The sequence below is a fragment of the Vanessa cardui genome, chromosome 10 (genome assembly GCF_905220365.1).
Source record: "Vanessa cardui chromosome 10, ilVanCard2.1, whole genome shotgun sequence".
In the NCBI taxonomy this organism is placed as follows: domain Eukaryota; kingdom Metazoa; phylum Arthropoda; class Insecta; order Lepidoptera; family Nymphalidae; genus Vanessa; species Vanessa cardui.
The window spans coordinates 12109332-12231227 of NC_061132.1; the positions used below are offsets into that span (position 1 = coordinate 12109332).

The window sequence follows — 121896 nt, forward strand, 5'->3', positions numbered from 1 at the left end:
TCATAGAATTCTGCCACAGGTGTATTGTATTCCAACCCGAATCAGAACTTCAAAGAAAGAGGAGGCCTTGGCCCAGCAGTGGGAAATTTATAGGCTGTTGTTGTTGTTGTGTTCGTTTCTACTCTATTTTAAGTCGAAATGCCACAAAAATACATTCCGTTTTACGGCGAATAAAATTAATGTTAAGTAAGCATCATAAAAGCATCTTAACCAAAGACGTCCAGTGCTGGGCTTAGGCCTCCTTTTGATTAATAGAACCGGTCTTGTGCTAGCCTTATGTAGCGGTTTCTGCGACGACAAGATCGTCAGTCCATCTTGGCGGTTCTGTACCAGCCGCCGGTTCGGCAGTTCGGCAATTCTTCGGGTTTTGTCGTTATTTTGGTTCGCTTGTCAATTCTGTTGCTAATTTGCTAGATACTAGAATGGTAATTGATTATCAAAAATCAATTTCAAATTAATTCGTGTAGAATGTAGTTCGTCAAATAAGGGTAAAAATACAAATACATTTATACGATTCTCTTCAACGTATACTTTACCCTTCACTAATATTATACCTTGAAATGTTCTATTTTGAAACCTGCAACACTTACTTGGTGATGGGGCTTACCAGCTCATCAGATATTCTACCGCCAAACCCAGTAATGTTGAGTTCCGGTTTGAATTATGAATCAGCCAGCGTAACAGGCACAAGGGACATAATAACTTAGTTCCCAAGACGGCACATTGGTGATGTTAGTAATGATTAATATTTCTTAAAACGCCTATATATATGGGTTGTGACCACTTACCATCTGATAGTCCAAAAAAATACCATGAAACATTTTTCTTTAATAATAGATTTCAAAATATATTAATTTGACATTCTGCTAAGTTACCAGGTATATAATATTACAGCCACTCCGAACTGCCTACCGCAAATATGACATCGCAGTCACATACTGTCAATTTGTTCCGCGTCCATTAATCGAGCAAATCTTTTGCGCTTTCGACATATTTCGTTAGCCATGAGCTTTAGTGAATCCAAAAGTCGATCTTTTATTTTTGAAACGTTTGAATCCGAAGTATCTTCTCTAAGGTTTCGCTCGCGTTTCGGATGTTGGTTGGCATGTGTCAGGCAAAAATTATCCTATCTCCTTTTTTGGAGTTCAGGTTTGCTTCATGCCCAATTTCATTAAATTCGGTTCAGCGGTTTGGTCGTGAAAGATCTACAGACAGACATACATAGTTACTTTCACTTTTTTATAGATATGAGACAACATCACTATTGTGTGTTAGTGTTATGGAAAATCAGACGTAACGACGATACCACAAACACCCCGACCCAAGACAACATAGAAAACTAATGATGATGATGTAGATTACATCGACTCGGCCGGAAATCGAACCCGGGACCTCGAAGTACACAATGTACACATCACTCGACCACGGAGATCGTCAAACTTTATTATAGACATGTATAATATCTATATAGAAAGATTATAAATATTGAGCACTATGTAACAGTTTTAAATTTCGAATTTTAAATTCATGAATATGCAACAAAAACGAAAATATAATAATAAAAACTAATTAATATTTTCCAGCATTAGCAAGAGTGCTTTAATTATTTGACAAGATTAAATCGATATTAACAACAAATAAATCCTCGGCTCTCGGAATATATTCGTGGATTCGGCCGAAAAAAGCGACGAAAAATTCACTAGCTTTGTTATTCTTGGTCTAATTGAATGCTTGAATGGTGAATGGTTTGACCGTATTGACACACGTGGCAGAATTCAAATTATGCACGTGCCCGATTCCTCCTAATTTTATCTCAAACCACCGAGCACATATTGTTTAACAAATACTAATGAATCCTAGTGATACTTGTCTAGGTTTGAACCGGCTGTAGTTATTGATGACTGCATTATTGTTTGCCTATATTTTTATATTAAATATTTCAGGACATTTGGGACATTTGTGAAGTCAATTTAGAGTCTTATCGAACTTACATACAAAGTTCGTATCTGTTAAAAAGTTTCCAAAAGCTTCTGGAAAACTTTCTCTCCGATCATATTGATATAATGAGTTATGTCTTAAAATACACAACATATGTTCAACAATTTGTTACCCGTTCTTGCACCTTTTAGTGATTTAATGAGGTGTTAAGCAAAAAAGTGGTCTATGTTCCTTGAAGTTCAAGCTTTCTTTATAACAAATTTCATGAAATTCGGTTCAGTGGATTGATTGTGATCTACCAAGAGATAAATAGTAAACTTTCGCGTTAGTATTATTAGTACAGATTAATATATAATTAATTTCATTGAATAAAGATGTCTGGAATTAGGCTCGGGTTTCAACTCAGGATTGATTAAGGACAATATTTGTGAAGACTAACACCATTATAAATGTGAATATTTCAAAAGAGCTATTAAACGAGTTTATTGCCTTTTCTTTTAGCTGAACAACGGATAAGATCGCAAATTTTAACCATTGTCTTCACAACAAATGCATCAGAACCTTGGGAAGTAATATGTTGTATCTGTAGTCAACTGACTTAAGTACTCATTCCGTAAAGGCCAGCAACGTACTTACAAGCCCCCTGTGATGCTGATGTTCATGGGAGGTGGTAGTCACTTTCCATCAGGTAAGACCCAGCTCCTTTGTATAATATAAAAAAAAAACTCACCCATTCCCACTTTGTGGAAATGTCGAAATATCGGGTGTCTGATACCTACCACTTGACCACCAAGAGAGAATCTCCAATCGAAATTCCCAATATAACCAAGCGATTAGGATATCATCAGAAAATAATTATTTAATCCTACCACAAATTATCGATAATATAATACGGTACAACACTAGAATATATGTCGATGACAACGCAGTGGTGCGGCAGAACCGATGCGTTAAAAATTTCCATTCGGATGACTCTTAAAATACAATCGATTTAAGATGACTGATATTATGACGAAAAAAACAATAATTGTTTAGTTTAACACTTACTTCTCTTTCTGCCATTAATAATTTTACATTCGTTAGAAAAAGATAGCAATATTACATAATCACCTCTCGGCTGGTGGGCGAGCATGGCGCTGTAAGAAAAAAAAATAATAATAATACAGACGAATTGATAACCTCTTCCTTTTTGAAGTCGATTCAAAATAGCGCTGTAAGAAACATTAACCATATATTTCATCGCCAATGCGCCACCAACCTTAAGAACTAAGATGTTATGTCCGTTGTGCCTGTAGTTTCACTGGCTCATTCACCCTTAAACCGAAACACAACAATGCCAAGTACGGTCGGAATATCCGATGAGTGTGTGAGAGTGAAATCACGACAATAGTCTTATTAGAAAGCGGGCAAACTGCATTTAAATAAATTTTTCATGAGGTCAAGATATTTAACCCATGGTCAATCACGATAGGAGTTTACATACTCAAACTACGCTTATTGCTGATTTTTTTAAAAGTTAATATACAAAAATCTTTATAGCGAGTATAGTATATATATAATAATACTATATCCTAAAACCTTCTCCGAAACGCGCTTATCTTCTGATATAACTTTGATGTATATTGATAGCACGTTTCAGTAATTACAAAAAGTAATACGTATTTCGTATTTGTATCAAGATATCGGAGATATGATTGTCTGTATTAAAAATTGGATAAACCCCAAGAGCGCAATTATTTATGGACGAAGCGAAGGCTTTTGTCATTCTCACTTCTACCACGAGCTTTAAACTTAATTGGTCTCTTCAAAACAGAGCATTACAACAACAACAACAAAAGCAAACCTGTAAATTTCCCACTGCTGGATTAAGGCCTCCTCTCGCTTTTTGATGAGAAGGAACATATACCGCCACGTTTCTATGAAATTAGACACATGCAGCTTTCCTCACGATGTTTTCCTGCACTGGCGAGCACGAGATGAATTATAAACACAAATTAAACACATGAATTAAAGAGATGCTTGTTTGAAATTTGAAATTGATTCTAGTTTGAAACCGAAATCATCGGTTAAGATGCACGAGGTCTAACCACTGGGCCATCTCGGTTTGTCATTAGCATTACAACTTAAAATATATTTTTTAACTATTATTCTATTGTAGATATTTTCGTTAGTTCGACTATTTCGATAAGTGGCTATTACCATCTTCGACGAAATAGTTATCATGTATAGTACGACACAACTTAGTTGTAGCATTGGCAAATTCAATAAAACCGATTTCGCCGATTTATACTACGAATAGAAATAGCTCCCTATCGCGTCATTCGACACTATTCGTCGCTATAGATTCTCGTTTCAGTGACGTTTCAAATTGACGAATATTTTCATTTAATCATTAGGTCATATGATATTACTGTCTGTCTAAAAATCATATTAACATAACAAATAAACATTGATAATTTGGAACAGCGAATTTAATTCGGATGCAATCGGTTTTACGAATTTTGCCGATGCTACATCTAAGTAATAAGTCAGACGGTGACTGCGAAAAAGAAGTGGTGCGACGGGATCGGATGGCAAAGGGTTGGAGAAGATAAGGAAGAACTGTGGGATTCGTTTGAAGACCAAAGTCAACTTAATGCGGACTCTAATCTTTTCTATCTTTTCATATCCCTCCGAAACGTGGACCCTGAAGAAAGAACAAGGGACAGCTTAACGCGTTCGAAATGTGGTGCTGGCGGAAAATGCTGGGTATCAATGGGACAAATCGCCGCACAAACGAATCAATCCTGAACCAGATAAAGATTAGGACACGTCTCTCCACCATTACTACTCAACGCGTACTCCGTTTCTTTGGCCATGTGGCTAGGCAGGAGGACAGCCTGGAAAAACTTATAATGGTTGGCCACGTGGAGGGGAAGAGAGGTAGAGGAAGAGCGCCGTTCCGGTGGATAGACACGGTAAAGACAGTCACAGGATCCTGTGCCCAGGCTTGGCTACGAATGGAACAGTATAGAAATGGCTGGAGGAAGGTGGTGCGAAGTGTTCAGGAAAGCCACACACGTCGTGGTCACGACTTAGTAATGAGGAAACGACTAGGAAGAAAGGACATCTAAGTTTTGTCGTACTATACGTTATATATTATTCAGATGCGTTCACTTTCCAATCGACTGGTCCTGTTGCGCACGCTGTCGCTACATTACCCAATAACGCACGCTAAGCACGCTGGTTTTTTTTTCTATTAATAAATTACAGATACTAAAATAAATATACTATATTATAGTAGAAAATCGGGTCAAATTAACAACAGATGAAAATGTTTTTTGAAACGAAGACTCAATTCTACACTAGAATTAACTGGCTGGTCTGGTAAGAAAGAAGTGTTTTTTCTCCTACAGGCAACTATCTCTTTCTCTCCGTCTCTTTCTAACTCGTTTTCATCCGCGTTTTATGGGTTGGTCGTCAACAAAAAAACCTATGTCTATCTTTTGAGTACAAACTTACATTATACAAAGTTTTATCATATTCAATTCAGTTATTTGGTCGTGAAAGAAAAACAAACGGACAGTTACTTTCACATTCAAAATCAACTAATTTCGTTTTTTTGTAATGTATATAATGTATTCTTAAGTGCTGATGTTATTTGATTTTTATAAGTGAAATATTTCGTCTACAATCTGTGTTCACATAGTTGTTGGGTTATAATTTAGCTTGCTTATAATGTTTAATTATATATTATATGTGTCTGTAGTTATAATCAGTTTTGTGGACCATAAATAATGCATATATTATCAATTAAATAATCTAATAAATTTTCAAAAGCAATTGGTAACAAAAACGAGGTAAAATTAAATAAATTAAACTCAACTTCTTATTTACCTCTACCCAAATTAAGTCATTAGTTATAAGTATCGCACTAAGGCGTGAATATACTTAAAGTAAATAAATATACATATGTATGTATCAAGAATATAAGGTTGCATAGTTAAAATACCAAAGCGACGTAAAACTGTAGCGGACTCCCTCAACCCCTTTGCAGTCCTGTTTAAGACATATGCAATTTTATATCCTTTAAAAAGACAGCGCCTAACGTTAAGGACATGTAAAAGATATCACGCAGAATCTCAATTTAATTTAAAAACTCAGAAATATATTCATAATATAATATAGAGATATTCCTTTTTAATTACAATGCTTTTTATTTCAATTTATAATTAATGTTCAATAAAGAAATATTAACGGTAATCTGTTAATTTTATTTTTATTTTAAACACTATCTGTGCCCGCAACTTTAAATTTATTAAAAGTTTTCAGTTCGCAGATTTTACAATAACTTATTAACTTTGTATAAGGCAGATGTTGTGATATTATGTTGTTGGTAGGAGGCAACCATCGGTTAAGATGCACGCGTACTAACCACTGGGCCATGGAGAGGAGGCCATAGCCCAGCATTGGGATATATACAGGCTGTTGTTGTTCAATAATATTGTATAAATCTACAAAAGGGATGGTAAAATAGAAACTAGAACTACATATGAAATAATCCCCCTATTCTCTGCTGCGAGTAATTTGATTCGACTGACACATGTCCAGGTTTTTCGGAAGAGTACTTTTTTTTCGAGGACGTCACAGATTCGCTTTCCTATGTTCGACGTATTCGGAATATTTTGATTCAAATTTTTAGTATTTTTCATATGCATAAAATGATGTGATCTAGCGGTTAAAATCCGTGAACCTTAAGCTAATGTAGGTTCAAAACCAGGTGAGCTAATCAGTTTTTTTTTATATATTTTATATACTTTATCAAAAATACATCAAAAATTTAAATATAAACTGATTAGCTTAATATTTTTTTTATACTTTATTTATAAAGAGACTATAAAAAAAAACAATTAAAATTGTCTTGGTACAAAGGAACTACTCGTTCTGCCACCAACGAGCGATGAAGTGGCATTTTGAACTTTTTTTTTATTAATACAAATTATTTTTTTGTGAAAACAACAAATTAAATTATAATATTTACGGACAAACAGCTTAGTACCACTTATCCTGTATTTGACAATTTTATAGCTATGGTAAAATTTTAGTGTTACCAGCAATAAAAAAGTTAAAAAAAAAGCTACGTGCAAAATCTGAAATTGAACTATATGAACAGTTCCTATATATAATTTTAATAAGGGTTGTTCGCCCCGTTGCCTGCTTTAATATTTTCCGGTATGACTCTTGCCATGACGCTGTCAACCCTACCATGAAACGAGGGCAATGTGTCAACACGGCGTGCCACAATTGGAGCACATTTAAAAACAAAAGTGCATACCTTTTTATGTTGAAAATTATTTTTGTAAGTAACGAAATCCACAAATCTAAATAATATAACACTAGTTAGTCGTACGTGGTTTCGCTCGCGTTTATGGTATTGGTTGTTATGTGTTAAAAAATTAGATGATGTCCTTTCTTGGAGCTCGTATTTGCTTCATACCGAATTTCATGAAATTCGAAAGAGCGACAGAAAGACAGAGTTACTTTCACATTTATAACATTAATATAGATTACTAGAAATAGTCCCGTCATGACATACGAAGCCGAAACGTGGACACTCACGACAAGGCTAGTCCACCAGTTTAAAGTCGCTCAGCGTGCTATGGAAAGGGCTATGCTCGGCGTTTCTCTGAGGGATCGCATCAGAAATGAGGTGATCCGTCAAAGAACCAATATCATCGACATAGCCCACCGGATTAGTAAGCTGAAGTGGCAGTGAGCTGGCCATATTTGTCGTAGAACCGACAACCATTGGGGAAAACGTGTTCTAGAGTTAAGACCGCATCTCGGCAAACGTAGTGTAGGAAGTCCGGTGGAGTGACGATCTACGCAAGACGGCAGGCAGGAGCTGGATGCGAGTAGCCGGAGATAGACCACAGTGGCGTGCGCTTGGTTTGTTTTTGCTTAGAAGAAACTGGCTCATAGTAGCAAAGAATAGAGATATACTGAAAGCCTTAGAATATGCCTTCACCTGAGAATCCCTGCAAACACAAAATTCCCAAGCAATCTTACATACTTATAAATAACAAAAAAATATAACTGCTGATTTATTAATGTAAATCATTCAAAATAAATGCTTATTGAGTTGAAAACATTTTGTTGTTTTTTTTCGAATTCTGTGTTAACGGTTTTATACTACGTACTAACTGCTAGCTGGGATGAGATCTCTTTGTGAAGTTAGTTTGGAGCCTATTTCATATCGCTGCTCCTATGCGGGATCGCGTGTAGACACTATAGCAGATATTTATATCAATCAAATCAAATCAATTTTATTCAAGTAAACTTTACAATGAAACGTTTTTGAGTCGTCAATAATACTACCAGTTTCGGTAAGCAGCTTCTAGCGAGAAGAAACGGCAAGAAACTCGCATAGTTGTTCTTCATATGATTTATTTAATAGGTTCTCTTTCAAAATCTTCCTTCTCCGAGCACGATATAAATTAAAAATAAATAACACGAGACACAACATCTATACAATATTAACAGCCTCTAAATTTGTTAATGCTGTGCCTCCTCTCCCTTTTGAGTTGAAGGTTTGAAGCATTCTACCACCCCAATGCGAATTGGTACACATGTAGTAGAACGGGATGTATTATACACACAAATAAGCACATGAAAATTCAGTAGTTTTTGCCTGAGTTTGAACTCGTAATCATCGGCTAAGATGCACGCGTTTTAACTTCTGGGCTATACCGGCTATTTCGGCTCTTATTTCAACACAATAACAAAATGCTAATAGAATAATAATACAGGGGAGTATATATTTATCTAAAACAATTCAGAGATAGCAACCGGAGATACGATCTTATAAATAAACAATGGCTATAACAAATGAGGCTCGTTAGAGTTTCAGCCTGTACGTGATCTTATTTAGACATCTCTATTCGGTATTCTAGTTTATGATTAACTAGCAACCCGCCCCCGCTTCGCACGGGTACATGATATGTATCGTTTTATTGACCAAATCAAATTAAATCATTATAAATTGTAGCCTATGTGTTCCTCTGATGTACAATTAACTTAATTACTGTAAAATTACATACATATCCGTTAAGTAATGTTACGAGAAGAATTTTTTTTGTGAAGTTGTCAGTAACAAACATACATACATACATCTTCACAAACTTTCGTCTTTATAATATACTACAGCCCGGCCTTGCACAGATGCAATACTGATACTAAATACACAAAACAATTTGTTTATTTACGACATATAATTCAAACTTCTAAAATTATCAGTGTTTCTTTACTATATTGTCCAAATATTATATATAAAAACTTTCCTCTAGAATCAGTCTATCTAATAAAAAACCGCATCATAATCCGCTATATTATTTTAAAGATCTATGCATACATAGGCACAGACAGCGGTAAGCGACTTTGTTTTATACTATATAATAATATACAATAATATTTATTTCAAGTATCATCGACTCATTTTATGTAATATATAAATAATTTATTAACATAAGAATTAATAACATTAAATGCTTAAATATATACAGATATGAAGTAAAACTAGTTACTGTATAAATCTTGACCGCGCGGAATGGTGGCAAGAATGCTAGCAGCATTTCCCCGTTGAAGCGCAATTACGATCCTTTGGGCAAAAAACGAACCTACACTCCTGTCACCAGTGCAGGCAATGAGGCGAAGTGTTATACTTTTAATGAAGCTTTTTGCACCACTACTCCAAAGGCCAAGCGTTTCGACAGCAAATGGAACAAAAATGTAATTTGATATACATATATTAATCAACATTCGTTTTTACTGCATAGCAAAGGTAAAAGTGCCTATTAGTAAATGTAGAGCTTTGTTAAACTTTTCTTCTTCAATTCACAAAGGTCAAAATCGACATAACCTAATATCCCAAGTTCACAAGCCATTGTGTCAGATATTTTGACTGAAGATAATAAAATATATAATAATAATAAAGCCTTTTTTTCCTATAATGTTAACATATTTTATAAAAGAAAATACTTATATCTATGTTAGTGTTGTATTGTGATTATTTCTGTTTTTTTTTTTTTTTTGTTAAACTATAAAATAGGAAACCCTTCCTAGGGTATAGGCCTCCTCCAACATTCTGTACTAATTTTATCTAGTATTTCCCAATGGTTTCTTCTGTGTCGTCTCCACCATCTTAGTGCTCTGCCCACAATTCTTTTTCCTTGTGGGCCGACAGAATATAGATAAATATAATTTATTTTATTCAGAGTTCTTGTAGGCAGTCTTGTCTCTCAGAATCTTGTTAGTCGTTATACATATATGTGTTGATACCTTTCGCCGTATGAGTCAGAATGATATCGCTTCAGACGACGAGTGTGTGTAAATAGATAACGCACCTGTGCGCTCACACGTGGGCACCACAAATCTGGCATAGCTAGGGTTTTGTCTTTACGATTAGCATTCAGATATCTAGATAGATACCATCTTATCTATACTCTATAATAATATTATTAATTATCTGTGCTCGATAATTCGTATGCAATTGAATTAAAAAAAAATTGTTCATTTCACAGATATAACTATAACTTACTAATTCTGTAACAAACACTCAGACACATACCGTCTATACATATGTACATATGCATTCAGTAAAAGCGATTAATTTAATACTACAAACAAACACTCGAATTTGATTGATTATATGTATAGAGGATGCAAAAAGCAACTCTGTATGTTTGTTATACTTTCACAAAAATCACTAAACTAGATTTGATAAAACTTATCATGAAAGAAACTTGAACTGCAGAGGATATAGACTTTTCATATCAATCAGCCTCTACAACGTCAAGCAGGGAACGACAACTAATATACATAAATTTATATAATAGTAAACAATTTGGCTTCACGAGAGGTCGCTCGACTACAGACGCTGGTATCGAGCTTATTAAGAATATCTATGGAGCCTGGGAAGAGACACAGGATGCCTTAGGGATTTTCTGTGACTTATCCAAAGCCTTTGATTGAGTTCAACATGAGACTCTGGTCAGGAAACTTTATCACTACGGAATTAGATTATGTGCGCTCGACCTTCTGACTTCTTATCTTAACAATAGAATTCAGAGGGTTGACGTTAAAGGAAAAGGGGTCTCAGTGGGCATGGGGGTCCCTCAGGGATCAATTCTTGAACCTTTTCTGTTTCTCACATATATAAATGACTTGCCCTTTCACAAATATGATATAGTATTGTTTGCTGATGACACCTTCTTAGTTTTTAAAATTAATAGAAAACAGGTACAGAACGACGACGTAAACAATGCTATAGCTGATATAGTACATTGGTTTAGCGTAAATAATCTTAGACTAAATAATAATAAAACTAAAATTGTGAAATTTAGTACACCTAATGTACAAAATGTAAAATGAAAAAAAATTAGATTACGTACCGATGTTGATACGGCTCGCTTAGTATATTTTAGTTACTTTCATAGTATAATGTCATACGGTATTATGCTGTGGGGCAACGCAGCCGCATACCATATTTGTGCTACAGAAGAGGGCTATTCGCGCAATCTATAACCTAGGAGCTAAAGAATCGTTAAGGAATAAATTTAAAGAAATCAAGATATTGACTGTTTCTTCTCAATATATATTCTGTAATGTTATGTATGTACGAAAAAATATTAATGATTTCATGAGAAAATGTGATACTCATAACATTGGTACAAGGAACAAACACAAACTTGTTATTCCAGTTACTCGACTGCATAGAGTCAGTAACTCCTTTGTGGGGCAATGTATACGGTTTTACAATAGGATCCCAGAAAGAGTTCAAAATGCCTCTGTTGCCAAATTTAAAAAAATTATTAAGGAAGGCTTGTGTACAAAAGGTTATTATACAATTAATGAGTTTATGATCGATAGCACACCTTGGGAATGAAACGATCGCCTCCTGGCTATTTCATCTCGTATTAAATTGTTTATCTATATAATATATGAGACAAACAAAAAAAAAACACGCTGAGTTTCTTTCGCCGGTTCTTCTCAGGTCAGGGTATTTTCTTTTCCGAACCGGTGGTAGTGTTCCAATTGACCATCAATAAGAAAGTGTAATACTTCTATATTGAATAAAGTTATTTGAGTTTGAGTTTGAGTAATATTTGCGAGATGTGAGAAAAAATATATAATAAAACCAATTTAAAATTAAACGGTTTTATTGGAAATCATTACTAGTATTAACTTATATTTAAACGCTAATCATAATGAATACGTATACAACACTTCAGGTAAATTCAAGGCATCTGACAAATTTTCAAACAAGTACCGATAGGCCGTATTCCCACTAAAGCCTTCTAATCTTTTGATGCTGCCGCGCCTTCTACAAAGACTAACATACATTATAGAACCGAAAATATCTGCATTTAGAACAACAACCAACAACTACAGTCTGAAATTTCCCACTACTGTCCTAAGGCCTCCTCTCCCTTTGAGGAGAAGGTTTGGAACATATTTCACCACGCTGTTCCAATTAGGTGGAATGCACAAGTAACAGAATATCTGTGAAATTAGACGCATGCAGGTTTCCTCGTGATGTTTCCTTCACCGCCGACCACGAGATGAATTATAAACACAAATTAAACACATGAATATTCAGTGGTACTTGCCTGGGTTTAAATCCGCAATCATCGGTTAAGATGCAAGCGTTCTAAATAAATAGTAAACACATTTAATATTTAGCAAGGTAATTGTAACTATATTAATAAAAATCGTAGAGAAATATTGCGTTTAATTTGCTCGGTGCGGCAACTACGGTAAACAGAAGTGTTTGCTGAAAGAAATTCGTTTCAAGAGGCCTTTAATATTTGCTGAGCCTTCGTATGACTCCCTTTGATTACGGTGAATTATTTCAACGTCATTTCGAAATAGCTGATCACGTGATGGTTTTGGGAAATTAATATTTTCCTGTTTGTTACTTTCGTCAATACAAATGTTTTTGTATATTTTTTCAAAAAATAGAGCATGATTAACATAAATATTAATTTTATTAATAAGTTTATACAAAATCAAAATATACTTTATTCAAGTAGGCTCTTACAAGCACTTTTGAATCGTCATTTTACTATTAAGTGACGCTACCATCGTTTCGGAAAGTAGATTCTACCGAGAAGAACCGGCAAGAAACTCAGTAGTTACTTTTTTTCGACATTTAAAAAATACGAAGTCATATTTGTTAATACAATTATATAAATTAATATAACCTGCTTGGAAGTCAACAGGTATTAATTCCACGCTTTTTTATCATCTATAAAATCTTGTATCGAATAATATGCTTTTTTTTCATTTAACAACTAATTAAGAGAAGCTACCAAAGAATCGGAAAGTAGATTCTACCGAGAAGACCCAGCAAGAAACTCAGTAGTTACTCTTTTTCAACATTTCAAAATACAGTCATGTCAGTTAAATACATTAAAATGTATGTAATATGGATCTATTACAACAAGTTTTAATTCTACATTTATTTATCGTCTGCAGTATTGTTAGTTATAAACATTTATTTATGTAACATTTAAAATGATGATATTGATATCCTGACTGGTTACATATTTAGCCCACCTGTGTAGATTATGCGTCAGACATTTTAAAATTTTAATTAGATTACATATCGTAATCAATACTTTTAATGAATCATTTACTGTTATATTGTTCGAGATTCCTTAAGTTAAGAGTGGGATTATGGTGACGACTGCTACATAAGCGGCTGAATATCAGTGCCTCTTGACCCCACCGACTTCATTCTGAGCCGAGGTGCGATCTCATACGAGACACCCTTTATTATTATTTTTTTATGGTATAGGTTGGCGGACGAGCATATGGGCCACCTGATGGTAAGTGGTCGCCATCGCCCATAGACAATGACGCTGTAAGAAATATAACTATTCCTTACATCGACAATGTGCCACCAACCTTGGGAACTAAGATGTTATGTCCCTTGTGCCCGCGGTTACACTGGCTCACTCACCCTTCAGACCGGAACACAACAATACTGAGTACTGTTATTTAGCGGTAGAATAATTGATGAGTGGGTGGTACCTACCCAGACGGGCTTGCACATAGCCCTACCACCCTCAGAACATACATTAAATTTAAATTCGAGCCCCGCGCTCAACCTCAGGGCACGGGACATTAGTTCTCGCCCGAAAGACCGGTGACGCTGTAAAGGCCAGTAGGACCAACAATACTAAACACATAAAAAAAAAAACAGCGCCTCTTGTTATTCGGTTTACATTTTTCGAGCGAAATAGACGCGTGTCGTAATTTATGTTTTGGCATATCTTTATCAATTGTTATTTATTGAATATGTTTAAAGAATCTGTCTCTGTCTGTTGTTATTATAAATTTTAGTTTTTAGGTAATAAATTGTATTTTTTTTTTATTTAAACCGCTTCTGATTTCTAATAATATACTAATATCATAAATGGGAAAGTAAATCTGTCTGTTTCACACAACCAAAGCATTAAATTGAAGTTGATTAAATTTTGATGTAGTTTGAGCCCTAAGGAAGAACATAGGCTACATTTTATTACCTTAAACCTAACAACAACAACAGCCTGTAAATTCCCACTGCTGGGCTTGTCACATGCAATTTTCCTCACGATGTTTTTCTTCAGCGCTGAGCACGAGATGAATTATAAAGACAAATTAAGCACATGAATCAGAAGTGCTTGCCTGGGTTTGAACCCGCAATCATCGGTTAAGATGCACACGTTCTAACCACTGGGCCATCTCGACTCACGGCAAATCCCTAACTCGCGACAACATATGGTCACGTACAAGATAAACATAGTTCGTATTTACAGATACCATTTATCATCAAAGTATAAAACAAAGTCGCTTTCTCTGTCCCTATGTCCCTTTGTATGCTTAAATCTTTAAAACTACGCAACGGATTTTGATGCTATTTTTTTAAACAGATCGAGTGATTCCAGAGGAAGGTTTTTTTATATAATATATGGACAATATGGTAAAGAAACACTGATAATATTAGAAGTTTGTAATGTGACGTCGTAAATAAACAAATTATTTTAATATTTAGTATCAGTATTTCACCCGTGCGAAGCCGGGGCGGGTCGCTAGTAAAAATATATAACTAAAAAGTCACAACATTTATATAACTAAAAGCCAAAAAGTTGAAGGTATTAGTTAAATATCTTTGTTAAAAGTTATTCGTATTACAGATGTCATTTCCCGCGGTCCAACAGCCGCCATTTTGAAATAGGTGGCCGACCTCTGTTCGACCAATTTTGATAGCACGTGACAGGAATGCTACATCGACTTGTCATTCAAATTTCAAGATTGGTCATTCGTATTTGTAGGAAATACGATTACGTAGGCCTTTAAGTGTAAATAACTTAGGTTTAAATACATTTTGACTTGAAAACCATCAAAAGACGAAATGGCACAGTCTATACATAAAAATTAAGTTTTTTTTTTTAATTATTGTAAGACAACTGATATTTACGATTGTTCCATTTTTAATATTTTTTGTGATTCATAAATAGAACTAGTAACCTATTTTATTTTATATCACAACAACAACACACAACAACAGCCTGTAAATTCCCACTGCTGGGCTAAAGGCCTCCTCTCCCTTTGAGAAGAAGGTTCCAATGCGGGTTGGTGGAATACACATGTAGCAGAATTTCTATGAAATTTGTCACATGCAGGTTTCCTCACGATGTTTTCCTTCACCGCTGAGCACGAGATGAATTAGTGACAATTTTATATCAAAATATTTATATTATAGTAAATTAGTTTTATTACAAAATATTAAAGCCCTGAAATGGAACTGGACTGGCCACATTATGCGATCAAACAAAGATAAATAGCCGATATCCTAGGAATGGGAAAAGACAAAAGGGGCGTCAAGTCAAGAGATGGGAGAATGACCTACCTAAACTAACAAATATTTATAGTGTAAATAGTTTATATAATAAGTTATCATAGTGTCGTAAGTATTTTGGTCAGCGAATATAGGCTTTTTTATTATTATTTATAAATTAGTTTTATAACATTTATGTTTACGGTCTGCATTATAATGCGTTTAAGTCGTGTATAAATTAAGGACTGAATGAAGGAAAGACCGTTAATGCTCATGCTACCTCAAAGCGTTGAAAAGTTCCACTTTTAAATTATGCTTTCAAAAAGAGCACCGGAGACCATTAAAGTCTACGCTTTCAACTTAAAATACATTTTTAAATTAAAATGAAAAAGCGGTCAAATAGTTAATGAGTCATTTCTGCAGTACCTACTGGAAAATAGCCTGCTTGGTCTAGTTGCTAGCTTGTGTGACTGCTTATCGTGAGGTATCGGGATCGAAGCGTCTTTTAACTAAAAAATAAAACATATTTGGCTCATGTAATTCACAAAACCTTGAGTTAATATAGAGAGACGTTTATAGACTAGAAGAAGTAGAGAAAAAACTAAAAACAAAAGACTATTAAAAATCTACAACTGGTTTATAAAGGAATACCCATTAACTTGGTGGTAGGGCTTTGTGCTAGCCCGTTTGGGTAGGTACCACCCACTCATCAGTTATTCTTCCGCCAAATAGTACTCAGTATTGTTGTATTCCGGTTTGAAGAGTGGGTGAGCCAGTGTAAGTACAGGCACAAGGGACATAACATCTTAGTTCCCAAGGTTGGTGGCACATTGACGATGTAAAAAATAGTTAATATTTCTTACAGCGTCATTGTCTACGGGTGATGGTGACCACTTACCATCAGGTGGCCCATATGCTCGTCCGCCAACCTATACCATAAAAAAAAGTTCGCTCTTCGATCGCTCCAGTGCGATCATATTATAACCAATGTTATATTTATTTAGTTGTAGTAATGTTATAATAAATAATTTATTATTTCTTTGTAATCCCTGATAATACGCTCCAAGGCCTCAAATAGCACGGGCACGCTTACGTTAGTATATAGTACTTCCTACCTAAGTGATAGTGATAGTGAAAGATCTTACTACCGGTAAGGTTTCGGGTGGCATAAAAAAGCTAGCAGACAGGAAATGAAATAGCCATGTTAACTCAATAATTCCTTGGACTCATGAGTCTGGATGTAAGCCCCAATCAAGCACCATAGAATTTTGATACATATACTAAATTTGAATTTATCGACATAGCCCCCCGGATTAGTAAGCTGAAGTGGCAGTGGGCTGGCCATATTTGCCGCAGAACCGATAACCGTTGGGGGAAACGTGTTCTAGAGTGGAGACCGCGTCTCGGCAAACGTAGTGTAGGACGTCCTCGGGCACGGTGGAGTGACGCCTTACGCAAGACGGCTGGCAGGAGCTGGATGCGAGTAGCCCAAGAATGATCTCAGTGGCGTGCAATTGGAAAGGCCTATGTCCAACAGTGAACGGAAATGGGCTGATGGATGGATGGATACTAAATTTGTATTCATTGTCGTAACTTGTCAAAAAGTTTCCAAGCCACAGCCTGATCGAAAATGAGTTAAGTTTACCATAGTTCTTGTTAATGTTTATAACCAGAAGTGGGAAGTAGGTTAACCTTTAAAACAATTATCTTTAATTTAAAATAACCATCAATAATCACATTAATTCACATTACACCGTAATAATTATATTCACCATCTCAATGTGTCAGCCACGAATCTCCCACCTTTTTTTTTTTTAAAGGGACTTGACGCAGATGTTACTTGTTTATTCCAATAATATATATTTCATAAACACGAACAATCTTTGGATTTTATTGTAAAATTGTCGTTCAAAGTGACTAGCCCAACACAATTATGAAACTATATATTTAATGCGCAGTGAAGTCGAAACATCCTAAGGAAATCTGCATAGTCGAGTAAAAATCTGTCCAATGAATATTAACACATTGAAGCCACTCAAAAGCCCAGTTGTGGACACAAATAAACCATAAATTTCCTTTTGTTTACTTGTAAAGACACGTTTCAAGCACTGACTTATCTTTTGATTATAATTTATTTTACATTCAAATTGTTAAATTAATCTCCTTTAAACAATCTATATTAAAAAATTTAATGTGAAAGTTCTGTGTACGCTGAACCGGAATTGATGAAATTCAGTATGAAGCAAACTTAAGCTCCATGAAAGGAAATAGGCTACTTTTGTTGCCTAACAAAAAAAGCCGCTGGCGGCAACTAGCGTATATAGATAAATAAGATAGTTCTTAAAAATAATATATTACTAATGCCTACATAGAGTAACGTGTAAAAACCTACAACAAAAGGGCCATCTTTATTATCCAAATGTGCGTGTAATCTACGCTTGACACCCACTGTTTTTTTTTACTGGTTGCGTGTTCTTTGTAGCCATAAAATTGTAACTACTTTTTTCAACACTTTTAATTTTTAATATTAACAGCCTATCGAGTCATATAAGTAATCTAAGTTTGTATGAACAAATAAATTTAAAGCTCAAATAAAAATTATTGATATTTGGATACGACTGTAAAAATGGCGACATCTGTTATTTGCATATCAAACTACTTGTAATGTTACGTTGACTAAAATAGCGGGCAATTTCTTAATTAGCTAATTTTTTAATAGCCATAGACTATTATGCATTATTGTAATAACTTTTGTTAACAACTTAAGTTAAACATGTTGACAGCACAAAAGTCGCCGGTTTTTTTTATAGAGACTCAGCTTCAAAAACTATGTTATTAAATTTTAATTCCTTACCAATAATGTATTTGGATGAATATTAATTATATAAATGATAGTAAAAAATATATATCAAAATTAATTCTACACTATAATAATTCATTTCAATGCCATCTAGCGACTAAATAATCAAATCTGCTAATTATAAAATATCAACGCCATCTATTAGAATAAATCGAAATATTTTTTGATTCTTAAGAACATTTTAATGCATTATAAAAATACATATGAATGTAACCCTAGTAGCCATCGTCTAATATAAAATTCAGTGTTTTTGTACCATATCAAATGTAAGTTAGGTCTACTATATTAAAACAATTAAGCAACGTTACGAGTCGAGATGGATTAGAACGCGTGCATCTTAACCGATAATTGCGGGTTCAAACCCTGGCAAGCACCGCTGATTCATGTGCTTAATTTGTCTTTATAACTCATCTCGTGCTCAGCGTGAAGGAAAACATCGTGAGGAAACCTGCATGTGACAAATTTCATAGAAATTCTGCCACATGTGTATTCCAGCAACCCGCATTGGAACAACGTGGTGGAATATGTTCCAAACCTTCTCCTCACTGGAGATTTAGTTTAAGCAATATGCATACATTTAATATTTGTTTTATATAACTACATATATAGCATATCCGTGGTATATATGTTATTCACAAATAATAATTAGTGAATTACTTTCAGTTTTAAAATGATATCGCACAAAATTAAGAATAGATTTAATACCACCCTTTATTTTATAAGTACTATTGCAGACAAGATTAATCATAATAATGGTCGGCCACACCACGGCAGACTTAGTCCAGTTAGACCAGCCAACTACACGGGACAGATCATAGTGAGGAAACCTTTGTGAGGAAACCTGCACGTGACTAATTTCAACGAAATTCTTCCACATGTGTATTTACCAACCCGCATTAACCTTCTCCTCAAAGGCAGAGGAAGCCATAGGCCAGCACTAAGAAAATTACAGGCTGTAAATGTTGCATTCGACAAATATATATATGGAGTATTAAGCCTATTTATAATACATATGGAGTATTAAGCCTATGCATAATACATATGGAGTATTAAGCCTATGCCGTAGGCATAGGTCCATAATACTGATTTATGCTTTTTTTTATTTGATTCGATTTGATATAAATCTGCTTGATAAATATTTGATAGCAACAGCTATGCTACAATCCTAATAGACACCCCAGACGCAACACCAACAGCTTTACGTAAGTATGTACTTTCGTACACTTCCAGGCAAGGATTCTTGTCTGGGAGTGTACGAAATACATATGCTACAATCCTAATAGACACCCAGATGCAAGACCAACAGCTACAAACAGTACACTTCCAGACAAGGATTCTTGTCTGGAAGTGTACGAAATACGTATGCTGCAATCAGGAAACTTATCAGCGTTACATAGGGCTTAAACCAAGTTCAAAAAATCCTTCGGAACTATGGCCTTATATCCACCCAGCACAGATGGTCTTTACCGTAATCACCCAATTATCAGCAGTCAAATTAAAATCTTGAAACTCAAGAGCTAGATATCTTTAATTCAAGCTTCTTATTTTACGATACATTTTAGTATTGATAAAATAACTCATTGCACTTTTCTATTTATTATTAATATTGACCTTATCTTATGATCCTTTATACTTTTGGAATGTATCTTTTATTTCCATAAACCGTTTTATTAATTTTGACAGTAAAATAGGTAAGGAAGCTTAACAGAAATGACGTATAAAAAAGTATATTTTAATCATTTGGAAGTGACAATTCTTGGTCATTAATTATTAATTGAACCTAATTGTAGACAACATACTGTAAACAGTAAATTAAAAATTGTTTCAAGATGTCTAAACACTTATTTATATCTTGTTCTTACATTTTAATCGAATATCATAATGAATAAAAAATAATTAGTAATACTAAGGACATACATACCGACATACTAATAGTTGATCTTAACAAAATACAAATGCTTTATTTTCTGAATTGAATCGAAAAAACTACCCTAAATTCTAGAACGAACTATAATTATGTAGTATGAAAAAAAATCACAGATTCACTGCCATTACAATATGGCTACGTTCAAAGAGAACAAATTCTGTACGAATCAATGTTACCGGAAACACATTTTGATTATTTCTTCAGCATCTCCACTTCCACAACGGGATTAATGTTTATGATTGCACTTAATTTCTTCAAAGTAAATGGCATCATTATATTGCAGAAGGACATCATGGTCGTCACCCCATCGAGATTCTCGGTCGAGGGCCTTGTGCCGTAATACGAAAACTCCTCAGGCTCACTAGTCACGTTGAAAGGCAGTTTTGTCGTAGATTTCCTTGCAAATGACCTTTTAAACGGTAACTTTGTGGTCGATTTCCTAGCGACTTTTCTACTCGTCGATAAATTCGAGACCTCCAGATTTCTCCTTTTCGTTCCTACTTCGTCGTCATCATCTAAGTCAATGACAACTTCTGTAGGAATTGGCTCTGCTGTATTTATGGAATTGGAAGAATCATTTAAGTCTGAAGTTTTCGTGTCCATTAAATTGGCCAATTTTTTATTCCTAGAAGCATTGTACTTCAGTTTAGTGTCCTTACTGATTGTCAATTTTTCAAAAACGTAATTAACACTTATCGAACCGTGTAGACTTTTATGGTGGTTGAAATAAGCAGTAATGTCCTTGTGTAAGGTAGAACAAACACTGCATTTGACTACAACATCTCCCTTCTTGCCGAAACTTGTTTTAATATTATCGTGAACGTGCAATGCCGTCTCGGCTTCTGTGAATGCATTTCGACAGACCAAACAAACAAGTTTTGTCTGATCGTTCAAATTTGCAGATTGCATTTGGAAAAAATCTAGAGGTGACTCTGTCGGTATCGGCGTGTATATTAACTTTATTGGTTGATTTAAATGTACATTCTTCTGATGTTGTTCGATAGCCTTCTTGCTTCCATCTTGTCCGCAATATGAACACGTAAAAGGCCTTAGATTATAATGTCGCAGAATGTGAGCGCGACTCACTTTCGAGTTAATCGTTTGGTACTCACAATGTGGGCAACAATTCAATGCCTTCGCCTTTTTGCTTTCTATGGGCTCGTCAATGATTAACTTATCATCATCGCTGTCCGTATTTAGAGCTGTCGACCTACGCACCATTTGTTCTTCTGGTGTGGGTATTCTTTCCTCATAACGAACGACAAGTAAAGAGTTTTCTGGAACATCAGATTTTTCCTCAGATTGTTCAGTGTCTTTAACAAAACTTTTGGAGGGCAGTGGTACATAATTCATAGTAAGTTTCTGTACACGTATAACTGCTTCGATCCAAGCTGACCGGATCGAGGCATCCCTGACGACTTCCACGGGCCGTGCACTCTGCCCTTGATGGACGCTTCTACAATGAAATTGCGCTTCGTGATATGTTTGGAATGTTACCGAACAGTTGCTGCAAAACCATCTGAAAAAATCAAATCGATCTTTAATAATACAAAATATATAGAATACGGAGCAACATTACTTTTCCAAAAGCAATTTTAAGGTAGGCACACGAATGAAATAATTCCACATACCGTATTTTGTTCAATTCACTTTCGAGGTGATTTTTCATAGCATCTTCATCCTTAAACATAGAATGGCATTTGGGGCAACAAAACGACATATTTACGGAAGCCCCGAGCGATCCAAATAACCGTTCTAATTCTACCATTGTTGGTTTGTTTGCAACCGTATTAGAAGAAGTTTGTTTAATTTCATTAACTTCTACCGTTCGCTTGGGTGGAGTTTTTGGTCTGGAAGGTCCCGGTGCAGCCCTCAATATTTCTTCCTTTTGCTTAGCGAGGTTTTCTTTATTCTTTTCTATCATTTCCGTTTGATACTCTAGAAGTTTAGCAACCCAAGTCTCAACTCTTTTATCCACCTGCAAGGCGATTGGTTCCTTATTTTGCCTGTGTTCAGTCTGCATGTGACCATTGAGGCCAGCCTTGTGGAAAGCTTTGTATGAACAGATACTGCATCCCCATCTAAAATTTAAATTATTATTAAAATATCTTATATACACTTTCAACAGACTGTACTGAACTTCAAAATTATTCCTAATTATTATATTATAATTGTTTACATGACATGTTACACTATATCTTGTATAATTTTATTAGTATTTTCTATTGGAAATCATTAATTAAAATATAACATAGTATGCTAAATAACATTTGATTTCCTTAAAAGACAGTTTTACGAAAAAGATAATTTTGCTATTAAATATTCTTCTTATAATCTAAAGTTATAAAAGCATTAACTTCTTTAATTATTTGTTGCTAAAAGTATGTTGGAAAAACACATTAATCATACCTGGTTTTCCCCAGGTTTGATTAATTTGTTTTCCAGTTAATCAGCGAAAGAAATCAAGCGGTATTATTATGATTTTTAGATTTATCAATGATTAGGTATATGTTATTTTAAATTGGAGAAATATTTCATTATAATTCATATAGTCTATACATATAAGCACTTACTTTCTATATTTAAGTTCCTCGAAAAGGTGGGACTGCATGGCGTCGACACTATCTTCTACGACGTTTTTGCACAAAGAACACTTGTACTTCAGACCGTTTGGTTCACAAAATTCACCAAAATCTTTACACAATTGTTCTATTGTATCTTCAACTGGTTCTATCACTTCCGTTTTAACCAAATTTAAATCGATCTCCATCGTTGGCGGTTTAGATATTGGAACGCTGATTTGAGGAGTCGTGCATACATCAGTCGCCACTTCAGATTTCACGGCACTTTTAGACACATCATATCTCTGGCATTGTTTTTGCCACAATGGTGTACCGTCTGGATCCGTCGGCACAGAACCCTCTCGGTAATAATAATAGAAAATCTCTTCTGGTTTATCCGAATGCGATTTACTCTGGTGTTTAGTAATATTCTCAGAATTGGAAGTCTTAAAAGCGCAATAGGCACATTTGTATTGCATCTTAGAATTATGTATTTTGGCACAATGTTCGACCACTTCGGGGCACAATAAACTCTTGAATTTACAAAGACCACATTGCCAAGGTTTCAAGTCCATTGTCGGGGCTGATACCTGAGCCTGACTCGTATTTACGGGTATTGAAACGCCTTCTTCTCTCACCACCATTACTTGTCCAATTCCCTTATGAATATCATTCAAATGGTTCTCGAGGATTTGACGTTTATAATGATAGTATGAACACACTGAACAGGCATACAACGTTGCGTCATGCATTTTTAAGTGAGCTATAATTCGAACAGCTGACAAGGGCTTAGATGTATCCAAATGCTGATGCGGAGGGCAATGGACGCAACGATAATCACTTGTACCGGAATGTAGCGTCTCCCAGTGACATTTAAACATAGATTCGTCAACTGATATGTATGAACACCCTTTGGCCCCACAAGTGTGGCGATGTCTTTCGGGAACGTATTTCGGGTAACGAGATACGGCTTCCGGAGGTATCATAAGCGTGATCGTGGCATTACTATCAATTTTGCTTTTATCTGGAGTCCGAGATATAATAGAACTCGAAGCAAGGTTTAACATCCTGTCGAAGTGTTTTTCGTTTGTTTCAAGATGCGGCACCGGATTAACTGGCGCAGTTTGAGAAACGATTTGTTGTTCAGCATGAAGTTGCAAATGTCTCACCATATTGAGTCTTACTTTAGTGCTGAACTCACACAGAGAACAGAATACAGAATCGTCTAGAATTGGATTTATCGGTAAAAGATTAACATCATTGGGACCGAATCTTTTAATCTTTTCTGGCGGTTCTATAGCTTTCTCTTTACTCGCTAGGGATCGCTTCCGTTTGCCCGCTGTTGACGGTTTGACTTGTGTCTTAGCAGGAGCTTTATCTGCGTTCGACACATTACTGGAAGTACTCATTAAATGGTCATTACGATCGTGTTCTCTAACTTGAGCCAGAGTAAGAAACTTTTTCGGACATTTGGAACATAAGTATAGAGGCCGGGAAACTTCTGCATGTATTTTTGTATAATGGATAACGATATGCCTTTTCTTCACTTTCAATGGGCAATGCGCGCAAGGGATAGGATCAGGTATTTGACTGTAGCAGGCCATAATATGTTTTTTAAAACCAGCGCCACATCTACAAGTGATATTACATTTGGCACACAAGAATAATTGTGTCAATGGTAATGTTTTTGGTTGTGTCGATGGATTGTCAATTTGTGTTTTAGTTTGATCTTTGCATAAATCGATGAAATTTTGACTAGAATCTTCTTCGTCACTGTCTAAGCAATATACAACATTAGGATCGGAAGGTATTTTCTCAGGAGTCATTTCAATTACTTCAGTTTTTAATATCGGTGTCAATTGACTGTCCTGTAGGGCACTTTGATTGCCTATAATCTGAGGAGGTGGAGTGACCATTCTCTGTTGAGACTCTTGTAATAGACTCATATTTTCTAAAAGCGGCTCGTTTACGTCTGGGGTTGTACCAATATTAGTAATTTCCCCTTCGATTGTTTTCGTTTTCACCTCTGACGTCATAGATTCAATCATAAATGTCGTGTGTCCAATTAGTTTTTCCAGCTCTATTGATCTTTCAGCTTCTCTTACAGGATTTTCCTTAATAGTACTTGGTGCAATTTCAATAGCCGGTATTTCTGATTTGTTTAAATGCGCCAATGGTAAAACTCTAAATTCCGATGTGCCTTCCTGTAACGATAATGAAGAGTAAAATTATAATTGTACGAAATTGTAAGTGTGCGAAATGCTTGCTTATTTTATTGCCAACTTATATTATCATTTGATAAACAAGAGGATAGACTATCAATACCTTATTTGTAATAATCCTTAAATAGGCTTTTGGCTGTTTGTCAGGATGATTAGCTGAAGCATGGGCAAGTAATTCCATTTCGTTATCCGCTCCAAACACACACCAGGTGCACTGGTACAACTTTAATCCATGGGTTTTTAAGTGGCGTATTAAGTCAGCTGGCGTTGTTAAAGTAGCTGAACACATCTAAAAACATAGTTAAAATATAGTTTAGATGCCGTTATCGAACTAAAAACGTATGATTGATTGATTTAAACAAAAAAACTATAACCTACGACACCTTTGGTTCATGGCTTATTGAGACAAAAGCAACACAATACTAACAGCTCAATCGAATTAAATCAATAAATTAATAGTGCGAGTATTTGTTTAATATAATTGAATTTGGTGTATATATGTCGCTACATTACATGCATTTATAACAATGGTTACATTAATTAAGTTGTTATAAATAGCTATAAACTAAAATTTGTGAAAACTCAAAAAGCAACATCTTGAAATTATATATAAATGGTAATAATATTTAGTAATAAAACAGTAATAGTTAACGTACAAAACAAGAATGATCTGTGGCAGTAGAATGTCGTATCTGTAAATGTTCACAGAACTTCCCTGGTGTATATGTTCTGAACTTACAAGGAGCATCAGAACCGCTACTCGCTGAAAAAGAAAAAAAAAATCATATAAACAAGAGCGACGTTCGAACATTTTTATTTACTTAAAACTTGTGTCATTGAATAATTTTCCTTAGTTGGGTCTTTATTACAAACATAATTGTGTAATTATAATGTTATTTAAAGTCGAGCTTACCACAACATAAGTAATAAGGAACAGCAGCCTCTCGAGACAAAATATTATCTTCTTTAATAGGGGCTGTTTGTATCGTTGTGTGTAGAATTTTTGCCGTAGTGACTTCTGCATGAACCCTTTTAATATGAGCATTGACTAACTGGCTAGCGGCTGCCCGATAGAAACACATTCCACACGCATATTGACAGCATCCATGGTTTTTAAACACGTGTGTTATCAGGTCGATTGCGTTATTCAAAGAATCAAAGTCACAATAAGCACATTTCAGCGAATCTTCCCCACCAACACGCGTATGTGTTGACGCATGAAGTAGCGCATCCTCTGCACTATCTGTTGTAAAGGAACAAAAACGACCCGCACATTTAAATACTTTAACTAATTTGACGTGAGACATCATTGCTTCTAAAACGACTCGGTGCTTCTTTGACATTATCTCAGCTTGAGCTTCCTCGTGTCTGTACTGTTTTGGAACCTCTATGTCATCTGGTTTTGGATAAGAAGGACTAGGCCTGGATTGTTCAATTCCAGTTCCCAGGCTTATTACACTTTCAATGACTGGTAATGGTGAAGCACTTTCTTCGGATGTTTGAGCAGTGCAGGATTTTGAAATAAGCTCTGATAAAGGACGTACGTTAATATATGGCTTAGCGCTAACGTTTTCACTAATGGATTTATTGGAATCGATCGGTTCAGTGTTAGGTAATGTTTTTTCAGCTACTTCTTCCATAACAGGAAAGTTATCAATATGCTGGTCCAAATAATGTTGTAGACAATCTTTAAATAGATGTACTCCTTGAGGAGTTACAATAACTTTACATATAAAGCAATAACCATCCCAATGTTCCGAATGCTTCAACTGAACATGTTTCTTAAAAGAAATTAAAAGTGTTGTCCGATAATGTAAATCATTTCCATTTATGCAGCAGATGTATTCTTTAGAACCAGATGTCGAATATTTTATTTTAAAGTGAGAATAATTACAAATATCGTTCGAAACAGTTGGTTCTACTGGTTCTTCGGCGGTTACTGGAAGGTCAAATGATACATGGTCTGATTCATTTTCTAAATTGTCAAATTGTACATCTTCTTGATTTTCATTGGATGGTTCAACTTTAACCTTAGAAATGTGTTCATCATAATTCGATATTTCATCAGTGTTATCGCTCTCAAACGTAATTTTAGATTGAATGTTGCTAGTTTTAACCACTTTTTCAATTTCAGATTTAGTACTCTGTTTCTTTAGACTTCGGTTGCAGTCGTCAGTAGAATCACTTCTAACATCACTGCTTTCTCCTATACTTTGATCGATCGATCGATTCGATCGAGAACTTCTAAGAATACGAGGCAATTTATTTTCAAGGTCGGTGTTGTGAGTACCTTCAACCTCGGTTAACATATTATTAATTATACCTTTCGCGGTAACCGATAAGTTAATTGTATAAACTGCAGTTTGTTCATCATTGTGCCGTATTATAACATGAGTTTTTAGATTTTCTAAAGAAATTTGTGTATAGTTACATTTTTCGCACACGTAACCGAGAAGCTGACCTTTAATGTCTTTTGGGGGTGGAGGAATATCCATGCTAAATGGACAGCGTTGCACATTTAAACACTCTGAACAAAGCTGTTTGTATTCACCAGTATGCATGCTAACTACATGCCAAAAGAATGACTCTAGAACGGGTTTCTTTCCACCAAATTCTTTAAAACAGAACCTACAGATATATCTCTTCGAAGGCACTTTACTAATAACTTGAAAGTTCAGTTTTTCAGACTCTTTGATTGCCTCCAATGCTACGGAGGGGCTCATTCTTGACAGTGGTATTTCTGAATGAGGATGTTGTTTCTTATAATGACACACTATGTCTGCCCCGTTGTAAGTACATAACCTACACTCATAATTTGATACATTTTTGTCAAAGCAATAATTCTTATCAGTAAAGCAATCAGTACCTGATAATATGGTTTTGTTTAAAACTTGAACACTATTATCAATTAAACAAACCGAGTCCTGTTGTCGATCTATCTTCTTTTTCTTATTCTTTGGCTTTATTATTCCCGCCTTCCATCCCTTAGATCGTTTCCTTTTTACCTTTTTTTTTACTTCGGCTAGTACCTCCGTACTACCAAAGCTCTTAGACGAATACAAAGACTCATTTTCCGAATCTGAAGTATCGTAATCATTTTTATTATCACTTGCATTTTTAGTTTCATTCACAGAATCCGTTTCAAATACATATGGATCTACGTCGCTGATTTTGTCTTTTACCTTTGTTTTAATATTTGTCACATTTTTGTCTTTTGCATCTGTATCAATTGAAACATTTTGATCAGAAATGGTTTTTTTGCCTTTTACTATCTTTTTCTTCGCTAGTTTGTCCGTAGTTGTAGTATCTTCGGATACATTCATATCGTTACATTTTTCAAGAAGTACTACTGGTTCTTGGTTACTAATTTCATAATTTTGGTCGTCTTTTAGATTCTTACTTTCGTCAACCAATTTTGCTAAGCGACACATTCGTATACCAGTGGCACCTAAAATATCATCTCTAATAAACATTTCTCTTATATCTTCCTGTAGCTTCTGTAATTCCCTAGAGGGTTTTTTTACAGTGGGTTGTTTATCAAAGCGCAAATTTGCAGCATCTGAACGTGTTAAACGCTTCTCTTCATTGGTAACTCCTACCTTACCTGCTGTCTTTTTTTTGCCCTTCTTAGTCTTTTTAGTTATCGCTGGTGTCTTTTTCGAAGAAATAACATCTTGTTCATTAATTTTATTAATATTTTCTTCAGTCTCAATTAAATTCTTCTCCTTCTGTTCATTTAAATTGTCTGATTCATTGTTTATTTCCGTTGGTGCAGCAGTCATATCATCTTTATTTGTTTCATTTTTGTCCGAAACAAAGTTATTTTCTTTTGAAATACAGCCTTCCTCTTTATCATTTACACTCTTTATATCTTCTGCACTTTGATTTATCGACTCGGTATTATTAATGTCCTTGTTTTCAGTTGCTTCAGTTTTTTCTTGGTCAATTAATGGAGAAACACTGTCCGATTCGTTATTGTTTTTATTTAGTGTATCACTTTTTTGTTTATCTATTTCGTTTTCGACTGTATTCTCTTCATCGTCCGATACTATTTCACTCAGTTTTTCTAATTTCTTTTTAATTTTTTCATTATCGCCGGATTGACAACCCAATAAACCGAGTAACTCTTTTATTTTTAAGGATAACAGTTTACCTAAGTTATTTTTCGGTGTTGATGTAGTACAGGAATTTATATCTGCATTTAGCTTATTCATATTATTGGAACTATTTTGGGTAGAACTTATCACAGAATTAATTTCTTCATTGATATCATTCGTACTATCAGGTAAGTTTCTCTGATCTGAGTCCAAGGTTTCCTGAGTCTCTTGTGTGACAATGCTATTTATCGTACTATCAGGTTTATTTTGAACACTGATATCGCTTTTCACTGGCTGCACTTCTAATTTTTGTTTTTCTCTTTCTTCTGAAGTCGATACAATAGCATCGCTGTTATGATTGTCTTCTGTCTCAATTGTTTTTTGTGTGTGATCTAGAATCTTATTTGTAGCAATATTATTTTCTTGTTTAAGGGATTGATGATTTTCCAAATGTTTCGAATCAATTTTGTTCTGTATTTCATTGTCTTGATAGTTGAGATCAGGTTTATTATTAGTGTCATCCGATTCTATCATTGCCATGGTCGGATTGTTGGTTTCCGAATTACTTTCTGATTTTTCTTCATGACAGATTAGTTTTGAATCATTTTTATTCTTCAACAAATTCATTGAATCTGTCTTAGTATCAGGTATATCGTTAAAAGTGTCTTGTTTTTTTTCATTATCTTCTGGGCTTGTTATATTTTCAAGCATTGTTTCAAGTGTTAGTTCCCTATTAAAATTGCTATTGGTATCTACAGGCTTAGAGGAATCAAGATCATTATCCAAATCAGCTATTAAAGCATTAATATTATCTATTACAGGATCTGATGTAATATTATCTGCAAATATTTCAAGGTCATCCATCCCGAAACCGGAATCTATGCCACTAGATACTTTTTTATCTTTAGATTTAACACTTGAAGTGCTTAAAGCGCATTGAGAATCAGAATCTTCTTTTTTACTTGTCACTTCTTTATTCTGCCCAATATCATAAGACTTTTCGTTATTTATCTCTTCATTAGATGATGTTAAATTATCACGTACAATATTTTTTACTTTCTTATCGTTATCATCAGAATCTGTGTCGTAAACAACGGCTTTTTTCGCCCTTTTTGTTCGTTTAACAGGAGAAATTTCTACAGAAGAATCCAACGACAAGCTTTTACTCGTAGATCTTGTTATTCGTTTTTCGACATTATCAATTGATGTGTTTGCAGCATGATTTGAAATATTTTGTCCCTCAATTTCTTGGTTTTTACAACTATCAGTTGAAAGATCATCACTGTTCTTTTGTTTAGGAGCATTTTTTGATTTTTGGTTTTCCGTTATTACCTTCACTTTACTTGACACTTCTATATCACATTTCGATCCCTTAGATTTTTTTTGATTATTTATCAGTTCTGCTTTGTTTTCTTTAGTAGTATATTTAGTATCACAAATTTTATTCTTTGTTGTAGTACTTTCGTTTTTATTTATTATATTCTTACTTAAGTTGTTTTTACCGTCATTTGATTTATTATCTATCTCCGCATTTTCACATTCTTTCGATTTGCTTGAGTTAATTTCTTTGTCTACAACAGTTTCTTGAGGACGTTTTATTTTAGGTATTTTGTAGTTTTTTACGCCATACCCTGGACCTAATATAGTTCCCTTTGTAATATTATCATTGGAATATACAATACCGAAACTTTTAGAATCTTTCGATTTACTTCTACTACTATCTCTAGAGCTTTTATATTCATATGAGTTCTCACGTCGCATTCTCGGGTCTCTATTATTTTGTCTTGGTGAATATTTTGAATTACCTTGACTAGTTTTAACATGGCTTTTATGAATTTCCTTTTTACTACGAAGTTCACAATTTCTGTCTACTTCAGTATACTTTCTTTCTTCTTTGCTAGTTTCTACTTTGCTCCATCTTGATTCTCCTTTCAATTTAAATGACTTTAAGTCTGCTTTAATGTCTTTAAAATCAAGTTTGTTATCTTTCATTTCCCTTCCAACACTACAAGCTCGACGAAAACTAAGGTTCTTATTTTTATTTTCGAAATTATTAAACACTTTGTTGACAACCTTGTTTGGACTTGAACCGCGAGCTAAAGTTCGTCCAACACTTGCAGCGCGCTGTCTTCGAGCATCAAAACTTGAAAATCTGTCGTTGTGATTATTATTTTCTTGAAATGTTCTATTAACACTTGTATCAATTGTAAAAGAATGATCAGTATTGCGTTGAACCGATACTTGGTTTTCTTTGGGAAACGATCGTCCAACGCTAGGATCTCTTGACGATGAGTGTGAAGTCGACCGGCTAACACTTTTTTCACGTTTATAGTTACGTCGTTCGTTTTTATCATAATTTTTAAACTCATTTTGTTGACGATAATCGTAACTCCTATTGCTTGAACCATGATTCCTAGTATATGACCTATCGTTGTCATAATCTCTATTATATCGCCCGACACTGGTCTCACGTCGTGATTCTTTATAATTACGAGCATTGTGATCATAGTTTTTATGCCTGTCATTTCTTCCTATACTTTGTTCTCTTTGGTACTTTCTAAAGAATTCATGATTGTTATTTCTATTGTTGTGGTCAGGCTTATATGAGCTCGAATTGAAATTGCGATCTTGAAAAAAACCATGGTCTCTTTCATCGTCACGGTTGTGATACATATCATAATCTGAGCTTCTTTTGAACCTTGGATCAATCGGTTTTCCAAATGATTGATTTGTAATATGATTAAAATCAGGTCTATTAAACGGCATAGGAATTAATGGATCTGGTCGCCCAAATGGATGACTAGGTGTAGAAGGGCATTCAGACCTGCCAAAAGGATGACTAGGCGTGGGTGGACAGTCTGATCTGCCAAAAGGATGATTAGGGGTTGATGGGCAATCAGATCTGCCAAAGGGATGAACTGGTGTTAAAGACGCATCCATTTTCACATAAGAACTTGATGTGTTTGGACCATCTAATCGCCCAAAAGGATGACTTGGTGTTGTTGGACACTCTGTTCTATGACATTGGTCTAGTTTTTCATAATTATACCGATCATTTCTCGGGCTATCTCTATAATGTTCGAAAGCGGGGTTATATTCATTGTCTCTTTGCCTAGGGATCTCCCTATAATCCGTATCTCTTTGTGTGGGAATATTTCGCGGGTCTTCCCAAATGGGTATTCCATTATTATCCAAATTATCCCATTGTGGTTTCTCACTATGACCACGCGTATCAACAATGGGAAACATAGGAGCATACACGTGTTTTTGATTAGAATAATCCTCGTTATCAACTGTTTGTCGGGAAGGTGTCATGTCGTAGGATCTCGTATTAGGCGTCATATTTGGTACATTTTGTGTTCTAATCGGAGTCATTATAGGTCCCAAATTAGGAGCCACATTTGGTGGAATATTTGGCGTCAAGTTACTAGGTAAGTTTGGTGATATTATAGTTCTGTTTAAGCCCGAACTATTTGCTATTAATGATGAGTTGGAGTTCACATTTTGTAGTGCATTTATATTTGAAGTACCGAAATTAATAACTGGTCTGGGTGTTTTGTCAACATTCATTATATATGGATTAGGGCTCTCTGGATTAATAGTGTTGTTTATATCTTTTTTCATTCTTGGATCTAGTAATGGAGTTAAAGGTTTATCGTTATTTTTTATTTTATCCATTTCTGTACTAAAAGATTTTATCGTATTATCTTTACAAAAAGATAATGCATTAAGTACATCAGAGTTCAAATTACACTGCAAAACTGGTAAAATTTTTCTCATATCTATATCAGCCTCCGAATTCACAATCGTAGTTTGAACAGGATCACTTGGAATAATTACTGGTGGTTTGATACCTGTATCTGCAAAGTCCTCGTGGTCAGGTGATTTAGGAGCTAAATTTTCGTAAATGTCACTAGCAGATAAAAGAGACTTGTCTTCATCGTCTGAACTTTCATCTAATGTTAACTTAGATGGAAAATTAAAACGTTCACACTCCTTCTCCGTCAGTTTCAAACTCTGTTTTCTGTTGATTTCGTCTTTGTTCATGCTGGAAGACATTTCGTTACCAAGAATATTTTTTAAGGGAGTATTTGTTTTAGCTTTATAGTTCTCGATTGATATTCTCTTCTTAGACCCTATTTCGTGAGCATTACCTACTTTTGTTATTTTGGGTTGGTGTAATGCTGGTGTAACTGTGTCGGAGCTAAGAACATTATCGGTTTCACTCAGTATTTCTTTTTTTAAAGCTTGTAAAATATCAATTTCAGATACTTTTTGTGTGGGTTCTAGCAAAGGTATTTCAACATTTGAATTTTGTTCATTAATTTCATTGGACTTGTCTTCGTTTTCATAACTGTCTTCAATTTTACGGTCACTTGAATTGTTTTGTGCAATGTTGCTGCTCGATCGACTTTCAGGATACTTATTAATGTCTTCATTTTGTTCAACTTGTGCTTCACAGATTTGTTTTGGCGTTTCGATTTCCTTTGATTTCGCCATTTTCATTTCTGGTTTACTATCATTTTCTACAATTTTTTGTTGTTCTTCTCTTACATCTTGTTCAATGGCTTTATTTTCATTGACAATAGTCTGTGCCTGCGTCCGATCGTTGCCTTTAAGAGATTTGACTTGTTCCATATTTGATGTACTCTCTTCGGTATTTACGTTTTTTAAATCTTTTTTTGTTTCACTTTGACTTTTATTACTAAGTGTTTCAAAATCGGATGAGTCGACGGGCAATTTTTTATCCTGTCCTTCGTTAGTCGAGTTAGATTTATTTTTATCTGAATTAATAACAAGACATATTTGTATTTTACGAGGTTCTTCATTCGATATTTTATTGGACACACTTATAGATTTTTCTTTTTCCATTATAACTAAACTGCCATATATACTTTCAATTGCTTCACTTTCACTGTCAGATAATTCTCCTTCTTCGATCTCCTCAGCTTTTTTGTCTTTGATAGCCTTTTTTTTGTAAGATTTGAGAATTAAATCTGATATATCTTCATTAGCTCCTGTTTCCTTCAATTCGCCAAGGATTTGCGTTCGTAGTTCTCGCAATGTATCAATGTCTACATCATTATCACTACAATTTATTATTCTGGTCAGAATGTCTTTCGTATTTAATGAGTTTAAGCTTTCCTCTGGCACATTTAAAGTAATATTAAGATCTTTGGACTCTATTAACTGTGATTTACTTTTAGATACTTTTTTACGTTCCTTTTTATGATAAGAAGGTGAGCGTCGCCGCGGTGATTTTTTCGGTGATCTTCTACTAAAAAGTGGTTTTTCTGACATGTTTTCTTCAGTAGACCAGCGATTTTGGTTTGTTTCTGGTGAAAGTAAAACCCGCGTGTAATTTCTTTTAGACATTGGAGGAGAAGGTTCTTTTATTCTATTAGTGATAGGACGCGTAGGTGACATGGATGATTTGTTGGGTCTCCGCTGGAATAATGCCGGTTCTTTACTTCCCGGCACACATACTTCTTCAGTTTCACTGGCCCTTGCAATTTCTGGTAAAGTTTCTACGCTTTCGTTTTGTAATTTTGTCACGGCTGATTTTAACTTGTTTCTAACTGTATTTAAATCAGTTTTATCTTTCTGCGAAGTATTCCCATCATTTTTAAGGATTGGCAAGGAATCTCTCTGTAACAAACAGGTGTATGGTTAACATTTTATCAAAATGAACACTTCATTCACTTTAATTTTGTATACTGACCTGTTCGACTTTTTCGTACAAATTGACCAAAACTTGTTCACACTTAAGTAAATTTTCCATTTTCATTCTGTAACAGAGATTTTTTTACTTAAAATATTTGATATACCTTTTCTTTTAGGTAGTATACATAAGACAATAGTCTCTGTCTCCTTATAGAAAAATAGAACTATAGTCGTAGACATATAAGTTGTATGATGTGGTTATCAAATTCTTTTTACAATAGATACAAATTCGTACCTTTTTTTCTTGTCCATAAGAAGATCTCTTAGAGATCTTATCTTATCGAGCTGTGCCTGTCTGGGATTTGACACAGAATTCGTATTTTCCAGTCTTTTGATCATACTTTCCAAAAAAGGAATGTATTTCTTCATTTCCTCGAACTTGCGATCGTACTCCAAATCCATTTTGAGGTCTGAAAATTAACCAATTCTTATAGAAATATAAAATATTTCTTTCTTTTATTGAACAATGTCGACAAATTTTATACACTGTATACCTAATAAAATAGGACAAGGATCTCTTTTTAACAAAAATATAATTGAAATAAAATTATAGTAAGTCAAGGCAAGAAAAACAAATAGTTTCAATAACTTGTATTTATTTAAATTAAAAAAAAACGCTTTTTATTACATGGTTAGGTATTATTATATTCAAATGAAAATCTTTAGGAATTTTGTTTGATATAGTAAATATTCTTAACGTTTCATGTGGTATCAAATATCACTTTCTTATTTTTTTACTTTAAATGTTTAGACGAAAATACGAATGGCGTATGTAAATTTTGCTGTACCGCAAAGACTACATAAGACTATTAGTGTAAAAAACATGATGACTTCGTTGCCAAAACATAGTGACGCCAAATACTCATTTAAAATATCTTAAACACAAGTACGTAAGCACATCAGCTTTTTGTAGCATAAAAACATTACCTAACAAAACTGTATAAACTGTACTTTAAACAGTAAATATATCTCTACTCATAAATACATTTGAGACTAGCTCACCCCAAAGAACATTTGACTTTCGTTAGTATAACATTTGCATCATATAAGTCTGTATACTTATTCAGACTTATATTATTAATTTGCAGCGATATATCACACTACTATTACGAAAGTATCATTACTCTAGTCAAGCAAATACTAATATTTAATGATGACTTTTTATAAAAACGATTTTTAAAAATATCTTATCATAACAAGGTAGTTAGAATGACATAGGCAGTTTTCTGGCAAACGATAGTACTATATCATAAAATCTCATTTATTAATTTCAAAACATTTACATAATAATTAATATTTAAACTTGTACAGTACGAAAAAAACCAAACCTTAAATCAACGTGAAACGAAACATTACATTACCTTAGCACGAATTCTTACAGATGTGTATTATTTAAAAAAAAAAGTAATGAATATATTTTGCTATTTTGTCAGTGTGGAATTGGAGAAATAATTTTGTTATAATAATCGTTAATAAATTTTGAGAGTCGCGTTGAATTGAATGGCGCGTTATTTCTTTAATTACGATACTTTGACTGTTGATATTTTTTTGCAAATTCTTTCAAATGAGACATTTTCATTCATACAATAAATCCTAACAATTTATTTATTTAAAATTTCGTATTGATGGCATTTTTTTATATGAGATATTTTTATCGAAGCTTATTGTTTACGCGGCGATCAAATTAAAAGTTTGATAAAATATAATAAACGAATATGTTTACATATCTAATTTAATATACGGTGTTCATGGAAATCGCGCATAAGAGACGCTATGTCACCCAACACTAATATTACTATGTCACACTAAGAATCACAATGTTAATAGTAGTGCATAAGAAACTTTGAATAACAGAGAATAACCTTTTCCAAATAATTTTTTTTTTACATTAAAAAACTATTCAATTCAATTCCAGCATTCAATAAACAGTCCGAATTAAGGATGAAGCTCATTTGTATATATTAGCATAGCATGTACGAACGTGTCACGTTACTATATATATTTATATAACGATATTATAATTTGTATTTATCATTCCGTCGGAACAAGCAAGATTACGATCGCACCTTTATAAAAAATCTCAGCTCTTTACAAAAACGAAAGGTGAGCGAAATTCGATTTTTATACACTGGACACCACATTGGTGGCGTACAATTACAATATTACATGAAAGGTACCATTGTGTTGTTTAGAAATCATACTCAAATCAAATATAGATCAAACATAGATCGTAAACAAACAATTTTACTTTATCCTACTAATCCCACTAATAATTATATATGCGAAAGTTTGTAGGTATGTTTGTTATACTTTCACGAAAAATCTACCGGATAGATATGAATCAAATTTTACAGTAATATAGGATATACACAGGCAAATAACATATAGTTTATACTGATTTTATGTAATTTGGTCATAATACTACGATACATATAAAGCACTCGTGCGGAGCCGGGCGGGTCACTAGTCTCGTGTATAAAAACATATAAAAATATATCATTGATGTAACAAGTGAAGAAATACTTTCGAATGTAACATAACACTAGAATGTTCCTACGCCACTTAATTTTTTCTATTACTAATATAATGTAATATTGAAGGATCTATCTAAAACTCCCTAAATGCATCATCTAATGAAACTATGGGTGTGTGACGAACGGATATGAAATTACAAACCAGAAATATATAAAACCATCATATAGACATTTCCAATTTTAACCACACATTAAACTAATTAAAAAAACGAATCTAATAAAATCAAAATATTACTCGTTGAAAGAATACTTTTAAACAAATGAAACACTATCTGATATTTTCGTTTATCGAGAAAAAAAATCGAAGTTTTGTTATATGGTAATATAATCTTATAATAATATGTTGATTGTTTTTTAAGTTCGCAACACTACGTCGAAATGTTCGGCAATCATCGGCATACTTCGCTATTTCTCGGAAACGACAACGTTCGTCGCAATTGGTAATTTCGCATCATGGTCCGAACAGTGATTTAGGATCTTGAATTATTAGAGAACACAATAAAACAATTTTAAATTATAGGTAAATAATGGATTTATAAATTCAACCACTTACTAATCGAGCACTTTCAATTAAACCACAAAATAAACAAATTGGTTTTAAAATAATTTGTCACTGCATTAGATTTTCATTAGTGCACTTCATTATACGATTTCATTAGTTTCAAGACGAACGTTATGACCAATAAATCACACTCGCGTTCGAAATTTAGCTAATGCTGAAAGCATTTGTACAGTTTGGGAATTTATAGGTATATTATTTGTACCTTTCGAATTTGAAGTAGGTAATAGTAATTAATGTCACATTTACTTTTGATAACTAATGTCTAACAAAACAGGAACACAGCCGCGCCAGCGCCGTCGCTCGTGTCCCCTCAGTAACGAAGCGTCGAGTAAAATGAACGACAAAATGGCGGCCACCCATGTATTCTTCGAACGAATGCTATCCCGCTCTTTGCGCCCGGTTCATAACTCGCATTTTGCTCTTTCGGCTACAGATTATAGATACCAGGAATTTGCTACTTGGGGTGTCGCCCCGCATCAGGCTTCTCTTCATAGCTAGTATACTCTTGTATAAACAGCTTGCACCAATTTTATTTTATGATAATTATAAGTTATTTTATTCATCACAATTATTTAAATTAATTTAATGAAACTATCAATCTAGCTTTGTTCCTAGACGATTTTTTTAATAACCTAATATAGATATATTATTATAACATCAAGGTTCTACCAAGTAGGTATCTTTATATAGTTTCATAAGTTATGCCGTCTATAGATTAGTAGAAATCCAACGAGTAATGTTACTAAAATGACAAAAACTTTTGCTATTTGCTACTTATAACATACCTTAGCGTCCAAACCATTTTAACAGTTATGTAATGCGTGCAGATCCGCCTGTGCAGCATACGAGTACAAAAGGAAAAAAAATACTATTAGATAATGATTATTGATTACCTATAGTGATAATATTGGTCGTCTCATATGTTGGTAAATATACGATTACTTCATTGAGAAATATAAACTAACGAGATTCGATAAAACAATAAAAATGGGTGAGTACCTCTTTTCAGCTTAAACTTGTAATTTTTATCCTATTTGTATATCGGCCTACTACGCTAAAGCGTTTATTTCTTTGTGTTATTATACAAAATTATATGGGCACTTTAATTTCATTAGACAGATTTGATGACGCACTATTAAGACGTAATATCGACAGGAGCACGCCATTGCATAAATGGAAATTTCCACAACGCCTTCGGAATTCAGAAAAGGTGAATAATCTACTTAAACAAATTGTCACTAACCTTTTAAAGCTAAACTAAAACTTAATAAGTCAATTGGCAAACTATTTAGGCACGGCCAACAAACACACGACGGTCTATGTACATTTTTTCTTCAATATAAAATGTAAGTTCTACGGCGACCCTATAACGTTTCTTTGTTCGCCTCTCGGGCCTCGGCAGTCGGCGACACTGTTCGTGAATCGTCGTTTACGGACCGGAATGCAGTGGTCGATGAAGATTGTAAGCATCCACGCCCCACCGCCGAGCTAGCGACGCCGATGCAAAAATCATTCGACGTCCGGACGCCAGTAAAGTTACGTGCCTCGCGAGTGCTGTTATTTCTGTCTGTACTATATACAAGTATACCTCACGCAGCCGTATTACACTCTTTACTTTGGTAGTAATAATTGAAATTATAATAATATTACAATGACCATAGTTTGCTAGCTGCTACCGCTAACCGCAACATTCTATTAAAAATCATTCTAAATTTATTTCGTGACGTAGGTATATTGTTTTTACGAAATTTATACAAACCAGCAACAAAAGTACATATGAAATAATTACGTTCTCGTGTGTGAATATCATATTATACTGTATATATTTGTGAGTTGTTAATATCTAGTCCGTTTTTAGTGTTTTATATCGTGGTTTACGCATATACCAGTGCAAAATAATTGATCAATCATGAATAACGGATATAAAACCATAGTAACCTTTTTCGTAACACTGTATACTGTATGAAAAATATATTGGCTGTGACATTTGAAATGGGTCGCAAGCAACAAACCAGGCTTAGAATTACACATATTCTGTCTAAGTAGGTCGTCAAGAGACACTCATTAGAGAATGTTTCGCAATAAATAAGTACGTTTCTATTCCGTATTATCGATAAAATGTGTTATCAGTTTTATCACTCACTTCTTGATAGTGTTATCTTATATGATATGAGTGAATGTATATATAACGTTACAAAGAATCATAATTTAAAGTTCCGACTTTAGTTTAATAGTACTATCGGAAGATCGTTTCAATTTATTTAGATTTTATGTCTAAATTATTTGAGAAAACATTGGATGTGGTTCTCTAAATAATGTGTATCGTTCAATATGAAACTAAAATACTAATCGTACTATCCAATAATAATTCCAAGGACACACACATGCGTCATCAGTAACAGCAGATAATACTTATACAATTATGTATTGTATTTTCCTTGTATATAACAGTGAAACTTCAACCAGTAAACGCGTTACATGTAAATGTCAAAACGTTCGATATTATGCTTTAATTTTCTTAAATATGTGAAGCCGAGTGAAACAATTTTTTTGTAATAGTAGCAAAAGCAAAATAAATAAGTACTCAATGAAATTTTTGATATTGTTTCATGAAAAAATTCAAAGGAAATCTGGCTAAGATATATTTATCTATCTATTTACCAACTTTTCAGAGCTATCAACGAGTTATTTTTTTTGTTTAAATTTCCATAAAAATCGTGCCTTTAGCTATGTGTTTCCATTGCTGTTCTCCAGTATTTACGTAATACAATCATTGTCAACACTCAAATATTGTCTTAATTTACTTATTATATTTTAAAAAAAGTATTTGTGTAAATAAACAGTGATATTTTTGTTTTTCGTGGGATCAAAATAAGTAAAAAAAAACCCTTTTCGGATCAACCTAAGCAATCTATATCATCAAGTCAGAATCAACGCCATAATAACCCAACAGTATTATAGTTCAAGGCCGTAGCGATACAAGTGAGAAATTTAAGTCGCAAGTTCGATCCTGATCATTATTGTTTCTATCTTTAATCGCCTTTTAAATTTACAAAAGAAATAAAACTATCTGATTGTATGTTGCATTTCCACCAACTTCTTCAAAACCATTCAACAGATTTTGATGCTATTTTCGCTAATAACAAGCTATGAATACATATAAATATTTGTTCAAAATGGCTGAACTGTTTAGCTAAGATCTATCACTAAAATAGTTTTCGTATGTTTACATGGCTAAGGATAACTAAACCGTACAAGATATATCAGAACAATGTATAAGTAAATTGAAGATTTTAAAGAGGCCTACAGAAAATTCGATGATGACATGTATTTTTTCTTTCTTTTAAGTTACAGTATTTGTTGTCGGTTACAAATAAGTCGAAAATAAATATAGAAGATTACTTTATAGTAGTAGACTTTTATAGTATAACATTTAAATTAATGTTAAATGTTTTGACGTTTCTGAATTATGTGCAGTGAAATAATAGTTTGTTCTTAAACGGGAGGTTTACTGTTTAATATATTAATTCGCTTTATGTAACAATAAAATTCTGACCTTGGAAGCTTCTTTAAAGTTGAATCTATTCGCCGTACAGTTTAATTATGATTAAAATCAGTGGTTACATTATTAATATTTCTCATTTATTTATTTCTAAAATAAAGTAATATTCCTACCTAATGTTTTCGTGCTAAATGCACTTTTTATTTTATTTTCTAAAAAAATCAGGATAAAAACACAAGTCAAAATACAGATATTTAATTTAATGTTATTAAAATTTAATATAAATGATATATTTAACGGATTGTTTTAAACACATATCATGTATCAAGTATGATTAACATTTTAAAAACAATAAAATAGAATTTTTAAATTAACATGGTTATTTTTGTTACTAAAGTTATTAATTGCGGGACAATGATGTTTTAGTAATCAGATATGTTATTAACGCGCAAAAAATGAAGACTAGAAAACGTCCTAATTGGGACGTTTTTCTGTAGTCGTTTTACGTAGTAATACGTTTTGCGTAATTAAAACATCTAGTTATCCCTTTTACTTATTGTTTTTATCAGGTATCCTTTTTACTTTTAACGAAATGTAAAAATAAACTAAAATAAACGGTCCCCGGAGCGGCACTACGGATATTTACCATGTTTTTTATTTTTATTCGATGGTGCTCGATATTTCGAAATTATCTACGAATGTCTTGTTCACGAGACTGAACATCAGTCAATCAAAAACATGGTAAATAAAAAACATCCCGTGGTAAATATCCCGCAATTAATAACTTTAGTAATAAAATAGAAAGCTTGAGGATTGATTTTCGGAATTTATATTACATTTTTATTCCAATTTTTTCATCTCGCCTGTAAAAAAATCCTTTATGCAAAATGGTCGTGTCTAATACACGACCATACTTTATCTGAAACAATGATAATATGAAATATTACAAAATTTACAAAGTTATTACGACTACCTGCTTAGCCCTAGCTTCGCACGTATCTTTTAATTTTTTAATTACTTTTGATACAGTTTTTAGAGAAAATAGCTTGCAATACACAATACAAATTTTAATGGCATAACATTCAATTTTGTACTCCGGGTATTAAGTTGGAAGAACAATCAGAAAAGCATTCCGAGTATCTTACCTTGGTTGACTAAAGTAATAATAATACAACTTATTTTAAACCTAAATATATAAATATGATGAATAGGATATTAAACCTTTTTTGTAAAGGAAATAATATATTATATATTCAAGAATATAACTAAGAAATGAATACAGAAATGTAACGTGTGGAGGTTAATTGTTGAGGCTGTTGGAACTATAGTGTGAAATCGGAGAACACAAAGGAATACGAAAAAGAAATTATGACATACGTCTTAAATACTATCAAGTTACACGTTATATTACGACACAACTTAGATGTAGAATCGGCAAAATCAATAAAACCGATTACTGCAGATTTATACAACCATTTGAAATAGCTCCCTATCTCGCCATTCGAAGCCGATGCTACATCTAAGTTGTGTCGTACTATACGTTATTCAATTTTATAAATCCTTTCATAAACATATTCAATACGTTCATTTCAGGTCATCTAGTTACAATAACGCCAATTTTAGGAAGACTTATGTACTTATAAAATATTTCGGTACACTTTTTCTGGCAAAGACCCATAAACGATACTTCTTAAATCAACAGCATAATAATAACTGAATCATTGACTTAAAGATCATGATAGCTCTTTAAATACTTACTTACTTCGATCAAGTAGGCGATTCTAAATCATTTGCAGGATTGTAATAAGAGCGCTTATTGAAATTATCGCTTTACCAAATTTTATGCATGTGTGCATATGTATGTATAATCACAACTACTATAGTTAAGACAATCAATACAAAGCATCGTGATGCTATTACATTATTTGTTCCATATATATTTTCTAAAGGTTTTATTTATGAAATAAAAGGGCATACGAATAATACTATATTATTAAAATAATTATAGTATATTGGATATACACACAGATAATATAGTATATTAGATATAAATACTTTCGAGTAAAATATTAAATGATCTAATAATGAATCTTTATATTTTGCAAGAAGTTTTTTTTTTAGTATTTATTGTCACTCATATAGTGTTTAAGATTTAAATAATTTTATTTTCATTTATACCGTGAAAACTTGTAAAATCTGATACGAAAATCTAAAAAATCCCTGATACTTTTAAAAAGACTGCTATTCTAATTAAAAATTGACACCATGTTTTTTTTATTTTAATGTTTAAATAATTAAAAAAGATCGGTACTTGGTTCTAAACCATCGACAGTAAAAAATTACAATCGAATGGCGATCATCTATTCTTTAAATCGGTAAAAATGTATTGTTATCAGAACAAAAATTGTAGCTGAAAATTGTTTTATAAATTAATACAATTCACAAAATCTTACTCCCGGTTTATCCGTTCTTAAAAATAGATACTTAGAAAATAATAGTTATGTATATATACATATATGTATATATACGAGTGTTCTTTCAATGTTGCCAGGTAATTTAAAAAAAAAACGTCTTTTTAATCGAATTTTAAATCTTTTTAAATTGAAAAATATTTATTTGGTTAAAGATGTAGTGTTGTAGAAATAACATGAATTTTCATGTACAATATTGTGCATTTAACTTGGTTTTCCACTCTGTTTTTTTCACAAACATATTATTATTAGAAATATAAATTTTTGTATTACATTGTATCTGTTATGTTACAATATAGACAAACAAAAAAACTTACGAGTTAATCGATTGCTATTGATAAAACGGTGTTAAGATTATACAAAAAAGATACTTAACTTTTATAATAAAGTCATAAAGTAATTTATAAAAGAACTTATAGATATTTGGCTCAAATTCCTCTGAAAATATCATGTCATAAAACACATACATCCTCCCTGAACGTCAAATATAAATTTTACACCTATCGTTAATTTTAAGTTCTTTGTGATACATGGATAATGTGAATTTTTCTTTAAATAAAATCAACGTCTTTTTATCATTTATACTATAATCTTTAATTCTATAATATAGTTTTGAATAATATGATCTATCTATTAATTGTTTTTTAATTATTTGTATCTATGAATCAGCAAAGTTAAATTGTTTTATCTAGTTAAAATAAAAAATAATGTCTGTTGGACGATACGATTCGCGCGCCACTATCGGACGCGTTCGGAACTAGGTCGGGAACAAATACGCGAGCGCTGACAACTTAACTTTTCAATATAATTTGACAAATGACGTGTCAACTATCGATACAGAATAAAATAAATAAGAATCTATACGATTGTCTGAAGTATGTATAAAGTTGAAGAGCTTGTCTGAACAAGCTTATCAAAAGGTCCAATCTGATATCTTTCAAGTTCGTCCTGATATTAGAACAATAATACTTGTAACGGCGGTCCGGAGTGTAACACTCGACAATTGTCGCGCATGCGCATTACGCCGCGCACATAATAAACAATTCTATTCAATTCAATTCTTAGTTTAATGGCTTATAGTTGTGCCGGCAGGGCACAGATTATTTCGCCAATGTCACGTAGGATGTAGAAGACACGAATGATCGATACGGTTGAGACTCTAAACTCAATTGAATTTTAAAGTCAAGAATAGTAGTATTTATTTCCTTGTTAATCCGTAACATAATAAACAATTCCAGCGCATCATGTTGGCAGATCCGAAAGCAGGGTTGCCAGTAGAACCAATTCATTTGACATTTTATACGGGGTCAAAAATGATTACTCAAACTCACAAATCAATTGAGTAGTGTTGTAAAATTACAGACGATGTGTTACTTGAATTAGCGATGTATTTTATTATACTAACATTGTATATATATCCAATTACATGATCTGGCAGCCCTGCCTTCGAGCGCGGTGCTCCGTTACTAGGGCACGCACACAAACACAAGTGAAAACAGATACTGCTAAAAGTTTAACAATTATTATTATGGTTAAATGGAGAGTTGATTCACCAGAGATATGCAGATGAATTAATTTTTAAAGAGCTGAGATGGCCCAGTTTATAACACATCTCGTGCTCGGCGGTCAAGGAAAACATCGTGAGGAAACCTGCATGTGCCCAATTTTAAAGAAATTCTGCCACATTGGTATCCACTGACCCACATCAGAACAATGTGGTGGAATATGCTCGCTCTCCAAATCTTCTCCTCACTGTTACATTCAGCGTGTTTCGGGGAAGAAAAATTTACCTACTTTTTATTTTAATAGTCATGGAGGCGATTATTGCGTTACATAGTTATGTAATCAGTAAAAATGACGTTAATATTATTGTAATAAGCAGCACAAAAACTCCTTTGTATCAAATTCCGTTGTTTATGCTAAAAGTATATAATAATTAGAGTCCAACCGAAACTGGTTTTCCGGCCGAAACCTAAACCGAATATTCGGCCGTGACTTCAGTTTCGGCCGAAACCGAAACCGAAACTCAGGTCAAATATAAAAATTCCTTTAAATGCTGTTATTTGGTATTTTAAAATCTTATGTCAAATTTTATCAATACTTTGATTTGCTTGTCGAAGTACTACCCGATTTGCTTTTTTTCTCTTTGCGACATTTTACTCTAAATAAAAAAAAACTAATAATAAACGATTACAACAAAAATACATCAATAGATCATCGGAATGAAAAACAAATCTTGAAATAAGTTTACCTATACAACGTAACGTAATGAAGATTCCACTAATTCAAGTATTTCAGCAGCAAATTAGACAAAAATATTAATTCGGAATAAGAGACGAATATTCGGATCGGTGGTCACTTGGCTTTTTCTACAGACATTTTTGTCCGTAGAACTTAACTTTTTAATTTTGTTTAGAAACAAAATTGCTATTCAACAAAGAAATGCTGTTAGTTTTCTTGCCACCATTTTAGCGATCTTGATTTACCTAATAAGTATCTTGTTATTTATATATCGTTAAGGCCTTAATTTTAATAATTATTATATAAATAAATTATGTCTTAATTATGTATAATACTTTGCTTGTCATCGTATTATTATATATACTAGCAAACCGCCCCAGCTTCGTGCAATGACATCACAGTGGAATCAAAAATTATCAGTGTTTCTTTACTAAATTGTCCATGTATTATGTATAAAAACCGAATCACTCTATCTATTAAAAAAAACCGCAAAAATCCGATTGGTAGTTTTAAAGATTTAAGCATACATAGGGATATAGGGACAGAGAAAGCGACTTTTTTGTACTATGTAGTGATTTGTTGAAAACACGCACGTCACAGACAAAGCACACCTCTGACACAGAAATATTTGCGCTAAAAATAAATCTAGTATCTACGAGCTAACTTATAATCTATAGTCGATTAGAAATTTCAAACTCTGTAATCTTTCAATTAATTATATATTTTGCTTCTGATAAAAAATAATAGGCAATTAGTTTTTATCGGCGTCCATCGAGGTTTGAACTCAGGTCCTCAAGATCTACGTCCTGATAACCTAGCTTATATACTAACGAGACGTTTTCTGCACCATCATCTCGCTTCACTAGAAAAGACCTAAGGCGTAAATTTATCATTTTCCTCTGTAAAGGAGAAGTGTAATTTGATTGTTAATCACTATTAATTACATTAATAGACATATACATACTCTAACTGATGATGAACTCAATAGAAGAAATAAGACCTTCTAAATTTATACTAATAATATAAATGAGAAAAAGCTTAGTCCATTATGCTTTCATGGCTACACAATTGAACTTGATGGTTGGAAAATCATCGATTTCAAGGATGGGTAAAGGCTAACTTTACTTTTTTATACTTAAAACAAGAAATAGGGCGTAGACAGCAGAAAACTAAAAAATAATATATCGATATTACATAATCGAATCGATTTTAATCGATAAATATATACATATATCGAATTTCAATATTAGAAATAATAAAACTGAATTAAATTAGGTACTAGCTAATTTTTAATCCAATGCTATCTTGACTAGATAACATATTTGATAGGATAAAAAATTAAAAGGTAATAAGTCTAGAATATCCATTATCGATTTTTTTGTAAAAAATATCACGAAACAAAGTTATTCTATTTTCGCTTGGATCGAAATAAAATATTCATGTATGACATTTAAATTTATAACATTCATATTTTGAAGATGATTCTTTACTTTTTTTTATTTTTTTATGGAATAGCTTGGCGGACAAGATTTTGGGCCACCTGATGGTAAGTGGTCACCATCACCCATAGACAATGACGCTGTAAGAAATATTAAATAATTCTTACATCGTCAATGCACCATCAACCTTGGGAACTAAGATGTTATGTCCCTTGTGCCTGTAGTTACACTGGCTCACTCACCCTTCAAATTGGAACACAACAATACTGAGTACTGTTATTTGGCGGTAGAATATCTGATGATTGGGTGGTACCTACCTAAACGAGCTTGCACAAAGCCCTACCACCAAGTAAATTTTAATATGTAGGTATTTAATTTGAAGTCAAAACTAAATCGTATATAGTTGTTTAATTTTGATTTCTCTCTCAACTGACTTGTAACTAATTATCTTTTTATTCACTTTTTCACAACAATAGAGGTTACAAAAAATACGAATAAAAGACCGCCCGCCGACCGCCAAAATCTTATTTTTTTTTTTTAATTGCCAATTTTTAAGTCTTAGTTATTCTATTCAGGTATCTTAAGCCGTTTTTTTAAATGAACCTAGCTGTGTTTATAGGCTAGCATCTAAATAGTAAATGTTATTGACGGTATAGTTAATTTTTTGAAGTGCTGGACTGATAACGACCTGTTAAATCCCATACATAGGCTTAGTCCTCATATTCTGTAAAACTGTTATGCTAGGCATTGAATTCAAGGAAAGGGATCCAAATATTATCAGTATTAAAGTCATTGAAAATCGGAATTCTCTCATCTAGTGTGACCTCAACATCAAATGTAATTTATGTGTGAACTAGCTGTGCCCGCAACCTTGTACGCGTATGAATTTACCATAGAAAATCTTGTGACCTAAGTTACTGATTATTATATCAGTTATCTGCCAGTGAAAGTCCCGTCAAAATCGGTCCAGCCGTTCCAGAGATTCGCCGGAACAAACAGACAGACAGACAAAAATTGTAAAAAATGTTATTTTGGTACCGTGTATACATACATACATATGCATTGACTCAAAGAGTGCTATTATAATATTACAAACACACTCCAATTTTATTATATGTATATAGATAGTGGATTTGATGGACAATGCCAAGGAGACTGGTCTTTTGTGTTAGTTCATTTATTCGCCTATCATCATATAACGACCATAATAGTGAAATAAAAGGAATGTGCTCAAGTAACTCATTTAAAATCATATATAAGCCAATTTATTTAACAATCACAATATCAATCGAAGAAGCATTTAAATATAACGTCTAATCAAACAGGTCATTTTGTTTTGAAGCCCAAATAATGAATTAGAGAATGAAGGTTATTCACATGATTGGCTTTGCTTAATTATGTCAGCGGCTCTTTCTGCGAGGGCAACTATGGCGGCGTTTATGTTACCACTTGTCAGATTTGGCATGGCGCTCGCATCCACAACTCTCAGCTTACTCACACCGACGACTTTAAGGCTGGAATCCAGAACTGTTCCCATAGAACATGTGGAACTGAAATGGAAAGTAGTATCCATCATATGTAGAACATAGCACTTCCAATAATCTCTTACGTTCGACACGGTCCGGCACTCTGGGAAGTCGAAATATATGGTTTGTGCCCCGACTCCAGCGAAATAACTTGACTCCGTTACTCTGATAAAGTCTAGAATAGAATCGACGTTGTTTTCCATATCTATAGCGGCAGAAAGAAATCCTGTGGAAATTTTTGGTGGATCATCAGGGTTTGAACTCTTTAAACGAACCTGTCCCCGAGATGAAGGTCGGCCTAACGTCAGCACCGAAAAGAGTACTTCTCTACCTTCACCAGTCGCGTAAATTTGGGCGCAAACGTCTTCATGTAGACTAAATACTGATGAACATAGCTGCATTAAGGCCGCTGGGTTGTTTCTACTGATTAAATTTAATGTCATATAGTCTGGATAATTCTGAGTCTTATTTATAGCCCCGAAACCAACAAAAGTTGGTAAAGGGAATTGAGTAGGATCTGAGGTAAACCTGTCACTAGTTTGTTCTAACTGATGCACCAATATTACAGCCATGTGATCTTGTGAATTGTCACCCACTGGTAAATCGGACACCACGCTAATACTCAAACTTTCAAGATGCTCCTTCGGCCCTATACCAGATAGCATAAGAAGCTTAGGTGTATTGAAGGTGCCAGCTGAAACTACAACTTCCTTTTTAGCAACTATTGTAATAGATGTTCCATCCGACGTTTTACATTGAACACCTGTCGCTTGTGAATTTTCATCGATTACAATCTTCGTTACTAAAGTATTTTTCATAATAAATAAATTATCCCTATTCTTTATTGGCGACAAGAATGATTCGGCGCTGCTTTGCCGAACTCCTCCGAATATAGTAAACATAGGCAAGAAGAATCCTAATGTTTCACCAGCGTTGGCGTTTTCAATAATATTGTGTCCCATTTCTTTGAATGCTTTTAAGTACTTGAGAGGTAAGTCTCTACTCTCCCTCGTTACGCCCATGTAGCCTTTTGTTCCGCAATATTTACTGCTCTTTGAGTTCAGTATGTACGGATCTTCAATTCGTTCACTCTTGATGAAGTATGGCATAAGATTTTGCCAGGACCACGAATCGTCACCGGTAGCTTTAGCCCAATCATCGTAATCTTTAGGGTCTCCTCTTATGTGGTAGAAGTGATTAAGGCAGCTGCTGCCTCCGAGCACTTTGCCTTGTGCGAGATTTAGATATTTCTGCTGGCGGTATTGTGCCGTATAGCCATCATCCTCTGAGGTGAAATTCCAGTCCATGTAGGTCTTCGACAAATAAGCAAACAGCGATGGAATCTAAATACAAAATAAGGTGTAATTATTATTAATGTACTTAATTTAAAAATATTATGTAAAGCTTATGCGTAAGTATGTTATTTCGTTAACCATTTTTTTTTTAAGATAACATTTGTCTTTTCTAATACTGTATATAACACAAATTTATTTAATGTTTGCTACGGCGGCACATTTCAAGAGAGACCGGCCTACTACATGAGGAGGAGGACATATAATAGTATTAAGTTTATCCGCAAAATGTATTTATCCCTTCGGATATTAAGAGTAGAGTACATATGTATGTAATATGAGAAATCCAGCACGATCTGATAAAGTTAAGACATACGTGGTTTCTGAGGCCCCTGCCAGCTACTAACCTAGGTGTACACACTACCAACTTCCAGACCAACCAGTACTTTTTGTCGGTACCACCTAGATTAGACCCAGAACCCTGGACCTATGGGTTATATCTAGCCACTTACAACGAGGCATACGTTGAATATTATTATACCTCGGTCTCGAAAGGTGGGTCTCCTCCAGCCTCAATGACGCACACGATGGACCTTGGATCTTCACTGAGGCGATTCGCCATGATGCTGCCCGCTGTTCCAGCGCCAACCACGATGTAATCGCATGTTGCACTGTCTAGACAACAAAAAAATTTAATTCTTATCTTTACATAATTAAAGACTTACGTCAGTAGTATGTATGCATGTGGTATACAAAGTTATTTTTGTAAATGATACTAGTTATATAATTGTATATCCAAGTTTCTGGCGATGAATGTCGCGAATCGTAATTGTTTTAATTTATATAAATATATAAAACCTCTGATGAGATTATTTTGTTTTTTAATTGGAACTACGATACGAACGAAAAAACCTTGCAGGATTTCATGGCTTAGCTCGTGAGGAAGGTATTTAAAATCACTTTACGGCCTACAGGACCTGAGGAGTAATGATTGAATCCTGTGAAAAAGAACAGAGTATCCAGGGCTCTCTTTAACCTATTGAAGCCCTGGGCGTATTAGGATAATGGGGCCTCAATGACTTTAACAGAATTATTGTAAATTAAGTATGTCATATTCTTCAATTTGCGAACAAATAATGCTTTGAAATACCTAGTTACTACCGTTATTTATTACCGTCTTTGTAAATACTGAATCTATCGGAAAAGGCATAATCTTTATTTTGAAAATATACACATCTGTTTATTTGATCTAAGGGGCTTACTAAGGGAATTTGCCTAAATTTCCCTCTGGGAAAGAGAGGTCTTAGAGTACTGAGCTGATTTGGTAAATGACAGTTGACTTTGGACTAGAAAATCAATATTGACGGGATTAAGGTATAGTCTTTAATAAAATTACGAATATAACTCACCACTAAGTGGTCTATCTACCGGCCACTTGTAGCTCGTGAGGGCGAGCGCTGACAGCAGGAGTAAAGCACCTTTTATGATTTGGGCGCTCGCGAGAGCCGTACCCACGTCCATTCTTATGGGTCCTTATTCTATACCTGTAACAAAAATATACTAACACATAATTTATTTTATTCACTATAAAGAGATCACTTAGGCTTAGGTATCACTTTTTTGTTAATTCATGGGCCATCTAATGATAGGTTACCTACGTTTGAAGGCAAAATATAAAAAAATATTAACAACCCCATTTACCACCTCTGCGCCATCCCAACCTTGGGGACCTACTCACCCTTTAATCGGGAGACAACAATACTTACTTAAATTATTGTTGTTTGTCGGTCTATCAAATTGTTTCACTCACGCGTACATTTTTTTTTCGCGTGTTCTAATCTATGCTTTTCTTTCATTATTTCCTTAATATATCTATTTTTGAACATAACAACTGAATTTATATTTTTTATTTTGTCATATTATATATGAGTGATCAATCAGGATCAACCTTTTAAAACGTAACAATTATGTACACAACACATTTTGGAAATCGTTGAAAAAGTTCAAGGAATAAATTCTACTAATATACATATAATAGCTACCATAAAATACCGATTATATTCCAATCCAACTTAGACCGGATCACAATTGGATTGTTGTGTTAGAACAGGCAAACGGCAGAACGACAATAATAATGATCGATTCGATGATATAGTAACAGTTCGTTAGTAGAATAAGGCCCAGGCTTCAAGTAAATGAAATTATATTTGAACGAATACTTTACCCCAGGAAGGACGAATTGACTTTGCGTAGTCTAAAACTTAGTTTTATAATTACCTTGAATTCTCATATTTAAATAATGATTGCCACTGATTCTGCCAAGATTATCTTTATTATTTTGAATGTACATTTATTGTTGTAAATATACTTCTTGTGTCATTACATTTAATACCGCTGCTCATATTTTATTATACTTATTTAAATAAAACGTTGACAAGTAAATGATATGAGTTTCGTGAAAAATATTTTTTTCATTTCAGACAAATCGGTTCTAATCATAATTAGTATTAAACTAATCAAAATTAACATTTATAATTAATTTCATTGCATTCATTGCAATGGAAAGACATGTTCTTTTTGAGTAACCTTATATATATACATAGACTGCACTTATAATATCTCATCACAGCAATCCAGTGATTGCTCAATCGTGTCAATACACTTCTCGCAGAGGTAATTTTCCAGATAGACTCAGGCGACCTATGCACGTCCTGAACGACGCAGATGATAGCCTCACTATCGCAAACGAGCCATTTGTAGGGAAGAACACCATACCACACACCTCGCACACACAGCGTTACCGCCGGCTGAAACGAGGACCCAGATTAGCGACGTCTCGGAAGCGGCTGAGACGTCAATAAATTCACTCAGTGCTTAGATTTACTCCCCACCGACTTCGTTCTGAGCCGAGGTGCGATCTCATAGGAGATACCCTCAGGACGAACTTTAGATTTAAATTCGAGTCCCGCGCTCAACCTCAGGGCAGGGGACATTAGTTCTCTCCCGAAAGACCGGTGACGCTGTAAAGGCCAGTAGGGCCAACAGCAATACTACACACATATAAAAAAAAGAAAAAAAATATAATATCTCGGATACCGGAACAAACACGTGATTGCCACAGTAAATATCGACATATCAACGCTAAATAAACAGTCTACAGCGATAGGCATAATTTTGGTCACACGGTGTATTTCCCTCATCTCTGGGCGGATATGTCTCCATTACAATCTTGGCGATTATTGACCTGGCATCTCTTGGGACGCTTCAGGATTAGATTAAGGTCATCATAAGTGTGTGGTCATGACAATACATTTTACATCATATTTATTTATAACTTTTTTCATATTAGTTTTTTTTAATTCATTCAACATTAATTATTTTCAGAATGCCCACTTAATGACCAGAGGTACCCATTTCGTCTTTTCAGATGACGTCAAGGGTCTACCGTGACGTCCCGAGGGGTAACCCATCTCTACGGTCCTAGGCGACACGGTGGGAAAAGAACATGTTTATAATGCGGTCTCCTCAGTCTTATTTAGCCAAGCAGTTTAGCGGCAACGAACCGCATTCCAGGTCTCCTTCTGCGTTTTCAAAAAACGAGATCATCTTCTCCCAGACCCTCTCGCTGTCGATAATAGCGTCGAACCCGTCCTTGTCCCGTTCTAAACCCTTGAGAGACCCGACCGGTGGGGTCGAAATACTGAACACGATACAGAAAGAGAATCTTCTCGAAGAGTTTTCCTATCACATTCAGCAGTACAATTGATAGATCAATTATATATGCCGAAGAATAGTCCAATGGAACACCCCTCTTGCATCAGGACCAAATTTCCCTTCTTCCACATCTTTGGGAAATGCCGACTGGAAAGATGGTCGTCAAATATTTCCCGAAGCCTCTCTATTAGATCCAGGGCGTACTCTACAGAATAAGTGTAAAGCAGTTACGCAAAAAAAAATTCCAATTTATTTTTCTTCATTCTTATCTGACCCATTATCTTTTTAATTATCATAATATTTATATCTGTATTATCTTTTCAAGTACATATATCGAGTGGCGCCAGCGCCAAATCTTAAATTATATTATATAAACTATTATGTTATGATGTCGTTACCGACTTCATCGTAACTTCTTCATGACGGCAAATCTCAAGGAAGGTCCCTTAACTACGACATATAAATGCAAGCGTGTGCAAAAATAAATATCCCTCTCTTTTCCCTGACTCTCATGATCCGATGGGACAGTAAATCCAGAAACCGGGAAGCGCAGTACCAATGGCTTTACATGCATACCGAGGCAAGTGTTCACACTTTCAAATTCATTCATTCATTCATCCGGTCATTTACTGAGATTTTTTCAAACACTATTTATGTGGAGTTTTAATCTATCCTAAGTTCTGAGTTCTTTGTATCTAACCACACAAGCGAGACAGTCAAATACAACAAAATCAAATAATAATACTTCCATTTTTGACAGCTCCTTGGACCTTGTTAATCAATCAATTAAAATATACTTTATTGAAGCAGGCTTTTACGAGTACTTTTGAATCCTCATTATCCATATTAAGTGGTAGCTTCACTTCACCTGAACGCAGATTCCATCGAAAAGAACCAGCAAGAAACTCAGTAGTTGCTCCTTTTCAAAATCCAAAAAACAAAGTCAGTTAAAGACAATTATATGTGTATGTTATGTATGTAATATAATATATATATCTCTACCTCTATCAGAATAAGCCATTTGTGTTTTATTTTTGAGAAATATAAATAAAATACTATATAAAATTATGAGGAAACAAAGGCGATTCGTCGAAGACGTGACTTAGCGCCTAGTTGACTACCTCACACCAAAGGCGGCCTTCAAAATTCGCGCCAATCTTCGGTTCCACGCTTCACCAGACCGTTTGCTGTCAGATCTGGTTTCTTCATAATTTAAAAGATGGTGTTACTTAGCCGTCATATATGTACATTACTAGCGACCCGGCCCGGCTTCGTACAGATGCAATGCTAATACTAAGTATACCATACATTTCTTCTTGTTTACTATATTGTCCATGTGTTATATACAAAACTTTCCTCTCGAATCACATATTATAAAAAAATCAAAGCATACATGGAGATTTACAGCGGTAAGCGTCTTCATTTTATACTATGTAATGATGACGTATGACTGAAAAACCAAAAAAAAAGTCTGTTAATATCCTACTGCTAGTCAAAATCCTCCTCTGTTCATTTTTATCAATATATTATCAAATGGCAATATATTTAACGATGCGATTGAGACGTCGAATAATCTATAATGTTAAATGTTTAATTAGTATAATAGTAGATTTGCGATACAATGACTTTGTTCAATTATACTGTTTCTCAATCGGACCGAACGATGAACACGCACTATTATCTGAGTACAAAATATTGATTTATATTGACGGTATGATCAACTTTTTGAAACGTACTGTTGACTGCATGTAAACAGCCTGTAAAAATCCAACAGTATACCTCGTCTTTAATTCAAGTATTCTTTCCACTAAATTAGTACTTTTAAAAATAACGTCAGGGATAATGATCAAAAATATCAGGTCTAGAAGCCATTTTGAAAACTTTTGGTTTTCCGGCTAGTGTAATCAAAATATAAGATATAATTTTCTCAATACATATTTCGTATATAAGATTTAACAGAGATTACTAAGGAGCTTTCTAATCTAAGGACTAATCTGTTGTATTCATTCAATTCATTCATTCGTCTATCGTCATACACAGACCATAATATTAAAATAAAAAGAATGATATGCTCAACAAATGTAAATATATTTATATTTATAATATCAAAGTAAAAACATAATAACATAACATAATAAAAAGTATATGTTAACAATTAATTCTATAATCGCTTTATCTTTAAGTATTCAAGTACGAAGTCTATTCAAAATTATTATTATAGGGTTCATATAGAGAATTAATATTATTCACATGATTGGCTATGCTTAATTATATCAGCGGCCTTTTCTGCAAGGACAACTACGGCAGCGTTTATGTTACCGCTTGTCAGATTTGGCATGGCGCTCGCATCCACCACTCTAAGCTTGCTCACACCGACGACTTTGAGGCTGGAATCCAGAACTGTTCCCATAGGACATGTGGAACTGTAATGGAAAGTAGTATCCATCATATGGAGAACATAGCACTGCCAATATTCTCTTACGCTCGACACGGTCCTGCAGTTTGGGAAGTCAAAAATTAAGGTTCGAGCACCCACGCCAGTGAAATAACTTGACTCCGTTACTCTGACAAAGTCCAAAATGGAATCAACGTTGTTCTGTAAATCTAAATTAGCGGTAAGGAATCCTGTGTAAATTTTTGGTGGATCTTCAGGGTTCGTACTTTGTAGAAGAACCTGTCCCCGAGACATGGGTCGGCCTAACGACATCACTGAGAAAAGTACTTCTCTACCTTCACCGGCGGCATACATCTGGGCGCAAACGTCTTCATGTAGACTAAATACTGATGAACATAGCTGCATCAACGCTGCTGGGCTGTTTCTACTGATTAAATTTAATGTGACGTAATCTGGATAGCTCTGAGTCTTATTAATAGCTCCAAAACCAACAAAAGTTGGTAAAGGGAATTGAGTAGGATCTGAGGCAAGTGTATCATTAGTTTCTTCTAACTGATGCACCAATATTACAGACATGTGATCTTGTGAATTCTCACCCACAGGTAAATCAGATACTACGTTAATGCCAAAACTTTCAAGGTGCTCTTTAGGCCCTATGCCAGATAACATAAGAAGCTTAGGCGTATTAAAGGCACCAGCTGAAACTATAACTTCCTTTTGAGCATTTACTGTAATAGATGTTCCATCCGAAGTTTTACATTGAACACCGGTCGCTTGTGAATTTTCATCGATTACAATCTTCGTCACTAAAGTATTTTTCATAACAAGTAAATTTTCTCTATTCTTTATTGGCGACAAGAATGACTCGGCGCTGCTTTGCCGAACTCCTCCGAATATAGTAAACATAGGCAGGAAGAATCCTAATGTCTCACCAGCGTTGGCGTTTTGAATAATTTTGTGTCCCATTTCTTTGAACGCTTGTAAGTATTTGAGAGGTAAGTCTCTGGTCTCCCTCGTTATACCCATGTAGCCATTCGTTCCGTGATATTTTCCGCTCTGTGAGTTCAGAATGTATGGATCTTCAAGTCGTTCACTCTTGATGAAATAGGGGATAAGATTTTGCCAGGACCACGAGTCGTCACCAGCTGCTTTTGCCCAATCGTCATAATCCCTGGGATCTCCTCTGATGTGGTAAAAGTGATGAATGGAACTGCTGCCTCCGAGCGCCTTACCTTGTGGGAGATCTAGAAATGGCTGCTGACGGTATTGCGCTGTGTAGCCATCATTCTCTGAGGTGAAATTCCAGTCCATATGAGTCTTCGGCAAATAAGGGAACAGCGATGGAATCTAAATAAAAATTAATACTATAAATATATCTGTGAGTTTATTATATAACCAATGTATTTTTTTCTATTATGTATTTAAGTAAATATTGGATAATTACTTTTATCACAAAAATAAATTCAATCAATATTAATATCGGTTTTATCATTGATATCTGGTCAGGATTTAAATTCCTATAATTGGCTAAGCCAGCTTTACTTCAAAACTTATGATGATGATGATGATGATATTATAATGACCTTAACTCGCTCAAATCGACACTCAACTCAACGGACTCAAGAGACCAGTTAACAACGGTCAAGTTTTAGCGTAGTGTACGCAAACACAGTTGCACTCTATACCCTTACTCTCATTATTCGTTGAGACGGTAAATGCGATATGAAATCTCAATTATATACATGTCTTTCCGAGGTAGAAAGGTGTACACACTTTCAACTTCTAAAGTCTATGCAGCTACTATTGATAAAAAACCTATCTTTTATCGGTACGAGCGGGGATTTGCAACCAGGCTCTTAAGAACTGCGTCGTTTCTGGCCACGAGAGCAACAAGGCAGTCAGTCAAGAATGGACGGAAGGGTCTAATGTGAGCATAGATTGTCTAATAATATTTTACCCCAGTCTCCAAAGTTGGGTCTCCTCCGGCCTCTATGACGCACACGGTGAACCTTGGATCTTCACTGAGGCGATTCGCCACGATGCTACCCGCTGTACCAGCGCCAACCACGATGTAATCGCATGTTGTACTGTCTAGATAACACATTTAATTCTTAGCTTTACATAAATCAAGACTATGGACTAAATTAGAAGCAGAGGAGATTAAGACTCATGTTGATATACATTATGTAAAAATTATATAAGCGAATGATACTTGGTTATCATGATAAATTATTTGACACTAAATTTTTTCTTAGTACTATAACAAAGATACAGCTCTATATCACGGTTTCTCACGATGGAAGACATGTCATCATCATCATCATTGATGGAAGACATGGTTCCTTGTTTGTTTTTGGTTTGTAACGCTTTTCTCCGAAACTATTAAACGCGTTTAAATAACTTTCAGCTTTGATGGATCAGCTCTTTAGGTAGGTATTCAATATCACGTTTGATTCACGAGACCTGAGCAGGTTTTAGATCCAGAGTTCCTTATAGAACAGCAATAACAACAACAAATAACAACAGCCTTCTCACTACTGGGCTAAGGCCTCCTCTCCCTTTGAGGAGAACAAAACCTTTTGAGCAGAATAGGCTCAATTTTATAAATGAAGATGAATGAACTAAAAATCAATATTGTCAAGTTTATAGGCTTTGTAAGATTATGTTTATAACTCACCACTAAGAGGTTTATCTACCGGCCACTTGTAGCTCGTGAGAGCGAGTGCTGTCAGCAGGAGAAAGGCGCCTTTGATGACCTGGGCGCCTGCGAGAGCCGTACCCACGTCCATACTCACGGGTTCTTATTCTACGACTAAAACAAAAATTAGGAGGAAATACATACAATACATCATATTTATATCACTTGCCATAGTTTACAATTTGGCTGAGGTATCCTACATTCATTTAATTTAACAGAGAGGTTAATAACAGGCCACCTGATGGTAGGTATTGGTCAATCCGAAATTTTCCTTAACAAAGACTTCATTTCAGATAAAACTGTAGGTAATGGTAACGTCGGCGTATAATGGGTCATCAGTGGTGTAGTCTGCATAACACCGAATGTTGCTGATATGCAATATAGTCAAGAAACAATCTAGGTATTTCTTAATAGTATGATAGTACGCAGCCTAATGGAATACCAGAATTGACTGTTATGCAGATATATGTTATATAAAACACTATTAACTTCACGCTTTTTATATAATACTGCATTATATAATACGCTTTTTTTTAACTTAAAAATCGAAAAAGTTAATATAATATCTGAAGAATTTTATTACAGAAACGGATACCTGTTCTCAAGAAGGATTTATTGACTTTGCTGAACAGAAATTTGGTGATATGAGTTTATCCTTGCATATCGTGTGTCGTATTTCTAATAAAATGAACTGTGTTGCTGTTAATACACATAATATAGTTGAAAACCGAAATAATAGTGGCTGTTATCAGCTCATATGTAAATTATATTGGTTTTAACTTACTGTATAAAACATTGTATACTTAACATACAAGATAAACCACTTTTTATATGGTATAGGTTGGCGGACGAGCACATGAGCCATCTGATGGTAAGTGGTCACCATCACCCATAGACAATGACGGTGTAAGAAATATTGACTTGTTAAATGACGATTCAAAAGTGCTTGTAAAAGCCCACTTGAATAAAGTTTATTTTGATTTTGATTCCTTACGTCGTCAATGTGCCACCAACCTTGGGAACTAAGATGTTATGTCCCTTGTACCTGTAGTTACACTGGCTCACTCACCCTTCAAAGTGGGTGGTAACTACCCAGACGGGCTTGCACAAAGCCCTACCACCAAGTAATTATTAAAAAAATGATCTTACCTCAAATCAGTAAAACTATATAATCCTTATTCGCCTGTGACCACTGATAGGCTTTGTCTAGCTTTATATATAAAGGCTTAAATGAGTAATTATTATCACTATCAAGTAACGATAATCATAATTATGTATTAATCCAATATCTTAAATCTCATAAAAGACTAAATTTGCTTTTGTTTTATCTTAAGCAGCGATTACACTATAAAATTTATAACAATTTGGACAATTTCCATCATCTCTTCTCATCCTGCTTCATCTTGCCTTTATCCCAATTTTATTGGGGACGCAGCATGTTTTCTCTTTCCATACTTCTCTATGGGACGTCATATCACAAGTAACATTCCTTCTAATTATATCTTCTTTCACACAATCCATCCATCATTTCTTTGATCGTCCTCTACCTCTATATCCATCTGCATCCATGATCAAAACCTTCCTAACAATGGTCCTCATTACCTCGCATAATATTTCCATACCATGACAGCCGGTTTCCATATAGATTCTCAGCTACTGGTGCCACCTTCAATTTTAAATAAATCTGATTGAATCTTGAGATCTAATTTTAAAAATAGTTCAACATACAAGGTTTATACTTTATACCATCCAGGGAACTACTCAATTAGACATAAAAAAATATCAATTTAGGCTTTTGAACTTCATTTGGATACAAATGATTTATATTTATATATATTAAAGTCATAGTAATTAAAATGTTAATCTGTTTTTGATCCTATCCGCCAAATAGATTTTTATACATACAACTGCATATTTATTGTGTAGGTAGTGATCCACCAGAATCCACCTCTCCGAATGTACCAATATGTAGACAACCCTTTGATAATAATTATTTCAGAGGGTCAATTATATTAAGTTCCCAGACAGTTCGATCTAGCTTAGATCAAACTAAAACTATTATTATATATTTTTTATTGTAGATTATGTGTATATTATTTTAAACTGCGAGCCTGTGGATGTTGTAAATTAAATAAAAAAAAAAAAAACTGAAACTCGATCTTAGGGTTAGAAGAATAGGAAAATGACTGGCCTGGCTGGATTGCGGTACAGTGTCAATTTATACAGACAAGGCGCCTATAACACCTTCTCGACGCTAACTAAACCGCGACGATGGCAGCGGCTTCAAAGAAATTCGATTTAAATGGTTATCGGATAATCGACGCGTCGGGCTGCCTCCTCGACGATGACTGGAGCGTTCGAGACGGCGGAGAAATATATCGAATACAATATAGCTGGTTGAATAGTGTGACTCATATCATATCGGTGAACGACTAACCCTGGCACGGGAAAGCACGTTCTCCTAACCCAGTTTCCATATCCTGTGGAACAGATGTATTGCCTTGGGCGTTTAAGTCCCCAAATACAATCAACAGACGCAGGCCTCTGCATAAGCAGCTCATATTTATTTATTACGATGTTTCATATAAGCAACTTCGCTGCTCTACTTCATCAACAACAACAACAACAGCCTGTAAATTCCCACTGCTGGGCTAAAGGCCTCCTTTCCCTTTGAGGAGAAGGTTTGGAACATATTCCACCACACTGTTCCAATGTGGGTTGGTGGAATACACATGTGGCACAATTTCTATGAAATTTGTCACATGCAGGTTTCCTCACGATGTTTTCCTTCACCGCTGAGCACGAGATGAATTGTAAAGACAAATTAAGCACATGAATCAGCGGTGCTTGCCTGGATTTGAACCCGCAATCATCGGTTAAGATGCACGTGTTCTAACCACTGGGCCATCTCGACTACTTCATCAATACGCATAAGTTACACAACGATTTAATTTCCAATAAGTTTTTCCCCGTTCATATCTGTAATGTATTATCTCACGTATCATAATATGCATATCTGTATTTTTTTTTATGGATTAAGTTGGCGGATTCATGTGCTTAATTTGTCTTTATAATTCATCTCTTGCTCAGCGATGAAGGAAAACATCGCGAGGAAACCTGCATGTGACAAATTTCACAGAAATTCCACCAACCCGCATTGGAACAGCGTGGTGGAATATGTTCCAAACCTTCTCCTCAAAGGGAGAGGAGGCCTTTAGCCTAGCAGTGGGAATTTACAGGTTGTTGTTGATCCCTTAAAGTGATCAATTAATTAAAAGAAAACATTGAGACTTATTTAAAAAAATATTAATTACAAGAAAGCCAATAGGCGCCCATTTAATTTTTAAAAATAATATGAATAATGACGATCGTCGCGCTTTCAAGTACTCTTCTAAACGAGAACTTAAATCTACCAATACTCTACCCTAATGGAGCTGATATAGCCCAGTGGTTAGAACGCGTGCATCTTAACCGATGATTGCAGGTTCAAACCCAGGCAAGCACCACTATATATATGTACTTAATTTTTGTTTATAATTCATTTCGTGCTCGGCGGTGAAGGAAAACATCGTGAGAAAACCTGCATGTGTCTAATTTCATCGAAATTCTGCCACATGTGCATTCCACCAGCCCACATCGGAACAGCGTGGTGGAATATGTTCCAAAACCTCTCCTTAATGGAAGAAGAGATAAGGATCTCAGCAGTGGGAAATGTACAGGCTGTTACTTTACTTTTTTTTACTACCCTAATGTTTGCATAGAGGTCGAGAGATTGTTGACATCTTATCTCTATTTTTTTTGCTTTCAATTCAAGCAATGTCTTTGACTTATGGATGTAGACCTGATGCTTTAGATATACCCATAGAATGAAATCTGGCGACAGATCACAGGGCTCTTGGAGGACCACGGTAAGTCTCCTCGCCAGCAAATCAGCTTTTCCGGGAACATCACTTTATCGACCGACAGCTGGAACGGTGTGGAAAGTCCCTCTGTCTTGCTGAAGCCACGTCCTCTCAATTGTAACTAGAAGCTGGGGAAACAAAAACACTCATTTACCTAGTAATAGCAGAAATGGCCAAGTGGTTAGAACGCGTGCATCTTAACCGATGATTGCGGGCTTTAACGCAGGCAATCACCACTAAACATTCATGTGATTAATTTATATTTATAATTAATCTCGTGCTCGGCGGTGCAGTAAAACATCTCGAGGAAACCTGCATGTATTTAATTTCATAGAAATTCTGCCACATGCGTATTCCACCAAACCGCATTGGAATAGCGGGGTGGAAAAAGTTCCAAGCTTTCTTCTCAAAGGTAGAGGAGGCCTTAGCCCAGTAGTGGGAATATTTACAGACTGTTTTTGTTTTCCTTGTATAGTAGTAGAGTTTACAGTTATCGGACGGCCCAAAGATTTTCAAGGAAATAAAAACCAATAATTCCTTTGGATGAAAGTGCTGCCCATACAGTCACCTTAGACAAATAATATCCTAGCTCAAAGGATTCTGCCTGTTTTCTGGATTGCTGGTCCAATACTTGTAGATCTGTTTATAGAACTGTTTACATCATAATGAAATATTCTTAAACTATGTTTGCATACATTTTTCATAAAGTAAAATAATTAGGCTTTAATTATTGCACAACTATGTGAAACTATAATATGGGTGTAATTTTAAATCTGTTTTTATAATGCGGCGTGGATGTGCGTCATATCTGAGTTTTTTATCTTATTAATATTTATTATTTATTTATTAATCTTTAATTGGCAAAGATAATAAATAGTCGAACACCTGGAACAAAATACAGCATAATAAATACTACTATTTTTCCCTATTATCATATTTATAAGAGCATTGAATAAGATTCATCCACGTATTCTAAATTTAGAAACGTATTAAGAAAATCTATAAATTATAAAAAAAAAACAGATGTCAATATAATATAATACATATAATAGTAGTGGGTAACAACAGCCTGTAAATTTCCCACAGCTGGGCTAAGCCCTCCTCTTCCTTTGAGAAGGTTTGGAATTTATTCCACCACGCAATTGTTGTTGTTGTTGTTGCAATGCAGGTTGGAGGCATACGTATGTGGCAAAATTTCTATGAAATTAGACACATACCACTTGCGTGTGTCTAATTTCATCATTTAATCTTCACAATGTTTTCCTTCATCACCGACCATGAAATGAACACAAATTAATCTCATGAATAATCAATGGTGCTTGGGTCTGAACCCGAAATCATCAGTTAAGATGCACACGTTCTAAACACTGGGACAGCTCGGCTACAATTGACGCCAAAATGATAAAACCTTATTTATATGAAATTTTTAAAAGTCAAATAGTCTACATTCGTTCACTTTGAATCAGAGTTTATTGTTAACATTTTTTTTATTACACAGCTCTAGTATTACTCTCTAGACGGCCAGAACTTTTTCCTGCTATCTGAAATAATTATTTGTTAAAATTTTGCAGTCAATTGCAATCAATTATTTTTTATTATTCTGCACATCCACGACTACAGTAAAATGTAACTACCTGTAAAATGAGACGATAACCGATCTACGTGCAGCTATCATTATATATCTATCTATCTATATTATCTATCTATCTAATATATCAGCTATATTTTTAACTTTGCCGTTTAGTAAATTCAAATCGTTTGTTAAAAATACATTGGTAGAAAAAGCATACTATTCGATACAAGATTTTGTAGATGATAAAAAAGCGTGGAGTTAATACCTGTTGACTTCCAAGCAGGATACATTAATTGAAATAATTGTATTTAATTAACATGACGTTGTATTTTTTAAATGATAAAAAAGAGTAACTACTGAGTTTCTTGCCGGTTCTTCTCGGTAGAATCTACTTTCCGAACCGGTGGTAGCTTCACTTAATTGTAAAATGACGATTCAAAAGTGCTTATAAAAGTCTACTTGAATAAAGTTTATTTTGATTTTGATTTTTTTATCGCCCCGTAATCGCTGGGACCAAAATCTGTTAACATAAGTATAAGCAGATTAAACGAAATTTTTATCTAAATTATTTTACAATCTAACTTTCGTATTGCGAAATTCCCTTATAATTGCTGATTAACATGACTGTACCAAATAATATCAATTGTTTTGACTTCGTTATCTATGTATTTGAAATCCATTCGATATAACAAATAATAGACATCTGTAATTACTAATATTTATCTGTATACATTTAAAAAATAAATTATATATTTGATTTATGACTTTAACAACAGTGTGGGATTATTAACCATTATTAAATAAAAAATCTATGGGTCGCGCGGAACACTATTAGCGAAGCAGGGAAAGCGAATACAAAAGTGTTGTTTGTCAATTTTTTCCCTGTTATATTAAATTATCAATGGGCGAATATTTGATGTTCTCGGAAATAAAAGGGAGTAGTCCTTTTTCACGACCCGTGAGATTGAGAACGATACCCCTTTTTTCCCCACAATAGGCTCTGAAGATCGATTGATGGCGGTACAACCATCCGAAGCGGCTAAGTGACACAGACCGGTGATGGCAGCAGCAAAACCAGGTCTTTAAGGAGCGCTCTGCAGTCGCCAACCCACATGCCCAGCGTCGCCACTATTGGCATTACATTAAGATGGAGCTCAGTGGCGCGTCTTGGGGCCCTACTTCCAGCAGTGAAATAATACACCTGATTATGATGATTTAGGCATATATATAAACAATGGCGCCGATGTCAGCACATTAAATCAAAATCAACTTTATTCAAGTAGGCTTTTACAAGCACTTTTGATCGACATTTAACAATTAAGTGAAGCTACCACCGGTTCCGAAAGTAGATACCGATAAGACCCGACAAATGATTTAATAGAAATTTATATAAAACTGATATAATTAACGTTTAATAAAAAAAGAAATTTTCTATATAATTGTAAATACTATATTATATAATATATCATTCATTTTTATTTAATATTCAGTAATTAAAACAAAATAAAACACATTTAACAAAGTTAGTTCACTAACCTGTAAAACGGCAACGACCGCGCCGAGCGCCGGTTTTAAACCGTCACCTACATAGATACGATACCGTATATATTTGTCCTTTTATGTTAGACTAGCGACCCGCCCCGGCTTCGCACGGGTGCAATACTGATACTAAATATACTAAGCACAGAATTTGTTTATTTACGACATCACATTAGAAACTTCTGAAATTGTCAGTGTTTCTCTACTATATTATCCATGTATTATATACAAAAACCTTCCTCTCGAATCACTCTATCTATTTAAAAAATAACCGAATCAAGATAGCGTAATTTTAAAGACCTAAGGATACATAGGAACGGACAGTGTAATGATAGATAAATAAAAAAATGAAAATAACAAAACATTAAAAATGACTTTAAAATTTAAACAACAATGCGCTTTTATGACTCAAAATCCAAATATATAAAAATATTTCTAAATATATTTTAATTTTATCAATAATCATAATTTGTTTTACTACCGAAAGTACTCTACTAGGCTACAGTCAATCTTTGAATTTAAAAATAAGGTAATTGCATGATCTTATCATAGTGGAAGGACTGAGAACGCAATATATTGAGTATTATTACTATTATTTGATTCGTTGACGTCACAAGCACATCTTATATAAATACTAGGGATCAGCCCCGGCTTCGCACGGGTGCAATGCTCATATTAAATATACTCTAGTTTATAACGTTTTTTAGTCATTAGACAATACAAACCGCTATGTCCCTGCGTTTTAAATCTGTAATATCTTCGAAAATATTCATTTAAATGACATCGCTTCGAAAATAAGCCATTATTTCTCGTAAAAAGTAAATGATAAAAAATGGTTATTCTGGGTTATACCTAAGAAACAGACATATACCATCCCGGATTTTTTGTAAGCTTTTTAAGGGCTACAGAGTACTGTAGCCCTTAAAAAGCCTACAATAGTATCGTACTATAGTATAGTACATTACATTCATTATCAAAGTGTTTATTTACGACGTCTCATTAGAAAACTCAAAAATTATCAGTTTTTTTCTATGATATTATGAATGTAATATACAGAAACCTTCCCCTCGAATCTACCTATCTACTTACAAAACCGCATCAATATCCGTTTCGTAATTTGAAAGATCTAAACACACATAAGGACTGACAGTGGTAAGCGACTTCGTTTTATGTTATACAAGGATAAGTATACCGTTTACCTGTGCGCCTATATACATACCTATATAGCCATAATCCCGGCACATAACGAGGCACAAGGTCCAAAATTGTAACACAAACACAATTGCACGTCGGGTACTTAATAATATTTGAACAGTCTTAACGATTTCATTTTTATATTTTAATAGTCTGTGGGCGCGATAAGTTTAATAATTTAAAACACTAATTTAGATAACTATATTTTTTTGTTAATAACTGTTTGATTAATTTTGGCTATTATTGTTCGTTAACGCTACTGAATAAGAAATTAATACTGCAACAACGATTATAGTAGAGATTTATTTATTTATTAGATTGTTATCAATAGTCCACTATCGATAGACTATCGATAGTGTATCGATAATCTATCGATACTTAACGTTTTAGTGATAGTGTCGATAATCTATCAATATATTGACACGTGTAAATACTACCGATAGTATAGTTTGCTGTTCGTGAGCAATACTATTGAAACTGTCTATAGTGTTGCACTACCCTAACCTATCAATATTTAATAGTTTTGTACTATCGATAGTCAGTTAACCAGCCAGGTAATGATACTATATTTTAATATTGTATCGTAATAACTTTAAATAAATTTGAACCAATATATCCTTTGTATAAGAGTTAATTTAGAATTCCTACTTTGATTTATGAAAATTGTGTATCCCTAAAAAAAATGTAAAATTAAATTTAAAAAAGTGTAAAATTTACTTAATTACATCCGACTGTCGATGTCCAATGACATCTTTCAAAGGAATAATAATATTCAATGATAAATCAGGGCCTCGATTTAAAAATATATTAACGAATACAATGTTTATCGATAGTCCAAAATATCGATACTAATGGTAGTATCGATAGTACCGCTGTTATACGAGTTAAACTGAATTACAAGTCAATAAATCTTTCCTGAGGCATGGTATTCGTTTCTATATTAAATTCCGTACATAATTTTAGACCTATCATATTAGAAAAATCATATCGTTTCTTAAAAACTTCAATAAATAAATCTTATTGCTTCACACAAATTTAAATAGATGATAAGAAATCGTCGAGCTTAGATATTAAGGACAGTTTGAAATGTTGACAAAGATACTCTCTACAGAATATTTTACAGGTTGCTCTGGGTAGAAGTACAAGGAATACATTAATGCTGACGTATTTCAAATTAAAGTATCGAATGTAGGTGTACACTATAACTTCTGAAAAAAATTGAAATATTATTGTATTCTGATAGTAGGTACCGACATAAACATAAAGTATATCATTGTAAGTAGTATATGACAAAATTAATCTCAATTTTTAGTTGTAAATTGAGTTGTATGAATTCTTTTAATTCATTGAACACTTTTATCTTAATCTGGATGCACGATAAATGCAAATTTGTAATGATTTAATTCAATCATAAAAATCTCAAGTGTCAAGATTATAGATTCCTTCTGCGATCGTACGATATCGGTATTACTATCTGCATCATAATCTAATTCGAAAAAAAATCCCACAACACTGTCATGATTGCAATTATATTTCATAATTAATATAAATTACACATCCCAGTCAACATGTTGAATAAAAATTAAATTAAAAATTGTGTGTCATCAAAATCGGTTCATAAATGGCGACCAAACATAAAAAATATATATATACGGGTCGAATTGAGAACACTCCTTTATTTTGAAGTTGCTTAAATAAGTTCCCGTAAAAATTTTCGAATGTCATCGGGAAGCAGAGTTATTGCCGAGAACAAATGTTACCCCTATTTTCAAGATGGCAGCCTTAGCGCCCCGTAAATCTTGGTCGAAAAACTGAAGTTAAGCTTTTCTAGGTAATGTATAATAAAATTAGCTTGATAATTTCATTCTTGAATGTTTTACAATGACTGGACTAACAGGCTTTATTTTTGAAAAATGAAGTTATCAGCTGACGAAGTTTTGACAGATAAGCGAATGACTTTACTTGGAGATAGCTTTGTCAATCCGAGAGTAACTTGAAACTGTTTTTAAAGTGTTGGTAAGCTGACGGCTGGCTAGATTCGATAGAAAATGTTAAGCATCTCATCATCATCAGCATAAGTTAATGAAAATGAAGTACAGATAAAAAAAAACAGATTTGGCTATTTTTAGTTACTTTTTTTTTACTAGTTTTCTTGGTGGTAGGGCTTTGTGCAAGCCCGTCTGGGTAGGTACCACCCACTCACCAGTACTCAGTATTGTTGTGTTCCGGTTTGAAGGGTGAGTGAGCCAGTGTAACAACAGGCACAAGGGACATAACATCTTAGTTCCCAAGGTTGGTGGCACATTGACGATGTAAGGAATAGTTTATTTTTCTTACAGCTTCATTGTCTATGGGTGATGGTGACCACTTTCCATCAGGTGGCCCATATACTCGTCCGCTAACCTATACCATAAAATAAAAAAATAAAAAAAAACTGAAATTATGGATACATAATAAAACGGCCGTTAAAGATATCTCGGTCAGAGATCACAACACGTTAGCGGAACCAGCTACCAAAAGTCAAGCATCATAAAAACCACAATACACTTTAATATAGCTCTAATTATAAATTAATTATAACGATAATTTTTGTGTAGACTATAAAGTGTCCATCGGTTAGCACAGAGTAAAAATAAAACACCAAAAAACTTTCAAATTTTCTTTAATCAATAATTTAAAGCTGACAGGAGACATTTTTTTTTTGTAATACGTCAGCGCATTACCGCAGTGTGCGCCCAAAACATAATACAGGTCGCGTTCCGAAAAACAGAAATTTCACCACTTGTCCTCTACATTAGAACCGAATCCGGCGCGGCATCTCATGCGCGCGCCTCCATATAAACATCACATATCAAACCATTAGACATGATTGCCGCTCGGCCTATCAGATCCTTCCAATAAAACGTCAAAAAAAAAACCTACGCTTCACTTCGTTACATAAAGAGTCGATTGTTCAAATAAAGGCATCAGGCGAAGGGTACGGTCGGTCGATATAGCTTCAAACTCATGAGCTGATTCACTTTTTATATATTGGACGGCAGATATCCACTCTATTGTCCGTAGTGTATATTGAAATAAATTGACAAAACTCAGCTCACGTCTCGATGGAAAGAGGATCGATTGAATCGGGATATCGAAATATATATTAAAAAAAAAATACACGGGAATATCAAACACAAATGCGTTTCACTTGTGCGAATTCCACAAAAAAAATACTTAACAAATTCGCGATCGTAAACTTCGGAGATCAGCCGAGAACATCCATCACACAATGTATAATTGAAAAATGACAATATCTACTATATCTAACGTAAAACTTCCTCCTCGCGAAAATGACGTAGTAACAAAAATGCGTCACAAACACAAACGGCAGACGTACAAGCACACACGCACGCACGCACGCACGCACGCACGCACGCACTCACGCACGCACACACACGTCCCGTGTTTGAGTGTCTCAGTCGTGGGCCAGAGGGCGGACCGCGTGTCGACCCCCCGCGCTGTCGAGTCCGGTAGGGAGCTGATACAGGGTCGAACGTAAATCACGACAGCCGAATCGAAAAGACAAAAAATCTAAACTACTTTCTTTATCGACTAAAACTTAATACACCAAACTTTGATCCCTGCACGCAGCTACAACCTTTAGTTCATCGATATAACACCCTTAGACAGAATACAGTTATATGATGGGTTAATTTCACAATCGTCTTGATAATTGTTAAGTCACACAGTACTGAAGCAGGGGGTTTATTTATTCAATCGATGTTTTTACTCTCAAAAATACTATATTCCTAAACCCCGGGCTACAGTACTATGTTTACACTTGACGTAATATGTTTTTAAATGCGTATTTATTGCTCCGACATTGTAAATTTCGTCACAACGGTATCACAAATCTATCAATTTTGTCGCATATAACACTGGTTTCGTTTATATACACAAACTATATATCAAATGCTTGCGTTCCTATTTATGTTTACATTTATTAAATTTTATTATGAAAAAAAAAAACTTATACAGAGAAATAAATAAACAAAATGGCAGTGTGGATCCAACGTCTACTATACTAGCCTCATCGGGTAGAGCAAAATAATGTTTTACTTTAATTAATGAAATTAAAAAGACAACCTACACAGAAGTATAATTATTCATCTGTACTTCTTTTAGAAGTATTATAATGTAACAAACTATTTTGGGTTTCATAATCTTTAAACAGGGGTATGTAATAAATATAAAAAAAAGTATACGCAATATTTTAAATATATTTGTAGAGCCTCGATCACATACATTTGGGCGTCAGTGCGAGACATACCCCATGGTCATTTTTTTATATTCCTGCTGTGAAAACCTTGAGATCGCACGTGACGTCATAACAAAATAAGGATAGAAAAACAGTTACATTAAACTCGACATCTTACTGGGAATTTTTGGACTGGTGTTTATAAAACTGTAAACATTATGTTGTTATGTTACACAAGATGAATACATACATAAAAAAAATTAAGTAATAATATGTATTTCACAAGATTTTCACTGCATGACGTTTCTCTGCCTTACATCAGAGCCCTTTCAAGTATTTAGGCTCCCTTTCATAATACAACAATGACTTAGCATATTGAGAGAGAATTTTATTAGATGTTGACAATTACAATAAAAACTTATGGATCTATTTCAATTAAATGTTCTCAACTCACGGTTTATTGAGTAAGTGATATTCAAACATTGTATAATAATCATTATTGTATGTGTTTCTGTAGGATAAGGCTAATATAAATAAGTTACAAAATTATAAACGGAAGAACTCACGAAGGATTTTATAGCGATTACGTCTCTTGTATCCAAAGTTTACATTTAAACAATGTTATATAACCATCGATTTCGTCATTATGTCGGCAAAACCTCGACGGATGTCCGTTTAAGACCGCACACACAGACAACAAACCGCCGGAAACTCAATCACCGTAAACGAAACCACGTCTCTCGTACACTTATCAATTTACACCGACACGTCGGGATGCAGTCGGCGCCTTTCGGGAAGTATTACATATTGACCAAAAACAAATTTCGAATTTCGAATATCTACAAAGTTGGCTCTAGGGCCGGCGTGTCTCGGGGGTGTGGCTTTGGGCTCAGTTGCGCACGGGCGGTGCGGGCGAGAAAAAAAAATTTTCGAATATCTACAAAGTTGGCCCTAGGGCCGGCGTGTCTCGGGGGGGGGGGGGGGGTATGTAATGTGGCTCAGTTGCGCACGGGCGGCGCCGGCGAGTGGTGGTGCCGTTCGAGGTCTTCCAGCGACAGCGCGTTGGGCACGTGCACGGACGGCAGCTTGCCGGCCGACGCGCGCGCCAGCAGCTCGGGGGAGAACCAGCGCGCCAGCTGATTGTCGCCGCTGCCGCTCATCTCTGGAACACGGATGTTTAATACTCAATCATCCTCATACCTTTATCCCAATTTTATTTGGCGTCGGCGCAGCATGTCTTCTCCTTCCACACTTCTCGTCAGACGTCATCTCACAAGTAACATTCGTTCTAACCATATCGTCTTTCACACAGTCCATCCATCGTTTTCTTGGTCGTCTTTTAATACTCAATCATCCTCATACCTTTATCCCAATTTTATTTGGCGTCGGCGCAGCATGTCCTCTCCTCCCATACTTCTCTGTCAGACGTCATCTCACAAGTAACATTCGTTCTAACCATATCGTCTTTCACACAGTCCATCCATCGTTTTCTTGGTCGTCTCTTAATACTCAATCATCCTCCTGCCCTTATCCCAATTTTATTTGGCGTCGGCGCAGCATGTCTTCTCCTTTTAACTTCTCTGTCAGACGTCATCTCACAAGTAACATTATTTTATTTATTTATTTAGGTTTATCAACAGTTGTTACAATATAAAACTTACTATATGTACAATTAAAATAAACAAAATATCAAACGCAATTGTACAACTAATTATAGATAAACACTGCATGCTTATTTAAAAACTTATAGACTATGTGCTTATAACCTTTCTAACCATATCGTCTTTCACACAGTCCATCCATCGTTTTCTTGGTCGTCCTCTACCTCTATATCCATCCACATTCATGTCATGTTTAATACTCAATACTATATAATAATAATGATACAAAATTTGAGTTTGAGTTTGATTTTGGTTCGGAAAAGAAAATACCCTGACCTGAGAAGAACCGGCAAACGAAAAAGCGGATTGTTTGTTTTGTCTCATATATTATATAAACAATTTAAATGAAATGAAATAGCCAATATGAAATTTTGACGACCTCTATGGTCGAGTGGTGTGTACACCGGTTTTCATGGGTACGCCACTCTGAGGTCCCGGGTTCGATTCCCGGCCGAGTCGATGTAGATTACCATTAGTTTTCTATGTTGTCTTGGGTCTGGGTGTGTGGTACCGTCGTTACTTCTTATATCCATAACACAAGTGCTGTAGCTACTTACATTGGGATCAGAGTAATGTATGTGATGTTGTCTCATATTTATATTTATATTTTATATTAATTGGCGATCGTTTCATTTCCAAGGTTAAATCGTTACGAGATCCTCGAATCATAATATGCAGAGTACGAAGATACAGTTCGTTTAAAACACTTGGTGCAAACAGAGGATGATATACTGACCGTTGAGCGTTCTCTGGTGGGACTGCACAAGGAGCTGGTGCAGGGTGGTGCCACCGCGCGACACGCCGCCCATACCGTTCAACTGTAACACACGTGAGACGCTCAGTACACTACAATATTCCTACGACTCTGGGAGTAAAAATTAATTTAGACCTTAACCAATTTGATGTGACAATTATGACGTCATTGCTCCTGCAAAAGTTGATGTGTACTTTTTATGTTTTTTGATTGTTACACCGTTTTAATAATTATTTCATTACGCACGTGTAAGGTTAATTAGCCAATATATTATATTATGATGTATTTATTTAATACTATGTAATATATACACTAATACGTTTCAAATTCATAAGTTTAAACTGGCCATAGTCACATAATTACATTAATTATGTAACTATGGCAATGGAAAAATAAAGAAGAGGAGACTTGACATTTTTGGTTGAATATTTTTTATATTGAATTGTGAATTATTTTATAATTATAATATAGTAGATTAACAAAAATAATCTACTTTACTTGGAGATAATCTTAGAACCTTTTACACGAATTGTAAAAACATTTTTGTCATTACTATGTTTTAAATTTAGCTACGCGATACTCATACATCGAAATTTCCATGTATTGAAATAACGATTAAAGCCGCACAGCAATCGAAAAATATGAACAAATCACATAGCGACTTTCGCAGGAGCAACGACGAAATGTGACTTCAAAGTCAAACTTTGTTTACGCCACTTTCTATGATATTAAAACAATGATACAAAAACATGTCATGATTAGGTTACAATTTTTTTTAATAATTTCTTTATTTGCACACCTTCAAACGTTCAATCCAGCCCAATCTAAGGCTGGCTGATTGAGAATACTTTTAGATTTTACCCTGCTTTATACAATTTACTTGGTGGTAGGGCTTTGTGCAAGCCCATCTGGATAGGTACCACCCACTCATCAGTTATTCTACCGCCAAATAACAGTACTCAGTATTGTTGTGTTCCGGTTTGAAGGGTGAGTGAGCCAGTGTAACTAGAGGCACAAGGGACATAACATCTTAGTCCCAAGATTGGTGGCACATTGACGATGTAAGGAATAGTTAATATATCTTACAGCGTCATTGTCTATGGGTGATGGTGACCACTTTCCATCAGGTGGCTCATATGCTCGTCCGTCATCCTATAACCTAAAAAAAAAATCATCTTGCTGTGCAATAAGATATTAAATAAATAAATAAACACTCACGGAATTCGGTACTTGTTGTCTCTGTTGCTGCTGGTGTGGGAACGCTCGATTCGCATTCGTCATCTGCTGAACAAATGCGAGATTAGAGAACGAACTATTGGCTATTCCAAGCACAGTGGGAATGAAAACAAATAAGCTCGTCTGACGAATTGACGCGATAGTACTAGCCGAGATCTTGAGTAAGTTGTAATATTCATTTGGAAAAAAGGCTTTTTGAATGTCAGGCTGTTCTTACAATAACTTTGAAAGTATAATATAAGAAAATATTATGTAATTAAATGGGATAGAGCGTAATATCGTATATAAACATATATAAATCAAGAACTGTTTGTAATTAATAATATATGAAATATCATGGCTAACGTGAATCTAACATTAGTTTACCTCAATTCTATCTTAGATTGGATTCAGTTTAGACACCTATTATAATTTTACAAAATATTTTTTTCAACTTTAAAATGATACATTTTTCTTATTTATTTATGTACGTTTCATAATTAATAAGAGATGGTTCCGTGTTTGAAATCAGCTGTAGTGCTATACAATGTATCAAACAAAGTTGCACTTAGGTTCTGTGTTTGAAATCTGCTGTAGTTCGTGTTAAGTGTACAATGTTTTAAAGACAGTTGCTTACTTGTTGTTGTAAATTGAGATAATGTTGTTGGTAGTCCGGTTGCGCGGGCGCATAGCCCATCGGCGCTGTTCCACTCTGGTTACCCTGAAATAGGGAAATTACAACTTTAGCAATTTAAAAACTCGTGTAAGTGAGCGGGCGAGGCGTCCTTCAACAACAACAACAACAGCCTGTAAATTCCCACTGCTGGGCTAAAGGCCTCCTCTCCCTTTGAAGAGAAGGTTTGGAACATATTCCACCACGCTGTTCCAATGCGGGTTGGTGGAATACACATGTGGCAGAATTTCTATGAAATTTGTCACATGCAGGTTTCCTCACGATGTTTTCCTTCACCGCTGAGCACGAGATGAATTATAAAGACAAATTAAGCACATGAGTCAGCGGTGCTTGCCTGGGTTTGAACCCGCAATCATCGGTTAAGATGCACGCGTTCTAACCACTGGGCCATCTCGACTCTTGCGTCCTTGCTGCAATTCATTTATTACGTATAATAAGATGTTATATGTCAAAAATATCAATCAATAGATTATATTTATGCAATAAATAAGAATAACAATATACAAGTTATTCTTATTTATTGTATATAGTAGTTACAAGTAAGATTTTAAATTAACATTTATTATTTTTATTTTTACAATTATTAATTTCGGGATATTTACCATGTATTTTATTTTTATTCGGTGGAGCTCGATATTTCGACATTATCTACGAATGGTAAATATCCCGTTTATAATAACTGTAATAATATTTTTCTTTCTACTTAATATCTTATACAAAAATAAGAAATAGAGCTTTGACGATCTATTCGTAAAGTATAGTAAGACACAAATTAGATGTAGCATCGGAAAATGCAATGGAATGAAAATAAAACCGATTACTGCCGATTTACACAACCAATAGAAATAGCTCCCTATCGCGCCATTCGACGCTATTCGTCGCTATAGATTCACGCGTCAGAGAAAGCAAGTGCATGAAAATCGACGCGTCAAATTGACGAATATATTAGGTCACATGATATTACAATTATTACTTTAACAAACAAATTGTTACTTTTTTGCAAAGCTCATACTCGCGTGAGAAATAAATATTGATAATTTGGGTTAGCGTTCTCAATTCGGATGTGATCGGTTTTACGAATTTTGCCGATGCGACATCTAAGTTGTGTCGTACTATACATGTAGCGTATATATGATGTGTGACCTTGACGATGGGGCGGCCGTGCGGCTTGGCGTGCGCGTGCGCGTGCGCGTGCGCCAGGCCGGCCGCGCCCGCCGCCCACGACTTGGGACTGCCCGCTTCCTCCTTCTCCGCCGTCATCTTGCGCAGCACCTGACACACACACACACACGTTACGTTACATCATAGATGGTCATCATCAATAAATTCACTATAATAGATAAAAAGTAAAAGTAAAGTAACAGCCTGTAAATTTCCCACTGCTATGCTAATGGCCTCCTCTCTCATTAAGGAGAGGGTTTGGAACATATTCCACCACGCTGTTCTATTCGAATCTTGCCATAGCGATGTAGAAATTTACATATTTTGACATAACGTCATCTAGTAGCTATAGGTTACATTAATTATTACGTGTACAGCTTGAATGAATTAAATATAAATAAAAAAATAAAAAAAAAAACAAATTATAAAAATAAAAATATCAGTTAATAATTAATCAAATGTGAACTTGACTTTGTAATTTGAAAATATTTGATTGGTCAAAGGGGGCGGAGTCAGGCCGGTAAACAATGACAACTCACTGCATTCTTAACGCGAACAGACTATAGTGAATATGTGGTACTTACGGATGTGGGTGTGAAGGAGATGGGAGTGGGTTGTTTGGGATGCTGTTGCATCTCGTGCCGGCGGCGGTAGTTCTCGCGTTGCTCCTCAAGTTTCTTCTTGATGAGAGCGCCCTGCATGATGGATTGCGTGTGCGCGGCTAGCTCGCGCGGCGACGGTATCCGAGCGGGCACGCCTGTTACGAACGTTCACACTTTCATTTAAATACACAAACACATACAAATGTTTCGTAATAATAGTGCAAGCTTATCACCTGAGTTATATCTTTCCTCCCCTCCTCCTTTTTTAAAATAAACAAACAATAATAGCAGTTTTTAGAAGTGTTCAAATACATGTTCAATAAATCATCGTACACCTTAGAACTACGAGTTTTATTATGGGGGACCAATTATCGCTCGGGGTTTAGGGTTGGCATACAAAAGTATTCGATTCAGTTGTTTAGCCATTAAAAAGTAATAAACAGACAAAGATTCGCAATTTTAATATTTGACTCAAGATACTGCATATGGCAACTGATAATCTGTTTTAAAATTTTCATATAATCAATGGAAATCAGCGCAGCACTACAATATTAAAATCTTATCAAAACGAGGACATTATTATTTAAAAAAATCCCTCATAATTCCTCACGTCCCATAAAACGTGTCGACACTTTTACATGGGGACCATGTGTTCCTACCTGGCACGTTGTGTACGGCGAGCGTGTTGGGACTCGCCATGATGGGAGACACGCAAAACGCTGCGTCCGGTGCGTAATTAAAATTAAATCTCATGCAGTCTTTATTATGACATCTATTCGACTATTTTATACTGAGTACAACAACAACAGCTTGTAAATTCCCACTACTGGGCTAAGGCCTCCTCTCCCATTGAAGAGAATTTGAGTTTATTTCCTCACGATGTTTTCCTTCACCGCTTAGCACGAGATGAATTATAAAGACAAATTAAGCACATGAATCAGCGGTGCTTGCCTGGGTTTGAACCCGCAATCATCGGTTAAGATGCTCGCGTTCTAATATATCTCCGATATAAATTTATACTTTGTATATAAGCCAAATACAAAAAGTATTTGGCCTTGAAGAGTAAGGTTCAGTCAAAACTATTTCAAGTCTAAAATAATGATTCTTTATGTACTTCAAACGGAATATATGTTTATCTTCTCTTACTCACCAGAGTGTGGTAGCGGCGACAGTCTCAGTGGTTGGTGATGTGGCGGTGGTACCACCAGGTGCGGCGGCAGCGGGGATCCGCCCATTTGCTACAATTTATTTATTACATATAATAAGATGTTATATGTCAAAAATATCAATCAATAGATTATATTTATGCAATAAATAAGAATAACAATATACAAGTTATTCTTATTTATTGTACATAATAGTTACAAGTAAGATTTTAAATTAACATGATTGTTTTTATTATTACAATTATTAATTTCGGGATATTTACCGTGTTTTTTATTTTTATTCGGTGGAGCTGGATATTTCGACATTATCTACGAATGTCTTGTTCACGAGGTCTAGTAAAAACATGGTAAATATCCCGTATATAATAAATGTAATAATATTTTTCTTTCTACTTAGTATCTCATACAAAAATAAGAAATAGAGCTTTGAAGATCTATTCGTAAAGTATATCTAGCGTATATGTTATATATGTTGGTGAGCCATACTTGTCGTTGCTGGTGCGTGCGCAGGATGGTTAGCAACAGCTCACGATGGCGACTCTGCAGGCCGGGATTGCCGAGTTGCTGCATCAGATGCTGCACCGTTATCTCGCCGGCTTTCAGACCTGCAAATATGTCATACACTGTAGTCTACTTCAATCAGAGGTAAAGTAACATAACTATTACCTTGAATATTTTCTTTATTAACATAAGAATTAACAACATTAAATGCTTAAATATATATATACAAATATGAACTAAAACTAGTTACTGTATAAATCTTGACCGCGTGGAATGGTGGCAAGAATGCTAGCAGCATTTCCCCGTTGAATCGCAATTCCGATCCTCTGGGCAAAAAACGAACCAGCCCTCCTGTCACCAGTGGAGGCAATGAGACGAGGTGTTATACTTTTGATGAAGCTTTTTGCACCACTACTTCAAGGGCCAAGCGTTTCGACAGCATTTAAATTTAATTTTAATTTTACCTTGAATTGATATGATATAATTGGATTAACTTTGGATTCATTAAAAATTGCATTGAGTTTTAACGCATTTGGACGCCAAAAACGTGGCAACTTTGAGGTAAATTAAAGTGGGCATACATAGTTAAATTGAATATTACAATAAAGATACTCATGCGCAAAAAAAAAAAAACTGTTGGCCTATATAATATATTCATAGCGAGCGTTGCTTGTACAAAAATGTCGTATATAAGGTGTCCATTACCGTGTATAGTACGACTCAACTTAGATGTCGCATAGGCAAAATTCGTAAAACCGATCACATCCGAATTGAGTACGCTATCCCAAATTATCAATATTTATTTCTCATGCGAATATGATCTTTGCACAAACGTAATAATTTGTAATATCATATGACCTAATGTATTCGTCAATTTGACGCGTCGATTTACATGCATTTTTTTTCTCTGACGCGTGAATATATAGCGACGAATAGCGTCGAATGGCGCGATAGGGAGCTATTTCTATTGGCTGTGTAAATCGGCAGTAATCGGTTTTATTTTCATTCCATTGCATTTTCCGATGCTACATCTAATTTGTGTCGTACTATACGTATATGTACATGTATTTCCATTACACATCGGAACAGCGTGGTGGAATATGTCCCAAACCTTCTCCCCAAAGGGAGAAAAGGCCTTAGCCCAGCAGTGGGAAACTTTCAGGCTGTTGGTGTTGTTGTTACCGTGTATGATGGCCTGCGCCTCGGGTCGCTGCAGCAGCTCTCGGTCAGCGGTCGGCGCCCATTCGCCCGTCTGCTGCTGGCGCTGTGGGCGGCACAAGGTAAGCATTATTGTCACTTTGATGATAACCATAATAAACCTATTGGTCGGACAAGGTAAGCATTTTGGTCACTCTGATGATAGCTATAAACCTATTGAGATCTTAGTAAGTGTGTGTTTTGGATTCTTGATGATAGCTATAAACCTATTGAGATCCTAGTAAGTGTGTGTTTTGGATTCTTGATGATAGCTATAAACCTATTGAGATCTTAGTGTGTGTTTTGGATTCTTGATGATAGCTATAAACCTATTGAGATCTTAGTGTGTGTTTTGGATTCTTGATGATAGCTATAAACCTATTGAGATCTTAGTGTGTGTTTTGGATTCTTGATGATAGCTATAAACCTATTGAGATCTTAGTGTGTGTTTTGGATTCTTGATGATAGCTATAAACCTATTGAGATCTTAGTGTGTGTTTTGGATTCTTGATGATAGCTATAAACCTATTGAGATCTTAGTGTGTGTTTTGGATTCTTGATGATAGCTATAAACCTATTGAGATCTTAGTGTGTGTTTTGGATTCTTGATGATAGCTATAAACCTATTGAGATCTTAGTGTGTGTTTTGGATTCTTGATGATAGCTATAAACCTATTGAGATCTTAGTGTGTGTTTTGGATTCTTGATGATAGCTATAAACCTATTGAGATCTTAGTGTGTGTTTTGGATTCTTGATGATAGCTATAAACCTATTGAGATCTTAGTGTGTGTTTTGGAGTCTTACCTGCTGCACCTGCAGGAGCTTGTATAGGAGCTCCTGAGGAATGTGCGGCGCTTTCTGTTGCTGCTGTTGCTGCTGTTGTTGCTGTTGCTGTTGCTGCTGTTGATGTTGGTGCTGTTGCTGTTGCTGCTGTTGCTCCATACTCTTGCTAAGCATCTGGTGAATATAAATACATAGTTTCTATGAGTGAAAACCACGAGTAGAAAAATTAGAAAGAAAAAGTGTTTGTTTGCCGTTGGCTTTATAGTGTGTTTATGTAATATGTTTGTGCAATTGAATGTTACGTATTTACCTATACTTAGTTATGTATTTATACGATATTGTATATTATTACAAATAGTAATCATAAGTTTGTTGCACCAAATAATTCTCTCTTACAATAGAAATTTCAAACCTTAAAGTTGTCTGGATCAAATCGCTACCAAACAGCGAGATAGGTTTATTGCACAACCGCGTATATACTGATAAGTAGCTCTGTATTCGTGTGGTGAGTGGTGTGTGGTGGGTGGTGGGTGGTGAGTGGTAAGTGGTGTGTGGTGAGTGGTGTGTGGTGAGTGGTGTGTGGTGTGTGGTGTGTGGTGAGTGGTGTGTGGTGGGTGGTGAGTGGTAAGTGGTGTGTGGTGAGTGGTGTGTGGTGAGTGGTGTGTGGTGAGTGGTGTGTGGTGGGTGGTGAGTGGTGAGTGGTGTGTGGTGGGTGGTGTGTGGTGTGTGGTGGGTGGTGGGTGGTGTGTGGTGAGTGGTGTGTGGTGTGTGGTGAGTGGTCTGTGGTCTGTGGTGTGTGGTGTGTGGTCTGTGGTCTGTGGTGTGTGGTGTGTGGTGAGTGGTGAGTGGTGTGTGGTGAGTGGAGTGTGGTGAGTGGAGGGTGGTGTGTGGTGTGTGGTGTGTGGTGAGTGGTGAGTGGTGTGTGGTGAGTGGTGTGTGGTGAGTGGTGGGTGGTGTGTGGTGTGTGGTGTGTGGTGTGTGGTGAGTGGTGGGTGGTGTGTGGGGTGTGGTGTGTGGTGAGTGGTGTGTGGTGCGTGGTGAGTGGTGTGTGGTGAGTGATGGGTGGTGTGTGGTGTGTGGTGAGTGGTGTGTGGTGAGTGGTGGGTGGTGTGTGGCGTACCTGCAGCAAGCTCATGGGCTGCGGCGGCGGCTGCGGGCGCGGCGGCTCGGCGGTGACGGCGTGTCCGCCCGACACCTGCGCCAACTGCAACCATGCACGGATCATACCGACCACTTGGGTGCTCCCTACTGCGATGTTACGCGATGGAGAAGTTACAATAGGCCCGCATGACCTCATCATTACATGAACATTAGCTGGACTACTACTTAACTGACTACTACTGACTTTCTTGGTGGTTCTTCTCGGTAGAATTTACATTTCGAACCTGTAGCTAAACTTCATTTCTTAAATGACGATTCAAAGATGCTTGTAAAAGCCTACTTGAATGAAGTACATACTGATATTATTGCCGATTGGTTTTCAGACAGATATATTAACCAATAATTGATATTATGAAAGTCCTTCACAGCATCGTTTAGGTACTAGAAGAGATAGTCCAGGTGGAAAGCACAACTGGAACCAAACTAAAATCGCAGGTCGAATCCAGACGGTGACGACCAAATTTCGTCAATTAAAATTGCGTTTCTAATTAATTATATTATAATTCTACAAAATATAACATAAAAAAGCCAAAGTTATCTTAACAGGGTAAGAAGATTTTTCAAATGAGTTAGCATTAGTGAAACTTTTTATCTTACAAAAGTATGATAAGTTATAATCAAGAGTAAAAAAGCTTAGGCAGAAGAGAATAGAGCCACTCAATTTCAACCCGTAATTAATGCAAGAGCTAAAATCAAACATCCGTATGCTTCTACCGAGAATCAATACATGTAACAGGCAGGTAGTGTAAGGACTGGCCTATTTTTCAAGCAATTGACACAGTTATCTGTACAGGCTATACGTAAAACCTAAATGTTAGACAAAGGATATTGATGATAAAACATGTTCTCACAAGTCGCTTGAAGGCGGACAGGTCGTGGTCGTGCACGGCGGCGGGCTGCGGCCTCAGGCGGGACTCCAACTCCTCCAGGCTGTGGATCTTACCGCCCCCTGAGTTCATTTCTGAAATTCATAATTGCTGATTATACTTCAATCAAGAAAAACGTAAATAAAAATTCAATAAATCAACTGAGTTTTAGTGTAAAAAAAATGTAATATATATTTTTTAACTTACACCCAATGTTTTAAATATAAACAATATAAATAACAAAAATATTGGACAACATCGCATACATTACTCTGATCTCAATATAATAACTCAAGCACTTGTGCTAGGGATAATCAGAAGTAACAGCGGTACCAAAACAGCCAGACACAAGACAACATAGAAAACTAACGAACTTATTTTTCATCCACTCAACCGGGAATCGAACCCGGGACCCCAGAGTGGCGTACCTATGAAAACCAGTGTACACACTAGTCGTTAAATAAAGTACTAAGTTATGATGGTGGAGTCCGTACCGGGCCTGTGCTCGGTGTCGGCGCTGGCGCGTCGCAGCATGTCGAGGAGCGAGGGCGCGGGCGCGCTGGGGGCTCCGCGCGAGCCTGCGTAGGGCTCCGGCGCCGCCGCCGGCTCCTGGCTCGAGCTGTCGAGGTCTGCGCAGCGACACACATGCTCAATGCGTTCTTTAAATAATAAGCTTTTTATTCTTAATCAATATTGATAATTACACATAATGATCATTGCTATAGACACAGACCATCGGCTATAGAGATCATATTATTACACCGTCAATGTACCGCCAATGAATGAATTCATCACGTAAGCTATTACAGATGTATACACCAACCCTCATTATAATAGCCTGGTACTTCGAAAACACTATCTTAAATTGATTTGATGTTACTTTAACTAATTTATATATATTAATAATATAAATGTGAAAGTAACTCTGTCTGTCTCTCTTTCACGACCAAACCGCTGAACCGAATTTGATGAAATTTGGTATGAAGCAAACTTGAACTCCAAGAGAGGTCATAGGCTACTCTTTTTTTCCTGACTCCTAGTTTCGTATGTAGGGTAGCAGTGGCAGGTACTGACCGTCGACCATGTTGTGCATGAGGCGCTCGTAGTGGCGGTCGGCGGCCAGCGCGGGCGGGCTGTCGCGGCGGAACCAGCGGCTGAAGCGGCTGCCCTCCGTCTCGCTGCCGCCGTTCTGAGGACAACGCTACCGCGGTTACAACTACGATACCAACATACATTGAGACAATGAGACAAGATCACATACATTACTGTGATCCCAATGTAAGTAGCTCAAGCACTTGTGTTGTGGAAAATCAGAAGTAACGACGGTACCACAAACACCCAGACTCAAGACAACATAGACAACTAATGATAAAATCTACATCGACTCGGCCGGAAATCGAACCCGGGACCTCGGAGTGGGGTACCTATGAAAACCGCCGTACACAGCACCCAACCACCCAGATATATATTATACTTGTTATATATTATACTCTATTATATATCAGTAGTATGTATCAGTATTAGTTGGTTTGAAAAATATTTAGTTGCTGTGTTATCAAACACTGGTATAGGCTATTTGACAATGCGAAAAATAAATTGTGAATTATTGTAATCAGTGTATATTGGTTATTTACTAACGAAACTTGAAAATAATACTTAATTTATTCAAAAATCAATAAACAAAAATGCATTTTTTCAAACGTTTGTCACGTGACACAAAACGCTCCTGATTGGCCGGGCTTATGATGAAGTCACTTTCTTGTAAACCTTGTTTTTCTACTGTATGTACCACAGATTAAAATACAGCAAAGTGACGTCACCGACCCCATTGCAGCGCCATATTGTCCAAGTAGCGTTTTCGCGCGCTATTTAAATATGGAATTTTTAATATGATATATTTCGTCAAATATGTACTAGAAATAAAAAAAAATCAACTTTTACTGGGTTCCTTAACCTCTAATAAATAATATAAAATGGATTTTAAAAACAAGTCAAATAGCCTATTATATTGAATAGGAGTGTCCTTTATAAGTTTATAAGCAGCAAAGTATACATTATACACTCACGGTAAGTACTTCCGGTATGGAATCGAACTTGAGGAATTCGTCGAGGTTGAATTCGGGCTGATCAGGTTGCGTCTGGTCCTCACTCTTGCTCTCGACACCGGAGTCTTTATCCTGAAACGACACCATCATATATTACAACATATCCATAAACAAATTATCTAAAATCATTCATTCAATCATTATTCCATTTTCTTTATAGATCTACTAATTATCTAAAATTTATCATTAAACTAGCGGCTCATACGACTCCATGCGCGTTTGAATTTAACAAAAAAAAGTTACTGTCGTAGCCTAAGTTACTCCTTATTACATCAACTATCTGTCAGTGAAAGTCCCATCAAAAGCGGTCCAGCCGTTCCAGAGATTAGCCGGAACAAACAGGCAGACAAAAATTGTATAAACTATTAATTTGGTATATGTACCATGTACACATACATACATATGTAGTAAAAAGCGGTTATTTTAATATCACAAAACAGACATTCCAATTTTATTATACATATACATAGATATGGCCGAGAGTCGGGATGACCCAGTGGTAAGAACGCGTGCATCTTAACCGATGATTGCGGGTTCAAACCCAGGCAAGCACCACTGATTCATGTGCTTAATTTGTCTTTATAATTCATCTCGTGCTCAGCGGTGAAGGGAAAAACATCGTGAGGAAACCTGCACGTGACAAATTTCATAGAAATTCTGCCACATGTGTATTCCAACAACCCGCATTGGAACAGCGTGGTGGAATATGTTGCAAACCTTCTCCTCAAACGGCGAGGAAGCCTTTAGCCCAGCAGTGGGAATTCACAGGCTGTTGTTGTTGTTGATGTATAGATAATCTTATTTATATAATGATAATGATAAACTTAGTTATATAATGAAGAAACTAACATTGCTGTTGTTAAGCGTCTGCGCCGCTTCGAGTGGCGGCGTAGCGGGCTCCGCACGCGAACCGCCCGACCACTTCTGTAAACAACACCATACATTAATAATACTAATTCTAAAGCAACATTAGCATGATGAGACTGATACGACTGCAAAGCTTTGTTTAAGTCTAGAATCTGATTCTAGATTCTAGATTAGAATGAGTTTAGGGTTAGACTCTAGATATCACTGCAAAGCTTTATCTTAGTCTAGAATCTGATTCTAGATTAGAATGAGTTTAGGATTAGACTCTAGATATCACTGCAAAGCTTTATCTTAGTCTAGAATCAGATTCTAGATTCTAAAATGAGCCGGAGTAACTACAGACACGGGGGACATAACATCTTAGTTCTCACGGTTGGTGGCGCATTGGCAATGAAAGGTATGGTTAATGTTTCTTACAGAACCATTGTCTATGGGCTGTAGTGACTACTAACCATCAGGTGGCCCATATGCTAGTCCACTGACCAATAGCTATATTTCTATACTATTTGGTGGTAGAATTGCCAATGTTTCTAAAAATTTCTTTAAACAAATTTCCTTTACATACTATTATTTTAATGTTCGTGTATATAAAGAATGTTCGAGAACATACGTCATTGTCCTTGTTGTTCGGTCCGTTCTTCTTGATGGGCTCGTCGAAACCACGCAACTCTATCGTTTCCAGCTGAGACGTCGGTCCTCCGCTAAACCTGTGGTACAAATAAATACATTTCAATCATTTACCATCATTCCAAATTCATTAATTCCATCACTTATCACAAATCCATATACAAAGTGACACAATTACCATTTATTTTTTAGAGATCATATATTACTAGCGACATATATATTTAATAGAAACAAAACCGCATCAAAATCCGTCGCGTAATTTTAAAGATCTAATCATGCAGCGGTGAGCGACTTCGTCTTATACTATGCAATGATATAAAAGTAAAAAAAAGTAACAGCCTGTAAATGTCCCACAGCTGGGCTAAGGCCTCCTCTCCCACTAAGTAGAGGGCTTGGAACATATTCCACAACGCTATTCCAATGCGGGTTGGTAGAATGCACATGTGGCAGAATTTCGAGGAAATTAGACACATGCAGGTTTCCTCAAGACGTTTTCCTTCATCGCCGAGCACGAGATGAATAATAAACACAAATTAAGCACATATATATAGCGGTGCATGCCTGGGTTTGAACCCGAAATCATAGGTTAAGATGCATGCTTTCTAACCACTTGGCCATCTCAGCTCAATACAATGATATAGTCTAGTTTTAATGTTTACACATCTTACCATTCTGGTTCATCTTCCTTCTCAAACCGTCGTTGAGAGAAGCGACCACCTCTACGATTGTCCTCTCTGTAACGATAAATCATTTATATTATTATACATCAATATTGAAAATTATACAAAATCTTACTTTTACTTTATTGAACGCCTGAATGTATGCCTACTTTATTAAAATATATATTTGTAAAAAATCATTTCTTTTGAGAACAAATAATCAATAATTATATTTAACTAACTGTCTATGGAACACTGCAGTGTTTGTGTGTGTGTTCAAATTTGAAATAATTTAAGATAAAAAGATTGTTGATAATAATATACTTATTCCATATCTTGGACATAAAAATATATGTATAAACATACATATACAAAATGTTTCTTTTTATGTTTTTCAATAGATATAGCAAAACACAACATGTTTTAGTATAATATCGTCAGCATATATAGTATATTTTGTAGATGATAAAAAAGCTTGGAATTAATACCTGTTGACTTCCAGGCAGGATATATTAAATACATATATAATTGTATTTAACTAATATGATTGTATTTTTTAAATGTTGGAAAAGAGTAACTACTGAGTTTTTTGCCGGTTCTTCTCGGTAGAATCTACTTTCCGAACCGGTGGTAGCATCACTTAATTGTTAAATGACGATTCAAAAGTGCTTGTAAAATACACTTGAATAAAGTTTATTTTGATTATGCACTATATATGCCGACACTTGCGAAGAGATGTTATTACTAGCAATAATACAGACCTATCTCGTTGTTTTTCGTTGTTGAATCGATCGTCCCTTTCCCTCTTGATGTCAGAGGAGTAGGAGTCTCGGTTGAACGAGCGTCGGTCGTACCTTGGAACGGAAACATATTACTATTAACTAGCTGACTTGCTTGGTTAGATTTAGACGGAAATAAAAAAAAAAAAAATTAGACAACATCACATACATTACTCTTATCCCAATGTAAGTAGCTGAAGCACGTGTGTTATGGAAATCAGATGTAACGACGGTACCACAAATACTCAGACCCAAGGCAACATAGAAAACTAATGAGTTTTTCTATATCGACTCGGCCGGGAATCGAACCCGGGACCTCGAAGTGACGTACCCGTGAAAACCAGCGTACACACTACTCGACCACGGGTGTCGTCAACAATAGACTCATTGGATATTATTGTAAAGTCAATATGGCGATTAAATTATACATGAAATTACATACGAATATATCTCAATGGTCGTTTAGTCAGATGCAAAGTTATAGACTTGCAGTGTTAACATTCATGCGTCATATATTGTACATAATTGTATGTAACTGAAACTACTTTGTAACTCAAATATTGGAAACGAGTAACTACTGAGTTTCTTGACGATTACTCTCAGTAGAATCTACATTTTAAACCGACGGTAGTTTTACTTTTAATCAATGATGTTTTAGTAAACAGATATGTTATTAACGCGCAAAAAGTGAAGACTAGAAAACGTCCTAATTGGGACGTTTGCCTTTAGTCGTTTTACGTAGTAATACGTTATAATACATCATAATTACGTCGTAATACGTTTTTCGTAATTAAAACATCTAGTTATTCCTTTTACTTATTGTTTTTATCAAGCTATCCTTTTTACTTTTAACGAAATGTAAAAATAAACTTAAACGGTCCCGGCGCGGCACACTTTTTTCTGTTGTTTAGTATGGATATAACATATCTGTTTATTAGAATATCATTGCTTTTAATACATTTGAGTAAAATAAGGATTAAAAGTCTGCGTACCGCTGGTCGCCGTTGGCGCGACGCTCGGGCGGCGGGCGGTAGGGCTCCGGGCGGTAGGGCTCCGGGCGCGGCGGCTCGCCCTCCTCCCACGCGGCGCTGGGCACGTCGCGCACCATGATGCGCCCCGACCCGATGCGCCGCCCCGCTGCAACACCGTACACACATTCGATACTCCTGCCCTGCTCGCTTTGGGTTTACATTAGGGCCTATAACCTTATGTTACTTGCTTTCCTCGTAACTATTTTCATCAAAAACGGTTAAGTAGTTTGAATATGAAAGAGCAATAATAATAAGTAATATGAATATAAATGTTACACTAATGATTTAATTACTTTTAAGCTAATTTGAGACACGGGGAGGTGTGTTCTTATATAATTAATAATACATATTTTGTATGTGTTAGATGTATGTTATGTCATGTTGATGATGCAAATAAATAAATATATTACTTAGCAAATAAATAAATTCCACCACGAAAGAAGCTAACGCTCGCTTTCTGCTAATCCAAACGGACAGCATTCCCATAGAGAATAATTTATGTAGCATATATCTATATACCTGTTCATATTATATAAACTCCTTGGTTCTTAGACTAGGAAAAAAATCGTTTCCAATGTTGGTGGTGCATTGGCGATACAAGCGCCAATGTCTGTGTGCTGAATACTCACCAATAGGTGCATCATTCACAATACTACCAAACTATTTTCTCTATATTATATTATGGCGGCCCACATATATATATATATATATATATATATATATATATATATATATATATATATATATATGTATATATATATAATAAGCCGAACGTATTGCGGGTAGTTGGCGACGTTTACGAGTCGGAAGCGACTCTTATAAAAACGATCGCTCGATAGACTGCAAGTCACTTTCTCATCAGTCGTCGGTCGGTAAGAGTGTCGGTACTTTCAGTACTTAGCAGGTAAGACCGTTTATTTATAATTGTGGTTTTGTGTTTATTTATGTGTTTGTCATATCTGAAATTAACGGTTGTTTGTGATTGTTCAATAATTTGAATTACTGTTAAAATTAAGATTATTTTTAAATAAATTAGCTATAGGTTGTTTCAATTGTTTTTTTTTTAATGATTTTTCCTTCTGATTGCTAAAAATATTAAATAAACCCTACAGATAACATACTTTCCACCATAACGTCAAGATTTAGTAGAAAAGCAAAAATGTCGGCAGAAACATACAACGTAGCGCTAATCTTAACGCACACGTCACCTTAATACTCCGATACTGTCGGCCCGCGCTTAACAATCAAAAACATATTTAACGTTGTTGATATATTTCAATAACACAAGACACAGGCCTTTAATAACTGAGTCTATAAAACCTATCTCAACTCACTCTTCCTTTGTATGTGTAAATGTGTATGAAAATAAAAATACAAATAAATACTGAAACATTTGATATTGTGTTTGTGTGTGTACTATGCACGTGTGTTGTGTATAGTGTTCATAGAAATGATTAATAGATACTCTTAAACATTTAAATTCTGAGTTTTGGAACAACTCTGAAGCGTGTACAGTGGAATTTGAAATGGAATTCGAGAAATAAATAAATATGAGACAACATCACATACGTTACTCTGATCCCAATGTAAGTAGTTAAAGCACTTGTATTATTACTTCACTTAAATTAAATACTTCACTTAAATTACGATTCAAAAGTGCTTGTAAAGCCTACTTGAATAAAGTTTATTTTGATTTGATTTGATTTATGGAAATCAGAAGTAACGACGGTACCACAAACACCCAGACCCAAGACAACATAGTAAATAATCTACGTCGACTCGGCCGGGAATCGAACCCGGGACCTCAGAGTGGCGTACCACTCGAGCAGTAACAGTAAGAGCGTGGGGACTCACCCTGCTCGGTCTTGGTCGTCGGCGGCTGCGCGGCGGCGCCGAGCGGCGAGTCGGGGCGCGTGCGCGCGAGGTGCGGCGGCGGCGCGGCGGCCGCGGGCGCGCCGCAGCCCGACGTGAACGAGCGCCGCTGCGGCGACAGAACGATGCCGCTGCTCGGCTCGCTCTCCTTGCGCACGCGCTCGCGCGGGTCCGCCGAGCGCCGCTCGCGATCGCGCCCGAACGCGCCCTGTGCACACACCGCTCCGTCACACACACACACACACACACACACACACACCACAGACTACACTACAGACGGACAAGTGTCTGCCCCTCCGAGCGCGGGCGACTACTTATCATCAAACAGCAATATTCTAAGTTACCAAACTACAGACCGCACTTGTCGGTCAGCCCCTCTGAGCGCGGGTGACTTACTTATCAACAGACGGCAGTGTTCTAGTTTGCCAAGTAACAATATATTTACCTTATGATTCTCCGTCGGTGCATCTCCTCTTCCCCCCTTATCTTCCTCATTCGGTGAATCGGAACGTCTCTTTAGAACACTGCAAGTACAAAAAAAAACATTGATTAATAATTTACAGCAAATATATTTTTATAAGAGAATACAGGTACTATATTATAACTCCCAATTGGATCACTCATGAAACACACAACTCAAAAGATGAGAAAGTCACGACGAATAGTCGTGCATTTCTTCCCTTTGAATTGTTTTGGCTAATTGCAATAATTCTATATAATTAACTGTAAAACAATTATCATAAAGACCAAGCATACAAAGACTACTAAACACAACATATATTTCAAACTCACAGGGCAAGTGTCTCGTTGCCCGCGAACGCGTTCTCGAGGCCGCGCCTGACGAGCGGCGAGTTGCGCAGGCGCATGAGCTCGTCGCGCGTGTAAGTGAGCAGGCGGCGCGCGGGGCCGACCGCCAGCACCGCGGGGTCGCCGCCGCCCCCCGATGCCCCGCTATCCTCATGACCTGAAAAACCTCATTACACATTATATATTTTTTGATTAAACAAACGAATTATTACTATCAACGATATAACTATCATATGAATGCAATTAATACAAAAAAATATATATTTCAAGAAAATATATCCTCAAAATTAATGAACATAGTGAGCCAGGGTAGTCTCAAGGGACCTATTATTGCAACATTGGATGGGGACTGAAAACTTGGTAGCTCATTTTTGCTTTACAGAATTACTTAGATTGTAAGCAAAACATTTCAATTGTGTTACGAATATTTACGCTTCCTTTTCAACGTAAACGATCTGTTGTACAAACACTAAACATAACATAGGATGACAAATATATACATAGGCGCTTAATATCCTATATGGTATAAATGGTCACCACATTTTACGAAATTCGTCTTCTAGGGTTTAACGTCTTACCGCCGTATGGTATATAAGTTGGCATGGAAGTTAAATATATAATTTGATATTTGAGATTCCTAGAAACAGCTGAAAAAGATATTGCAACGTTTTTGAATTTTTTTTAATGTTTCTGACAGGAAATAAAATTGGGTACACACACAGATAGATATGTATAGCCTATATATTGTCAGTTATACCAATTACATATCACTTACCGTATAGGTACATATATATGTAAATTTATGTGATATACATATATCACCGTAAATTTGTAAATATCGTTAGATTATAATCTATCTCTCGCGATTGTCAACTGCCGAAAGATTGTAAAACGGACGAGTAAGTCTCGATTTAGATGTTTAGATTTTAGATGTACGATTGGGCATAAATGCCTCATATACTAAACGGATACATACAAACAGGATATAATTTGACGTACATTGCGATTTGCATTTCTTTTATTATTATTGAATCAATTATCCATTAAACTTCGCGCAATTTATTGTACTATAAATATAAATTTCCCACTGCTGGGCTAAGGCCTCCTCTACCATTAAGGAGAGTGTTTGGAACATATTCCACCACGCTCCAATGCGGGTTGGTGAAATGCACATGTGGCAGAATTTATATGAAATTAGACACATGCAGGTTGCCTCACGTTGTTTTCCCTGACCGCCGAGCAAGAGATGAATTATAAACACAAATAAGGCACATGAATATTCAGCGGTGCTTGCCTGGATTTGAATCCGCAATCATCGGTTGAGATGCACGCGTTCTAACCACTGGGCCATCTTGGCTCATTCATGAGATAAGGGGTAAATAGATATTAGTAATTTCTTAATATATATTAGTAATTTCTTAATTACAGTACAAATCTCATTTGTTTCAACTTTCATGTTACAAATTCGTGTTTTTCATTCATCTCGTACTTCATATATAATACCTTGTCTTATCGACTTTAAATATACAATATGTTAATTAGGACATAAACATAGTCGAAACGTTATAACATAACGGGACGGCGCGAAACATCAACCCAAAAACGGGACATCGAATCGAGATATATGTATATATATTAATTGTATTTCTTTCTCGGTTACTATATTAAACAGACGATTCGTTTTTCTTACGAATTGTCTACGAAGTGACTTAGACGCTAATATATGCTTGATACTTAAGGCTATGAATTACAACTAATAACAAAATAAACATACGAAAATGCGATTTTCGATAGATTATTTTTTATGGTATAGGTTGGCGGACGAGCATATGGGCCACCTGATGGTAAGTGGTAACCGTCACCCATAGACAATGACGCTGTAAGAAATATTAACTATTCCTTACAATATCAATGTGCCACCAAACTTGGGAACTAAGATGTTATATCCCTTGTGCCTGTAATTACACCGTCAAATGTCAAGATAATTCTCAATTAAACTGCCTGCAAAAGTTATATTGCACAGTCGGGGTAAGAAAAGGTTCGTCACCTTAAGATCTGTTTTCGTGTGCTCAGTGTGAGCGATAATCTGCTTCACCGATCGAGAATGACATATTGCGTCGCAATGATTTGATGTTTAGATTCAAAAGTTACTAAGAGTTTAAGACTTGATAAGGGAATGAATTTGAAAACTGACGAAGATTTTCTTACTCTGACTGTACAAAGGTATAAACGCCACTGCAGTAAAAAACAAATCTGCGAATGCGCTATTATATTATTATATTACATATTAAGTTATTTTTTTAAATAATAAATAAGTGTGGACGTACGGTACGGCTAGTAAGAAAGTACCAAAATTATTAGAACATCAAATAATCAGCAAATTTACTGTATATTTTACTGGGGCAATGTATTCGATTATTATATAATAAAATTACGAACAAACGTTTACCGATACATATACATTATATATATCTTTATATTGTATATAATAATTTAAAGTGCTTGTATGACTCGTGAGTGAAATATAATATTTTGATTCGATTTAGTTTCCTTATTCCTTATATGATAGATAATATTAAATTTTGAAAATTTTCTGTTCAGGACAACCGGCAAAGTAACACAATATTTATATGACAACGTATTTTATGCATAATGATTATGTATATATATTATAATTTGTAAGAAACATCATTATTATAGACAAGGGCGAGGGATGTTATAAAATAAAAATTAAAAACATATTTTAATCAACTTACGCCTTAGTTTTATGTTTAGTTTCATAATTGCGCAATCTACTTTCTCAAACAATATCATATCATGCTTTTAAATTTGGTATTTATTTAAAAAAAAAATCAAAATGAAGTCATTTTTTCAACTTCCAACATCATCTCGACAACCTTACGCATCAACAAACAGTACATTCAGCCGTTTTAACAGTTCAAATCGCTTACGTTTTAGTTTAATGGACGATAGGTTTTTTCGAAGAGACATGCAACGGACTTACGCCACGAAACGCGTTTCACCCTCTTCGACGGAGGACCGGCGTGAACCTTCGGCGGCAGCTGCATCGGGACCTTCCTCAACGCGCTCTGATACCTCAGTAGGAATGCGTGCACGGCGCACTTGACCGGTGACGATTTCTCCGCCGGCGTCGCAACCGCCATCGCGGCCAGCTTCCTCGCACGGCGTTTCGACGCACGGCTGCCGGCCCTACGTCTCCTCCTCCGACCCTTCTTGGTAACTTCGCTTACAACCTCCTTGCTCACCATTACGAAAGCGCGGCGACGCGAGTGACGCGGCACAACAAAATGGCGCTCACGAAAACCTAACCTTACGTTTTATGTACACTAAATAAATATTTAAAACCGTTATAAAAAATAATTATTAATTATTTAATTATATTAAAAATAACAAAAAAAAAATAAAATAAAAAAAAAACAAGATTAAGCTAGATCTTAAAACTAGGTTTGTCAAAGAGACGTAGGCGACGCGCGTTTTTTTTACGTATTAAACAGACAACCAGCGTCTTGAACTACGTAGCGAGATGAATTCGCGATACGATGGTATACAGTGGAACACTAATAGCGAGAACGATGGGAAAACTCGTGGTTTTCGCAAAACACTATCGCGGGGTCGCGCAGGGAACGGTCACGTCTCAAAGACTGAGGCCACTCAGCGAACGCTTCGTCTCACGAAACGAGAACTACCCTCATTATTTTTCATAATTTATCTTTACAACTAATCATTTAAAAACATACCTCATATTTACGATACATTTAATAACAGTATTATTTAAAAATAGAACACAATTATTTACAAAAAAAAATTAATCAGCCTGACCATTTCGTTGACAAACGTGTAATGGACGTTATGGTCCATTAATAAGTAAATGAAAATTCTTTGATAATTATTGTTATTAAGCCATAGAGGAATGCTTATTAAATGAAATTAGTGATCGAAAGTCGCCTAATCTTTACACCGCAGTTTCTATCAGATGTTGTACAAGTTCATTTCCATTTCTTTTAAAAGAATCTTTAGGAAAAATTTCGAAGCTCTTTTATGTATATTGCAGTCTCAACAGAGTTGTTACTCTTACTACTTGATATTTACAAGCTGTTGCTTGTAAATATCCTACTACTGGGCTAAGGCCTCCTCTCCCATTGAGGAGAATTTGAGTTTATTTCACCATGCTGTTCCAACGAGGGTTGGTGGATACAATTGTAGCAAAATTTCCTTGAAATTAAACACGACGCCGGTTCCGATGTTATCCATTATCGTCAAGCACGATTACGAACACAGGTTACGAACATGAAAATTAACACTTAAACCCGCAATCATCGGTTAAAACGTACGCGTTATAAGCACTGGGCCATCTCGGCTCCTGAATTAAATACATACCTAAACAAAAAAACACTATGTAATTGTAACTTCTGTAATATTTTTAATGTTAATACCATATTTTCGTAATGGCTGTAAAATTGTAACTAAAAATCATAACACAATTAAACACACGTGACTTTGATACTTGTATTTGACCTTTTAGTTAGTGGTAAAGAAAATAAAGGTACTTTCATTCTTTTTTGATATTATTATTTTACAATAAACATTATTTGGTACTTACGAAATAACGTCAACGCAGCAAATTCACTTATTAAGAACATTTAAAAAAAACCTAACCTGTATTGGCACATTCGCAGATTTTTTTCTTTTTACAGCGGTTTAGTACCCATTATTTTTTGAATTTCGAATTCTGTCCATGAAAAGGGCGATATGTAAATCATATGATGAAAACAGCAATTTTCAAGAAGTTTTAATTACCGGTAATAGATATCTTAATAGTAAGGATTCTTTGCATGTCTTCCACGAAAAAAAAAATAAGTTTATGTTAAAGCGTTAATTGGTGTAACACTGTATGCTATACAGTACAGTATATAGTACGATCTTGGAGGGGGTAGTACATTATTTACAAGCATTTATATAACTTCACTGATACATATGTGTGCGTCAAATCGTGTAAATTAATTTTAAGCGAGTTACACACAGATTTAGCTTCGTATGCTATTTTGGCGATTAAACAAGCCTTATACAAACACACATATAAAAAATATTTTTGTTAATTCTACAAAGGCTTACCACGAAATGGTAAAGAAACGTACGCATATATATCTATAAAATTCCTTTCTATAATGGCCAGCAAAGAGTTTAAACACCTTTTTTAATGTAGGTATATAAAGCACTAATATCCCTATTTATCCTAGGCTATATATAAACTTGTGTTGTGAAAGAGGACGACAATAGACCTAGGGGTCAATATTATAATGGTCGGTTGAGTAGTCAACGTGTAGGTAAGCGTAAAAAACAAACAAATCCACAAATTTCCAAAAGGTAGTTCAACCAAATATATATTTAAACAGGAGTAATACCTCATTATAAAGAATATTTACTTGGGGTATTTTACTTTACTATATTTCAAGGGATCGGAATTGACTCTGCGACTTTCTAGATCGCTGGATGTCACTTAAACCATTGCTCTATTGACTCTCATAACCATTGCTGATCCAACAAATGGGATCTAGGATGTAGCTGTTATCTTGGTTATTTATATGCTCTTTTGGGTATGATTTCAAATTTCGAATTCAACATTCAACTGTTTTTTAGTCCACTGACAAACCACAAATACCGCACATCGACATAAACAAAGTTTTACCGTTCGGCGATGGGATAACTCATTACGAAATACATGTATTGCACAAAAGCGTTGCGCAAAAGTAGAAGACACCGGTTAAATAACAAGATCTTAACTAAAGGATCGGAAGACAAAACTGCGAATTGATGCGAAGCGAATACGGCAAAAGAGGGCTACGAGTTTCATATAGAAGCTCTGCAGTGAATAGACCACCTGACGGTAAGTGGTCAACATCGACTATAGAAATTAGAGCTATCTATATTCTATAAAACAACAACAACAACAGCCTGTAAATTCCCACTGCTGGGCTAAAGGCCTCCTCTCCCTTTGAGGAGAAGGTTTGGAACATATTCCAACAATGCAGGTTTGTGAAATACATATGTGGCAGAATTTCTATGAAATTTGTCACATGCAGGTTTCTTCACGATGTTTTCCTTCACCGCTGAGCACGAGATGAATTGTAAAGGCAAATTAAGCACATGAATCAGCGGTGCTTTCCTGGGTTTGAACCCTAGCCTTAATGGATGAGGAGGCCTTATATCAGCAGTGTGAAATTTACAGGCTGTTACTTTACTTTTTTACTTTATCTACCATTTTGTCAAATATGTACCAGCCTTAAGAATTCGAACCTAAACACAACAATAATGAGTACTGTTGTTTGGAGACAGAATACATGCCGAATGGATGGTACCTACATAGACGGTCTTACACAGAAGCCTAGGTTCTCACTGCCATTGTATCGGGTACACATATTTACATCACATGCGAATCAATTCACAGGTTGCGATGCGCCGTCGTGCAAGCTCGAATACTTTTGCATTGCGATGTCGCGTTGTATTTTGTTTTTTAACGTTACTAGCGACCCACCTCGGCTTCGCACGGAACTATTACCTTAACTTTTTTTTATGGTATAGGTTGGCGGACGAGCGTATGGGCCACCTGATGGTAAGTGGTCACCATCACCCATAGACAATGACGCGGTAAGAAATATTAACTATTCCTTACATCGTCAATGTGCCACCAACCTTGGGAACTAAGATGTTACGTCCCTTGTGCCTGTAGTTACACTGGCACACTCACCCTTCGAACCGGAACACAACAATACTGATTACTGTTGTTTGGCGGTAGAATAACTGATGAGTGGGTGGTACCTACCCAAACGGACTTGCACAAAGCCAAGTAACTAATTATATTACAGATTTTTTTTCTTTTTTCTTTACTATATTGTCCATGTATTCTATACAAACACCCAATTCTCGAAACACTCTTAACTATTAAAAAAAACCGCATCAAAATCCGTTGCATAATTTGAAAGATCTAAGCATACACACACAAAGGCGATAAGCGAGTATTTTGTACGATGTTACTAGCGACCTGCCCCGGCTTCGCTTGGGTGCAAAATCGAAACTAAATGTACTACACAATTTGTTCATTTACGACATCACATTAGAAACTTCTAAAATATCATTGTTTCATTACTATATTGTCCACGTATTATGTACAAAAACAATCTCGAATCAGGCCATCTATCAGAAAAAAAATCGCATCAAAATCCGTTGCGTAATTTCAAAGATCTAAGGATACACAGACAGCAATAAGCGACTGTTTTGTACTATGTTATGATTCTGCAATGATGACGTGACTTCCAAAAACCCTTAACACGGTCTGAAGGGTGACAGAGCCAGTGTGACTACCATCACAAATAATATAAATTAATATGGGACAACATCACATACATTACTCTGATCCCAATGTAAGTAGCTAAAGCACTTGTGTTATGGAAAATCAGAAGTAACGACGGTACCACAAACACCCAGACCCAAGAAAACATAGAAAATTAATGAATTTTCTACATCGACTCGCCGGCCGGGAATCGAACCCGGGACCTCGGAGTGGCTTACCCATGAAAACCGGTGTACACACTACTCGACTACGGAGGTCGTCAAACATCACAATCACAAGGGACACAACTTCTTAGCTCCTATTATTGGTGGCGCATTGGTGTGATGTAAGGAATGGTTATCATTCCTTACACCGCCAGTGTCTGTGCGGTGGTGACCACTTACCTGTAGGTAGCCCGTTTTCCTGTCCGCATACCGATTACATTAAACAAAATTATGTAGACATATGAACAATCTATGAAAAAGGTACATAACATATATTTATTTTTATGTATTATTAAATTGTTCCGTATCATTTATTTTTCTTTTGCACGATATCGTATTATATTATATTTTGTTTGGCAACAAACTATTTAACGAAATATAATCGGAAACAATACTACGTTAATTAAAAAGAGTATAAGTATTACGCCAAACGTGTGTAAATAAAAACGTAATGTTACTAACACAATCTAGACTAAGAGTGCGAAAAATTGTCTACGTGTACGTTTAAAAAATGATTACAAAGTCCGATACTAATAAAACAGATATGAACAAATTCGAAGCTATAAAGAACCTAAACTTTCCAGTTGGGTTGGAATCGTCTCATAAACAAAAATATTACACACATACATATAATTGTATTATATTATATGTATGTATATATATATATATATATATATATATATATATATATATATATATATATATATATATATATATATATATATATATATATATATATATATTTTGTATCTATGTACGTTGAATGAATATATATATAGGTATATATTAATGTATTTATTTGTATTTAGTGTGTAATATATTAATTTATCGTTAAGTCTATTTTAATTTTATAATATAAAACTAATTGATATTGTACCTACACCATAAATCTGTACTACAAATAATCTTCACTAGATTCAGGGTTTCTGGAAGAGATCTCTTGTTAGAGATCCCTATGTACACATTTTTCATTTATATAATTCTCTGTATACTCTGTTGGTACATAAATAAATAAATATAATATACAGTCAAATTGATAAGTAGGTTAAACAAAAAAGTATGTATTAAAAAAACTATTGTACAATATAAAAAAACAAGGTATTCAAAGTGACATTAAAGAGTACATCCATATTATGATATTGTGCAGGGGGAAATCTCCCTTGACCTTCAGCCCTGCACCCTACATACGAAACGTCGGGGCTGCTATTGAATTAAACTATACACGCATTGTATTCAAGTTTAAGGGCGCAATACAACGCTAATGTCTATGCAGGACCTCAATGTCTCGCTAATATTACATGCAGTTACATGTATATATTTTGCAGCATCATATAATTAACTTATACTTTTCTTAACCTCAGGTCGCGGAAGACATTGGGATGGGTCGCAGAAATTTTAAGACATGGTGAACACCGTAATCTATGTCATTTTTGACTCGGATCGGAACGCAATACGTATTATGAGACGGCTGGATTATAAGAAGAATTGCTTGAATTGCAGGGTGATATAGTTATAAAAGAGAGATTTGCCACAATAAGTCCATTAGAACTAAATAACATACTCCTATTATTTTAATATCACTGGAACATATATGAAAAGTTAGGGTCGCAGCCTTGAAATATATTTACATTTTGGGTCACCAGCGAAAAAGGTTAAGAACCGTTGGTTTAGAGATTTGATTCTGGTAGGCCAGTGAGTTCGAGGTCTTTGTCATGTTAGAAAAACGAGGAATATCAGCTGTCAAGAGGAATAGAACAGATGGTGTTCGCGCCTTATGAAATATTGTAAAAATCAATAAACGATAATCCAGCTATCGATTTATCGTATTATTTCGTGAATATGCATGACGAAGATTATGACCCCGAACCAAACATATTCGTCCATCACCAGACAATCTCCTCGCCGACTCCCTGTCATATTTACATATATAATAAAATTGGCGTGTCTGTTTGTAATAATAAAATAGCCCTTTTTTATTCTATGCATTTATATGTATACACGGTACATATACCAAAATAACATTTTTTACAATTTTTGTCGTCTGTCTGTTGCTGCACTGGCAGATAACGTATATAATAAGTAGTAACTTGGGCTACAATAATATTTTCTTTTGTTAAATTCAAACGCGTACAAGGTCGCGGGCACAGCTAGTATAAAATAAATAAGATCCTTTAATAATAATATTTTACTAGTGATCATTGCCACGGCTGCAGGTCTTAAGGTATCTGCTGGAGACGTAGACACAAACGCAGATGCACTTTAACAGGCCAATGGAAAGCTATCCGGTACGATCTGAGGTCAGCCGTTAGTCTTTAGTGTACTCCGAAAAATGGGATTATTTTTACACTACCTACTTTTAATTAATAACTCACTATTTTCTCAATCCGAGTTTCAAACCTACACAAGATCAAAGAGTTGTCTTAAAATATGGTCAAATTATAGTATCGCATAATTTATGTATACATGCCTGGTAAAAATTGGTACATACTCTATAATATACTTTGACATCAACATTTTTTTAATTTTATTTGATCTATACATATATAATCTATACTAATTTTTAAATGAGATAATAACTGTTTCTCTTCAACGGCCAAACAATACATCTCAATTTTAATAAATTTAGTATGAAATGAGATGGATCTGACGAGTACTACTTAGAACACAAGCAAATATAATAATAATTTATTGGCAACTTAAGGAATGCTTAAAATTTTTAACAGTGGCAATATCTATAGGAAATGGTGACCAGTTACTATTTGCTACCTTGCTTATTGCTAACCAACACACACTAGAAAAACAAAAAATGACATCTTTTTTTCCAATATTGTTTCCTCATTCATCCTTTTAATCTTGATAATAGATATTGATTAAAATAATTAACAACTTGGAGGTTCCCAGACCATGCATAGATAAATTATATATGGTGATAATTATGATTATAAACACCCATATATCATTATAATATTTCAAATGTGATAGGGCATTTGTTTTGTTAGTTTCTCTTTCATATCATGTTCTCTCATTCTTTTTTGGCCATAGTCGCTTTTCCCAAGAGAATTAAATTGCCAGCAGAACATATTATAGTGCACAAATGCACTCCTTTCTCTTGTAATCTAAATGGATAACAAACTGGACAAGGAACCGTTTAAAACATACAACACCTGGCCGATAAAAACTTTGTTATTTGAAAACCAGTAACATTTTAGTAGCCAAATCCAGGTTAATAGACAATTATAATTATTGGTAAATGTTATTGTTTTACAAACATGTAATATATTACACAAATAATGTTGGTTGTGAATGTGGCTAATAGGCAAAGACGCACAATTCGTTATTCATACAACAATTGGTAACTATTAATTTATTTAAGGAAAGTAATACTGAAGACGTATGCCAGGCTATGTTCATTAGATGGTGTAGATCGGCTAGCCTAGGATTCACCAAATCTGGGGCTGACGGCCCATAAGCAGACCATTTTATGAAAAGAGGTTTTGAAATTAATTGTAGATGAAATTAAGACATACTTTGCTCTTATTTTAATGATAGCAAATTTGTAATTTACTAATAACACATCATAGTTATAAATAAAGTTACTTTGTGATTATATATATTTAAAGAAGGTAAAGGTAATCTAAATAGCGGTACTTGCTCTGTTACTATTTCACTCACAGGTATAGCCCCTTATTAAATAGTGTATCTTTTTGAAAAATTTACTTTCTTAAGTAAAAATATTCCTTCAAATGATACTGGAAGCTTGAGAGATTAAAAAGAATGTTGGGACTAACAATTTGAATTTTTACAATCGATGAAGAAAAAAGCTTTTATTTGTGATCAAAGAAGTAGATTTAAGAAAATGCATGACTTGAAATAATAAAAAAAATATGAATTGATTGAAATGAAGCATACAACAACAATTTAAGTTATATAAAAAAACTACCTACTTGATGTTAGCTTTCACTATATGTTATGATGACATAGACATGTCACATACCTGAATTATAATTATTGTTATTTTAATATTAATATAATCTTTAATAAAGTTATGATAAAGTTTCTGTTATCATTGCAGTGAAGTCTCAGTGATTGTATCATAGTGTCATGTCTACATTTGAAATGCCCGATAGGAGTAAGGTTTTGGTTTGTTTTGAATTATTCAAAACATTAACATTCATAGGTCAAAAAGAAATGTGTCGATCTGTTCTTTGTCTAGAAACCAAATGCTAGCTTTGGACCAAATAGGATTCAAAATAGGACACCTAAATTCGAAAGTACATACAAGCAATTAGAATTTCTAATAAGTTATATGTTTTATTCGGTACAAAAACGCAGGTAGATTTAAAATTATTCTATATAGTGTTATTGGCAATATTTTTACCTGATTGGTTGAAGCCATTCGTCCGGCTATCGTCCGTTGGTTTCTCTTGCAGTGAAGACAATAGGTTCACAGCTGACATAGCTTGCAATCGCACACAATTTCTCAGTCTTCGTTCAATATATTAACTCTACTAAAATTCTAAAATAATCTTTACAATATTTACAAAAGTCTTCAGGAAATTATTTTATCAACTAGGTATTGTTTATATCACAGACTTCGTTTTTCACTAAACAATACGGATCAAAACGTCCACGCACGAAAATACTACCAATATTTACAAGACAATATGTATAATATACTTATTTACACATTAAAACTAACGTTTACAAGCTACTTTTAACAAATACTCTCTAGCGGTCACAAGATGTTCATAACTAAAAGAATTTATCAGTTTTCGATGCAAAAATATATAAAACGTCCGCCATATGCCTTTTGAGACCTGTATTATTAGACCAAATTCCAAACACGGCACCTATGTATATATACTTCAGCTGTATCACGATAGTCTTGATTTGTCTGGCTTATATCCAGTTGCCATTATTTTATTTTTTTACGTAAAACGGCATTCTCTTGATAGGTTGACTGTTAAGAATAAAAATATATTTTAAAAAAATTTAGTCATCAATTACTATACGTAATTAATATTTATTTATTTCATTTTTATAATTAGAAAGAAAAAAGAAAACTATAAAATATTTAATTTGAAACATTAAAAAAACGGTATGAAACTAAGAGTTAGAGGTAATGATAAATTAATGTCGATATTTAATGTATATTTTATTATTATATTATTAACATATATATATATATATATATATATATATATATATATATATACATATAAAATATATATATATATATACATATAAAATATATATATATATATACATATAAAACTACGTATCAAGACTTTGATGAAATTATCAGTAATTATTGTTCAGTTCTGAAGCAAATTTATAGTGCACTATATAATATATTATTCTGTTAAATAAATCAAGTACTTGTACTTATTTTATTAATCGCACGCTTACTTCTTACTAAGCTATGTTGCTGTTAGTTCGTCACTGCAGATCCGTGTCTATTGTATAAATAACATTATCTAGTGTAGTCTCAGTTGAAAGTAATGGTTATTTTATCCTACGTTGATAATGTCTATGAGCAGTAATGACCATTCAGCTACCTATGTACTAGGTGTACTATGTCCTATGTCTTTACAAAAAGGTTGAACTGTAAAGTGTTTGGTTTGTTATAGTTTGGCTAAATTCAACGAGACCACTATTTTTAATACTATCAATCTCATTTAATTGATTACTACATAAAGATAAATAAAATATCACACTCGAGATACGTATTTACACACTTAAGTCACACGTATACCATATAAAATACAAATATAAATTATTTTTAGAACACGTATTATGGTGTTTGTGTTTTTCTATCTGTATCTATAGTTTGACAACACTTGACAGTCTCTTGCTAATAATCACAGATTAAATATTATTAGAATACAAGAAAGGTCGATGGCGTGTTTTGTGGTGAAGTGAAATGAAAGCTTAATTGGGTATTTTTGTAATTCGTGCTTAATTAATTCTAAAAATGTCAGTGAAATGGACTGGTAATCATAGTGAAACTGGAATATTAAGAAAAAGTGAATTTAAAGAGAAGAAAGAAGAATTATTCGTGTTCGGCTATTCGTGCAAACTGTTCAGGGATGACGATAAAGCCCTGCACATTGATCAAGGAAAACACCTCATTCCGTGGATGGGGGATGAAACGTTGAAAATCGACAGGTTCGATCCGTTTTTTACTATAAGACTGTAACTGTGGCGCTAAAAAAGTTTATAACTATAGTAAATAATCAGAAAGTATTAATTTTTGGAAGATGCTAAGTATTTCGCAGAAAATGTTGAAAGTTTTTCCTGAGGGCTGAAGAGAGCTGAGGTTGCCGTACGTGGCTGCCGCCTTGCATATTGTTATGGTGACTTCCTCCGGTGGTATGTATAACCTAAAAAAGGCAACTTTTGCGTACGTACGATAAACTATTATTGACTTTGTGTATGGGACGACCAAATAAATGCAAACAGCCTACAAAAACATTATATACATATATTTATATTATAAGTAATGTCCTATTTCGTTATATATTTTCTAAATTATAAGATTATCTTAAAATAATTATTATCATAAATATTTATTAAGTTTTCCTTTTACCCCTATTTTCGGTTAATAAAGATGTACCCGTTCACTAATTATCAAATTGTGCTACTTTTATTTTGTTCCATCTGAAATTAAAGCTAAATTATTCATTTTTTTTATTTGTATTGACAGGTACGATGCAAGAGGTGCTCTACATGATCTGTCAACCTTGGAAGCCCCGCCTGGGGGCTACGACTGGCGTGTCGAGCTCACCAGGGCTGAACTGGATGTGGAACAACTGTGTGATGAGGAGAGGTACCGTGCCCTTCATACTGATGAAGACGAGGAAGAAATGTATAAAGGTATTCTTAATTAATGTTAATTACATTAATTTATTGAAAGTATATATAGTGCAATGGCTTACAGGCCACTTAGCAGTGTAAAAGTCATCAATCTTGATCCCTTGAGCTATTTTCATACCCACACCTAACACAATTGATAAGCTAAAAAAGAATATTAATAATTCCTTTTTAATTTGGGGCTACACAAAATTTATTCATTTAAAATTTTCTAAACATTTTTGTATTTGGCTTAACTAATTCACTTATACTAAAGTGGAAGTAACAATTTATATCATTTTAGAAGAAAATAAACCACCCAATTTATTATTATTTGTAGAAGAAGAGTTAAAGCGTCTTCATGCGGCTGGCTACGGCCAGGTGGGCTTTAACTATGATACTCCAGCTGAAACAACATCAGAAGCTCAAGCCGTCGAGGTGGAGGAACCCTTCGAACCAACAGCAGATTTTATAGCTTTGTTACCTGCGAACACAGTGCTTGTGAGTAAGAAGAAATTTTACATATTTCAAATGTAGGGCACATATTATGAATAAAAAAAATTGAAATTAAATTAAATTTTGCAAAATAATATATTATAATCTACTATTCAAAAACATAGTTATAATCATATTTAAGAAAAACAACAAGAACATTAAGTAACACATAAAATATACAACTGCCAAATCAATCTTTTATCCTCTCTCAAATAATATGGTTGTCGTCCGCCCGCCTCTCAGATATCTTCTGTAATGCTTCGTCGTATGTCCGGTGATGTCACTTGATTTTCGTTCAACAATATAATAATTATATGCCTAATCTAAGATTTATATAAATTATAAAATAACTAATACTAAATTTAAAATATTCTTTATTCACATAGACTCGAAAAATCTCTAGTGAATCATGTTTCATTGTTGAGTTAAATTAGAAAGTAGATTTTATTGAGATGAACCAGGAAGAAACTCCCTACTAGTTTCTCTTTTCCACCATTTCAATCAAAGAGTATGTCTGTAAAGAACAACTTTCTTTTTCCTAAAATTCCTATTTATTCTGCCTAAAATAAGTCTAAATACGAGTTCAATTATGTAATAAAAATTTTTATTTACATTATATCTGATCAATGTTTATTTCATTAACAGCCAGAAACTCAAAAGCAGAATGCGATCATAGAGAAGACGGCTAAGTTCATAGCAAGTCAGGGTGCTCAGATGGAGATCCTCATCAAGGCGAAACAAGGGGACAATGCTCAGTTCAATTTCCTGAACAAAGATTCGTCCCTACATCCGTATTACACAGCACTGATTGCCTTAGTTAAAGCTGGGAAGTGGCCGGAGAAGAAAGCTGAAGCAGTAGAAGGTATATATGTTATAATATCTCTGATTAATATAAAATTATGATAGGCTTAATAGCCTAGTCACTAAGCTACTAAGCCTAGTGACTAGATAGTACTATGCCCTATACTAGTGGGCAAAGATTCTAACCTGAAGCTCAATAACTAGATAGGTCCACTTTCTGTTGACTGAAACTTGTCAGGAGGCTTGTAATTATCTGATCTTGTTATGAATAACAGAAAGATCTGTATATAACTAAAAATTATTGTTTTTTAATACTAATAATCATTTTTAGTAATAGAAGCTTAGGTAGCTGTGTCGTGCACTATGTTTTAGTAATTTTTTTTAAATATTTATATAAAAATTATATAATTCCTTTTCTATTTATTACAGAAAAACATGAACCAAATGAAGATTACCTACATCCGAGTTTAGCTTCGACAATAATTGAATCAGTGAGTTATCTTTTCGATAAAATTCTTGGTGGTAGTGCTAGCCCGCCTGAGTAGGAACCACCCACCCATCACATAATCTTCCGCTAAATGACAGTATGCAGTATTGTTGTGTTCCGGTTTGAAGGGTGTGTGAGTCAGTGTAACTACAGGCACAAGGGACATAGCATCTTAGTTCCCAAGGTTGGTGGCGCATTGACGATGTAAGGAATAGTTAATATTTCTTACAGCGTCATTGTCTATGGGTGATGACGACCATTTACCATCATGTGGCCAATATGCTTGTCCGCGAACCGATTCCATAAAAAAAAATCGATATAATATACTTTAAGTATATTAGATATATAACAGTTGTTAATCATTTTTGTGAATGGTATAAAGGTTGAAGTGTTACAGTGTTATCAAGTGGCGAGTATCAATGAAGTTTATGTTTGACTAGATGTGCACGCGACCTTGTACGCGTTTGAATTTAACAAAAAAGATATAATTGTAGCCTAAGTTACTCTTTATTATGTCAGTTATCTGCCATTGAAAGTCCTGTCAAAATCGATTCAGCCATTTCAAAGATTAGCCGGTACAAACAGACATACAGACATACAGACAAAAATTGTAAAAATGTGATTTTGGTATATGTACTGCATATACATACATATGCAATGAGTAAAAAAGGGCTACTTTAATATTACAAACAGACATTCCAATTTCATTATGTGTATAGATAACTCTATTTTTGTATTTACAACGATGTCGAAAGTGGCGAGTACTCAGAGGTGTGATGCGCATGTGTTTATGTTTCCCCAATAGTCAAGGCCATCTGAAAATCATTGCTGTGCATTAGCACAGCTTATACTGAGATGAACACCTATACACCTACACTGTGATCTTTAAATTTAATTTTTTTTCCTGTTATAATCTATAAAATGTATGTGTGTAGCAAAATATATGGTTTAAATGGTTTATGTCGCAGGCGCCGTCGATCCCGAGCATCCACTACAAGCCGTCGGCGGACTGCGACTACACGCTGCTGATCTCGCGCATGCGCGGCGAGGCGCCGGACGACGCGTACGCGGGCGAGCTGGCGCCGGGCGAGGTGGCGCCGCCGGGCACGGAGCCGCTGCCGCCGCGCCCCACCATCGCGCGCGCGCCCGTGCGCTACCGCCCCGCGCCGCGCCCCACCGGTGCGCGCCCCTCACTACCGGAGCCCTACGCCGACCCTGGGCTTCCAGTACTTTACTCGACTGATACACATATGAATAGGCTATTTGACTGTTATTTAAAATCCATTTTATATTATTTAGTATAAGTTAAGGAACCCAGTAAAAGTTGTTTTTTTTTTATTTCTAGTACATATTTGCCGAAAAATATCATATTAAAAATTCCATATTTAAAAAGCGCGCAAAAACTCTACTTGGACAATATGGCGCTGCAATCGGGTCGGTGACGTCACTTTCCTGTTTTTTAATCTGTGGTACATATAGTAGAAAAGCAAAGTTTACAAGAAAGTGACTTCATCATAAGCCCGGCGATTGACCGGGAGCGTTTTGTGTCACGTGACAAACGTTTGAAAAAAAGGAATTTTCATTTATGGATTTTTGAATAAATTAATTATTATTTTCAACTTTCGTTAGTAAATAACCATTTTTAAACTCATAATATACACTGATTACAAAAATTCGCAATTTATTTTTCGCATTGTCAAATAGCCTATTAATGTGACATAAAAATTCAAAGACTTGCAGTTAGTTATACTCGTTAACTTAGCTTGACTTGCCATTGATAGGAGCGGATATCCTCGTTTAGCCGTTTTTAAAATTACCAACTTAGTATAGTAGGACACAAATTAGATGTAGCATCGGAAAATGCAATGGAATGAAATTAAAACCGATTACTACCGATTAACACAACCAATAGAAATAGCTCCCTATCGCGCCATTCGACGCTATTCGTCGCTATAGATTCACGCGTCAGAGAAAGCAAGTGCATGTAAATCGACGCGTCAAATTGACGAATACATTAGGTCACATGATATTACAAGTTATTACGTTTGTGCAAAGATCATATTCGCATGAGAAATAAATATTGATAATTTGGGATAGCGTACTCAATTCGGATGTGATCGGTTTTACAAATTTTGCCGATGCGACATCTAAGTTGTGTCGTACTATAAAATAATAGTGAATATTTTAACTTATTTCATTTCAATACTTGTATTTTGTTATACAGCTACGGGGAACCAAACTCTTCAGCAACAGTACGCGGCCTACTACAGTCAGTATGTGACTCAAGCGCAAAGTCAGCCAGCTCCCGTCGAACCCCCGCCTAAGAAAGCAGTCGTGACTACCACTAAGTCGACTGGCCTCAGTCTCATGAAGAACTACAATACGGATAGCGACAGTGACGTATCGGGTAAGATCAATTAAAAATACAGAAAAGACAAATAATATATGATATGAGTAATATTTTTATTTTAATTAAATACGTTTTTGCTACTATTTGTATGTATGTATGTAATGTATAGTCATAAAGTAATACAATATGGTATTATATTATGGTGAAATAGTATATGTTGACCCTTTTTGACACTAAAAAGAAATAGGATACTGAATACCTAACGTTATAGACCGCATCGTGTAAAAAGAACACTGGAAGAAAGCGGCGGGGGTGTGCTTGCGCATAGGTACAATCGAGCAAGAAAGTACAGGCATATTGTTTATTTTTGAAGTAGCCTGGCACGCGGGTTTGCAAATTAAATATTGATAGGCACACCAATACAGATATTGGACAGAATATAATTAAATAGAAATAAAAATGTGTTTGATTCAAGATAGAATATTTAATCTAATTACAAAATTAAACGTGTGGAAGGCAATCCTTTTTCAACGTTTTGTGACGTTGGATTTGTGGATAGTTCTTTTGTTAAATGTCAATGTCTGTTTTTATTCAGTTATTTTATTTTTGCCGCTAGTTAGGAAAATTCCGAATCTTTTGAACCTTTTAAAATTTTGATTCGAATAATTTTGTTGCCAATCTATAAAACGGACCACTATTTTATAAATTGTTATAAATTATTATCAACTGCATTAATATCATCCTCTCTCTTCATAAAACAATTTACGTCATAAATATCATTTCTTTCTTTCCTATGTAAAATCATTACGTAATAAAAACTTTTTTGCGTGATGGTATTTTGAGAACAAACGTAACGTGGACACAGCGTGGATAGCAAAGGTCGACTGACGAGCCAATAGCGCACCGGCAAGCATGCGGCGCTTGACCCGCCGCACCTCATACCACCAAATGACCGATAAATAGTCTAGTGCGCAGGTTGACTGCTAGCCTTCTTTTTACATGACGCGAGCTATACCGTCCTCCATCCCTCGCCTCACGGGTGAAGGTGGAGGAGGAACGTAGTAGACTACAACTAAGAAAAATAGTGAGAATGTATTCTCACTATTTTTCTTAATGAAAATTCATTTTCTTTGATCGCAGACTTCGACGATAGTTCCTCATCGGACAGCAAAGACAAACCAATAATCGTAACCCCGCCCGATGACGTAAAGGTCGTGATCGACAAGATGGCGGCGTACGTTGCACGTAATGGCGACAAGTTCGAGGAGATAGTGCGCGCGAAAAACGATCCACGCTTCACTTTCTTAGAGCCCGATAATATATATCATACGTTTTATAGAAGATTGATGCAGGAGAAGAGGGGCGTAGATGTCAATGGGAAAGATAAGAAGCAGAAGCATGATAAAGGTGAGACAGTAATACCTACCTACACTCAAAATCAAAATATACTTTATTCAAGTGGGCTTTTTCAAGCACTTTTGAAACGTCATATAACAATTAAGTGAAGCTACCACCGGTTCGGAAAGTAGATTCTACCGAGAAGAACCGGCAAGAAAATCAGTAGTTACTCTTTTTCAACATTTAAAAAAAAGTACAGTCATGTTAGTTAATACAATTATTTAAATTAATATCTACTATAAAGAAACTAAAAATAAACCACGCGATGGTAAGTGATCAGTGATCACCACCACCCATAAACATTGCGTGGTGAGAATAGCCAATACGCTACGATTTCTTGTAACATCTTACATCATATGCCTATATCATTGTTTTATACCTATGTAAATGTTATTTGGTAGGGCCTTGTTTAATGTAGAGTCGAGATGGCCCAGTAGTTAGAACGCGTGCATCTTAACCGATGATCGCGGGTTCAAACCCAACCAAGCACCGCTGATTCATGTGCTTAATTTGTCTTTATAATTCATCTCGTGCTCAGATGGGAACAGCGCGGTGGAATATATTCCAAACCTTCTCCTCAAAGGGAGAGGAGGCCTTTTGCCCAGCAGTAGGAATTTACAGGCTGTTGTTGTTGTTGTTGTTGTTGTTTAATGTGTCCTGTGTAAATTTAGTACATTAAAGTATTTTCATTTCAGCCCCTGTATCGTTCTCTATAAAGAAACTGAAAGAACCCGATCCGATCTTACCGAAACCGGCTCTTCCGTACGAATCGAGTTCAGAAGATGACGAAGCGAATAAAGATGTAGAAAGACAAGATGAATCGCCAAAAGAAATCCCAAAGACGAACATACCACAGGTGTATACCGTGAATAATATACCGCCGGTCGTTGTGTACAAGATGGAGGCGATTCAAGTGAACAATCTACCATTAGTGAAGACGATCGAACCAGCGGCTACAGTCGTACACAAACCAACAATACCGGAAGTCATAGAACCGATATCAAAAGAAACTCAAGTAAAAGAACCGTTAAAAGTTGAAGACAAGCCCATTGTAGAAATCAATCCGGTGAAAGTCGAAGTTAAAGATGAAAAACCACCGGAGAAAAGAGAAGAGAGAATAAGGGAGAGCGATAAGAGAAGCCCGAGTAGAGATAAAAAGAAACACCGCGATCGGAAGAAGGAATATCGTTCGGAACACAAGTCTGAACGGAAGGACAGGAGAGCTGAAAGGAACTCTGAGAGGGAGAAGGAAAGAGAAAGGAAGAGAGAAAGAGACGTCGAGAGGAATAACAGAGAAGCGGAGAGGGATAAGAAGAGAAGGAGGCATAAGGAGGAGGTGGAAAATGAGATCATATCGCTGGAAGATAACTCCGATGAAATGATAGATTTGACGGGCGATCAGTCGGACTCAAAAGGTAATATTACAAGTCATATTTTTTATATTTACTTGTTAAACAATAATTTAAGCAGATATAAATCGAAAGGGAGTAAAGCTACTTGAATACATTGAACGCTCAATCGCTATAGTACTAGCTGTGCTCGTGACCTTGTACGCGTTTGAATTTAACAAAAAATATTTTTGTAGCCTAAGTTACTCCTTATTAAATTAGTTATCTGCCAGTGAAAGTCCCGTCAAAATCGGTCCAGCCGTTCCAGAGATTAGCCGGGACAAACAGACAGACAGACTGACTGTTGTATTTAGAAAAGTATATTAGTTAAATGTAATAGGTTGCTTGTTTACTTCGTCATAAACATGGAGAGAAACCAACCTAGGAAAATAAACCCTATTAGTTTGAACACCGACAAAAATTGTAAAAAATGTTATTTTGGTATATGTACCCTGTATACACATGCATTGAGTAAAAACGTAAAATCGACGAGTGAAATCTGAATAATACAAACAGACACTCCAATTTTATTATGTGTGTAGATATGATGTGAATGTTTAAATAAAACTAATTATAACGGATGAATCGCGTATATTAATTATTTTTAAACATCCCGACGTTTCGAGCACTTTGCAGTGTTCGTGGTCACGGGTAGATTACCCGGTAGGTCTTAAATAATTAATATACGCGATTCATCCGTTATAATTAGTTTTATTTAAATGTGTAATAATTGCGAAAATTTAAGACAACATTATGATGTGAATGTGGTGTTACCCGCAGAGGCGGCGGAGGCGCCGGGCGCGCGGGCCCGCGCGGCGGCCGTGCTGCGCGCCGCGGGCCTGCACCCCGCCGCCGCCGCGCTGCCCAACACCTCGCTCGCCAGCGCCATGGTCAGTGACCCTACATTCAATTGACCACTTGTACCCTCTGGCTCATTTGCCAAAAAAAGCTAATTGTACCAGTTCAAGCCATTGCATAATAATAGCAGTAGTTACTACTGCTGGCCAAAACCCTCTCCCGATGCGCCCCAAAGCTCCCAACACAACAACAACAGCCTGTAAATTCCCACTGCTGGGCTAAAAGCCTCCTCTCCCTTTTGAGGAGAAGGTTTTGGAACATATTCCACCCCGCTGTTCCAATGCGGGTTGGTGGAATACACATGTGGCAGAATTTCTATGAAATTTGTCACATGCAGGTTTCCTCACGATGTTTTCCTTCACCGCTGAGCACGAGATGAATTATAAAGACAAATTAAGCACATGAATCAGCGGTGCTTGCCTGGGTTTGAACCCGCAATCATCGGTTAAGATGCACGCGTTCTAACCACTGGGCCATCTCGACTCAAAGCTCCCAATCTCCGGTTTTTATCACCAACTTCTTCAGGTTATCAACGCAACTAGCTGTAAAGTGCCCTATGCTGCCCTTTGCCGATTCGCGATCACAATTAAAAAACTTGTCTACTCCAATAAACATCGGTTCTTCGACATGCGTGCCTACTGTCACTTCAGTCTGCTAATTTTTACAAGCTATCTTGGTTATTCTAGTTTTTCGGTTAAAAATACAGTCAGATTAAGAAAACCTTCGTCAGTTTTCAGATTCATTCCTTTATCGAGTCTTAAGCTCTTAGTACCTTTTGAATATTAAAATCAAATCATTGCGACGCAATATGTCATTCTCGGTGAAGCAGATTATCGCTCATACTGAGCACACGAAAATAGATCTTAAGGTGACGAACCTTTTCTTATTCCGACTGTACTTCGAGCACAGCCCGCTGACTTTGACCTTGAATTTCTAGACTAGTCCAGCAGTTTGTGTCCTAGTTATATATAATAATTTATTTATTTAATATATAATAATAATAGTTGAGCTGAGATGGTCCAGTGGTTAGAACGCGTGCATCTTAACCGATGATTGCAGGCTCAAACCCAGACAAGCAACCACTATATATATGAGCTTAATTTGTGTTTAAAATTCATCTCGTTCTCGGCGACGAAGGAAAACATCGCGAGGAAACCTGCATGTGTCTAATTTCATCGAAATTCTGCCACATGTGCATTCCACCAACCCGCATTGGAACAGCGTGGCGGAATATGTTCCAAACCCTGTCCTTAATGGAAGAGGAGGCCTTATCTCAGCAGTGGGAAATGTACAGACTGTTACTTTACCTTTTATTTAAGCATCCTATTGAACAAAAACAAGATGTGAACGATAATAACTGCGATAGTATAAAACTGTGGTGCAGTTATTAACGCCCGCCAACAAAGCGACATTGCTCTTTTAATTATATATTTCCTACACCTCAACACGTGACGCGTTACATTATATTGAAGTATAACGATTGTAAAACTATTTTTTAATAGAGATGCTTAGAAATTATCAAAAAAATACAATAACAATAAGTACCATCTCAATACCACGAATGTGTCACAATAACAAAAAATCTATCTTAAGAAAGTGTTAGTGAAATACAAACAAAATATATTGCATAGATAGATTTACAATCGGAATACTAAAAAACGTATGACCAAACCTTTACTATAGATACATAGATTTACATCAAAATCAAAATCGAAATAAACTTTATTCAAGTGGGCTTTTACAAGCACTTTTGAATCGTCATTTTACAATTAAGTGAAGCTACCACCGGTTCGGAAAGTAGATTCTACCGAGAAGAACCGAAAACTTAGTATAAGTACGACCCAACTTAGATGTCGCATCGGCAAAATTCGTAAAACCGATCACATCCGAATTGAGTACGCTATCCCAAATTATCAATATTTATTTCTCATGCGAATATGATCTTTGCGCAAACGTAATAACTTGTAATATCATATGATCTAATATATTCGTCAATTTGACGCGTCGATTTACATGCACTTGCTTTCTCTGACGCGTGAATCTATAGCGACGAATAGCTTCGAATGGCGCGATAGGGAGCTATTTCTATTGGTTGTGTTTGTTGTTTCATTCCATTGCATTTTCCGATGCTACATCTAATTTGTGTCCTACTATAGTTACTTATCTAAGGGCATTTGATTTTGACGTCACGTGTTGTGATGAAATGTTTCCCGCACTTGAAGTTTGATGTCATAATCTCATATCGGCAGACGTACCGCCCTCCGGGCGCCGCGCATACGAGATTATAACACACTAAGTACGTCACACGCCGACCTCTTGCGCGTATTGTTTGATAATTAAATTAATTATCAGTTGACTGATTTGGATTGTGATAAATGCACAATTGTCTATTAATGTTATTCTTCTATATCTATCTATATATTTAAAACATTTATTAACATAAGAATTAATAACATTAAATGCTTAAATCAATGATGTTTTAGTAAACAGATATGTTATTAACGCGCAAAAAGTGAAGACTAGAAAACTTCCTAATTGAGACGTTTGCCTTAAGTCGTTTTACGTAGTAATACGTTATAATACATCATAATTACGTAGTAATACGTTTTGCGTAATTAAAACATCTAGTTATACCTTTTACTTATTGTTTTTATCAAGCTATCCTTTTTACTTTTAATGAAATGTAAAAATAAACGGTCCCCGGCGTGGCACACTTTTTTCTGTTGCTTAGTATGGATATAACATATCTGTTTATTAGAATATCATTGGCTTAAATATATACAAATATGAACTGAAACTAGTTACTGTATAAATCTTGTCCGCGTGCAATGGTGACAAGAATGCTAGCAGCATTTCCCCGTTGAATCGCATTTCCGATCCTCTGGGCAAACGAACCAGCCCTCCTGTCACCAGTGGAGGCAATGAGGCGAGGTGTTATACTTTTGATGAAGCTTTTTGCACCACTACTCCAAGGGCCAAGCGTTTTGAAATTTACATGTATTTAAATCTTCTGTACTTATATAGTATGTAAAGTGTGTAAGTATTTGGAATAGACCCGTTAGGTAGGTAGGCCCCGGTTCGGAATTGAGTTAAAAAATAGAATAGTAATTTTTTTTATTTCACCCGTACAGACAGAAAAAAGAAGGGAGACTAATTTATATTAATATTATAAACGTGAAAGTAACTCTTACTAAGTACTAATAAACTAGTAAGTTCTTTCAAGACCAAACCGCTGAACCGAATTTGATGAAAGGTAAGGTTCGTAGTATGTATACCAAAATGTCGGAACGTACTTTATTCTGTCTTCTTATTCGCCAGGCGGATACGTTAGAGTCGCTTCGAAAAAAGAAGTCTGAGGAAGAAGAAAAGAGAAGGAGACGGGATAAAAGAAGACGGAGAGACAAGAGAGGTAACACCAAATTTTATTCGATCTTATCAGCTCTGGGACAGTTCGATTGATTCGTTGGTTTTGTACAATTCTTCAGAAAGTATTCGACATGTAACTTATTCATGATTTGATTTATTATAACTTAATATAGTTGATAATAAGTAGTTGATTAATAAATTGAATAAGAAATTTATGTTACAAACACAAAACTTGCAAATTTTCCATCTTAGGCCAATTGGTTGCTATATTTCCCACGACTCCTCAGCTTGACGTATTATGTAATAGGGGATTACATTAAATAGTTTTTCAGCATCATCTAAAGACAGTATAAGACAGTTCGTTTGGGCAGCATTACTTAGGGTTGTGATTGTTTGAAGGGTGAGTGAGCCATATTCACTCTCAAGGTCGATGTCGCATTGACGATGTATGAGTAATTAATATGCTAACACTGTCAAAGTCCATATGAGGAGGTGACTGCTGACACCTTTCCAACAGGTGTCCCAGAGGCAGTCGGCGGTGACGGAAAACGTCGTGAGGAAACCTGCCTGTGTGTTGTATAGAAATCCTGCCACATCTGTATTCCACCAAACCGCATTGGAACGGCGTGGTTGAATATATTTCAAACCCTCTCCTTATTAGATGAGAAGAACTTAGCCCAGCAGTGGGAAATTTACAGGCTGCTACTTTACTAACTTTTTAAATCAGTTAATACTGACTTAGAAAGTATGATTTCAATTTTTTCTTAATGTTACAAGGAGTAATATGATCCTGTACATCAGTGGGTATCCGTGCTATTCAAACGATATCTACGAGTTCTGTTATGTTATTTATCAGATCGTGTTATTTATTCAATTCATTCAAAATGTATAATTTATATTTTTGTTTATTTCAGACTACGATGATGAAACCGATAAACACAAGAAAAGTAAACGGAAGAAGATCAGGTTAGTTTAATAATCCCGATCAATTGTTTAGTAAAACAAAACTAAGTTTAGTTTAGTTAGAATTAGAACAGCTATGTTCTACCCGATAGGTAATTATTATATTGAAACATATATTAGGTTTAACTAATATTATAAATACGAAGTTAACTCTTATCTGTTTGATCTCAAAATATATTGGTAATGAAATCTGTTTTATATAAGTAAGATTAAAATTATAATGTTATATTTTTTCCCCTGTTACAGATCATCTGACGACGAAGAATCGGACTATGATGGGTATGTTGAAATTAATTATCACTAATTTAATTTCAGTAGTTCGGGATGGCCAAAATAATATTATCGTTTTACAATGATGCTTCAATGTCTCTATCTCTTGTTACAATGCCACGCTATAGTCCAATTGTTTTATAATGACAGCTCAATCATATTTAAAATAAGAAATTGTGTTACATGCCAGTATTAAATGCTATAAAATAATATTAACATATTATTGATCAATTAATTACAACAATAATTGTATATAATAAAGTAAATTCAATAGCCCCTGCTATATTCATAATATTTAATAATAATATGATGTCAATTGTGATATAGAATCAAATATAACACCGCATTGAAGGCTAAGTTTACTCTGGTAACACTTAGCTATAAGTATGAAAATGTTCACAATTTTAATTATTGTTTAACTGTAAAGAACATTTAATTTTTGTGTATGCTATATACATATATGTATATTCTTGTCTGAGTATCGTCATCATTTATTCATCCGAATTTTGGAAGTAAAATTAAAATGTTAATAATTGATTAAGTTCAATAGTGTTACAATAAAGACTTAATAATCAAGAACTGTTGGTAACGCACAATGTAGCTGAGTTATTAGTAAATCGCATGAAATAAATAAATCCATAAATAGATTTTTCAAGCCTCCTACTTACAACTTGAATAATCTATAAAACTTTAAAACAAAATAACACCAAGAAAAAATATTATTTTGGATCAGCTTCTTCGCAAAACAACTCGCATAAATTTAATCACAATCATGTTAATGGTTTATACATAGAGGACAAACATACAAAGCAATATAATTCAACATTGAGATATATATTTTCCTATCAAATTACATTTCGTCATCTAGATAGGTGTGCGTATCATTCGGAAGTTAACCCAGCCTCTCGAGATAGAGCGATTTTCGGTTTGATAAGATATGAGAAAGGAATATCTAAGTGTCAAAAATGTAATTACTGTCAAACTGTTATCAATTGTCACAAGATAGACTTTGAACCAATACATACCCACGGGGTACTAACGGCACTGACAATATTTTGTTTCTTAATATTGTACTATAAACTAGTATTACATACATAGGTATACTTTTGTTCACTCACGGAGACATTCCTTTCTGTAGAGTATCTAGTCTCATAATTAGTAACACTATCGGCTATAATAATATTATGTTTGGATTTCCTCATAATGAACCAAAATATTTATACAGTATTTATATATATTTTGTAATAATATATAGTTACATATTTTCGGTAGTATCTGCTTTTTAAATGTTATTTATTATATAAAGTTGATATATCTATCGGGTATATAGGACACAACCTCTATAAGAATATTTCTTAATGCTATAAACACACTAATAGATTACAGAATTATTGTAGTATATGGAGTTTTTAATAATTTAACCAAATTCACAGTTCAAAGAAGAAAAAACGCAAGAAAGACAAGAAACACACATCGAAGAGCAAGAAGAAGAGAAGGAAGGAGTTGGAGATGAAGGAACCGGTGCAGACCTTGAATATTGATCTGACGAACACGTTGAAAGAGCTTCGAAACTCCTCTCCGACGAAAGAACTAGTCCTACAGGATATAGGAGAGGTTCCGAGCACGACGCGACAGGAGTCGGAGGAGGAGAAGGTAAAGAGGAAGAAAGAGAGAGAGTACAGTGAGGGGGAGTGGTCGAGTGATAGTGGGGAGGACTCGCCTATGAGTGATAACGATTGATTTAAATATTAGGAGTATTTTTGTAACTATAATGTAAGTCTTAGTTTTATTCTGTTGTAATGAGATATGATTGCGCAAATTTATTTGATAACACTTTGTAAATTTTTATGTTTAAATATATTCTCGTTTCTACTTGTGTTAAATTATGTTTTAAGATATTTTTGCAAATGTAAAACATGTGAAGTGATTATTTATACATATGATATATATATTTTAATTAGTAATAATTGTGTAAAGATAAATATATATTTTAGATTGTAACCTATATGTCTGTTGTATGTATAACTTATTCCAAGCTCAGGAGCAGTAATGAAAGATCAGTGATATTCATTATGGTTTCTGCGAAATAAAATCGAAATTTGTCGAAAATACATATAATGGAAGTAAATTGAAATGGATATATTGATAACTAGAGCAATGTCGTGTTGTAAATAAAGATGTATTAATCATTTTTTCATTTATAATTGGTTGTAAGTTATGATACAGCAGAGGTATTAGCAAATCACAGTAACAGCCTGTATCCTACTGGACTTAGTCCTGCTCTACCTTTCAAGGTTAGGAACTTATTTCACCACTCAGCTCCAATTCAGGATGGTAAATACAAATGTGGAAGAATATCATTGATATTAGACATGCAGGTGTCTTTAAGAAATTACCCTTAATCGCCAAGCACGAGCTGAATTACAAACACAGATTAAACACATGAAAGTTTTGTTGTGTTTGTCTAGGATCGAATCCGTAACTACCAGTTAAAATGCACACGTTCTAAACACTAAGCCATCTCGGGTAGTTAAAGCTTGTTTATCTTTATTCCTTTGATTGGAATAGGTGATAT

The 121896-nt window shown here is 35.1% G+C and overlaps 5 protein-coding genes across 13 annotated transcripts; 1 reads left to right on the forward strand and 4 right to left on the reverse strand.

Annotated features, from left to right (window-relative positions):
• Nucleotides 1-20204: 20204 nt before the first annotated feature.
• LOC124532741 lies at nt 20205-39719 on the reverse strand. 4 transcript variants are annotated; one of them, XM_047107794.1, is made up of 10 exons: nt 39530-39719; nt 39072-39119; nt 35426-35600; nt 35189-35255; nt 26283-35115; nt 26026-26132; nt 25473-25658; nt 23160-25351; nt 22218-22667; nt 20205-22105 (listed from the first exon to the last, which is right to left on the reverse strand). In XM_047107794.1, the coding sequence occupies exons 3-10, from the start codon at nt 35590-35592 to the stop codon at nt 20779-20781; spliced, it is 13329 nt and encodes a 4442-aa protein (XP_046963750.1). In that variant the 5' UTR covers nt 35593-35600; nt 39072-39119; nt 39530-39719; the 3' UTR covers nt 20205-20778. The 4 variants fall into 4 exon arrangements, with proteins under 4 accessions (XP_046963750.1, XP_046963748.1, XP_046963749.1 ...); XM_047107792.1 differs by lacking the exon at nt 39072-39119; XM_047107793.1 differs by lacking the exons at nt 39072-39119; nt 39530-39719 and adding an exon at nt 38489-38619.
• A 9469-nt stretch (nt 39720-49188) lies between these two features.
• Nucleotides 49189-53043, reverse strand: LOC124533174 (ecdysone oxidase-like). Of its 2 annotated transcripts, none has more exons than XM_047108343.1 (4): nt 52982-53043; nt 52167-52301; nt 51299-51432; nt 49189-50808 (listed from the first exon to the last, which is right to left on the reverse strand). In XM_047108343.1, the coding sequence occupies exons 2-4, from the start codon at nt 52276-52278 to the stop codon at nt 49309-49311; spliced, it is 1746 nt and encodes a 581-aa protein (XP_046964299.1). In that variant the 5' UTR covers nt 52279-52301; nt 52982-53043; the 3' UTR covers nt 49189-49308. The 2 variants fall into 2 exon arrangements, with proteins under 2 accessions (XP_046964299.1, XP_046964298.1); XM_047108342.1 differs by lacking the exon at nt 52982-53043 and adding an exon at nt 52810-52959.
• Nucleotides 53044-56554: 3511 nt separating this feature from the next.
• LOC124533221 (ecdysone oxidase-like) lies at nt 56555-60963 on the reverse strand. The gene is made up of 4 exons (XM_047108422.1): nt 60714-60963; nt 59544-59678; nt 58824-58957; nt 56555-58213 (listed from the first exon to the last, which is right to left on the reverse strand). The coding sequence occupies exons 2-4, from the start codon at nt 59653-59655 to the stop codon at nt 56714-56716; spliced, it is 1746 nt and encodes a 581-aa protein (XP_046964378.1). The 5' UTR covers nt 59656-59678; nt 60714-60963; the 3' UTR covers nt 56555-56713.
• A 9455-nt stretch (nt 60964-70418) lies between these two features.
• Nucleotides 70419-104976, reverse strand: LOC124532780 (eukaryotic translation initiation factor 4E transporter-like). 5 transcript variants are annotated; one of them, XM_047107850.1, is made up of 26 exons: nt 104472-104976; nt 92507-92678; nt 92160-92238; nt 91697-91922; nt 89804-89948; nt 88794-88886; nt 88042-88107; nt 87357-87453; nt 86729-86800; nt 85841-85951; nt 84849-84963; nt 84269-84403; nt 83760-83869; nt 82868-82951; nt 81769-81921; nt 80949-81030; nt 79752-79870; nt 79250-79337; nt 78759-78818; nt 78333-78359; nt 78082-78254; nt 77480-77608; nt 76280-76363; nt 75646-75711; nt 74410-74491; nt 70419-73174 (listed from the first exon to the last, which is right to left on the reverse strand). In XM_047107850.1, exons 1-26 carry the CDS (start codon nt 104548-104550, stop codon nt 73011-73013), a joined length of 2811 nt encoding a protein of 936 aa, XP_046963806.1. In that variant the 5' UTR covers nt 104551-104976; the 3' UTR covers nt 70419-73010. The 5 variants fall into 5 exon arrangements, with proteins under 5 accessions (XP_046963806.1, XP_046963805.1, XP_046963804.1 ...); XM_047107849.1 differs by having other exon boundaries at nt 75646-75708; nt 86729-86803; nt 104472-104975; XM_047107848.1 differs by having other exon boundaries at nt 86729-86803; nt 104472-104975.
• A 1091-nt stretch (nt 104977-106067) lies between these two features.
• LOC124532856 (protein suppressor of white apricot) lies at nt 106068-121426 on the forward strand. The gene is made up of 14 exons (XM_047107965.1): nt 106068-106261; nt 106800-106969; nt 107286-107446; nt 108086-108302; nt 108671-108732; nt 109697-109907; nt 110953-111135; nt 112219-112485; nt 113172-113891; nt 114645-114754; nt 118041-118131; nt 119003-119054; nt 119298-119330; nt 120755-121426. Exons 1-14 carry the CDS (start codon nt 106068-106070, stop codon nt 121059-121061), a joined length of 2778 nt encoding a protein of 925 aa, XP_046963921.1. The 3' UTR covers nt 121062-121426.
• Nucleotides 121427-121896: the final 470 nt, after the last annotated feature.

Excerpts from the sequence above, each read along its gene's own strand:
- LOC124533174 (XM_047108343.1), bottom strand. The coding sequence starts at position 52,278 with ATGGACGTGGGTACGGCTCTCGCGAGCGCCCAAATCATAAAAGGTGCT. Across the intron at positions 51,433-52,166 it reads GGTAGATAGACCACTTAGTG|ACAGTGCAACATGCGATTAC; the intron begins GTGAGTTATATT and ends TTTGTTGTCTAG. Across the intron at positions 50,809-51,298 it reads ACCCACCTTTCGAGACCGAG|ATTCCATCGCTGTTTGCTTA; the intron begins GTATAATAATAT and ends TTTTGTATTTAG.
- LOC124532856 (XM_047107965.1), top strand. The coding sequence starts at position 106,068 with ATGTCAGTGAAATGGACTGGTAATCATAGTGAAACTGGAATATTAAGA. Across the intron at positions 106,262-106,799 it reads GAAACGTTGAAAATCGACAG|GTACGATGCAAGAGGTGCTC; the intron begins GTTCGATCCGTT and ends TTGTATTGACAG. Across the intron at positions 119,331-120,754 it reads GAAGAATCGGACTATGATGG|TTCAAAGAAGAAAAAACGCA; the intron begins GTATGTTGAAAT and ends CCAAATTCACAG.
- LOC124532741 (XM_047107792.1), bottom strand. The coding sequence starts at position 35,592 with ATGGATTTGGAGTACGATCGCAAGTTCGAGGAAATGAAGAAATACATT. Across the intron at positions 35,116-35,188 it reads TGTACGAAAAAGTCGAACAG|AGAGATTCCTTGCCAATCCT; the intron begins GTCAGTATACAA and ends TGTTTGTTACAG. Across the intron at positions 22,106-22,217 it reads AGTGAATTGAACAAAATACG|ATGGTTTTGCAGCAACTGTT; the intron begins GTATGTGGAATT and ends TGATTTTTTCAG.
- LOC124533221 (XM_047108422.1), bottom strand. The coding sequence starts at position 59,655 with ATGGACGTGGGTACGGCTCTCGCAGGCGCCCAGGTCATCAAAGGCGCC. Across the intron at positions 58,958-59,543 it reads GGTAGATAAACCTCTTAGTG|ACAGTACAACATGCGATTAC; the intron begins GTGAGTTATAAA and ends TGTGTTATCTAG. Across the intron at positions 58,214-58,823 it reads ACCCAACTTTGGAGACTGGG|ATTCCATCGCTGTTCCCTTA; the intron begins GTAAAATATTAT and ends ATTTTTATTTAG.
- LOC124532780 (XM_047107848.1), bottom strand. The coding sequence starts at position 104,550 with ATGTCAGCTGTGAACCTATTGTCTTCACTGCAAGAGAAACCAACGGAC. Across the intron at positions 84,404-84,848 it reads CATGCACAACATGGTCGACG|ACCTCGACAGCTCGAGCCAG; the intron begins GTCAGTACCTGC and ends GTCGCTGCGCAG. Across the intron at positions 79,338-79,751 it reads GCACGCACCAGCAACGACAA|CAAATGGGCGGATCCCCGCT; the intron begins GTATGGCTCACC and ends AATAAATTGTAG.